Source organism: Pseudophryne corroboree, chromosome 10, assembly GCF_028390025.1.
Source record: "Pseudophryne corroboree isolate aPseCor3 chromosome 10, aPseCor3.hap2, whole genome shotgun sequence".
Lineage (NCBI taxonomy): Eukaryota > Metazoa > Chordata > Amphibia > Anura > Myobatrachidae > Pseudophryne > Pseudophryne corroboree.
In genome coordinates, this window is record NC_086453.1 from 18,297,434 (window position 1) to 18,441,612 (window position 144,179).

General features: G+C 48.4%; 2 protein-coding genes across 5 annotated transcripts; one reads left to right on the forward strand and one right to left on the reverse strand.

The window, feature by feature from the left end:
• The first annotated feature begins 6,479 nt into the window (after positions 1-6,479).
• LOC134965810 (Friend leukemia integration 1 transcription factor-like) lies at positions 6,480-76,410 on the forward strand. Of its 4 annotated transcripts, none has more exons than XM_063942176.1 (9): positions 6,480-6,643; positions 49,229-49,413; positions 49,918-50,081; positions 51,574-51,777; positions 52,041-52,118; positions 52,220-52,282; positions 53,155-53,214; positions 53,389-53,457; positions 75,673-76,410. In XM_063942176.1, exons 1-9 carry the CDS (start codon positions 6,626-6,628, stop codon positions 76,179-76,181), a joined length of 1,350 nt encoding a protein of 449 aa, XP_063798246.1. In that variant the 5' UTR covers positions 6,480-6,625; the 3' UTR covers positions 76,182-76,410. The 4 variants fall into 4 exon arrangements, with proteins under 4 accessions (XP_063798246.1, XP_063798247.1, XP_063798249.1 ...); XM_063942177.1 differs by having other exon boundaries at positions 6,481-6,643; positions 53,410-53,457; XM_063942179.1 differs by lacking the exon at positions 6,480-6,643 and adding an exon at positions 6,791-7,014.
• A 25,885-nt stretch (positions 76,411-102,295) lies between these two features.
• Positions 102,296-136,422, reverse strand: RBM42 (RNA binding motif protein 42). The gene is made up of 10 exons (XM_063942180.1): positions 136,260-136,422; positions 122,406-122,535; positions 111,634-111,721; positions 111,086-111,220; positions 110,872-110,999; positions 110,620-110,745; positions 104,762-104,866; positions 104,563-104,683; positions 103,758-103,952; positions 102,296-102,771 (listed from the first exon to the last, which is right to left on the reverse strand). Exons 1-10 carry the CDS (start codon positions 136,313-136,315, stop codon positions 102,659-102,661), a joined length of 1,197 nt encoding a protein of 398 aa, XP_063798250.1. The 5' UTR covers positions 136,316-136,422; the 3' UTR covers positions 102,296-102,658.
• Positions 136,423-144,179: the final 7,757 nt, after the last annotated feature.

A 144,179-nucleotide genomic window follows, 5' to 3' on the forward strand; every position in this document is an offset into this window, starting at 1 on the left:
GCTGGTGTTAAAAATACGGGGGACCCATACGCTTTTTGTCCCCCGTATTTTTGGCACCAGGACCAGGCGCAGAGCCCGGTGCTGGTTGTTAAAATATGGGGGATCCCCTGTCAATTTTTTCCCCATATTTTTGCAACCAGGACCAGCTCAAAGAGCCCGAGGCTGGTTGTGCTTAGGAGGGGGGACCCCATGCAATTTTTTTTTAAGTTTTTACATTAAACAGACCCTTTCCCATAGATAACCATGCACAGATCTCACTGATCCGTGCATGGTTATCCAAACTCGCCAGGAAAAAGCAGGTCTATTTTTTTGCTGCTTTTTTTAACGAATCGCAAAAAAAAAACCACCCGCACTTGAGCATTCAGAGACTAACACCCAAATACGAATTAATAGTGAATACCCGTGTTGTAGGAAATAACAGCCGCATTTGACCGATGGTCTATTCCACAGGTTCTCAAACTCTGTCCTCAGGACCCCACACAGTGCATGTTTTGCAGGTCTCCTCACAGAATCACAAGTGAAATAATTAGCTCCACCTGCAGACCTTTTAAAATGTGTCAGTGAGTAATTAATACACCTGTGCACTTGCTGGGTTACCTGCAAAACATGCACTGTGTGGGGTCCTGAGGACCGAGTTTGAGAACCACTGGTCTATTCATTCGTATTTCTGAACTTAGCCTTGAAATCCATTACGAATAGCCCCAACTCTGCCGAGATTTGTGCTTAGTGAATTCCTGTGTTGGGACTTAGAAAAAAACACAAATCGGTCAAACTCGGATTATTAGTAAATATAGGCCCAAGTTGGGGGCTCGGCAGCCCGGACCCCCGGAGAGGCCTGTGTTCAGGCACTTTGTACCTCCTCACCCCCCTTTTAGGTGACCTAGTGTCACCACCGGTTGCATTACAATATTTAGTGCGGTTGCAAACTTCTCAACGTTCTCTGGGAATTGAGGCACAAAATATAGAAGCTGTGGCATAAGCTCTTTATGTCCGGGGCCACGTGGCTGCCCTGAGACCAGTAAACCACCGAAGCTCAAAGGAGGATGGTGTGAGGGTCAGCTGGGGAAGAATCATTCTGTTTATCACCCATCCCAGTCAGCTCACGGTCTCCTTCAAATACAGATGGCACAAATGTATGAGACGTTGGCCGCAGCTGCCGAAACCACAGAACAGTCACGCGCACTCTCCTGGCGTGGCAGCCACAGTAACTGCTGCCACTGACACACATAAAAGGGAAGATGGAACTTATAGAAAACTAAGGATTATTTTAATGCTCTCTCTCTCTCTCTCTCTCTCTCTCTCTCTCTCTCTTTGGCCCAGATTTATCAAGCATTGGGGAGTGATAAATAGCACGGTGATAAAGTAGCAGCCAATCAGCTCCTAGCTGCCATGTTAACGGCTGCATTTGAAAAATGACAGGAGCTGATTGGTTGGTTAGCACTTTATCACCGTGCTATTTATAACTCTCCAAGGCTTGATAAATCTGGTCCAGAGTCTCTCTCTCTCTCTCTTCTACCATTGTGCAGGGTTTCAGTAGAAGACCTTGGTGGAGTAAGGCCACCATGACAGGTGTGGATAATTATGTCGACCAAAAATAGGTCAACCCTATATGATCAACATGGTCATTGGGTCAAAAGGTGACATGGTCAATAGGGCAACATGAAAAAGGCAGACACAACTAAACGTCAACATGTACACAAGCAGAATGTCGACATGGAAATTGTCGACGCATAAATAATTGGGGGTATGTCATTACGTATGTTAAACCACATGTAAGCCAAATTAGTGGAATCGTGTACCCATATGTGTGTCGACCTTAAGCACTGTCAACTTTTTACATGTCGACCGATTGACCGTGTTGACCTTTTCTACCTGTCAACTTGATGCATGTCGACCGTATGGGGTCGACCTATGAACAGGACCTTACCGACATGTCATAAATGTTTAATGATGCAATTCGGTTGTACGTGTGTCACCAAATTGGCCATAAACCTGGTCATGTGACTTGGATCTGACACAGCGACAAACACTAATCGCTACAGGCAGATAAGGGAACAGAGCCCCTTGTGGCCAGTCACAGAACAGCAATTGGTGGAACGCTCCCTGGAATTTACCAAGCAAATAATGGACTGTATAATAATTATTAGTGATTTATAAAACGTTGTCATCTCTTCTGGCACCGCGCTGAGTAACAGAGAGGTAGAAATCCCTGTACGATGAGACTTTTTTTAGATTCGTTTTGATATTTACCAATATGTTGTGAAAAGAAAATCTTCAACGTTATTTAAAAGTTATGTCCAATATGATTTGAATGTAAACCTTGAAGTCTGGGACTATTTTATTTAGAATTATTAGTTTATATGAGTTGTTCTCAACATGGTCTACTAATACCTCCAGGGGCGTTCTCTGCGAAGTTCTGTAATGGCGGGATGGGGTCACACGGGGAACGTAGTATCATAGGGAACGCTAGGGCTTCTCCTGGAGCCGCTGTCCCTGCGGGTGAGCAGTTAGGTGGTGTACTCGCATACCGCAGCGTGATTTGGGGCACTAATATCGCGCATGGATTGCACTACAAGTGTGATTATTGGTAAATGGGCCCCTAACTTATAGCAGAGTGGGCTTTGCACAAAACAAAACATGCTAGGCCAAACAGCAAGAAGATACATAGATAGAAGGAAAGATAGATAGATAGATAGATAGATAGATAGATAGACAGACAGACAGACAGACAGACAGACAGACAGACAGACAGACAGATAGATAGATAGATAGATAGATAGATAGATAGATAGATAGAAGGAAAGACAGATAGATAGATAGATAGATAGATAGATAGATAGATAGATAGATAGATAGATAGATAGATAGATAGATAGATAGATAGATAGATAGATGGAAGGAAAGATAGACAGACAGACAGACAGACAGACAGACAGACAGACAGAGATAGATAGATAGATAGATAGATAGATAGATAGATAGATAGATAGATAGATAGATAGATAGAAAGAAGGACAGACAGACAGACAGACAGACAGACAGACAGACAGACAGACAGACAGATAGATAGATAGATAGATAGATAGATAGATAGATAGATAGATAGATAGATAGATAGATAGATAGATAGAGTTTTGGGCTGAACATGAAGGGCCACGGGGGGGGGGGGATGTAGTGGTAGGGGCCCATGTGTAGGGGTGTGGCCAGCCACTAGAGAGGTTTTGTTAACCATTTAAGTGCATATTCTGGACTCCCTGATAAATATATATAGTAAATACTGTAGTGCAGCGGTTCTCAAACTCGGTCCTCAGGACCCCATATGGTTCACGTTTTCCAGGTCCTCCGGCAGCTGCTCTCTGTGTATCACCAACTGTCCCATTTTAAAAATCTGCAGGTGACCTGCAAAACATGGACCGTGCGGGGTCCTGAGGACCGAGTTTGAGAACCTGTGCTGTAATGCATGCATGATAATATATCAGATTAATCACAGCAATGCACTGTAAGAAAAAAATAGTCAATATTACTGTGCAATATAAGGTAACATAGGTATAATGGGCGGGATGTACTAAGCGGAAAATGCGGTAAACTCCCTGTTTACCGCATTCTCCTGATGTACTAACCGCCGGCCGGCAGGACAGCGCCGCGGCATAGAAGCCTATGGGCGTCCATAGAAGCCTATGGGCTTCTCTCCGCGGCGCTGTGTGAGGGATCCGATCGGATCCCTCCCAGCATGCCCTGCGGCCGCCCCCGTCACCCCGCGCATGCGCAGACTGACTCCTGGGGCCGAATCCCGGAAGTCAGGCTGCCGCTGCGCATCGCGGAGGACAGCTCTTATCGGAAGAGCTGTCCTCCGCAATGCTGATCGCATATGTTAGTACATATGCGATCAGCATCGTGGCGCAGGGCGGCGATGGGCGGCGATGTACATTAGTACATCCCGCCCAATGTATAATTCAAGTGCACAGGCTGGAACATGATCCCTGGAAGAGGAGATGGGGTCGACCAGGCAGTGAGGTCCACCACGGGTTTCCCCTCTGCCCCTGTGGGCCAGTCCAACCCTGGATAGATAGATAGATAGATAGATAGATAGATAGATAGATAGATAGATAGATAGATAGATAGATAGATAGATAGATAGATAGATAGATAGATAGATAGATAGAACCCTGCACCCTGAGTTCCTGTTCTTTCATACAATGACCCTTTCTAAGGTGTTTCCTGGTTATGTTTAATATAAATGCCCACTATGTGCAATTCCTGGGTGTGTGGATGGGGCAAGGGGTGCTGGAGTGGATGAAAGGAGTAGTCCCCCATCTGCACCCGCCACCACCCTGCCCCCCATACCCCACCACCACCCAGCCCCCTCTGCCCACATCTGGCTGCTGTGTGAGTGGCTGGTGATCGGGTAGTGATGCAAGGCTGCGGTTGGGCTGCTGATGCTGATAGCATGGGGTTAGAGACTTATCGCGGTCAGTGTTAGTTGCTGTCACAGCCTGGAAAGTTACACACCACCCCCACACTGAGCAGGCTGAGACAGCGGCACATTACCGGCAGCGGGTCCCTGCCCCCACCCTGCTGTCTCCGCCGGGAGATCGCTGCAATCCGCTCTTCTGTGACAGAATATTATAACATCCGCAAACGGTGCGCAAAGTTGCGGCGCTTTGGCCACAGCAGTAAATACGTAGGAAATAACTATTAATACACAATTGCGTAGGTTTGGGTTCGATGCTGCAACACTGATTCATTATTACATGCCCCATGTCAGCCGTTCCCAGCCGGGCACAGCACCTGCGGCCCCCACACACCTGAGTCTCTAGGATACCTGTAGGCAATTATCGGTCTCCAATCGCTTGTCCACCTGCACCCTAATCCACCTTCCACCACTAGTAACTACACCTGCACCCTAGTCCACCTTCCACCACTAGTAACTACACCTGCACGGTATTCCACCTTCCACCACTAGTAATCTCTCCTGCACCCTTGTCCACCTTCCACCACTAGTAATCTCACCTGCACCGTAGTTCACCTTTCACCACTCATAGTCCCACCTGCACCCTAATCCACCTTCCACCACTGGTAATCTCTCCTGCACCCTTGTCCACCTTCCACCACTAGTAATCCCACCTGCACCCTTGTCCACCTTCCACCACTAGTAATCTCACCTGCACCCTTGTCCACCTTCCACCACTAGTAATCTCACCTGCACCCTTGTCCACCTTCCACCACTAGTAATCTCACCTGCACCGTAGTTCACCTTCCACCGCTCATAGTCCCACTTGCACCCTAATCCACCTTCCACCACAAGTAATCCACCCTGCACCCTAATCCACCTTCCACCACTAATAATTCCACCTGCACCCTAATCCACCTTCCACCACTAGTAGTCCCACCTGCACCCTAGTCCACCTTTCACCACTAATAGTCCCACCTGCACCCTAGTCCACCTTTCACCACTAGTAGTCCCACCTGCACCCTAGTCCACCTTTCACCACTAATAGTCCCACCTGCACCCTAGTCCACCTTTCACCACTAATAGTCCCACCTGCACCCTAGTCCACCTTATACCACTAGTAGTCCTACCTGCACCCTTGTCCACCTTTCACCGTGGATAGTCCCACCAGAACCCTTGTCCACCTCCAACCACTGGTAGTTGCACCTGTACCTTTGTCCACCTTTCACCACTGGTAGTCCCACCAGAACCCTTGTCCACATCTAACCACTGGAAGTTGCATCTGCACCCTAGTCTACTTTTCACCACAAGAAGTTGCACCTGCACCCTTATCCTCCTCCCACCACTTTAAATTGCATCTGCATTCTTGTCCACTTTTCACCACTGGTAGTCCCACCAGAACCCTTGTCCACTTCCCACCACTGGAAGTTACATCTGCACCCTAGTCCACCTCCAACCACTGGAAATTGCATCTGCATTCTTGTCCACTTTTCACCACTGGTAGTCCCACCAGAACCCTTGTCCACCTCCCACCACTGGAAGTTGCACCTGCACCCTTGTCCTCCTCCCACCACTGGAAGTTGCACCTGCACCCTTGTCCTCCTCCCACCACTGGAAGTTGCACCTGCACCCTTGTCCTCCTCCCACCACTGGAAGTTGCACCTGCACCCTTGTCCTCCTCCCACCACTGGAAGTTGCACCTGCACCCTTGTCCTCCTCCCACCACTGGAAGTTGCACCTGCACCTGCACCCTTGTCCACGTCCCACCACTGGAAGTTGCACCGGCTGCACCCTTGTCCACCTCCCACCACTGGAAGTTGCACCTGCACCCATGCATTGCCCCCTCCCCAGTCCAGGGTTGCAGCCACTGCCTGGTCCTCTCTGCTGCTCAGACAGATAGAGGTACACTGCTGCAGAAAAAGGCGCTGGTTGAATTTTGTGCAACATCTGTCACCAAAAAGGAAACCAAGCTGTGACCTCACTTCCCAAAAACGAGAGGACACACACACACAGTGACACACAGTGATCCACGCTACACACACACATACATACACACATACCCACACACATACACACATACACACAGACACAGAGCCACCCATCCGGCCCCACAGCGCACAGAGCAGCACCTGGCCTGGACATGGCCTCCTGACTGAGGTCCACCAGCCAGGTGATATGGACTGCACGATTAAGGTAGGTCCTGTGGCCCCAGAGTGTGGGAGCAGCCACCCCTCCTCCCTGCTCACACTCAGCCTCTGAGCGGTAATCCGGGGCCCCCACTCTTTCCTTCTGCTACCAAATTTCCTCTTCCTTCCCTTTGGCGGTTCATGTCTGAGTTTAAATAACACCGAAACCAGAAAGCTGAGCCTCTCAGCCAGGGGACACAGCCAGGAGGAGAGGATGGGGGACCCACAGAGCCACATTACAGGGGCCACACCTCTGGGTGGTCTGCAGAGACCCCCAGAGGGCACAGGAGGAAGAGGTGGGAGGTGCAAGGCCATGGCTCCAGGGATCAAAGGGCCAGCAGGTGGGTAGCGCAGTATTGCACCCAGGTGACTCCACAGGTGAGTCTGTGGTACCAAGAGGGGGGGGGGGGGGGGGGGGTGTCTCACCTGTCATGTGGCTGCAGTGATGGAGCTGATATATACCCAAATATTATACCTGCCATATATAATATACAGATGATGGCACATGCCACAAGCTGGCGTGTGTGTGTGTGTGTGTGTGTGTGTGTGTGTGTGTGTGTGTGTGTGTGTGTGTGTGTGTGTGTGTATACTGTATGTATATGTATATATATATATATACTGTATGTATATATATATATATATATATATATATGTATATATATATATATATTACATATATATATAGATATATAGATATATATAGATAGATAGATATATATAGAAATATATATCTGTTCATACACATATATATTATACATACTGTAACTGTAGAATGGTGTGAGCATATACATACATAGAGGAAGAGAGAGACGCACACATATGAATTGTCACGTAGATAGATAGATAGATAGATAGATAGATAGATAGATAGATAGATAGATAGATAGATAGATAGATAGACATGAGAACTACGATTAGCGTTAGACATACATTATTTAAGAAAAATAAATATTTCTTTCAAATTTGGTTGGAATTACAAATAACATTTGCGGAACCTGTAACGCTGATCGCGCGGTAATTACCGCTAAATGAGTTATGGTCGGTGTTTCTCTTAAAATTAATCTTGATCGAATGCAGGCGTGTATTATCACTGCCACCGGGTAATTAATGACAGAGAAGTGATGAGATAATGTATTACACATTATTGTCACTACATTACTGCACTGTCCGCCATGCGATATTATATACATACTGTATGTACAGGGATATGTGAATACATAGACTTTATGTTTTGCTGCGTTTGGTGCACAACTTGCTCTTTATATATTTGTATTATTTCTCTATTATTGTAAAAGTAACAGTAAATGGATTTATTGCTGCCCAAAATGCGGTTATGTAAGAAAGGAAGGAACATGAATCTTCCCCATTAATCATTCGTTATTTTATATTTCGTATCATAATACACAGCATACATCTGCAAATACGTATTCCTTTAATTTATTTCGGGTTTTTTAGTTGTGGATTTAGATAATAATGTTATTTGTGTATATAGATAATAATTGTGTTATTTGTGCATGTAGATAATAATTGTGTTATTTGTTCATGTAGAGAATAATTGTGTTATTTGTGTTATTTGTTCATGTAGAGAATAATTGTGTTATTTGTGTTATTTGTTCATGTAGAGAATAATTGTATTTGTGCATGTAGATAATAATTGCGTTATTTCTGCATGTATATAATTATTGTGTTATTTGTGTATGCAGATAATAATTGTGTTATTTGTGCATGTAGCTAATAATTGTATGTGTTGTTTTTCCATGTAGATAATAATTGTGCTATTTGTGTATGCAGATAATAATTGTGTTATTTGTGCATGTAGCTAATAATTGTATGTGTTGTTTTTCCATGTAGATAATAATTGTGTTATTTGTGTATGCAGATAATAATTGTGTTATTTGTGCATGTAGCTAATAATTGTATGCGTTATTTTTCCATGTAGATAATATTTGTGTTATTTGTGCATGTAGATAGTAATTGTATTTGTGTTATTTGTTCTTGTAGATATAAATGTGTTATTTGTGCATGTAGAAAATAATTGTGTTATTTGTTCATGTTGATAATTGTGTTATTTGTGTTATTTGTTCATGTAGATATAAATGTGTTATTTGTGCATGTAGAAAATAATTGTGTTATTTTTGCATGTAGATAATATTTGTGTTATTTGTGCATGTAGATAATAATTGTGTTATTTGTGTTACTTGTTCATTTAGAGAATAATTGTGTTATTTGTGCATGTAGATAATAATTGAGTTATTTGTGCATGTAGATAATTGTGTTATTTGTGTATGTAGAGAACAATTGTGTTATTTGTGCATGTAGAAAATAATTGTGTTATTTTTGCATGTAGATAATAATTGTGTTATTTGTGCATGTAGATAATAATTGTGTTATTTGTGTTACTTGTTCATTTAGAGAATAATTGTGTTATTTGTGCATGTGGATAATAATTGCGTAATTTGTGCATGTAGATAATAATTGTGTTATATGTTCATGTAGAGAATAATTGTGTTATTTGTTCATGTAGATAATAATTGTGATATTTGTTCATGTAGATAATTGCGTTATTTGTGCATGTAAATAATAATTGTGTTATTTGTGTATGTAGAGAATAATTGTGTTATATGTTCATGTAGAGAATAATTGTGTTATTTGTTCATGTAGATAATGTGTTATTTGTTCATGTAGATAATTGTGTTATTTGTGTTATTTGTTCATGTAGAGAATAATTGTGTTGAATGTGCATGTAGATAATAATAATAATAATAATAATAATAATAATAATGAGCCGAGCCTTTCCTGTAGTAGTAATAAATATATATTTATATATATAATAGTTGTTCTATGAGGAAGCAGTTTCCGCAGAGTGCAGCACATTTGCGTTGTGTGTACGTAGCCCTTCCATGGCTGTGTACTTTGTATCACATTGATCTGCTGCTGTTGTGTTGCTGGGGAACTACAGGCCCCTGCACAGCCCCCGGCTCTGCTGAGACTTGTAGTTCCATCATTCCTGCAGAGTCTTCTGTGGCCTGCCCCTGTAGATACATTGGGGTAAATTTACTAGAGCTTCTAGAACAGGGAATCGGTGATGTTGCCCATAGCAACCAATCAGACGCTGTCTATCATTATCTAAAAGGCAATAGAGAAATGATAGGCAGCATCTGATTGGTTGCTATGGGCAACGTCAACAATTCTCTGTTTTAGAAGCTTTAGTAAATGTACTCATTGTGTGCTGTCCCTTTGCTGCAGATAACTTAATTGGGGCAACAACATCTGTCTGCAGTGACCGGGGGCAGTTATTGTGGTTGTAGCATTGTCTGTGCTGCCTCATACTCACACTCACACTCAGTATAACACTATGCACCCCAGGAGGGAGGGAGACAGACACCTACCATAAGCATTTTCTTAGTATTCTTCTAAACTGAGTGAGTGTGAAACTTTGTGTAACTTTACTGGCTCCCCCCCCCCCCTTCCCCCCTCTTGTGCATATAATCGGTGCATCCTGATATCATCGCTTGATATGATCATAAGGAACACATGTATATAAAGAATAATGCACGACTGCTATATAATGCTATGGATATTATAAGTCTTGGATTTTTGTGTGATGTAGCCAAGCGCTCAGTTTGTCTAGGGCAGGCCTGGCCAACCTGTGGCTCTCCAGATGTTGTGAAACTACACATCCCAGCATGCCTTGCCACAGTTTTAGCATTTCCTAATAGCAAAATTGTGGGAAAGCATGATGGGACTTGTAGTTTTACAACAGCTGGAGAGCCACAGGTTGGCCAGGCCTGGTCTAGGGCAATGGTGGGAAACCTCAGGCCCGCGGGCCGTATAAGGCCCGCAAAGCCACTTAATCAGGCCCGGCAAGGCTCACCTAACCGAGGTAGATGCCGGGCGCCTGCTGAGATTTTGTTACCAGCGGGCGTCCGGCTCCTTCTCCTCAGCAGCAGCCGGAGGCAGGAGCTCACGCCTGAACTCCGGATTCCAGCTCAGGCAGTGTACGTGTGCAGCACTCCCATAGTTCCGAAGAGCGGGCGGCCAGGCCGAGGGCAGCGGTCCAGAAACAGGAGCGGGGCTGGTGAGTATTGTGTTTTTTTCTTCTTTTAATGTGTGTGTGTGTAAGCGGCGCTACTAGGGGGCATAACAACTGACTGGGGGCATATCTAATGGGGCATAACAACTGACTGGGGACATATCTAATGGGGTATAACAAGTGACTGGGGGTATATCTACTGGGGCATAACAACTGACTGGGGGCATATCTAATGGGGCATAACAACTGACTGGGGGCATATCTAATGGGGTATAACAAGTGACTGGGGGCATATCTAATGGGGCATATCAACTGACTGGGGACATATCTAATGGGGTATAACAAGTGACTGGGGGCATATCTAATGGGGTATAACAACTGACTGGGGGCAAATCTAATGGGGCATATCAACTGATTGGGGGCATATCTAATGGGGCATAACAACTGACTGGGGACATATCTACTGGGGCATAACAAGTGACTGGGGGCATATCTAATGGGGTATAACAACTGACTGGGGACATATCTAATGGGGTATAACAAGTGACTGGGGGCATATCTAATGGGGCATAACAACTGACTGGGGACATATCTAATGGGGCATAACAACTGACTGGGGACATATCTAATGGGGCATATCAACTGACTGGGGACATATCTAATGGGGTATAACAAGTGACTGGGGGCATATCTAATGGGGTATAACAAGTGACTGGGGGCATATCTAATGGGGTATAACAACTGACTGGGGACATATCTAATGGGGTATAACAAGTGACTGGGGGCATATCTAATGGGGCATAACAACTGACTGGGGACATATCTAATGGGGCATAACAACTGACTGGGGACATATCTAATGGGGCATATCAACTGACTGGGGACATATCTAATGGGGTATAACAAGTGACTGGGGGCATATCTAATGGGGTATAACAAGTGACTGGGGGCATATCTAATGGGGTATAACAACTGACTGGGGACATATCTAATGGGGTATAACAAGTGACTGGGGGCATATCTAATGGGGCATAACAACTGACTGGGGACATATCTAATGGGGCATAACAACTGACTGGGGACATATCTACTGGGGCATAACAACTGACTGGGGGCATATCTAATGGGGCATAACAAGTGACTGGGGGTATATCTACTGGGGCATAACAACTGACTGGAGGCATATCTAATGGGGCATAACAACTGACTGGCGACATATCTAATGGGGTATAACAAGTGACTGGGGGTATATCTACTGGGGCATAACAACTGACTGGAGGCATATCTAATGGGGCATAACAACTGACTGGCGACATATCTAATGGGGCATAACAACTGACTGGGGACATATCTAATGGGGTATAACAAGTGACTGGGGGTATATCTACTGGGGCATAACAACTGACTGGGGGCATATCTAATGGGGCATAACAACTGACTGGGGGCATATCTAATGGGGCATATCAACTGACTGGGGGCATATCTAATGGGGCATATCAACTGACTGGGGGCATATCTAATGGGGCATAACAACTGACTGGGGACATATCTAATGGGGCATAACAACTGACTGGAGGCATATCTAATGGGGCATAACAACTGACTGGCGACATATCTAATGGGGCATAACAACTGACTGGGGGCATATCTAATGGGGCATAACAACTGACTGGCGACATATCTAATGGGGCATATCAACTGACTGGGGGCATATCTAATGGGGCATATCAACTGACTGGGGGCATATCTAATGGGGCATAACAACTGACTGGGGACATATCTAATGGGGCATAACAACTGACTGGAGGCATATCTAATGGGGCATATCAACTGACTGGGGACATATCTAATGGGACATATCAACTGACTGGGGGCATATCTAATGGGGCATATCAACTGACTGGAGGCATATCTAATGGGGCATATCAACTGACTGGGGGCATATCTAATGGGGCATATCAACTGACTGGGGACATATCTAATGGGACATAACAACTGACTGGGGGCATATCTAATGGGGCATATCAACTGACTGGAGGCATATCTAATGGGGCATATCAACTGACTGGGGGCATATCTAATGGGGCATATCAACTGACTGGGGACATATCTAATGGGGCATAACAACTGACTGGAGGCATATCTAATGGGGCATATCAACTGACTGGGGGCATATCTAATGGGGCATATCAACTGACTGGGGACATATCTAATGGGGCATAACAACTGACTGGGGACATATCTAATGGGGCATAACAACTGACTGGGGACATATCTAATGGGGTATAACAAGTGACTGGGGGCATATCTAATGGGGCATAACAACTGACTGGGGACATATCTAATGGGGCATAACAACTGACTGGGGACATATCTACTGGGGCATAACAACTGACTGGGGACATATCTAATGGGGCATAACAAGTGACTGGGGGTATATCTACTGGGGCATAACAACTGACTGGAGGCATATCTAATGGGGCATAACAACTGACTGGCGACATATCTAATGGGGCATAACAACTGACTGGCGACATATCTAATGGGGCATAACAACTGACTGGGGACATATCTAATGGGGTATAACAAGTGACTGGGGGTATATCTACTGGGGCATAACAACTGACTGGAGGCATATCTAATGGGGCATAACAACTGACTGGCGACATATCTAATGGGGCATAACAACTGACTGGGGACATATCTAATGGGGTATAACAAGTGACTGGGGGTATATCTACTGGGGCATAACAACTGACTGGAGGCATATCTAATGGGGCATAACAACTGACTGGCGACATATCTAATGGGGCATAACAACTGACTGGGGACATATCTAATGGGGTATAACAAGTGACTGGGGGTATATCTACTGGGGCATAACAACTGACTGGGGGCATATCTAATGGGGCATAACAACTGACTGGGGGCATATCTAATGGGGCATATCAACTGACTGGGGGCATATCTAATGGGGCATATCAACTGACTGGGGGCATATCTAATGGGGCATATCAACTGACTGGGGGCATATCTAATGGGGCATAACAACTGACTGGGGACATATCTAATGGGGCATAACAACTGACTGGAGGCATATCTAATGGGGCATAACAACTGACTGGCGACATATCTAATGGGGCATAACAACTGACTGGGGGCATATCTAATGGGGCATAACAACTGACTGGCGACATATCTAATGGGGCATATCAACTGACTGGGGGCATATCTAATGGGGCATATCAACTGACTGGGGGCATATCTAATGGGGCATAACAACTGACTGGGGACATATCTAATGGGGCATAACAACTGACTGGAGGCATATCTAATGGGGCATATCAACTGACTGGGGACATATCTAATGGGACATATCAACTGACTGGGGGCATATCTAATGGGGCATATCAACTGACTGGAGGCATATCTAATGGGGCATATCAACTGACTGGGGGCATATCTAATGGGGCATATCAACTGACTGGGGACATATCTAATGGGACATAACAACTGACTGGGGGCATATCTAATGGGGCATATCAACTGACTGGAGGCATATCTAATGGGGCATATCAACTGACTGGGGGCATATCTAATGGGGCATATCAACTGACTGGGGACATATCTAATGGGGCATAACAACTGACTGGAGGCATATCTAATGGGGCATATCAACTGACTGGGGGCATATCTAATGGGGCATATCAACTGACTGGGGACATATCTAATGGGACATAACAACTGACTGGGGGCATATCTAATGGGGCATAACAACTGACTGGGGACATATCTAATGGGGCATAACAACTGACTGGCGACATATCTAATGGGGTATAACAAGTGACTGGGGGTATATCTACTGGGGCATAACAACTGACTGGGGGCATATCTAATGGGGCATAACAACTGACTGGGGGCATATCTAATGGGGCATATCAACTGACTGGGGGCATATCTAATGGGGCATATCAACTGACTGGGGGCATATCTAATGGGGCATATCAACTGACTGGGGGCATATCTAATGGGGCATAACAACTGACTGGGGACATATCTAATGGGGCATAACAACTGACTGGAGGCATATCTAATGGGGCATAACAACTGACTGGCGACATATCTAATGGGGCATAACAACTGACTGGGGGCATATCTAATGGGGCATAACAACTGACTGGCGACATATCTAATGGGGCATATCAACTGACTGGGGGCATATCTAATGGGGCATATCAACTGACTGGGGGCATATCTAATGGGGCATAACAACTGACTGGGGACATATCTAATGGGGCATAACAACTGACTGGAGGCATATCTAATGGGGCATATCAACTGACTGGGGACATATCTAATGGGACATAACAACTGACTGGGGGCATATCTAATGGGGCATATCAACTGACTGGAGGCATATCTAATGGGGCATATCAACTGACTGGGGGCATATCTAATGGGGCATATCAACTGACTGGGGACATATCTAATGGGACATAACAACTGACTGGGGGCATATCTAATGGGGCATATCAACTGACTGGAGGCATATCTAATGGGGCATATCAACTGACTGGGGGCATATCTAATGGGGCATATCAACTGACTGGGGACATATCTAATGGGGCATAACAACTGACTGGAGGCATATCTAATGGGGCATATCAACTGACTGGGGGCATATCTAATGGGGCATATCAACTGACTGGGGACATATCTAATGGGACATAACAACTGACTGGGGGCATATCTAATGGGGCATAACAACTGACTGGGGGCATATCTAATGGGGCATAACAACTGACTGGCGACATATCTAATGGGGCATAACAACTGACTGGGGGCATATCTAATGGGGCATAACAACTGACTGGGGGCATATCTAATGGGGCATAACAACTGACTGGGGGCATATCTAATGGGGCATAACAACTGACTGGGGACATATCTAATGGGGTATAACAAGTGACTGGGGGCATATCTAATGGGGCATAACAACTGACTGGGGACATATCTAATGGGGTATAACAAGTGACTGGGGGCATATCTAATGGGGCATAACAACTGACTGGGGACATATCTAATGGGGCATAACAACTGACTGGGGACATATCTAATGGGGTATAACAAGTGACTGGGGGTATATCTACTAGGGCATAACAACTGACTGGGGGCAGGCTAATTTTTAAGTTGATAATTTTTGTATGGCCCCCGAAAGATTTTATAAATATCCAAATGGCCCTTGGTAGAAAAAAGGTTCCCCACCCCTGGTCTAGTGGATGACCTGACTCTGTATGGTAGGGCCCAAAAACATACTGTATCGCTGGCTCATAGGCTACACTGCTCGTGACAAGGCAGCCGCTGCAGCAGGACAACGCGTTTCGTGACCCCCTGATCAGTAGAACTGGATACAAGAGTTTGTCTCAGGGTTATTGTATGTGTTCTCCTGTGTCGCAGACTATTTAGGGAATAATGGGGGGAGGGGGGGGGGGGGGAGCCTCCTATGGGGGCAGTGAATGAAGCTCAGATATGGGCAACCAATGTAAAAATAGTATGATTATAAAAAGTATATGTAATTAGAACATGATTAATACTTAGTCTATTGGTTGACAAGAGAAGATCATGGTTAGTTTTGGGCCCTTTTCTATTATAAGTACCTTTGTTCTAGTATGACTAAAGTTACAGTTATTACTTATATACAAACACATAATCTCTTTGTATTAGCGCTGTCTATGTTATACAGAGTGAGTCACTGTGTACAGATATTAGGTCTATCACCAAGTCAGGAAGATGTAACTCAATAGGATCAAACTGTTTCTGTCATGGATTTCCACCAAAGTGTTGTGTTCCACTAACTGCAAAGCGTTTCTCATCAAACTGTGCAGCTTAACGCATTTCTTACCTCCAAACTCTGGAAACAAACGCATTTCTTTACTCCAACCTCTGCAAACTGATGCATTTCTTACCTCCAAACTCTGGAAACAAACGCATTTCTTACCTCCAAACTCTGGAAACAGACGCATTTCTTACCTCCAAACTCTGCAAACTGATGCATTTCTTACCTCCAAACTCTGGAAACTGATGCATTTCTTACCTCCAAACTCTGGAAACAAATGCATTTCTTACCTCCAACCTCTGCAAACAGACGTATTTCTTACCTCCAAACTCTGGAAACTGATGCATTTCTTACCTCCAAACTCTGCAAACTGATGTATTTCTTACCTCCAAACTCTGGAAACAGACGCATTTCTTACCTCCAACCTCTGCAAACAGACGCATTTCTTACCTCCAAACTCCGCAAACTGACACATTTCTTATCCCCAAACTTTGCAAACTGACGCATTTCTTATCCCCAAACTATGCAAACTGATGCATTTCTTACCTCCAAACTCTGGAAACTGATGCATTTCTTACCTCCAAACTCTGGAAATGGACACATTTCATACCTCCAACCTCTGCAAACAGACACATTTCTTACCTCCAAACTCTGCAAACAGACACATTTCTTACCTCCAAACTCTGCAAACAGACACATTTCTTACCTCCAAACTCTGCAAACTGCCGCATTTCTTATCCCCAAACTCTGCAAACTGATGCATTTCTTACCTCCAAACTCTGCAAACTGACGCATTTCTTACCTTCAAACTCTGGAAACGGACGCATATTTTACCTCCAAACTCTGGTAACAGATGCATCTCTTACCTCCAAACTCTGCAAACAGACGCATTTCTTACCTCCAAACTCTGGAAACTGATGCATTTCTTACTTCCAAACTCTGCAAACTGATGCATTTCTCACCTCCAAACTCTGCAAACTGACGCATTTCTTATCTCCAAACTCTGGAAACAGATGCATTTCATACCTCCAAACTCTGCAAACTGACACATTTCTTACCTCCAAACTCTTCAGACGCGTTTCTTATCTCCAATCTCTGCAAACTGACGCATTTCTTATCTCCAAACTCTGCAAACTGATGCATTTCTTACCTCCAAACTCTGGAAACAGATGCATTTCTTACCTCCAAACTCTGGAAACGGACGCATTTCTTACCTCCAACCTCTGCAAATGGACGCATTTCTTACCTCCAACCTCTGCAAACAGATGTGTTTCTTATCTCCAAACTCTGCTACTGATGCATTTCTTATTCCCAAACTCTGCAAACTGACGCGTTTCTTATCTCCAAATTCTACTTCTGATGCATTTCTTATCCCCAAATGCTGCAGACTGATGCATTTCTTAGCTCCAAACTCTGCAAACTGATGCATTTCTTATCCCCAAACTCTGCAAACGGATGCATTTCTTATCTCCAAACTCTGCAAACTGACGCGTTTATTATCTCCAAACTCTGCTACTGACGCATTTCTTATCCCCAAACTCTGCAAACTGATGTGTTTCTTATCTCCAAATTCTACTTCTGATGCATTTCTTGTCCCCAAATGCTGCAGACTGACGCATTTCTTAGCTCCAAACTCAGCAAACTGATGCATTTCTTATCCCCAAACTCTGCAAACGGATGCATTTCTTATCTTCAAACTCTGCAAACTGATGCGTTTATTATCTCCAAACTCTGCTACTGACGCATTTCTTATCCCCAAACTCTGCAAACTGACGCGTTTCTTATCTCCAAATTCTACTTCTGATGCATTTCTTATCCCCAAATGCTGCATACTGACGCATTTCTTAGCTCCAAACTCTGCAAACTGATGCATTTCTTATCCCCAAACTCTGCAAACGGATGCATTTCTTATTTTCAAACTCTGCTGCTGATGCATTTCTTATCCTTAAACTCTGCAAACTGACGCGTTTATTATCTCCAAACTCTGCTACTGATGCATTTCTTATCTCCAAACTGCAAACTGACACATTTCTTATCCCCAAACTCAGAAAACTGATGCATTTCTTATCTCCAAACTCTGCTACTGGTGCATTTCTTATCCCCAAACTCTGCAAAAACTGACGCATTTCTTATCTCCAAACTCTGCTACTGACTAATTCTTATCCCCAAACTCTGCAAACTGACGTGTTTATTATCTCCAAACTCTGCAAAGTGATGCATTTCTTATCCCCAAACTCTGCAAACTGATGCATTTCTTGTCCCCAAACTCTGCAAACTGACGCATTTCTCATCTCCAGTCTCTGCATCCTGATCATTTTCAAACCTTCAATCTGACATATTTCTCATCTCCAGACTCTGCAGGCTAACATTTTTCACACCACAGCACTGTTCTTGGTTTCTTTTCTGCCCATACAATGTGGTGGTTTCCTACTGTTCTTACTGTTTATTGTTCCAAATTCTTTCTCAGAATTCATTAGACAATGGTCAATGTGTATTTAACACGCATTATATCATCTAGCCAAAATTATTGTTTATTCTGGGAGGCACAATATTTAGGGGGCATCCATCACCCATGTATTAATATGAATTCACTAGTAACTATACCCATCATGGTATTATCAGCTAATCAGCTCCTAACTACCATGTTATAAGCTGTGGGATCTATGCACCAAGCCTTGGAGAGAGATAAAGTGGACAGAGATAAATTACCAGCCAATCAGCTCCTAACTGCCATGTTATAGGCTATGTTTGAAAAATGACAATTAGGAGCTGGTTGGCTGGTACTTTATCTCCAACCGCTTTATCTGTCTCCAAGGCTTAGTAAATAGACCCCCAACTAAACAGCTCCTAACTGTCATTTTTCAAACACAGCCTGTAACATGGCAGTTAGGAGCTGATTGGTTGGTACTTTATCTCTGTCCACTTCATCTCTCTCCAAGGCTTAGCACACAGACCCCACAGCCTGTAACATGGTAGGAGCTGATTGGATGGTACTTTGTGAATTGTGTGCCTCGTGCCTCTGTGATGTCACTTGTGAACTGAATGCCTGATGTTTCTGTGACGTCAGTTTTTCCCCGGCTGAATGAAATGCCTTATACATCCTTAATGCCACTAGGTCCACTAGTTCTTCGAGAATTGACTGGTCTATTCACTAAGCCTTGGATGGAAATAAAGTGTAGAGAGATAAAGTGCCAGCCAATCAGCTCCTAACTGCCATGTTACAGGCTGTGCCAAATGTATTAAGCTTTAAAAAGTGATAAAGAGGAGACTCAGAAAGAGTGATAAAGTAACAGCAATCAGCTCCCAACTGTCATGTTACAGGCTGTGTTTGAAAAATGACAGTTAGGAGCTGATTGGCTGGTACTTTATCTCTCTCCACTTTAACTCCATTCAAGGCTTAGTAAATAGACCCCTAAGTGCCTAATGCCTCCATAATGAATTAAGGCTTGCGGGAAGGCACACAGCTTGCACTGAAGGGGTTACTAGAGAAGTGGGACGTGAGATGTTGATGTGACAGATTTAGAGAGTGCTGGTACAGTTGTAATGCAGCCGTTGGCGGTGAAACAGTCTTTAGGGGCACCCAGGCCAGCAGTTTCAGAATGTGGTTAGTGCATGAAGGCCAGCTGCTACCGGATCTGGCAAGGCAGCAGCACAACGCATTGCGTTTACCGCAGAGCAGACCCTAGGCGAGGGGACATTGCACTTAAAAGGGGGGAGAAGTCTAGTTTAATTTGCTTAGTTGCCACTCTGTATGGTTAGGCTGTAGCCGGTTGTTGTTGCAGGTGTAAGTAACTGAGTATCCGGGGCGTATTAATTCAGGCACAGCAGCAATTCATTCACAAATACTTCTGTGTTTTGGGGGTCATTCTGAGTTGATCGCTAGCTGCATTTGGTCGCAGAGCAGCGATCAGGCTAAAAAAAACAGCAGTTCTGCGCATGCGTATGCAGCGCAATGTGCACGCGTGATGTACGGGCACAACGAACGATGCAGTTTTGCACAGGGTCTAGTGATGCATTTCAGTCGCACTGGTGGCCGCAGAGTGATTGACAGGAAGTGGGCGTGTCTGGGTGGCAACTGACCGTTTTCAGGGAGTGTGCGGAAAAACGCAGGTGTGCCAGGAAAAACGCAGGCGTGGCTGGATGAACGCAGGGCGTGTTTGTGACGTCAAAACAGGAACTGAATAGTCTGAAGTGATCGCAAGCGCTGAGTAGGTTTTGAGCTACTCAATCTACACAAAAAAATGTTGTAGCCGCTCTGCGATACAACCGTTCGCACTTCTGCTAAGCTAAAATACACTCCCAGTGGGCGGCGGCATAGCGCTTGCACGGCTGCTCAAAACTGCTAGCGAGCGATCAACTCGGAATGACCCCCATTGTTCTTCAAATAATTTTACAATGGTAGAATTTATTCACTTTCTCATTAGCAACAAATAATCTTAGTAAATGAATTAGCAAATAACATAAACTGTATTGATGGCTTTATTAAGCATTTTTAACAAAGAAATTAACATTTGGAATGTAAATACAATATTGAAAGAAACCAATTACAGAAAGAGAATGTTTTGTAAATATAGTGGAATTTTGCTACTTGTAACTTGCAGATTTATAAACGGACTTTGCTGTCATGTACAGTATATGACCTGGGGAAGCTGATTGTTCATTTCCTGTAAAAGGGGAAAGAAAGTTAAAATACATAATAATGTAATAGATTGTTGGAATCCGCTCAGTACATATATATTTATATTTCTGGGCCATATATTGGAACAGCTGCCTAAAAGCACACATTAATGGTAAAATAGGTCATTTAGATTTTATGTTATTTTAACAGATTTTTTTTATTTTTTTGAATTTGTGACTCAGAAAATGTTTTAATGAAAATTCGGGACGCATCCACACAACGAACTATTCACTAAGAATAACATTTCCAAGTGTTTTTATTTTTATTTTCCGCGTTTATTTGGGGCCCACTAAAACCATTGAATTATGAACCAATAATTATGAAACATAAATAAATGCTTTGCTTATGTCTGTCCTTTTTCTAAAAGATCTCACTTGGATCTGAAAGAGTTTCCCAACTCTTTGTCCACTTAGCTGGGTAGGGCTGGGAGTTATGGTTCCTTGCCTCAAAAATTAAACTATCGTAGTAGCAGGGGGTAAACTACCAATGGCCCAAAGCCCCATATGCAGTGGCGTAATGGCTTTAGGGGTCATTCTGACCCGTTCGCTTGCTGCTTTTTTCGCAGCCAAGCAAACGGGTCTCTACTGCGTATGCGCCGGCGCCGTAGTGCGCTAGCGCATGCCAGACGGCCGAAGGCCATAGCAGGGCTGCGATCGCCTCTCCCTGATTGACAGGCAGAGGCAGTCGATGGGCGGGAGGGGGCGTAATGGCGGCGTTTGGCCGCCGTTTCGTGGGTGCGGTCTGGCCAACGCAGGCTGGGCGTAGCCCTGTGCTGGGCGTACCCCCGCATGTCATGGAAGATGATCGTAGCTGTGCTAAATTTAGCACAGCTACGATCAACTCGGAATGACCCCCCTGGTGCGTAAAGTTGGCCTCAGTGTCCCTACTCGGCTTTCCAACTTCTTCAAGCTGTCAAACAGGAGCCAACAACTTGTCTTCCTAGGCACGCATGGGCAGCTATAAGGTAGAAGGGGTACGCTGGGGCACTACCTACAAAGCTGGTAGGATTGGGCACCTTTCTTAGTTTTAACTTCATGCCCCAGTATCTCCCAGTTTCACCCCATTTACTGCTACTCACACCAGCTGAGAATAAGCGGGCGTTAAACCCTCACAGCTCAATATTTTTTTCGTTGCATAATAATTGCATTGTTTCATTTTGTTTTTCGACTGCTAGAGACACACGGGGAAGTTACGACACTTGGGGTGAGTGAGGCAACCTGGGACGTATTGTTTGTATACAGCCAGAGAACTGAATCTACAACTGCACAGAAATCTCCCTCTAATTCCTTTTAAGTTGAAGTTGAGGATTTTGGGGGTTATTCAGATTGGATCGCTTACGCGAGACGCAGATTCCTCGCTTCACGAGACGCAGTTTCCTTGACCTCGCAAGCCGCCCTGTGATGGCAAGTCCTTGCCCCTGGGAGCTTACAATCTAATCTCTGTACTACAATTACACTTCCCAAACTTCCCATTTGCTCAGTGGAAGTAACCCTGACTGAATAAATTGTGTAACCACAGGGGGTGTAAGACCCTGTGTGGACCAGAGCCTGATTATTTATGACCCGGTGTGACCATGGGAAGATATTGGTTTCCCTCCTCTGTTTTAGGAAAACCCCCACACACCTGAAACTGGATTACTTAGGGCAGAGGTTCCCAAACTGTGTGCCGTGGCTCCCAGGGGTGCCTCGGGACACTTGCAGGGGTACCCTGGGTTGGTGGTCCAGGACCAATTAAAATTATTCATGGTCAATATAATAGGCAAAACCAGTGCTGGTGGCTGCCAGTCATAAAATATGTGGCCAAACAGAAGCAAATCTTGTCCCTCACCACACAACTGACCCTAAGGATGACATATAAACGCGATCTACTTAATGTAATATTTCTTTCTAAATTTCTCAATAAGAAATTTTTGGCCTAGGGGTGCCGTGAAAAAAATTCTGATATTCTAGGGCGCCGTGATTCAAAAAAGTTTGGAAACCACTGACTTAGGGCCTTTCAGTGCTCACTGGGCCCTAGGGGAGAGCTTAGGTTGCATAATAGATTCTATATCTCTGGATGGGTCCGATTAAGGTGTCAGGGGGAGGAGATGGAATAGTTTTATATAAAGGAAATCGTGGTAAAAGGCGCTTTCCTTCAAGAGGAACTTGGGTCTTTCACTTTACTCTTCAAAGCATTTATCTCTATTTTTACATATTTATGGAGGCAGTCATATATAACTCTTAGACAATACGTGTTACATCTGTGCAGAAACATGGGGATATGGAAATGGTTGTAGTTGGGCAATATTTTGGGTGCTAGGTTAGTGGCAGGCAACACTGAAACGTCTGGGGTTTCACATAGATTTTGAGGGAAGGAAGAAACTTTTGGAACCTCTTTGACCAAGTTTGTAATAATTGGGACCAGAGCCATCTTAACATACAGGCACACTGGGCAGTTGCCCAGGGCACCAGAATTCTAAGGGCCATCGATCACTGGCGGGCTTGGCTGGAAGGCATCTGCCAGACAGTGAATGGCTGTCAGCACGCTGATTTGTGGATGGCTGGAGCTATCTACCAATCAGAGTGTAGTATTCTCTACCTGCCTCCAAACCTGAATTGAGCAAAATGAATGGCTGTCAGCATGCTAATTGGTGAATGGCTGGAGCTATCCACCAATCAGAGTGAAAACAGCCATTCGCTGCATGTGGAGACAACAGCCATTGGCTGATAGGTAATACAGGCCCCTGATGACCCTTTATTTGTATAATTGTCAGTAATATGCTTGTCCCTAATCCCAGCATTATTGTGCTGTTTGGACAATTACCAAATGAAGATGCGCCAAATCTGTGAAATGATGCGCTCCCAGTAATGCAATGAGGGACTGGCAGGGTCATGTCATCAGGATCACCCCTCATGGGTCAATAAAAAGTCTCTTATACAACTATGGGCAGTACAGATGGTGTAATGGTCAGCATTACTGCCTCATAGCGCTGAGGTCATGGGTTCAATTCCCACCATGGCCCCAGCTGTGTGGAGTTTGTATGTTCTCCCTGTACTTGCAGGTACTCCGGTTTCTTCCCACAATCCACAAAATATACTGGTAGGTTAACTGGATCCCAACAAAATTAACCCTAACGTGAATGTGTGTGTGTACATGTGGTAGGGAATATAGATTGTAAGCTCCACTGGGGCAGGGACTGATGTGAAAGGCCAAATATTCTCTGTAAAGCGCTGCGGTATATGTGTGCGCTATATAAATAACTGGTAATAAATAAACTAATCTTTATAGGTTTGGGATATTATTACAGCAGCAGCGACGTCCCCTTCATCCTATTTGTGTACAGATAGGAAACAAATCACATTTTGGGTAAGGGTTCATCCTAGTGAGTCTTTACCTTGAAGTTGTTGTTAGTTATTCTTTGTTAATCCGCCCCAGCGTCACTTACAGTCAAGAGTTTATCTTCAAATTGAAAGTATAGTTCCAAATTTAAACTATTTCCTTCCTCCAAGATCCCCGCCACATCCAGGCTGAGCAGAGCGGTGCAAATTCCTGATAAGTGATTCTGGGCCGCACACAATGATTGGAACGTTCTATGGGGGTCATTCCGAGTTGATCGCTAGCTGCTTTCGTTCGCTGTGCAGCGATGAGGCAAAAAACCGGCACTTCTGCGCATGCGTATGCGGCGCACTGCGCACGCGCGATGTACTATTACAACGAACGATGTAGTTTCGCACGGGGTCTAGCGAAGCTCTTCAGTCGCACTGCTGGCCGCAGAATGATTGACAGGAAGGGGGCGTTTCTGGGTGTCAACTGACTGTTTTCAGGGAGTGATCGTAAAAACGCAGGCGTGCCAGGAAAAACGCAGGCGTGGCTGGGTGAACGCAGGGCGTGTTTGTGACATCAAAACAGGAACTGAACAGTCTGAAGTCATCGCAAGCGCTGAGTAGGTTTAGAGCTACTCTAAAACTGCACAAAAAAACTTTGTAGCCGCTCTGCGATCCTTTCGTTCACACTTCTGCTAAGTTATAATACATTCCCAGTGAGCGGCGGCATAGCGTTTGCACGGCTGCTAATAACTGCTAGCGAGCGATCAACTCGGAATGACCCCCTATATACAATGGGATACCTGTATATATATATATATATATATATATATATATATATATATATATAGAGGCAAGTAATCAGTATAATGCCTTATAGTGCAGTGTTTGCCGTCTCCTCTTATCTGTGTCATTATCCGGACTACCTGCTACTGTGAGTGAATGTTTAACAAGTGTCCACTTAAGTTCTGTTATCGTCTCATTAATAGCACTTCTCACTATATAGGGGGAGATGTACTAAGCCATGGACAGTGATAAAGTGTAGAGAGATAAAGTACCAGCCAATCAGCTCCTGTTATTTTTCAAACACAGCCTGTAACATGGCAGTTAGGAGCTGATTGGTTGGTACTTTAACTCTCTCCACTTTATCACTTCTCCAGGCTTAGTACATTGGCCCCCTATTTGTATTATTTTCCATTCATACTGATATTCTAACCCGTCTTTAGATCTGAGTTATCCCTTAGAATGTCCCTGAGATACCCCTAAGTTTATGCCTGCTGCTCGACGGAGACACCCTGCAATCGGGGCAGATGTCAGAGGGGCAGATGGTGGCAGGACAGGTGGACGGGTTTTGCTGTTGTATGCTGCCATAGAGAAAGAGTTGAAGCTCATTTGGTAGGAACAGTACGTGAACCCAATGACAAGACATACAGTTATCCCAGACTTGGTATTCAAGGTATCTATACAGAACTTATTAAGTCACCTGTGGCAAAGCATGAATACCCCTAACACCTGGAGCGGGATGTATGCATCAAAGCTCTTTTTTTGTGGTTATGTGCAGAAGGTCACAAATCCAGAAGTCCCCACACCGCAAAGGGAGAAAGCAGCGTGGTAGGCTAATGGGGGCATGGCCAGCGACGAGGTGGGCTGTCTGGGGATGTGGTCCGGCATGGGAGGTGGGCAGTCCGGGGTCATGGTATCACAATTGCATTACCGTGGCCCTGCCCCCCCCCCCCCCCGCTATACGGTGCCGATAAAACAAACACTGTAGAGCAGGGGGCGGAGCTATGACGACGCGATTCAGCGCAAATTGCGTCATCGTATCCCCTCGGACTGCCCACTTGTTCTCTGCTGTGGGCAGCCGAGGGGGAAGGTGGGAGGTGTGTGTGCAGTGGGCTGTCAGGGAAAGTGGGAGACTTGACCATCTTTCCAGGGGGCCGGGAGGGCCACTTGATTTTCGGGAGCCTCCCGGCCATTTCCAGGAGGGTAGGCAAGTATGCGCAGAGGGCAGTCTGTCATCGGAACAGCTGTCCTTTGCGTAAATCTTCATGCATACAGCGTTAATAAACACAGATATGCCCGTGATCATTGCTTGGTGCATTCCGCCCCTGGACTGGTAGGGTTCCTTGAGGACCGAATTTGGGAAGACTGGCGTAATACATATAAACCATAACCAAGTAACGCACTCAGCGCGATACATTGAAGCTGAGATAATGGAATGCTCTGCACTTACCCCATTTACTACAAGGTCTCGCAGAGCAGTTAGATCTAGACTACGCAATTAGCTGACTATGGGGCTTATTCAGTACGGATTGCAGATTATGCTAAAAAGCAGAATCTGCATTCCCTTCTATTGCATGCTGGGGACCTCCCATCGCAGGGTAAGGCCACCCACCATGCAGAATGGCCTGCCCAGCTGCAACTGCGGACAACCCGCTGCAGCCGCAGCTAGGCTGCATATGCAGGCGGTCAGCCACCATTTTCCTCATCGGAGCGGCCTTGCGAAAATCTCTGCGAACACCGGTCAGCTACAAATCCGTTCGCAACGCACTCACCATGGAATGATTTTTCGAGCGTGTGCGCAGCCCAGGACTTACCTGACAAACTCTCTGCTCTGCGCATGCCCCATCTTCTCGCAGTACATGTATATCGTGTGCGATGATCGTATATATTTATATGTACACTACTGGCAGTGTAATTACCAAGGCAAGGGTGGTAAGTGGGCAAAGTTCCAGCCGGGTGAAGGGACTGATTGACGAGATCCCTCCGCCTCTGCAGTTTTCAGCTGAAATAAGGATTTTCCTCATATAACGCCATTCTCAGATGGCGTTATATAAAGTAAGCTTTTACGCATTTGTTTTAATGTTGTTCCTGCTACCTGAATAGAGGAAAAGGAAACAGGTGGTCATTCCGAGTTGTTCGCTCGCTAGCAGTTTTTAGCAGCCGTGCAAACGCTATGCGGCCGCCCACTGGGAGTGTATTTTAGCTTAGCAGAAGTGCGAATGAAAGGATCGCAGAGCGGCTACAAAGTTTTTTTGTGCAGTTTCAGAGTAGCTCAATACCTACTCAGCGCTTGCGATCACTTCAGACTGTTCAGTTCCTGTTTTGACGTCACAAACACGCCCTGCTTTCGCTCAGCCACACCTGCGTTTTTCCTGACACGCCTGCGTTTTTCCGAACACTCCCTGAAAACGCTCAGTTGACACCCAGAAACGCCCTCTTCCTGTCAATCACTCTGCGGCCACCAGTGCGACTGAAAAGCTTCGCTAGACCCTGTGTGAAACGACATCGTTGGTTGTAATAGTATGTCGCGCGTAGGCATTGCGCCGCATACGCATGTGCAGAAGTGCCATTTTTTTTGCCTCATCGCTGCACAGCGAATGAATGCAGCTAGCGATCAACTCGGAATGACCCCCATTGTAAGAGCGGAGTATTATTAACGGAGAACATAATTGCTTTATATCCTCCGTTAACCCTTTACTAAATAGCGTGGATACTTAAATTATACAGAAACGCTCGCTGATTAGTGCGCCATGAGACAGGAGCGCGATCATACAGTTTCTGTAACTGGAATGAGCCCATTTGTACACATGATATCTTGTATTTTTGGATATCACTGAGATAATAATATACTTATGATAGCTTCAGCGTTTATCGCCACAGTTTCCTATATTCCATAGTGGTTGTATTGTAATTAAAGCTTCCTGTAGGTTCGCTGTCACCGTCAATATGGGAAGTGTGTGTGGGGGGGGGGGGGAAGCCTAGGTTGTAGTCACTGTCTTGCGGTCTCCTAGCTAACCAACTCCCTCTGTAGAAATGAAATGCACACAGTGTTGGGTAACTGCATGTTTCATCTACTTGCTCATTTTAAAGTCGCAATAAGTAACCTGGGATTCTTCAGTCTCTGGAAGGGTGGCATGTTCCAGTAGGCTGTACCGGGCTTGCTGAGACTTATAGTTCTTTAGCAAAAGAGCAAATGTTTGGCCTATGCTTGCTGTAAAGTGTTATTGTTTAGAGTGCAGTGAGTAAGTGCTCTGCGCTCCAGCCCGGAGGGAGCAGGAGGGACCACCTTCCACATCTTTTCTTTGCCATTCCCAGCAGAGGAAGCTGTGTGGCCATTGTGATTAGCTGCTCTTATCTAGAGGCCCCAGACGTTAGGAAGCATCCGGCCTGGCATCCTGCCTATCCCATAGCCGGGAAATATCTCCCACCCCTCCCCACTCTCCCAGAGAACACCGTCACCGTACTCATATATACATATAATGTTACAGTCCTGCATACGAGCATTGCAGTGTAAAAATAATGCACGGCCATCGGCGTCGCCACCTGCGGAATAGGCTGCTACTTCCCAATCAAATAACCACTAACATTAATATCTTTTCACGTCATCTGACATTTGTGTTGATTACATGTTATTGAACCACATGTCCCAGCATGCCAAGAGCTGGTCTAAAAAAACAGAGCTATATTACGCAAGTAGCCCCCCTAGGCTCCTGCATAGGGGCCAGTGAGCAGAGAGGGGCCCGGATTACACTAAATGGTTTTACTTTAAAAGAAAACTTTTTTGACAAACAGAGGTGATGGGTTTCCCATAGTAGGCAACATCTGAACGCATCCTTTTACCCACCCCCTGTTACAATCCAGGTTTTAAGGATAGCACAGGTGACTTCATTAAGTAACTGTTATTTTGACTTAACCATCTGTGCTAAAGCCTGGATTTCACTAAAACCTGCCCTGTTAGCGTGGCTTGAGGACTGAGTTTGGGAAAAAATGCCTTAAAGCAGGCATGTCCAAACTGCGGCCCTCCAGCTGTTGAGAAACTACACATCCCAGCATGCCCTGACACAGCTTTAGCATTCTCTGACAGCAAAACTGTGTCAGGGCATGCTGGGATATGTAGTTTCACAACAGCTGGAGGGCCGCAGTTTGGACATGCCTGCCTTAAAGGATAGCGCCACATATCGCTATACATACGGCTTTGGGTAGAGATTAATGAGTTAAAAAAACACATAACTAAGTTCTAACCAGACGTCTGTCTCTATATATCTACACTGCAGTGACGAGCGGGCAATATTCCGGTTATTAAGACCTTTTTGTAATAATGAGAAGCTGGGCCAGAGGTAACAGCCACGTACCCCATGGACCTAGGGCAGGGGTCAGGGAACTTTTTTACCTTTTACCCAAAAATATTTTAGATACCCTGACGTTACCCCCTTGATTTGAAAGGAAGGAAATCATATATTATTGTGCATATATAGCGGTTATCACTGTTTATATGGCATTTCTGAGATTTTTTGTGTGTGTGTGTGTGTGTGTGTGTGTGTGTGTGTGTGTGTGTGTGTGTGTGTGTGTGTGTGTGTGTGTGTGTGTGTGTGTGTGTGTGTGTGTGTGTGTGTGTGTGTGTGTGTGTGTGTGTGTGTGTGTATATATCAGCACGTCACACCGCGGCCAGGAGCACAGCGCGGTGTGACGTCAGCACCTCACATCGCGAGCTGGATGGGGCTGTGTCTCGGCAGCGTGACTGTCCATTACCCCCAGGAATTTAATTTTTACCCCATTTCGGGTAATTTACCCCTGTTCCCTGACCACTGACCTAGGTTTACCACCTCGTCCCTTTAATTCTGGACACATATTAATTACACAGGTTCTGTGGCCGGCTGACTTCAAGACTCCATTTCACCTGGTTTTAATCAGCCACAGAACCTGTGTAATTAATATGTGTCCAGAATTAAAGGGACGAAGCGGTAACCCTAAACCATGCATGTCCAAACTGCCGCCCTCCAGCTGTTGAGAAACTACACATCCCAGCATGCCCTGACACAGCTTTAGCATTCACTGACAGCAAAACTGTGTTAGGTCATGCTGGGATATGTAGTTTCACAGCAGCTGGAGGGCCGCAGTTTGGACATGCCTGCAAAACGGACCGGAACCCTTACCAGTCATCTAGGCGGACAGCAACTCGGGGAGATTTGATAGCGGCGGTGGCGACTATTACATCACTGGCGCTACAGGACTCCCGTGGAAGCGATGATGATGTCACACTGTGCAGCAGTGTTACATGTATACTGTCATCATTGTGTATGTGTAAGGAGCCACACCTCTCTGCAGTACAGGAATTATATATATATATATATATATATATATATATAATACTAGTCATACAGAGAAACAGCAGGAGGACATACAGGGTTAATGGGGAAATGCGCATACATGGGACAGAGCAGGGATGTGCTTCTCGCAGGAGCTGACAATCATATATACTCTATATACAGGCTCCAATCTCACTATCGCTGACTCCGGGAGAGGCAGATTTCTCTGTCTGTGCTCCGAGGGTGGAGGTCAGGGTGGGGCTCACTATGTGGTTACCAAGAATCCGCTCAGACGCACAAAAATCACATGCTGGGGGCTGGGTGCATTCAGCGACAATACAGAAAGGCGACAGATTTGTTTCATGCTCTACTTATCGCAGAAGTGGCTGTTTCTAAGTGGATGTGGATAGAACAACTTGTGTCCAATAAGATCATCAGAATGCTCACAGCAGCACAGAGTGTATCAGGAGATGAGTGATGTGTCAGTGAGGACAGGGCTGCATGTGACAGGGGCAGTGACATGATGTGAGGAGGGGAATGGAGGCAGCAGGAAACCACAGACTGAGAGTTATATAGTGGAAGGAGCAGGGTCTCCAGCAGCACAGAGTATATCAGGAGATGAGTGATGTGTCAGTGAGGACAGGGCTGCATGTGACAGGGGCAGTGACATGATGTGAGGAGGGCAATGGAGGCAGCAGGAAGCCACAGACTGAGAGTTATATAGTGGGAGGAGCAGGGTCCCCAGCAGCACAGAGTATATCAGGAGACAAGTGATGTGTCAGTGAGGACAGGGCTGCATGTGACAGGAGGCAGTGACATGATGTGAGGAGGGGAATGGAGGCAGCAGGAAGCCACAGGCTGAGAGTTATATAGTGGGAGGAGCAGGGTCCCCCAGCAGCACAGAGTATATCAGGAGATGAGTGACGTGTCAGTGAGGACAGGGCTTCATGTGACAGGGGCAGTGTCATGATGTGAGGAGGAGAATGGAGGCAGCAGGAAGCCACAGACTGAGAGTTATATAGTGGGAAGAGCAGTGTCCCCAGCAGCACAGAGTATATCAGGAGATGAGTGATGTGTCAGTGAGGACAGGGCTGCATGTGACAGGGGCAGTGACATGATGTGAGGAGGGGAATGGAGGCAGCAGGAAGCCACAGACTGAGAGTTATATAGTGGGAGGAGCAGAGTCCCCAGCAGCACAGAGTGTATCAGGAGATGAGTGATGTGTCAGCGAGGACAGGGCTGCATGTGACAGGGGCAGTGACATGATGTGAGAAGGGGAATGGAGGCAGCAGGAAGACACAGACTGAGAGTTATATAGTGGAAGGAGCAGAGTCCCCAGCAGCACAGAGTGTATCAGGAGATGAGTGATGTGTCAGCGAGGACAGGGCTGCATGTGACAGGGGCAGTGACATGATGTGAGGGGGGAATGGAGGCAGCAGGAAGCCACAGACTGAGAGTTATATAGTGGGTGGAGCAGGGTTCCCAGCAGCACAGAGTATATCAGGAGATGAGTGATGTGTCAGTAAGGACAGGGCTGCATGTGACAGGGGCAGTGACATGATGTGAGGAGGGGAATGGAGGCAGCAGGAAACCACAGACTGAGAGTTATATAGTGGAAGGAGCAGGGTCTCCAGCAGCACAGAGTATATCAGGAGATGAGTGATGTGTCAGTGAGGACAGGGCTGCATGTGACAGGGGCAGTGACATGATGTGAGGAGGGGAATGGAGGCAGCAGGAAGCCACAGAATGAGAGTTATATAGTGGGAGGAGCAGGGTCCCCAGCAGCACAGAGTATATCAGGAGATGAGTGATGTGTCAGTGAGGACAGGGCTGCATGTGACAGGGGCAGTGACATGATGTGTGGAGGGGAATGGAGGCAGCAGGAAGACACAGACTGAGAGTTATATAGTGGAAGGAGCAGGGTCCCCAGCAGCACAGAGTATATCAGGAGATGAGTGGTGTGTCAGTGAGGACAGGGCTGCATGTGACAGGGGCAGTGACATGATGTGTGGAGGGGAATGGAGGCAGCAGGAAGACACAGACTGAGAGTTATATAGTGGGAGGAGCAGGGTCCCCAGCAGCACAGAGTATATCAGGAGATGAGTGATGTGTCAGTGAGGACAGGGCTGCATGTGACAGGGGCAGTGACATGATGTGTGGAGGGGAATGGAGGCAGCAGGAAGACACAGACTGAGAGTTATATAGTGGGAGGAGCAGGGTCCCCAGCAGCACAGAGTGTATCAGGAGATGAGTGATGTGTCAGTGAGGACAGGGCTGCATGTGACAGGGGCAGTGACATGATGTGAGGAGGGGAATGGAGGCAGCAGGAAGCCACAGACTGAGAGTTATATAGTGGGAGGAGCAGGGTCCCCAGCAGCACAGAGTATATCAGGAGATGAGTGATGTGTCAGTGAGGACATGGCTGCATGTGACAGGGGCAATGACATGATGTGAGGAGGGGAATGGAGGCAGCGGGAAGCCACATACTGAGAGTTATATAGTGGGAGGAGCAGGGTCCCCAGCAGCAAAGAGTATATCAGGAGAGGAGTGATGTGTCAGTAAGGACAGGGCTGCATGTGACAGGGGCAGTGACATGATGTGAGGAGGGGAATGGAGGCAGCAGGAAGCCACAGACTGAGAGTTATATAGTGGGAGGAGCAGGGTCCCCAGCAGCACAGAGTACATCAGGAGACAAGTGATGTGTCAGTGAGGACAGGGCTGCATGTGACAGGAGGCAGTGACATGATGTGAGGAGGGGAATGGAGGCAGCAGGAAGCCACAGACTGAGAGTTATACAGTGGGAGGAGCAGGGTCCCCAGCAGCACAGAGTATATCAGGAGATGAGTGATGTGTCAGTGGGGACAGGGCTGCATGTGACAGGGGCAGTGACATGATGTGAGGAGGGGAATGGAGGCAGCAGGAAGCCACAGACAGAGTTATATAGTGGGAGGAGCAGGGTCACCAGCAGCACAGAGTATATCAGGAGACAAGTGATGTGTCAGTGAGGACAGGGCTGCATGTGACAGGAGGCAGTGACATGATGTGAGGAGGGGAATGGAGGCAGCAGGAAGCCACAGACTGAGAGTTATATAGTCGGAGGAGCAGGGCCCCAGCAGCACAGAGTATATCAGGAGATGAGTGATGTGTCAGTGAGGACATGGCTGCATGTGACAGGGGCAGTGATAGGATGTGAGGAGGGGAATGGAGGCAGCAGAATGCCACAGACTGAGAGTTATATAGTTTGAGGAGCAGGGTCCCCAGCAGCACAGAGTATATCAGGAGAGGAGTGATGTGTCAGTGAGGACAGGGCTGCATGTGACAGGGGCAGTGACATGATGTGAGGAGGGGAATGGAGGCAGCAGGAAGCCACAGACTGAGAGTTATATAGTGGGAGGAGCAGGGTCCCCAGCAGCACAGAGTATATCAGGAGATGAGTGATGTGTCAGTGGGGACAGGGCTGCATGTGACAGGGGCAGTGACATGATGTGAGGAGGGGAATGGAGACAGCAGGAAGCTACAGACTGAGAGTTATATAGTGGGAGGAGCAGGATCCCCAGCAGCACAGACTATATCAGGAGATGAGTGATGTGTCAGTGAGGACAGTGCTGCATGTGACAGGAGGCAGTGACATGATGTGAGGAGGGGAATGGAGGCAGCAGGAAGCCACAGACTGAGAGTTATATAGTGGGAGGAGCAGGGTCCCCAGCAGCACAGAGTATATCAGGAGATGAGTGATGTGTCAGTGAGGACAGGGCTGCATGTGACAGGGGCAGTGACATGATGTGAGGAGGGGAATGGAGGCAGCAGGAAGCCACAGACTGAGAGTTATATAGTGGGAGGAGCAGGGTCCCCAGCAGCACAGAGTATATCAGGAGATGAGTGATGTGTCAGTGGGGACAGGGCTGCATGTGACAGGGGCAGTGACATGATGTGAGGAGGGGAATGGGGACAGCAGGAAGCCACAGACTGAGAGTTATATAGTGGGAGGAGCAGGATCCCCAGCAGCACAGAGTGTATCAGGAGATGAGAGATGTGTCAGTGAGGACAGGGCTGCATGTGACAGGGGCAGTGACATGATGTGAGGAGGGGAATGGAGACAGCAGGATGTCACAGACTGACAGTTATATAGTGGGAGGAGCAGGGTCCCCAGCAGCACAGAGTGTATCAGGAGATGAGTGATGTGTCAGTGAGGACAGGGCTGCATGTGACAGGGGCAGTGACATGATGTGAGGAGGGGAATGGAGGCAGCAGGAAGCCACAGACTGAGAGTTATATAGTGGGAGGAGCAGGGTCCCCAGCAGCACAAAGAACTGATGTAAAGAGATTGCGGCATCATAATTTCTAATAGGCCCTACACACTCTGCGATGTGCCGCCGAGCTGCCCTACCGCCAATACGGGCGACGGGCGACCCGGCGGTGGGGGGGGGGGCAGTGACGGGGGGAGTGAAGTTTCTTCACTCCCCCCGTCACCCGGCTCCGTAGACTTGCAGGCAAATATGGACGATCTCGTCCATATTGGCCTGCATGCACACGGCGACATGGCACCAGCGATGAACGAGCGCGGGGCCGCGCATCGTTCATCGCTGGTGCCTCCACACTGCACGATATGAACGTTATCTCGTTCATTAATGAACGAGATCGTTCATATCGTGCAGTGATATAGGCCAGTGTGTAGGGCCCATTACAGTACCTTCAACTTGGTTTCATTGTCTATTCAATTCAATCTCCCCCACTGTCCACCTTCCTGTGCTTCCCAAAGAGATGGCCCTCTGGCTCAGGTTAGTAGTAAAGGGTATTACTTAATATGTAAGATACACCCAAGCCTGATGGATCTGTGATGGTTTTCAGCTTCCAATTAAGTAAAATAATAATAATAATAATAAAGACAATTTAAAAAAGAATAAACAAGTAAAACATTCTGGAGCCTGATTGGGCGTTGGACAGGAACATACCACATAAAGTTTCCACACTTTTAGATCCTCATGTATATGCAGCTACGACCCAAACCTGTAGGTGACTATACAGAAAGCAGAACTGAAAAATGCTTCTATACCTACTAACATTGAGGGTCATTCCGAGTTGATCGCTAGCTGCCGATGTTCGCTGCAAAGCGATCATTTAAAAAAACGGCAAAACTACGCATGCGTATGGGGCGCAATGCCCACGCACGGCGTATGGGTACAAAGAGCTTCGTTGTTTTGCACTGCTTCTAGCGACGATTCCATTCACACAGACGATCGCAAGGAGATTGACAGGAAGAGGGCGTTTATGGGTGTCAACTGAGCGTTTTCAGGGAGTGTTTGGAAAAACGCAGGCGTGTCCGGGCGTTTGCAGTGCGGGTATCTGACGTCAATTCCGGGACCTTCGTCGCTGCAATCATCGCACAGGATAAGTAACTACAGGGCTGGTCTTGTTCTGCACAAAATGTGTTTGTACCCGCTCGGCTGCACAGGCGTTCGCACACTTGCAAAGCGAAAATACACTCCCCCGTGGGCGGTGACTATGCGTTTGCACGGCTGCTAAAAGTAGCTAACGAGCGATCAACTCGGAATGAGAGCCATTAGGACATCACAGATTTTAAAATCTTTCTCCAAGTAGTAAAAGTGATGGGAAGTTATTCCTCTGTACGCTGAGTCAACATATAACATTATAGGTTAATGTTGTTTGTGAGCATTTCATTACTGGGTTTTCTTTTGAGTTCCGGGTGCAGAATATTGTATATTGGGGGTCATTCTGAGTTGTTCGCTAGCAGATTTCATTTGCTGCGCTGCGATCAGGCAAAAAAAACAACGGCACTTCTGCGCATGCGGCGCAATGTGCACGCGCGACGTACTATTACAACGACCGTTGTAGTTTCACACAAGGTCTAGCAAAGCTTTTCAGTCGCACTGCTGGCCGCAGAGTGATTGACAGGAAGAGGGCGTTTCTGGGTGTCCGGTTTTCAGGGAGTGTTCGAAAAAAACGCAGGCGTGCCAGGAAAAACGCAGGTGTGGCTGGGCGAACGCAGGGCGTGTTCGTGACGTCAAAACAGGAACTGAACAGTCTGAAGTCATCGCAAGCGCTGAGTAGGTCTGAAGCTACTCTGACACTGCACAATTTTTTTTTTTAGCCGCTCTGCGATCCTTTCGTTCGCACTTCTGCTAAGCTAAAATACACTCCCACTGGGAGGCGGCATAGCGTTTGCACGGCTGCTAAAAACTGCTAGCGAGCGATCAACTCGGAATGAGGGCCATTGTCCGGAGTCTGTTTTATGAACAGATTGGATGCTCCGATTAAATGTCACTGCACAAAATATTAATTAAGCAAATTCTCAATATATAATTAAGGTTACAGAGTTTTCCAAACTCTGCCATTGCAGTCCAGGTTTTAAGGATATCCATGCTTAAGCACAGACTACTTAATTAGTACCTCAGTCAATTTGATTTAACCATCTGGACTCAAGAATAGATATCCTTAAAACCTGGACTGTCCCTGGCAGAGTTTGAAAAACTCTGTGTTAAGCTCTTGATGGTGAATAAAATAAAACTGTCCTCATCTGTATATTGGGGGTCATTCCGAGTTGTTCGCTCGGTAAAAATCTTTGCATCGAAGCGATTTTCCGCTTAATGCGCATGCGCAATGTCCACACTGCGACTGCGCCAAGTAAATTTGCTATGCAATTAGGAATTTTACTCACGGCTTTTTCATCGTTCTGGCGATCGTAATGTGTTTGATAGGAAATGGGTGTTACTGGGCGGAAACAGGCCGTTTTATGGGCGTGTGGGAAAAAACGCTACCGTTTCCGGAAAAAACGCAGGAGTGGCCGGAGAAACGGAGGAGTGTCTGGGCGAACGCTGGGTGTGTTTGTGACGTCAAACCAGGAACGACAAGCACTGAACTGATCGCAGATGCCGAGTAAGTCTGGAGCTACTCAGAAACTGCTACGAGGTGTGTAATCGCAATATTGCGAATACATCGTTCGCAATTTTAAGATGCTAAGATTCACTCCCAGTAGGCGGCGGCTTAGCATGAGCAAATCTGCTAAAATCCGCTTGCGAGCGAACAACTCGGAATCACCCCCATTGTTCAAGAGTTGTTGTCTGGTAATATTGCCAGCAGGGGCGTTTTAACAGAGGAGGGGGCCCCTGTGCATACTCCTGGTGGGCCCCCTTCTCTGTACAACACAGCAGCCACCGGCATTGTGCCGTTGTCTACTGCGCATGCACGGGTCACTGGAATCATGGCGCCCACTATGTTCTGGAGACCAATTTAACTACTGCGCCTGCACAGGTCTCCAGAATCATGGCACCCGCGATGTTCCAGAGACCAGTTTAACTACTGCGCATGCACAGGTCCTCGGAATCATGGTGCCTGCCATGTTCTGGAGACCAATTTAACGTAGATTGGTTGTCATGGGAAAACATTTCCACATTTGAAAACTCGCACTTACTTAACTACTGCGCATGCGGGGCGGACATTTTTGGTGAGATTTTCGCATTGGCTGTGGGACTCTAGAAAGGTAAGTATTTAAATATGGGTGCAGCGTGTGCGATGTGGGCCCCCCCTGGACCAAGGGGCTCGTCTGCACCACACACATTGCACTAATATTTTAATACTTACCTTTTCTGGAGGCCCACGTCGAGTGCTGCGGCTGATCACACCCAAAATGGCCACCACGTATGCGCAGGAGTTAAATAAGTGCAAGTTTTCAAATGTGGAAATGTTTCCCAGGACAACCAATCAGATTCTACTTATCATTTATCTAGCACCTTCTAGAAGATAACAGCTAGAATCTGATTGGTTGCTATGGGCAACATCTCCAATTGTGAAAACCCACTGTTTAGTAAATATACCCCCTTCGCATCTGTTTTGTTGGACCCTTCCTTGATTTCATTGCTTCCAATTATTTTGCCCCAGTGATGCCTCCAGCACTGAGTGAATTAACAGGCCGCATTCTCACCAACATGGTTTCAGCCCACAAAATGGCCGCCACCAATGTGCGCACCCTATAACATGCACTTTAGCAAGCCACCTGTCATTTGGTAACGTTGAAAGAGTTAATTCCACAAGTTTGACATTATTAACGTAGCAATAGTTAAATTTTTCTCCTCAGGAATCGGTGCATTAACATTTTCTGCTTTAATTCCCCCGTTACTTCCCTAATGTGGCCTTACACCCTCTCAGGGAGGCCTAGAGCAGATAGCGGGGAGGAAGTGACCTGCGCTGGTGGCAGGTGATGATTAATACCTCATTATAACACGGCAGCACAGTGCAGATTTGGGCATTTTAACTAGAACTGTTGTAAAGATTATTTGTGGCGACCGAGACACTTCCTGTTTACCAAGGAACCTTTATACGTATCTGCTCACACTTGCTGCTATTTTGGTCGGGGCTGTGTGATCCACAATGAGAGGAAGTATCTGTTGCTCTAGCACTATGGTCTGTCAGGGAGCCTGATGACGCAGAACACTAGCAGCCCACGCTGCTACCATTATTGTGATAATACCAACACTGCTGTTTACTTTCTGGTGCTTTCATGCCTCAGGGGGTGCTCCCATACTTCAGGGGGGGGGGGGGGGGTCCCATGCCTCAGGGGGTGCTCCCATACCTCAGGGGGTGTTCACGTGCCTCAGGGGGTGCTCCCGTGCCTCAGGGAGTACTTTCCATCATTTGGCCCACTGTGTCTATAGTGGGGTTATTAACTATGCTAGAAAAGACAGAACAAAAAAACGCAACTGCTTGCGCTGGTCCTGTGCAGCATTGTATCTGTGGATCTTGATGCATTACAACCCCATTAATGTGCAGCACTTGGATGCAATGCATTATAATGCATCCTTCTGCAATATTATTGAAGCCATATGAAGCCCTGTCCTCACTAAGACACAACTCTTTGCTGCTGGGGTCCCTGCTCCTTCCACTATATAACTCTCAGTCTGTGGCTTCCTGCTGCCTCCATTCCCCTCCTCACATCACGTCACTGCCCCTGTCACATGCAGCCCTGTCCTCACTGACACATCACTCATCTCCTGATACACTCTGTGCTGCTGGGGACCCTGCTCTCCCACTATATAACTCTCAGTCTGTGGCTTCCTGCTGCCTCCATTCCCCTCCTCACATCATGTCACTGCCCCTGTCACATGCAGCCCTGTCCTCACTGACACATCCCTCATCTCCTGATATACTCTGTGCTGCTGGGGACCCTGCTCCTCCCACTATATAACTCTCAGTCTGTGGCTTCCTGCTGCCTCCATTCCCCTCCTCACATCATGTCACTGCCCCTGTCACATGCAGCCCTGTCCTCACTGACACACCACTCATCTCCTGATATACTCTGTGCTGCTGGGGACCCTGCTCCTCCCACTATATAACTCTCTGTCTGTGGCTTCCTGCTGCCTCTATTCCCCTCCTCACATCACTGCCCCTGTCACATGCAGCTCTGTCCTCACTAACATAACACTCATCTCCTGATGTACTCTGTGCTGCTGTGACTCTGCTCCTTCCACTATATAACTCTCAGTCTGTGGGTTCCTGCTGTCCCCATTCCCCTCCTCACATCATGTCACTGCCCTTGTCACAAGCAGCCCTGTCCTCACTGACACATCACTAATCTCCTGATATACTCTGTGCTGCTGGGGGACCCTGCTCCTCCCACTATATAACTCTCAGTCTGTGGCTTCCTGCTGCCTCCATTCCCCTCCTCACATCATGTCACTGCCCCTGTCACATGCAGCCCTGTCCTCACTGACACATCACTCATCTCCTGATATACTCTGTGCTGCTGGGGACCCTGCTCCTCCCACTATATAACTCTCAGTTTGTGGCTTCCTGCTGCCACCATTCTCCTCCTCACATCATGTCACTGCCCCTGTCACATGCAGCCATGTCCTAACAAACACATCATTCATCTCCTTATATACTCTGTGCTGCTGAGAACATGCCCAAACATTTTGCTCATATGTCCCTTTGACCTCAGACACAGGCTATGTTAATTTTCACAAGGATTTTCAATTTAGTTTTAGTCCTAGTCACTTACTTAGAATTGTAGTTGATTTAGAATCACATTTTAGTCTTTTTCTTTTGCTTTGTTTTAGTCAAGATTTAGTCAGTGGATCTCAGTTTTCATTTTAATCTAGTTTTAGTCAGTCTATTAGTCATAACTTTTGCAAATAGTTTAAGGATATTGTAATGGCTTTTGCTGAAGAACATTTCTCTAAAATTCCCATGAAGAGTTTTCATACCTTTAACTCTCTGTTTAGTAATCTAGTCTTAGTAGGCTGAAAATGTGTTACATACAGAGTCTGACTTACAGTGGTGCTCCCATATATCATTAGTAATCTAGGCTCAGTAGGATGAGAATGTGTTACATACTAAGTCTGACTTACTGTAGTGCTCCCATATATCATTAGTAATCTAGGCTCATTAGGCTGAGAATGTGTTACAATACTGATTCTGACTTACCATAGTGCTCCCATATATCATTAGTAATCTAGGTTCAGTAGGTTGAGAATGTGTTACATGCTGATTCTGACTTACCATAGTGCTCCCATATATCATTAGTAATCTAGGCTCAGTAGGCTGAGAATGTGTTGCATACTGAGTCTGACTTACAGTGGTGCTCCCATATATCATTAGTAATCTAGGTTCAGTAGGCTGAGAATGTGTTACATACTGAGTCTGACTTACTGTAGTGCTCCCATATATCATTAGTAATCTAGGCTCAGTAGGCTGAGAATGTGTTACATGCTGAGTCTGACTTACAGTGGTGCTCCCATATATCATTAGTAATCTAGGTTCAGTAGGCTGAGAATGTGTTACATACTGAGTCTAACTTACAGTGGTGCTCCCATATATCATTAGTGATCTAGGTTCAGTAGGCTGAGAATGTGTTACATACTGAGTCTGACTTACCGTAGTGCTCCCATATATCATATACAAAAAATTAACACTGGGCACCAGTCTATTGCTTTATAACTGTGTTTCGATCTTCTGTGGGTCGCCATCCATGGGCTTTGTAATCAGCAGTGACACTGCATTCTGAATACCTCCATGTTTGATACGCTGTTGTTACATAGAGCTTCCAGTGGAGATCATTGGTTAATTCATTGACCCCCACCCAGTAGTTTCACTTGCAAATAAATAGGGAACACAGCGTTGAAAAGACATCACAACACAAATACTCCCGGCTGCAGGTGCAATGGCTGCTGTATCTGCCCCAGCGTCTGTATACCACACCTGTATATTGTAGATACCATCACTCCCATTCACACTAGATGGTGTTTAAAGTCACCTGTAATTCCCCGAAATGCAAATGATCTGAGATTAGTGATGCAGTTAGTGATAATAGTAATCCATTTATCACCTGCTAACGGGCCTGTAGGTAACAGCTAATTACCAGCCTCAGGCTTCATTAAAACCGCATTATGCTGGTAGGAAATGACTCATCTAATGAGAACATTCATTGCGGGACAGGACGGTGGGTGAGAGAATGTTTGGCTGAGAGGTGGCCCGGAATCGGCCGACAGTGCTCACTCACAACTGTCAGAGTTTTGTTGTCACCTGATGTCATTTTGGATGATGCAAATGTTGTGAACGATACAATATAACAGATCTAAGGGGGTCATTCCGAGTTGATCCCTCGCTAGCAGTTTTTAGCAGCCGTGCAAACGCTATGTATTTTAGCTTAGCAGAAGTGCGAATGAAAGGATCGCACAGCGGCGGCAAAGTTTTTTTTGTGCAGTTTTAGAGTAGCTCAATACCTACTCCGCGCTTGCGATCACTTCAGCCTATTCAGTTCCTGTTTTGACGTCACAAACACGCCCTGCGTTCGCCCAGCCACGCCTGCGTTTTCCCTGGCACGCCTGCGTTTTTCCGAACACTCCCTGAAAACGGTCAGGTGACACCCAGAAACGCCCACTTCCTGTCAATCACTCTGCGGCCAGCAGTGCGACTGAAAAGCTTCGCTAGGCCCTGTGTGGAACTACATCGTCCGTTGTAATAGTACGTCGCGCGTGCGCATTGCGCCGCATACGTATGTGCAGAAGTGCCATTTTTTTGCCTCTTCGCTGCACGGCGAATGGATGAAAGCTAGCGATCAACTCGGAATGACCCCCTAAGTTCAACCGAAACACTAAACTGTTAAATGGAACCTGTCACACATCCAGCGGGGGTAAGGGTGGAGTATTCAGGTGTATGGTTTGTGCAGCCGTACTCACAGTTATGGAGTGACATATGCATCAAAGCTTGGAGACAGCTAAAGTGCCAGCCAATCAGCTCCCAACTGTCATTTTTCAAACACCTGACAGTTAGGAGATGATCGACTGCAGCACCAGTTATCATACGCAAAGAGTTTTAAAATTTGTTGCGTATGATAAAACTCATTGATAAATCAGTCCCTATGTATTAAGCCTTGGTGAGAGATAAAGTGGACAGTGATAAAGTATCAACCAATCAGCTTCTAAGTGCCGTTTTCAAACACAGCGTGTAACATGACAGCTAGGAGCTGATTGGCTGGCACTTTATCTTCATCCACTTTATCTCTCTCCAAGGCTCAGTACATAGATGCCTTTATCTCTCTCCAAGGTGTGATACATATTCTGGTGATGTATGAAGGCAGCGGTTCAGCAATCTTGCAGGACATAGCAGGATGCTTTTGACGCACAAACACAGTTACAAGATGGCGCCGAGCGTGTGCAGAAGACCAAACGGCGGCCATCTTGGTAAAGGAGAATGCTTCAGTAAAGGAGCATTGATGGAGATACTGCACTCCATACTACAGCAAGAATGAACGGCTGGAACGTTTGGCGAGTACTATGCCATCTGCAAATAAAAATGTATAATTCATTTAGGGAATATCTGGGATGGTAAAATGACAGGTGCACGGAAAAGGCGCCCGCAGGCGCTGCAGTCCTGCCACAAAGTAGACAAGATTGCAGCGCCTGCGGTCAGGAGAGGCAAAAATTGTGTGTTGGTATGCCAGTCACTGGCATTTCTGTAACGCAAGGGGGTAATCATCCAGGGAGGTGCAGTCAGGGGAGGCATTGCCTCCCCTGTCATACTGCTCCAGAGTTTTGACTATAACAATTAATAGAATAATGCAAACAAGATATTAATAACTTACATATATCTTCTTTGTAGTATTCTACTAATTGTCATAGTTTCTGCAGGGGAGGAGGCAGGAAGAAGCCAGGCAGAGGCACTGAGCAGTTCCGCCTCCTCTCCGTGTGTCGGACTGTGGCTGGAGCAGGGGGCGGGGTGGTGTTGCAGGGGGAGGAGGCCAGAAGAAGCCAGGCAGAGGCACTGAGCAGCTCCGCCTCCTCTCCGTGTGTCGGACTGTGGCTGGAGCAGGGGGCGGGGTGGTGTTGCAGGGGGAGGAGGCCAGAAGAAGCCAGGCAGAGGCACTGAGCAGCTCCGCCTCCTCTCCGTGTGTCAGACTGTGGCTGGAGCTGGGGGCGGGGCTGCGCTGCAGGGGGAGTAGGCAGGAAGAAGCCAGGCAGAGGCACTGAGCAGCTCCGCCTCCTCTCCGTGTGTCAGACTGTGGCTGGAGCTGGGGGCAGGGCTGCGCTGCAGGTGGAGGCAGGGACAAGCCAGAGGCACTGAGCAGCTCCGCCTCCTCTCCGTATGTCAGACTGTGGCTGGAGCAGGGGGCGGGGCTGCGCTGCAGGGGGAGGAGGCCGGGAGAAGCCAGGCAGAGGCACTGAGCAGCTCCGCCTCCTCTCCGTATGTCAGACAGTGCCTGGCGCAGGGGGTGGGGCCGTGCTGCAGCCAATAATGCTGCATAGATGTGAGGCTTTATCAGCTCTGCCTGAGGAGCGGCGTGGCCTGTGCTCACACTTGCCTGCCTGCCTGCACAGTCACAGCAGTCTCTCTCCCCCCGTGCTCCCTGCCCCCTTCTCATGCTGCCGATGGACGAGCCGGCCCTGGAGACAGCCCAGGAACATTGTCAGTGGGGGAGGACCCAGCAGCAGCAGAGGACACAGGAGGCACCTCAGTATGCTAACTGCTGCCCAGTGATGCAATCGCAAATCAATTACGATGGCATCGCAGAAATCGTCAGCTTGTGGATGCCCTCTAAGTGATGTCATTGGGCCTCCCCAAAAAACGACCATGACATGCCTGCGTTTCCTTCTCTCCCCACCCAATGCTGAGTCGCCACCCACCGAACGCCAGCCACCTGTCACTCAAATTGCAGTCACATCCTTCCAGAATGCGATCGCAATGTGAAACTCCACACTCGCTGCGGACTTTGCGCATGCACCATCAGCCGAAAAGCATCCGTCTGTGATTTTAGCAGTTTTACAACTGCTACTGAATTGGGCCCTATGACTGCTGCCCATTGCTGTGCTGCTTGCAGAAGGGATGGACTATATATAGGGTGGTATATGGAGTAAATGTGGATCTGATACTAGCCAGTGCCTCCCCAGCCATTGACCTCACCGCAGGTCACTGTAATCATCCTAGCCAGTATGTGTTCTAGAAGTGGTAGCATATCTAGGGGTCCGGGGCCCTTGGAAAAGTGAAGGATTTGTGCAGATATGTTGCAGCATCACAGCATTGTCCGCACTGGTCTATGGGCCCTGATGGTGCCTATAGCTACTGGCTCAGACCAAAAGGTAAGGCCGCAGACCCCTCAGGGGCTAAATTTGTGAGTGGTTTACCTGCCCCCTCCGGAGTCAGCACCGTTGGTGAGTGCCATCTCGGTTATCCTGTAGTTATGGCCTTGTCTAGATGGGCTTGTTTGTAGGTCTGACCTATTATCCACAGCGTATAGGTGTGCTACAAGTCTGGGCAGTCGTAATGTATGGGAACACTGGGCATCTGTCCAGGGCCCCTCAAGTCTAGGACCGTTCTAGAAGAGGCAGGCTGGTGCCTCAGTAGCTTCTTGGGAGGCAGGTAGGGAATGCTCCCCTGCTGCTATGCTTGTGAATTACACACCATCAGAGCAGCCAGGCAGCAATTCTTTACCTGCCCCTAGCCAGACAGTGAATGGCTGTCAGCATCCTGATTGGTGGATGGCTGGAGCCTGGAGCTATCCACCAATCAGAGTGCATCCAGCCATTCACTCTATGGAAGTATGTGGAGATACAGCGCGGGACCACATCAGGGGTAAGTTATGGTTTTGGTTGTTTTTACCCTGTGACTGGGTGGATGGGTAGGGGCCCCAGTGCATTGCTTTTCCCAGGGCCTTCAATGTTGTCAAGACGGCCCTGCTACAAGTGTAGGGATCATTTATATCTGCTACTACACATGAGCTGCTCAGACTTTGCTTAAGATCTTCACTGACGCGTTTCTCCTATTGGAATGAATGGGTTTTGCACAGGCAGTGCCACACAAGCAGATTGTCTGCTCTAGACAGTTGTCAAAAATCTTCAAGCAGCGTGTAGGGCCAGCAGGAAAGCGGCTGAAGGATAGGAGTGCTGTATAGAAGTCTAAGCTACTTCTCTAGTGTCACGTGAGCCATAGGACAGCTGCAGCAGAAGCACTTGGTTACTACACAGAACTTTATAGGCCGCGATGTACGGAAGAGTTTCTTTCTCCAGCTGTTTTGTACAATATGAAAAGCTCTTGTCAAGCACAATTTTCCAAACTGCAGAATGTGCCATTACCCTGAAATGCCAGGACACCCCCACCCCTATAAGGCACCTGCTTCACCCAGTGGACCCTACAGCCCGTTGTAACCTATGCATCCTCAGAATGCCCCCACACACACTTTTGGGAGCCGAGAGACTGACCTGTTCTTTTCCTCCTAAACCCTTACCCCCTTATATCTCCCCAACAGCCCCACTACTTCTCCTTCCCTTTTAGAATGTAAGCTCTTGTGAGCAGGGCCCTCCCTCCTCTTGTTTCATCACTCGTTAGACTTATTAACTCACCCTATTGGTATAGGCTGTACATATACATGTTATTATGTATATATCTTACTTACCTGCTCTCCTGGTAGGTGCGGGAGACTCCTGATTTTCAGGTAGTCCCCTGGATTCCTGGATTGAAATCCCACATCCTGTCCACTTCCTACTGAAACGGTCAGGATGAGCAGATAATACTGGGAATCGAGGGCCAGATTGATGTGCTTTGCGTCGTGTTAGCCCGGCACTCTCTCCGCGGACCTGAGATTTGCAGCATTTTGCTGCAATGGAGCGGGACCTAATTATTTAAAGATTCCGCCCCGCCCCTTGAGTACTCACCTGCATCTTCTCTCTAGACTTCTCCCGGACAGGAGAAATTAAATGTCCGCAAGTATTATATTTTATTACTGTATCTTTGCTCTGCACGGCGCAGCATGCATTTGTGGCACCCTATAAATAATTACCAGTAACGCTAGGGCGGCCCTTACCCAAATGCAGTGGGGCGCGGCGATGCACTGTCCTGCCCCTTGCTCCGGCATTCTATAGGTGAGATAAGAAAGAATAAATACAGCTCCATAAAGGTGTCGATGTTCTGGAGAATTTCGGAAAGTGTAGTAAATTGCAAAAGTAAAAAAAAATTAAATAAAACCAACAATCAGTAAAACGAATGCAACTGTGGAAATAAAGCCAAGCTCTAATAAAGTGTCCTACACTGAGTATACATAGAGATTTCCAGCTCCTGTGACAGTGCAAACCACAGACAGTTTCAAAAACACTGGAGTAAGCTTCTTGGTTTGTGAAGAAGGAGAAGAAAGGGTTGTGGAGCAAGGAGGGTTTGTGCAACATGTGTTCAGTGGGGAAACATCCGTTGCTGGTACCAGCAGTCAGTGACTAGCTATGTAGGGTTATAAGGAAGGTACAATAGAGCCACATCAGCGTGACCCTTCTAGCTGGTTAATGAGGATTGTTGCATTTCTGGAGATGGCTGTGAAGGTTTCCTAAAATCAAACTCCCCACATGTAAAGGGGTTTCCACCTTCAGGAAAGTTACATTACTGTTCTGTGTGTCTTATTTAATAAAATGCATTGACTTGGTTTCAATGTTGCAATATTTAGACATTTAATTATATATATTTTTTTAATTCAATACAAAGAATAAAAACTAAAATACTTAGTGACAGTCTCAGGAGGGCAGAGAGGTAGTCACCTGAAGTCAGATAACACCTACAGGTTTTGTGTTGACGGCGTATGCAATAGTTTGAGTAGTTGTAGTTTGTGCATTGAAGAAACATAAACTGTACACAGGAATATGGCAACGACTACATAGTTATTAGGAGCACCTGTTTAAGGTCTGGTTAAATGATAATGACTCAATGTTGTTTAAGATTGAGCAATTTGTTCCTGATATATGCAAGAATGTCGGTAGATTCTGTAGGAGAATAAAGCTTTGTCGTAGAGGGAAACAGGGATTATAAAGCCCCAGATGACCATCAGGAAGTTTATCTGTGGCCAGGGGTGGATTGAGGTTTGTGGGGGCTGCGGGACACCTAACTTGTGGGAACCACTACCAATAAACTTGTCCAAATTATATACTGGCGATGTTATTACAAAATATAATGTGTAACTACTGCCAGCACCATCAGTGTGTTCAACAGATTGTAGTGCCTCCAGTCCACCTTATGCCACAGTGCCAGTTTATTTCATGCCACTGCTTCCCCCGATCCCATCATGCCACACACAGTGCTCCCAGTTCACATTATGCCACAGTGCCCCCAGTTTACATTATGCTACAGTGCCTAGTTTATTTCATTCCACTGTTTCCCCAGATCACATCATGTTATAGTGCCCCCAGATCACATCATGCCACACAGTGTCTTCAGTTCACCTTATGCTACAGTGCCCCTAGTTTATTTCATGTCACTGTTTCCCCAGATCACATCATGCTACAGTGACCCAGGTCACATCATGCCACAGAGTGCCCCCAGTTCACCTTAAGCCACAGTGCCGCCAGTTCGCATTATGCTGTAGTGCCCCCAGTTCACCTTATGCCATAGTCCCCAGTTCACATTATGCTACCGTGCCTCCATACCACATCATGCCACACAGTTCTCCCAGTTCCCCTTATGCCTCAGTGCCTAGTTTATTTCATGCCACTGTTTCCACAGATCACATCATGCCACACAGTGTCTCCAGTTCACCGTGTGCCACAGTGCCCGCAGTGCAAACTATGGGGCTACGGGGTAAATTTGCAAAGATGGGAGTTCTATTTAAGATAGAATGTTGCCCATAGCAACCAATAATATTCTACTTCTCATTTATCTAGCACCTTCTAGAAGATAATACCTGGATTGGTTGCTATGGGCTACATCTCATCTTAAACAGAACTCCCATCTTAGTAAATTTACCTCTATGTCAGTGTCCCCAGCTCACATTACGCCTCACGGTGCCTCCAGTAGCAATAATGCATGCTAGTCCTACTCACCTTCTTTTGATCTGAAAGGACCACCCTATTAATGATCCGGCACTGCCTGTGGCCATTCCAACCCCATTAGACTTTGCTCTATTGGCTTTTCCTGTTAGATGATGATTTCTTTATAAAAGTGGAATAGGATCTTGGATTCATTTAAGCTGTGTGAGTACAGTTTCCCTGGTGACATGATATGGTGATGATAGTATATTAATGGTAGGAAGGGACAACTGTAATGGTGTCTCGATGACCTCAGATGATGACCATGAAGATCTCTTTAAATAACCAAAGGCCACGTCTGAAGTGTAAGGACAATATCCTGTTGTCTCCCACTGTACGGTAACACTGTCTACCTCCCTTCCTGCAGGAGGCTCTTTCAGTGGTCAGTGAGGACCACACTCTCTTCTCCCCTCTTCTTCTGAAGACAGAAATGCCAGATGAATACTCACCAAGCATTAAGGAGCGTGGAACTCTTTCGGAGCCCACCTGGGTGTCCAACAGCGACCGTCAACACAGCATCAAACAGGAGACAGATGACCACTCCGGAAACAGGTGTGCGAATTCTCTGCTGCTATTGTTGTACTGGGCTGAAATAACGAACACACGTGTCTATCCTTGTATTTAAGATATGGGCATCCAGTAATTATCGGACTCCCAGGGAACATATGGCTACATCATCAATGAAAGTGTTTCAAAGACATTAGTAAAGGCTGAAGCTTCATCATGAAGCCAGAGGTGTATGTCAGACATTTCTTGCCTAAATGTCAGAGGATTCAACATTACATTTCTCGAGTCCCAAATGAACACTGTCTGGTTACAGTATGTGCATAGAGTACCTCAGAGGTCTAGATATTAAAGGGTCATATCCAGTACTCTTACTAGTGAGATAGACCCCATTACTATAAATACAGAAAGCAAATCCTGGGGTTTGTATACAAAATTGTGGGGTACAGGGGATAGTACCGCATCATTTTGCTTGTTGGGGAGAACTGATACATAAGAATACGCAATAGTTTCCTATTTATGTAGACACTTACCCCTTGTTCTCTCTCTTAGGCTCCCCCCAGCTGGGATATCACTATTACAAGTGGATAAAACAGAAGAGGAGAACGAGGCCCCCCACACAAACTACCAAACTTACCATGACGCCAGGAGCAACGGAACTGAGTCCCCAAATCATATAAATGCCAGTGAGGAGAAGCGGGTGATCGTACCTGCAGGTCAGGAATGGACTATATCTGGGGAACTCAAGCAGACGGGGGAGGTGGGGGTTCGGGCATGAGACACTTGTGTCCGGAACAGAGCCGGCCCTAGGCATAGGCAAACTAGGCAAATGCCTAGGGCATCTGGAATGCCTAGGGGCACAAGCAGCTTCTGCTGATGAAAATGATATGCGGTATCCCTATATTCTGTGTATGACTGCGACTGTATCTACATATGAAATGCTACGCTACAGTGTATACCTGGAAATCACTGTAACGTAGCATTTCGTATGCAGATACAGCTGCAGATGCCCAGAGAATATAGGCATGCCGCATATCATTGTAATCAGCAGAAGCTGCTTGTGCATCCTAGCCACATAGTAATGCAAATAAGATGCATTTTTGGCAAAAGTGGCGCCCGACGTTAGCAGAGCTGCCAGCTGACTCACGCCATGTATCTCCTGCTGCATGGCGTATTGAGGCAAGATGCATGAGGACACATCTGTATCCAATCAGAGGCAGAGGTCACAGTGTTAGCGGTCACGTGATGTGTGTGTGTGTGTGTGTGTGTGTGTGTGTGTGTGTGTGTGTGTGTGTGCAGGGGGTTGGTTCTGCAGTAGTGTTCGGCATATGTGTAAGGGGCATTATGTGCTTCATGTGTATAAATCCATTAATAATGTGCGGCATATGTGTAAGGGACATTATGTGTATAAGGGCATTAATAAAGGTTGGCATAATGTGTAAGGCGCAATATGTTTATAAGGACATTAATAATGTGTGTCATATGTGTAAGGGGCATTACTGTGTGGTATTATGTGTATAAAGGCTTTACTAATGTGTGGCATTATGTGTATAAGGTGCTCTACTGTGTGGCGTAACGTATAGAAAGCATTGCTGTGTGGTGTGGTGTAATGTGAATAAGGAGCAATTCAGTGTGATGTAATGTCAATAAGGGGCACTACTGTGGGGAGTAACGTATATAAGGTGAAGTGGTACTACTGTGTGATGTAACGTGAATAAGGGACACTATCGCATGATAAAATGTGAATAAAGTTGCACCACTGTGTGGCACAATTTGAATTGGGCCTACTATTGTGTGGCCATGCCCCTTCCCAGCAAGAACACGCCCCTATTTGGGATGTGCACCGAATGTGCGCACTGTTTCTATTTAAAATATAGGGGGTAGGAGCATCTATTGGCGGTCACACATGGGCTTATTTGTGCAAACGGCGCTACAAACAAATTTGGACGAACATTGTTAAATGGACAAAAAATTGTGCCCCTGTTTATCCAGCTTAAACCATTACAGGTAATTTCCCCGCAATGCGTTTAGCAGTGCATTTAGCAGTAAGCCCTCTCTACCCACAAGACACCTGGGATCTGTGGCACATGTGTACTCAAACACCAGCCAGTGACTGCAATGAGACAGCGCCACCTATAGGCACAATATTGTGAAATGGGAACATTAACACTCTCACAGAGATTTAACAGTGTCTCTCTCTGATTACAGACCCACTGGCGTGGACACAGGATCACGTGGCCCAGTGGCTGGACTGGGCAGTGAAAGAATACGGACTTTGCGATGTGAACACCTCGTTGATGCAGGGTGTGGACGGGAAGGATCTGTGCAGGATGACCCGAGAGGACTTCTTGCGGATGGCGTCTTCGTACAGCACAGAGATGCTAATGTCACACCTAACGTATCTCCGCCAGAGTAGGTGCCCCCCAAAGTCCAAAAATATCTTTAACATGTCCCCAAACCTCAATGGGTGTAGCCCAGTCATTGCATAGTGTGAAATAATAATAATAAATCATTTGCATTGTAAATGATTTATTCTGTCACATTCCAGCCTATCTACTTGAACAGTTTCTGTCCCTTGAAAATATCCGATACTTGCAACTCTACTGACGGTTAACATTGTTTTACTGACACAGTGTACACTGTTTGCTTCTCATCCTCCCTAATTGTCTCCGCAGACAGCCCAACGTTCACATATTCTGTGGTGCCAGCCGTTCCGGCACATCCTGTGGCCCCTCGGAACCCAGTAAAAACAGGTGAGTGCAGAGGAGACGGTATCTGAAAAATATCAACCAACGCGTTTCACCTTCTTTTCAGCGTCAGTTACGAAATGCCCGTTTTTGTGCTGTATCTGCAGAGCCTTTATATGAAGATGTGCGAAGACCAAACTGGAACTCGACGACCAGTTCAATCCACAGAGGTACAGTCGAGGTTAACGCCGTTATCTGTAGACGCAATCGCCACCGACACACAAATCTGACACTGTTACTTACTCATGGCCAATACTGATCAACATCCCTATGAGGTCATTTTATAAAGTGGAAATGCTGACAAATAAGTACGTCTGTGTGACCTCCATGCCCTGACAAACTATTGCTGCTACGGCGTGCTAAAACTGTGTCAGGGCATGCTGGGACGTGTGGTTCCACAGCAGCTGGAGTGCCACAGGGATGGACATGTGTGTGTTACGTTAAGGCGCTCTTGTCTGACCTCCGTGTGCTACTGTTCCCAATATGACTTTGGTGACAGTTACTGCCTGATGATACCAATAGAAATTAGAATAGAGGGTAATTAAATATACAGAATAGGGGAAATGTCACAGTACTTTCAGCTGGGCAGCAGGGTAGCCACCAGGGGGGAACTGTGGGGACTGGTGTCCTGGGCCCATACAGAGAGGGGGGCTGGCACCCCTGGCTCCTACCACCAATACCTGTAGAGCTGTACCAGGCTGTGAATCAACAGCAGGCTGATGCGCAGGGAAGACTTGTTAAAAAAACAAGCCTTATTAACGCATCAGCTCTCTGTAAACCACTCCTGTAGGTCACTCCACCTATATGTGACATCACAATGTATGACATCACATAGGGATGGAGTCGGGCAGCAGAATTTTTTGGGGGGAGGGAGGGGTCTATTTTGTTAGTCCTGGGCCCCACAATTTCTGATGGCAGCCCTGCTGGGCAGTAATGATTGTGACACTAGGCGCAGACCACCAGGGGAACTAGGCAGCAGCCTAGGGAACCAGGGATTAGTGGGCACATAAAACATGGAATAAATGGTTGCGTCTTCTTGCAGGTTCCCCGCCACAGACTCCGACAGTTACCAGCACGGTGGGCACTGTGCGCGGCACACCAGGTGAGTTGCCATTTGCTGGGAATATAATCATAATTGCGGGGAATGGTCGTCGATGGATGACAAATGTCCATTGACTAACATTTTTTTTTTTTTTTGACCGTCGACATCAAAGTACGTTTGAGGAGGTGCAATAAACGCTTACAATTAATTCTTGTGCGTACGAGGCGTTAATAGCCTCATCTTTTTATTTTACAGACCCCTATCAGGTGCTGGGACCCACGAGCAGCCGCCTATCTAACCCAGGTGAGTTACCGGTCTGCTCGGTGTATGCGACGGCACGGAATCTGCCCGTAGATTAAAAGCTTCCACCACAGATATTTTCCAATAAATTGGAAGGGGCTTTTTACACCAGAGGTGGGGCTTTAACATTAGAGGTGGGGCTTTAACATTAGAGGCGGAGCTTGTCAACGCCTTGTTTCCTCAATTGAAAAAAATCTGCACTCTGAGCACATAAAACAGGGGAGTGGCAAAGGGGTTAGACTGGCTTCCATGCAGTGACGGGTTCTAGGGTTAAATTCCACCCAGGGTGCTTAGTCTGGGGTGTGGATTATTCGGTCGACCCTAACTAGGTCAACAGTCATTAGGTCGACCACTATTGGTCGACAGTGACTAGGTCTAGCGATGCATTTCAGTCGCACTGGTTGCCGCAGAGTGACTGACATGAAGTGGGCGTTTCTGGGTGGTTTCAGGGAGTGTGCGGAAAAACGCAGGCGTGGCTGGGCGGGTTTATGTTGTCAAAACAGGGACTGAACAGTCTGAAGTCATCGCAAGCGCTGAGTAGGTTTTGAGCTACTCTGAAACTGCACAAAGAAAAATTGTAGCCGCTCTGCGATCCTTTCGTTCGCACTTCTGCAAAGCTAAAATACACTCCCAGTGGGCGGCGGCATAGCGTTTGCACGGCTGCTAAAAACTGCTAGCGAGCGAACAACTCGGAATGACCACCTATGGTCCAAACACATAATGGCAAATATATTGGCTTCTACTCACACTGGCCCTAGTGTGCGGAAGGAAAATTAGATTGTAAGCTCCAGTGGACCTGTTCAATAAAAAATAAATAAAAGCGCTGTAGCCCATTGCATATGGAAATGTTTTGGTAGGTTGAAAACACTGATGTAGAATCTATGGGGGTCCTGCTTACATAAGGGCAGTCTGTAAGGTGAGCGTAAAGCTGGCGGGGATTTGGTAATACCTCACAAGTTCTGTTTACCTCATTACCCCGATGTAATACTCATTACAGCTCTATAACCCCGCTGCTGATCCCCTTCCATCTCATGTTCCAATCCTCAGCCACTACATGTGCCTGCTCGGAGGGCTCTCAGCCCTGTAGTTCCCCATCAGTAGGGCACAGTAGGGAGCGAGGAGATTACAGGTCTCCACATGACGTGTCTTGCACCTAATTGCTGCGGCTTAGTGTACAAATGTGTAAATGTTTTTATTAGCTGGTCCACACCAACGCGGATTACCAGCAATGTGTTGTACTTAATTAATGACTTAATTTGTAAAAGCCTGACTGCTGTCTGGAGCGCGGCCCTGCTGAGGCTTTAGGAGACACAGAAATGGAGCAAGATAACTTTCCTGTCTTTTATTTGCAATATATCATCGAATAAAAATGCAACGAATTGGGAGGCTAGTGAGGCGCTGCGGGGTAATAAAATAGGATAAACTGCATTTTCGTACCTTTTAAGACTTTTTGGGGCAATATTAAGTAATTATTATTCAGTGTTTAGAAATATGTTTAAAAATGTATAATAAAATATAGCGGGGGATATGTATCAAGCCTTGGAGAGAGATAAAGTGGAGAGAAATAAAGGGTAACTCAGTGCCGTAACTAGGCATTTTAGCGCTGTGTGCAAGAAACAGCATTGGCGCCCCCCCCCCATGCAAGTTAGGGGCAGTGTGCGCCGTAGGCGTGCAAAAAAATATATAGGGGCGTGGCTTCATGAGGAAGGGGCGTGGCCACAAAATAATACCAATTCATACTACGGTGCACAGTAGTCTCCATTATTCAAATTACGCTGCACAGAAGGCGCCACTACACCAAGTAGAGCCCCTTTTACACATTACGGCAGACAGCGTCCCCTTTTTACACACTAAGGCAGCCAGTCCCCTTTTTACACATTACGGCAGACAGCGTCCTCTTTTTACACATTAAGGCAGCCAGTCCCCTTTTTACACATTACGGCAGACAGCGTCCTCTTTTTACACATTACGGCAGACAGCGTCCTCTTTTTACACATTACGGCAGACAGCGTCCTCTTTTTACACATTACGGCAGACAGCGTCCTCTTTTTACACATTACGGCAGCCAGTCCCCTTTTTACACATTACGGCAGACAGCGTCCCCCTTTTTACACATTACGGCAGATAGTCCCCCTTTTTACACATTACAGCAGACTGTCCCCCTTTTTACACATTACGGCAGACAGCGACTCCTCTTTACACATTACCGCAGACAGCGTCCCCATTTTTACACATTACGCCAGACAGTCCCCCTTTTTACACATTACGGCAGACAGCGCCTCCTCTTTACACATTACGACAGACAGCGCCTCCTCTTTACACATTACGACAGACAGCGCATCCTCTTTACACATTACAGCAGACAGCGTCCCCCTTTTTACACATTACGGCAGACAGCGCCCCCTTTTTACACATTATGGCAGACAGAATAGATAGATAGATAGACAGACACTTACCATCTCCCGGCTGGCTCGGGCTCCTCGGTGCAGGCTTCATGCAGCAGATCCCAGGCAGGGGAGAAGGAAGAGGAGGGAGAGGGACTGGAGCCGCAGCAGCGCTATGTAATTGGTAGTGGCGCTACGCTGCTGTGTGGCCGACGCCGCTGTGAATGCTGGGATGAGGGAAGCACATCCCAGCATTCACAGCAGCGCCGGGCAGCCAATGCGAAAGGAGAGGGACTGCTGCAGCGGCGCCACTACCAATTACATAGCGCTGCTGCGGCTCCAGTCCCCCTCCTCCTCCTCCTCCCCTGCCTCCGGTGCTGCTGCTCTCCTCCCCTGCCTCCGGCTTCTCCAGCGCGGCGCAACCAGCACAGCTGAGGCGGCTTGTAATGAGTCAATTTAACCCATTACAAGCCGCTGGCCGTTACGTGCTCTGCTCCTGCACTTCCCTCTTACTGTATGATTAGCATCACCTGTGCTGTACCCTAATACTGACCCAGTGCTCATACCTATGTCATACCTCCCAACATGACCTCTCCAGGAGAACACAATGCTCTGCTCCTGCACTCCCCTCTTACTGTATGATTACCATCACCTGTACTGTATCCTAATACTGACCCAGTGCTCATACCTATGTCATACCTCCCAACATGACCCTCTCCAGGAGGGACACAATGCTCTGCTCCTGCTCTTCCCTCTTACTGTATGATTACCATCACCTGTGCTGTACCCTAATACTGACCCAGTGCTCATACCTATGTCATACCTCCCAACATGACCCTCTCCAGGGGGACACAATGCTCTGCTCCTGCTCTTCCCTCTTACTGTATGATTACCATCACCTGTGCTGTACCCTAATACTGACCCAGTGCTCATACCTATGTCATACCTCCCAACATGATCCTCTCCAGGAGGATACAATGCTCTGCTCCTGCTCTTCCCTCTTACTGTATGATTACTATCACCTGTGCTGTACCCTAATACTGACCCAGTGCTCATACCTAAGTCATACCTCCCAACATGACCTCTCCAGGAGGACACAATGCTCTGCTCCTGGTTTTCCCTCTTACTGTATGATTACCATCACCTGTGCTGTACCCTAATACTGACCCAGTGCTCATACCTATGTCATACCTCCCAACATGACCCTCTCCAGGAGGACACAATGCTCTGCTCCTGCTCTTCCCTCTTACTTTATGATTACCATCACCTGTGCTGTACCCTAATACTGACCCAGTGATCATACCTATGTCATACCTCCCAACATGACCTCTCCAGGAGGACACAATGCTCTGCTCCTGCTCTTCCCTCTTACTGTATGATTACCATCACCTGTGCTGTACCCTAATACTGACCCAGTGCTCATACCTATGTCATACCTCCCAACATGACCTCTACAGGAGGACACAATGCTCTGCTCCTGCTCTTCCCTCTTACTGTATGATTACCATCACCTGTGCTGTACCCTAATACTGACCCAGTGCTCATACCTATGTCATACCTCCCAACATGACCTCTCTAGGAGGGACACACTGCTCTGTTCCTGCTCTTCCCTCTTACTGTATGATTACCATCACCTGTGCTGTACCCTAATACTGACCCAGTGCTCATACCTATGTCATACCTCCCAACATGACCTCTCCAGGAGGACACAATGCTCTGCTCCTGCTCTTCCCTCTTACTGTATGATTACCATCACCTGTGCTGTACTCCAATACTGACCCAGTGCTCATACCTATGGCATACCTCCCAACATGACCTCTCCAGGAGGACACAATGCTCTGCTCCTGCTCTTCCCTCTTACTGTATGATTACCATCACCTGTGCTGTACCCTAATACTGACCCAGTGCTCATACCTATGTCATACCTCCCAACATGACCTCTCCAGGAGGACACAATGCTCTGCTGCTGCACTTCCCTCTTACTGTATGATTACCATCACCTGTGCTGTACCCTAATACTGACCCAGTGCTCATACCTATGTCATACCTCCCAACATGACCCTCTCCAGGAGGACACAATGCTCTGCTGCTGCACTTCCCTCTTACTGTATGATTACCATCACCTGTGCTATACCCTAATACTGACCCAGTGCTCATACCTATGTCATACCTCCCAACATGACCTCTCCAGGAGGACACAATGCTCTGCTGCTGCACTTCCCTCTTACTGTATGATTACCATCACCTGTGCTATACCCTAATACTGACCCAGTGCTCATACCTATGTCATACCTCCCAACATGACCTCTCCAGGAGGACACAATGCTCTGCTCCTGCTCTTCCCTCTTACTGTATGATTACCATCACCTGTGCTGTACCCTAATACTGACCCAGTGCTCATACCTATGTCATACCTCCCAACATGACCTCTCCAGGAGGACACAATGCTCTGCTCCTGCTCTTCCCTCTTACTGTATGATTACCATCACCTGTGCTGTACCCTAATACTGACCCAGTGCTCATACCTATGTCATACCTCCCAACATGACCTCTCCAGGAGGACACAATGCTCTGCTCCTGCTCTTCCCTCTTACTGTATGATTACCATCACCTGTGCTGTACCCTAATACTGACCCAGTGCTCATACCTATGTCATACCTCCCAACATGACCTCTCCAGGAGGACACAATGCTCTGCTCCTGCTCTTCCCTCTTACTGTATGATTACCATCACCTGTGCTGTACCCTAATACTGACCCAGTGCTCATACCTATGTCATACCTCCCAACATGACCTCTCTAGGAGGGACACACTGCTCTGCTCCTGCTCTTCCCTCTTACTGTATGATTACCATCACCTGTGCTGTACCCTAATACTGACCCAGTGCTCATACCTATGTCATACCCCCCAACATGACCTCTCCAGGAGGACACAATGCTCTGCTCCTGCTCTTCCCTCTTACTGTATGATTACCATCTCCTGTGCTGCACCCCAATACTGACCCAGTGCTCATACCTATGTCATACCTCCCAACATGACCCTCTCCAGGAGGGACACAATGCTCTGCTCCTGCTCTTCCCTATTACTGTATGATTACCATCACCTGTGCTGTACCCTAATACTGACCCAGTGCTCATACCTATGTCATACCCCCCAACATGTCCTCTCCAGGAGGACACAATGCTCTGCTCCTGCACTTCCCTCTTACTGTGTGATTACCATTACCTGTGCTGTACCCTAATACTGACCCAGTGCTCATACCTATGTCATACCTCCCAACATGACCTCTCCAGGAGGACACAATGCTCTGCTCCTGCTCTTCCCTCTTACTGTATGATTACCATCACCTGTGCTGTACCCTAATACTGACCCAGTGCTCATACCTATGTCATACCTCCCAACATGACCTCTCCAGGAGGACACAATGCTCTGCTCCTGGTTTTCCCTCTTACTGTATGATTACCATCACCTGTGCTGTACCCTAATACTGACCCAGTGCTCATACCTATGTCATACCTCCCAACATGACCTCTCCAGTAGGACACAATGCTCTGCTCCTGCTCTTCCCTCTTACTGTATTATTACCATCACCTGTGCTGTTCCCTAATACTGACCCAGTGCTCATACCTATGTCATACCTCCCAACATGACCTCTCCAGGAGGACACAATGCTCTGCTCCTGCACTTCCCTCTTACTGTATGATTACTATCACCTGTGCTGTACCCTAATACTGACCCAGTGCTCATACCTATGTCATACCTCCCAACATGACCCTCTCCAGGAGAACACAATGCTCTGCTCCTGCACTTCCCTCTTACTGTATGATTACCATCACCTGTGCTGTACCCTAATACTGACCCAGTACTCATACCTATGTCATACCTCCCAACATGACCCTCTCCAGGAGGGGACACAATGCTCTGCTCCTGCTCTTCCATCTTACTGTATGATTACCATCACCTGTGCTGTACCCTAATACTGACCCAGTGCTCATACCTATGTCATACCTCCCAACATGACCTCTCCAGGAGGACACAATGCTCTGCTCCTGCTCTTCCTTCTTACTGTATGATTACCTTCACCTGTGCTGATCCTAATACTGACCCAGTGCTCATACCTATGTCATACCTCCCAACATGACCCTCTCCAGGAGGACACAATGCTCTGCTCCTGCTCTTCCCTCTTACTGTATGATTACCATCACCTGTGCTGTACCCTAATACTGACCCAGTGCTCATACCTATGTCATACCTCCCAACATGACCTCTCCAGGAGGACACAATGCTCTGCTCCTGCACTTCCCTCTTACTGTATGATTACCATCACCTGTGCTGTACCCTAATACTGACCCAGTGCTCATACCTATGTCATACCTCCCAACATGACCTCTCCAGGAGGACACAATGCTCTGCTCCTGCTCTTCCATCTTACTGTATGATTACCATCACCTGTGCTGTGCCCTAATACTGACCCAGTGCTCATACCTATGTCATACCTCCCAACATGACCCTCTCCAGGAGGGGACACAATGCTCTGCTCCTGCTCTTCCATCTTACTGTATGATTACCATCACCTGTGCTGTACCCTAATACTGACCCAGTGCTCATACCTATGTCATACCTCCCAACATGACCTCTCCAGGAGGACACAATGCTCTGCTCCTGCTCTTCCTTCTTACTGTATGATTACCTTCACCTGTGCTGATCCTAATACTGACCCAGTGCTCATACCTATGTCATACCTCCCAACATGACCTCTCCAGGAGGACACAATGCTCTGCTCCTGCACTTCCCTCTTACTATATGATTACCATCACCTGTGCTGTACCCCAATACTGACCCAGTGCTCATACCTATGTCATACCTCCCAACATGACCTCTCCAGGAGGACACAATGCTCTGCTCCTGCACTTCCCTCTTACTGTGTGATTACCATCACCTGTGCTGTACCCTAATACTGACCCAGTGCTCATACCAATGTCATACCTCCCAACATGACCTCTCCAGGACACAATGCTCTGCTCCTGCACTACCCTCTTACTGTATGATTACCATCACCTGTGCTGTACCCTAATACTGACCCAGTGCTCATACCTATGTCATACCTCCCAACATGACCTCTCCAGGAGGACACAATGCTCTGCTCCTGCTCTTCCCTCTTACTTTATGATTACCATCACCTGTGCTGTACCCTAATACTGACCCAGTGCTCATACCTATGTCATACCTCCCAACATGACCCTCTCCAGGAGGACACAATGCTCTGCTCCTGCTCTTCCCTCTTACTGTATGATTACCATCACCTGTGCTGTACCCTAATACTGACCCAGTGCTCATACCTATGTCATACCTCCCAATATGACCTCTCCAGGAGGACACAATGCTCTGCTGATGCTCTTCCCTCTTACTTCATGATTACCATCACCTGTGCTGTACCCTAATACTGACCCAGTGCTCATACCTATGTCATACCTCCCAACATGACCCTCTCCAGGAGGACACAATGCTCTGCTCCTGCTCTTCCCTCTTACTGTATGATTACCATCACCTGTGCTGTACCCTAATACTTACCCAGTGCTCATACCTATGTTACACCTCCCAACATGACCTCTCCAGGAGGAAACAATGCTCTGCTCCTGCACTTCCCTCTTACTGTATGATTACCATCACATGTGCTGTACCCTAATACTGACCCAGTGCTCATACCTATGTCATACCTCCCAACATGACCCTCTCTAGGAGGACACAATGCTCTGCTCCTGCTCTTCCCTCTTACTGTATGATTACCATCACCTGTGCTGTACCCTAATACTGACCCAGTGGTCATACCTATGTCATACCTCCCAACATGACCTCTCCAGGAGGACACAATGCTCTGCTCCTGCTCTTCCCTCTTACTGTATGATTACCATAATTTGTGCTGTACCCTAATACTGACCCAGTGCTCATACCTATGTCATACCTTCCAACATGACCTCTCCAGGAGGACACAATGCTCTGCTCCTGCACTTCCCTCTTACTGTATGATTACCATCACCTGTGCTGTACCCTAATACTGACCCAGTGCTCATACCTATGTCATACCTCCCAATATGACCTCTCCAGGAGGACACAATGCTCTGCTCCTGCTCTTCCCTCTTACTTCATGATTACCATCACCTGTGCTGTACCCTAATACTGACCCAGTGCTCATACCTATGTCATACGTCCCAACATGACCTCTCCAGGAGGACACAATGCTCTGCTCCTGCTCTTCCCTCTTACTGTAGGATTACCATCACCTGTGCTGCACCCTAATACTGACCCAGTGCTCATACCTATGTCATATCTCCCAACATGACCTCTCCAGGAGGACACAAAGCTCTGCTCCTGCTCTTCCCTCTTACTGTATAATTACCATCACCTGTGCTGTACCCTAATACTGACCCAGTGCTCATATCTATGTCATACCTCCCAACATGACCCTCTCCAGGAGGGACACAATGCTCTGCTCCTGCTCTTCACTCTTACTGTATAATTACCATCACCTGTGCTGTACCCTAATACTGACCCAGTGCTCATACCTATGTCATACCTCCCAACATGACCTCTCCAGGAGGACACATTGCTCTGCTCCTGCTCTTCCCTCTTACTGTATGATTACCATCACCTGTGCTGTACCCTAATACTGACCCAGTGCTCATACCTATGTCATACCTCCCAACATGACCCTCTCCAGTAGGACACAATGCTCTGCTCCTGCTCTTCCCTCTTACTGTATGATTACCATCACCTGTGCTGTACCCTAATACTGACCCAGTGCTCATACCTATGTCATACCTCCCAACATGACCTCTCCAGGAGGACACAATGCTCTGCTCCTGCTCTTCCCTCTTACTGTATGATTACCATCACCTGTGCTGTACCCTAATACTGACCCAGTGCTCATACCTATGTCATATCTCCCAACATGACCTCTCCAGGAGGACACAATGCTCTGCTCCTGCTCTTCCCTCTTACTGTATGATTACCATCACCTGTGCTGTACCCTAATACTGACCCAGTGCTCATATCTATGTCATACCTCCCAACATGACCCTCTCCAGGAGGGACACAATGCTCTGCTCCTGCTCTTCACTCTTACTGTATAATTACCATCACCTGTGCTGTACCCTAATACTGACCCAGTGCTCATACCTATGTCATTCCTCCCAACATGACCTCTCCAGGAGGACACAATGCTCTGCTCCTGCTCTTCTCTCTTACTGTATGATTACCATCACCTGTGCTGTACCCTAATACTGACCCAGTGCTCATACCAGTCATACCTCCCAACATGACCTCTCCAGGAGGACACAATGATCTGCTCCTGCACTTCCCTCTTACTGTATGATTTCCATCACCTGTGCTGTACCCTAATTCTGACCCAGTGCTCATACCTATGTCATACCTCCCAACAAGACCTCTCCAGGAGGACACAATGCTCTGCTCCTGCTCTTCCCTCTTACTGTATGATTACCATCACCTGTGCTGTACCCTAATACTGACCCGGTGCTCATACCTATCTCATACCTCCCAACATGACCTCTCCAGGAGGACACAATGCTCTGCTCCTGCTCTTCCCTCTTACTGTATGATTACCATCACCTGTGCTGTACACTAATACTGACCCAGTGCTCATACCTATGTCATATCTCCCAACATGACCTCTCCAGGAGGACACAATGCTCTGCTCCTGCTCTTCTCTCTTACTGTATGATTACCATCACCTGTGCTGTACCCTAATACTGACCCAGTGCTCATACCAGTCATACCTCCCAACATGACCTCTCCAGGAGGACGCAATGCTCTGCTCCTGCACTTCCCTCTTACTGTATGATTACCATCACCTGTGCTGTACACTAATACTGACCCGGTGATCATACCTATGTCATACCTCCCAACATGACCTCTCCAGGAGGACACAATGCTCTGCTCCTGCACTTCCCTCTTACTGTATGATTACCATCACCTGTGCTGTACCCTAATACTGACCCAGTGCTCATACCTATGTCACACCTCCCAACATGACCTCTCCAGGAGGACACAATGCTCTGCTCCTGCACTTCCCTCTTACTGTATGATTACCATCACCTGTGCTGTACCCCAATACTGACCCAGTGCTCATACCTATGTCATACCTCCCAACATGACCTCTCCAGGAGGACACAATGCTCTGCTCCTGCTCTTCCCTCTTACTGTATGATTACCATCACCTGTGCTGTACCCTAATACTGACCCGGTGCTCATACCTATGTCATACCTCCCAACATGACCTCTCCAGGAGGACACAATGCTCTGCTCCTGCTCTTCCCTCTTACTGTATGATTACCATCACCTGTGCTGTACACTAATACTGACCCAGTGCTCATACCTATGTCATATCTCCCAACATGACCTCTCCAGGAGGACACAATGCTCTGCTCCTGCTCTTCTCTCTTACTGTATGATTACCATCACCTGTGCTGTACCCTAATACTGACCCAGTGCTCATACCAGTCATACCTCCCAACATGACCTCTCCAGGAGGACGCAATGCTCTGCTCCTGCACTTCCCTCTTACTGTATGATTACCATCACCTGTGCTGTACACTAATACTGACCCGGTGATCATACCTATGTCATACCTCCCAACATGACCTCTCCAGGAGGACACAATGCTCTGCTCCTGCACTTCCCTCTTACTGTATGATTACCATCACCTGTGCTGTACCCTAATACTGACCCAGTGCTCATACCTATGTCACACCTCCCAACATGACCTCTCCAGGAGGACACAATGCTCTGCTCCTGCACTTCCCTCTTACTGTATGATTACCATCACCTGTGCTGTACCCCAATACTGACCCAGTGCTCATACCTATGTCATACCTCCCAACATGACCTCTCCAGGAGGACACAATGCTCTGCTCCTGCACTTCCCTCTTACTGTATGATTACCATCACCTGTGCTGTACCCTAATACTGACCCAGTGCTCATACCTATGTCATACCTCCCAACATGACCTCTCCAGGAGGACACAATGCTCTGCTCCTGCACTTCCCTCTTACTGTGTGATTACCATTACCTGTGCTGTACCCTAATACTGACCCAGTGCTCATACCTATGTCATACCTCCCAACATGACTACTCCAGGAGGACACAATGCTCTGCTCCCGCTCTTCCTTCTTACTGTATGATTACCATCACCTGTGCTGTACCCCAATACTGACCCAGTGCTCATACCTATGTTATACCTTCCATCATGACCTCTCCAGAAGGACACAATGCTCTGCTCCTGCACTTCCCTCTTACTGTATGATTACCATCACCTGTGCTGTACCCTAATACTGACCCAGTGCTCATACCTATGTCATACCTCCCAACATGACCTCTCCAGGAGGACACAATGCTCTGCTCCTGCTCTTCCCTCTTACTGTATGATTACCTTCACCTGTGCTGTACCCTAATACTTACCCAGTGCTCATACCTATGTCATACCTCCCAACATGACCCTCTCCAGGAGGACACAATGCTCTGCTCCTGCACTTCCCTCTTACTGTATGATTACCATCACCTGTGCTGTACCCTAATACTGACCCAGTGCTCATACCTTTGTCATACCTCCCAACATGACCTCTACAGGAGGACACAATGCTCTGCTCCTGCTCTTCCCTCTTACTGTATGATTACCATCACCTGTGCTGTTCCCTAATACTGACCCAGTGCTCATACCTATGTCATACCTCCCAACATGACCTCTCCAGGAGGACACAATGCTCTGCTCCTGCACTTCCCTCTTACTGTGTGATTACCATCACCTGTGCTGTACCCTAATACTGACCCAGTGCTCATACCTATGTCATACCTCCCAACATGACCCTCTCCAGGAGGACACAATGCTCTGCTGCTGGACTTCCCTCTTACTGTATGATTACCTTCACCTGTGCTGTACCCTAATACTTACCCAGTGCTCATACCTATGTCATACCTCCCAACATGACCCTCTCCAGGAGGACACAATGCTCTGCTGCTGGACTTCCCTCTTACTGTATGATTACCTTCACCTGTGCTGTACCCTAATACTTACCCAGTGCTCATACCTATGTCATACCTCCCAACATGACCCTCTCCAGGAGGACACAATGCTCTGCTCCTGCACTTCCCTCTTACTGTATGATTACCATCACCTGTGCTGTGCCCTAATACTGACCCAGTGCTCATACCTATGTCATACCTCCCAACATGACCTCTCCAGGAGGACTCAATGCTCTGCTTCTAGACTTCCCTCTTACTGTATGATTACCATCACCTGTGCTGTACCCTAATACTGACCCAGTGCTCATACCTATGTCATACCTCCCAACATGACCTCTCCAGGAGGACTCAATGCTCTGCTTCTAGATTTCCCTCTTACTGTATGATTACCATCACCTGTGCTGTACCCTAATACTGACCCAGTGCTCATACCTATGTCATACCTCCCAACATGACCCTCTCCAGGAGGACACAATGCTCTGCTCCTGCTCTTCCCTCTTACTGTATGATTACCATCACCTGTGCTGTACCCTAATGCTGACCCAGTGCTCATACCTATGTCATACCTCCCAACATGACCCTCTCCAGGAGGACACAATGCTCTGCTCCTGCACTTCCCTCTTACTGTATGATTACCATCACCTGTGCTATGCCCTAATACTTACCCAGTGCTCATACCTATGTCATACCTCCCAACATGACCTCTCCAGGAGGACACAATGCTCTGCTCCTGCACTTCCCTCTTACTGTGTGATTACCATTACCTGTGCTGTACCCTAATACTGACCCAGTGCTCATACCTATGTCATACCTCCCAACATGACTACTCCAGGAGGACACAATGCTCTGCTCCCGCTCTTCCTTCTTACTGTATGATTACCATCACCTGTGCTGTACCCCAATACTGACCCAGTGCTCATACCTATGTTATACCTTCCATCATGACCTCTCCAGAAGGACACAATGCTCTGCTCCTGCACTTCCCTCTTACTGTATGATTACCATCACCTGTGCTGTACCCTAATACTGACCCAGTGCTCATACCTATGTCATACCTCCCAACATGACCTCTCCAGGAGGACACAATGCTCTGCTCCTGCTCTTCCCTCTTACTGTATGATTACCTTCACCTGTGCTGTACCCTAATACTTACCCAGTGCTCATACCTATGTCATACCTCCCAACATGACCCTCTCCAGGAGGACACAATGCTCTGCTCCTGCACTTCCCTCTTACTGTATGATTACCATCACCTGTGCTGTACCCTAATACTGACCCAGAGCTCATACCTTTGTCATACCTCCCAACATGACCTCTACAGGAGGACACAATGCTCTGCTCCTGCTCTTCCCTCTTACTGTATGATTACCATCACCTGTGCTGTTCCCTAATACTGACCCAGTGCTCATACCTATGTCATACCTCCCAACATGACTACTCCAGGAGGACACAATGCTCTGCTCCCGCTCTTCCTTCTTACTGTATGATTACCTTCACCTGTGCTGTACCCTAATACTTACCCAGTGCTCATACCTATGTCATACCTCCCAACATGACCCTCTCCAGGAGGACACAATGCTCTGCTCCTGCACTTCCCTCTTACTGTATGATTACCATCACCTGTGCTGTGCCCTAATACTGACCCAGTGCTCATACCTATGTCATACCTCCCAACATGACCTCTCCAGGAGAACTCAATGCTCTGCTTCTAGACTTCCCTCTTACTGTATGATTACCATCACCTGTGCTGTACCCTAATACTGACCCAGTGCTCATACCTATGTCATACCTCCCAACATGACCTCTCCAGGAGGACTCAATGCTCTGCATCTAGACTTCCCTCTTACTGTATGATTACCATCACCTGTGCTGTACCCTAATACTGACCCAGTGCTCAAACCTATGTCATACCTCCCAACATGACCTCTCCAGGAGGACACAATGCTCTGCTCCTGCTCTTCCCTCTTACTGTATGATTACCATCACCTGTGCTGTACCCTAATGCTGACCCAGTGCTCATACCTATGTCATACCTCCCAACATGATCTCTCCAGGAGGACACAATGCTCTGCTCCTGCACTTCCCTCTTACTGTATGATTACCATCACCTGTGCTGTACCCTAATACTGACCCAGTGCTCATACCTATGTCATACCTCCCAACATGACCCTCTCCAGGAGGACACAATGCTCTGCTCCTGCACTTCCCTCTTACTGTATGATTACCATCACCTGTGCTGTACCCTAATACTGACCCAGTGCTCATACCTTTGTCATACCTCTCAACATGACCTCTACAGGAGGACACAATGCTCTGCTCCTGCTCTTCCCTCTTACTGTATGATTACCATCACCTGTGCTGTGCCCTAATACTGACCCAGTGCTCATACCTATGTCATACCTCCCAACATGACCTCTCCAGGAGGACTCAATGCTCTGCTTCTAGACTTCCCTCTTACTGTATGATTACCATCACCTGTGCTGTACCCTAATACTGACCCAGTGCTCATACCTATGTCATACCTCCCAACATGACCTCTCCAGGAGGACTCAATGCTCTGCTTCTAGTCTTCCCTCTTACTGTATGATTACCATCACCTGTGCTGTACCCTAATACTGACCCAGTGCTCATACCTATGTCATACCTCCCAACATGACCCTCTCCAGGAGGACACAATGCTCTGCTCCTGCTCTTCCCTCTTACTGTATGATTACCATCACCTGTGCTGTACCCTAATGCTGACCCAGTGCTCATACCTATGTCATACCTCCCAACATGATCTCTCCAGGAGGACACAATGCTCTGCTCCTGCACTTCCCTCTTACTGTATGATTACCATCACCTGTGCTGTACCCCAATACTGACCCAGTGCTCATACCTATGTCATACCTCCCAACATGACCTCTCCAGGAGGACACAATGCTCTGCTCCTGCACTTCCCTCTTACTGTATGATTACCATCACCTGTGCTGTACCCTAATACTGACCCAGTGCTCATACCTATGTCATACCTCCCAACATGACCTCTCCAGGAGGACACAATGCTCTGCTCCTGCACTTCCCTCTTACTGTGTGATTACCATCACCTGTGCTGTACCCTAATACTGACCCAGTGCTCATACCTATGTCATACCTCCCAACATGACATCTCCAGGAGGACACAATGCTCTGCTCCCGCTCTTCCTTCTTACTGTATGATTAACATCACCTGTGCTGTACCCCAATACTGACCCAGTGCTCATACCTATGTTATACCTTCCATCATGACCTCTCCAGAAGGACACAATGCTCTGCTCCTGCACTTCCCCCTTACTGTATGATTACCATCACCTGTGCTGTACCCTAATACTGACCCAGTGCTTATACCTATGTCATACCTCCCAACATGACCTCTCCAGGAGGACACAATGCTCTGCTCCTGCACTTCCCTCTTACTGTATGATTACCATCACCTGTGCTGTGCCCTAATACTGACCCAGTGCTCATACCTATGTCATACCTCCCAACATGACCTCTCCAGGAGAACTCAATGCTCTGCTTCTAGACTTCCCTCTTACTGTATGATTACCATCACCTGTGCTGTACCTAATACTGACCCAGTGCTCATACCTATGTCATACCTCCCAACATGACCTCTCCAGGAGGACTCAATGCTCTGCATCTAGACTTCCCTCTTACTGTATGATTACCATCACCTGTGCTGTACCCTAATACTGACCCAGTGCTCATACCTAAGTCATACCTCCCAACATGACCTCTCCAGGAGGACACAATGCTCTGCTCCTGCTCTTCCCTCTACTGTATGATTACCATCACCTGTGCTGTACCCTAATGCTGACCCAGTGCTCATACCTATGTCATACCTCCCAACATGATCTCTCCAGGAGGACACAATGCTCTGCTCCTGCACTTCCCTCTTACTGTATGATTACCATCACCTGTGCTGTACCCCAATACTGACCCAGTGCTCATACCTATGTCATACCTCCCAACATGACCTCTCCAGGAGGACACAATGCTCTGCTCCTGCACTTCCCTCTTACTGTATGATTACCATCACCTGTGCTGTACCCTAATACTGACCCAGTGCTCATACCTATGTCATACCTCCCAACATGACCTCTCCAGGAGGACACAATGCTCTGCTCCTGCACTTCCCTCTTACTGTGTGATTACCATTACCTGTGCTGTACCCTAATACTGACCCAGTGCTCATACCTATGTCATACCTCCCAACATGACTACTCCAGGAGGACACAATGCTCTGCTCCCGCTCTTCCTTCTTACTGTATGATTACCATCACCTGTGCTGTACCCCAATACTGACCCAGTGCTCATACCTATGTTATACCTTCCATCATGACCTCTCCAGAAGGACACAATGCTCTGCTCCTGCACTTCCCTCTTACTGTATGATTACCATCACCTGTGCTGTACCCTAATACTGACCCAGTGCTCATACCTATGTCATACCTCCCAACATGACCTCTCCAGGAGGACACAATGCTCTGCTCCTGCTCTTCCCTCTTACTGTATGATTACCTTCACCTGTGCTGTACCCTAATACTTACCCAGTGCTCATACCTATGTCATACCTCCCAACATGACCCTCTCCAGGAGGACACAATGCTCTGCTCCTGCACTTCCCTCTTACTGTATGATTACCATCACCTGTGCTGTACCCTAATACTGACCCAGTGCTCATACCTTTGTCATACCTCCCAACATGACCTCTACAGGAGGACACAATGCTCTGCTCCTGCTCTTCCCTCTTACTGTATGATTACCATCACCTGTGCTGTTCCCTAATACTGACCCAGTGCTCATACCTATGTCATACCTCCCAACATGACCTCTCCAGGAGGACACAATGCTCTGCTCCTGCACTTCCCTCTTACTGTGTGATTACCATCACCTGTGCTGTACCCTAATACTGACCCAGTGCTCATACCTATGTCATACCTCCCAACATGACCCTCTCCAGGAGGACACAATGCTCTGCTGCTGGACTTCCCTCTTACTGTATGATTACCTTCACCTGTGCTGTACCCTAATACTTACCCAGTGCTCATACCTATGTCATACCTCCCAACATGACCCTCTCCAGGAGGACACAATGCTCTGCTGCTGGACTTCCCTCTTACTGTATGATTACCTTCACCTGTGCTGTACCCTAATACTTACCCAGTGCTCATACCTATGTCATACCTCCCAACATGACCCTCTCCAGGAGGACACAATGCTCTGCTCCTGCACTTCCCTCTTACTGTATGATTACCATCACCTGTGCTGTACCCTAATACTGACCCAGTGCTCATACCTATGTCATACCTCCCAACATGACCTCTCCAGGAGGACTCAATGCTCTGCTTCTAGACTTCCCTCTTACTGTATGATTACCATCACCTGTGCTGTACCCTAATACTGACCCAGTGCTCATACCTATGTCATACCTCCCAACATGACCTCTCCAGGAGGACTCAATGCTCTGCTTCTAGACTTCCCTCTTACTGTATGATTACCATCACCTGTGCTGTACCCTAATACTGACCCAGTGCTCATACCTATGTCATACCTCCCAACATGACCCTCTCCAGGAGGACACAATGCTCTGCTCCTGCTCTTCCCTCTTACTGTATGATTACCATCACCTGTGCTGTACCCTAATGCTGACCCAGTGCTCATACCTATGTCATACCTCCCAACATGATCTCTCCAGGAGGACACAATGCTCTGCTCCTGCACTTCCCTCTTACTGTATGATTACCATCACCTGTGCTGTACCCCAATACTGACCCAGTGCTCATACCTTTGTCATACCTCCCAACATGACCTCTACAGGAGGACACAATGCTCTGCTCCTGCTCTTCCCTCTTACTGTATGATTACCATCACCTGTGCTGTTCCCTAATACTGACCCAGTGCTCATACCTATGTCATACCTCCCAACATGACCTCTCCAGGAGGACACAATGCTCTGCTCCTGCACTTCCCTCTTACTGTATGATTACCATCACCTGTGCTGTACCCTAATACTGACCCAGTGCTCATACCTATGTCATACCTCCCAACATGACCTCTCCAGGAGGACACAATGCTCTGCTCCTGCACTTCCCTCTTACTGTGTGATTACCATCACCTGTGCTGTACCCTAATACTGACCCAGTGCTCATACCTATGTCATACCTCCCAACATGACATCTCCAGGAGGACACAATGCTCTGCTCCCGCTCTTCCTTCTTACTGTATGATTACCATCACCTGTGCTGTACCCCAATACTGACCCAGTGCTCATACCTATGTTATACCTTCCATCATGACCTCTCCAGAAGGACACAATGCTCTGCTCCTGCACTTCCCTCTTACTGTATGATTACCATCACCTGTGCTGTACCCTAATACTGACCCAGTGCTCATACCTATGTCATACCTCCCAACATGACCTCTCCAGAAGGACACAATGCTCTGCTCCTGCTCTTCCCTCTTACTGTATGATTACCTTCACCTGTGCTGTACCCTAATACTTACCCAGTGCTCATACCTATGTCATACCTCCCAACATGACCCTCTCCAGGAGGACACAATGCTCTGCTCCTGCACTTCCCTCTTACTGTATGATTACCATCACCTGTGCTGTACCCTAGTACTGACCCAGTGCTCATACCTATGTCATACCTCCCAACATGACCTCTACAGGAGGACACAATGCTCTGCTCCTGCTCTTCCCTCTTACTGTATGATTACCATCACCTGTGCTGTTCCCTAATACTGACCCAGTGCTCATACCTATGTCATACCTCCCAACATGACCTCTCCAGGAGGACTCAATGCTCTGCTTCTAGACTTCTCTTACTGTATGATTACCATCATTTGTGCTGTACCCTAATACTGACCCAGTGCTCATACCTATGTTATACCTCCCAACATGACCTCTCCAGGAGGACACAATGCTCTGCTCCTGCTCTTCCCTCTTACTGTATGATTACCATCACCTGTGCTGTATCCTAATACTGACCCAGTGCTCATACCTATGTCATACCTCCCAACATGACCCTCTCCAGGAGGACACAATGCTCTGCTCCTGCTCTTCCCTCTTACTGTATGATTACCATCACCTGTGCTGTACCCCAATACTGACCCAGTGCTCATACCTATGTCATACCTCCCAACATGACCTCTCCAGGAGGACACAATGCTCTGCTCCTGCACTTCCCTCTTACTGTATGATTACCATCACCTGTGTTGTACCCTAATACTGACCCAGTGCTCATACCTATGTCATACCTCCCAACATGACCCTCTCCAGGAGGACACAATGCTCTGCTCCTGGACTTCCCTCTTACTGTATGATTACCATCACCTGTGCTGTACCCTAATACTGACCCAGTGCTCATACCTATGTCATACCTCCCAACATGACCTCTCCAGGAGGACACAATGCTCTGCTCCTGCTCTTCCCTCTTACTGTATGATTACCATCACCTGTGCTGTACCCTAATACTGACCCAGTGCTCATACCTATGTCATACCTCCCAACATGACCCTCTCCAGGAGGACACAATGCTCTGCTCCTGCTCTTCCCTCTTACTGTATGATTACCATCACCTGTGCTGTACCCTAATATTGACCGAGTGCTCATACCTATGTTATACCTCCCAACATGACCCTCTCCAGGAGGACACAATGCTCTGCTCCTGAACTGTTCTCTTACTGTATGATTGCAGACACCTGTTTTGAACAGGTGAATGGATAAGAAAGGTGTTTCACCACAGGTGCCGGCAGTCATACAGTAAGAGAAAAGTCCAGAAGCAGAGCATTCTGTCCCTCCAGGAGAGGGTCATGAAGGGAGGTATGAGCACGTAGCAATTATTTCAACATTCAGGAAGGTTGACATGACATGTTAGGTTTAGGATTAAGGTTAGGATTAAGGTTAGGGTTAAATTTAGGTTTATAGTTAGGGTAGTCTGCAGTTAGGATAGGGTCAGGCTCTGGCTGGGATTAGGATTCAGTTAGGGTGGGGTCAGGCTCTGGCTGGGGTTAGGATTCAGTTAGGGTAGGGTCAGGCTCTGGCTGGGGTTAGAACTCAGTTAGGGTTAGGCATCAGTTTGGGTAGGGTCAGGCTGCAGTTAGGGTAGGGTTAGGTTCCAGCTGGGGTTCGGCTTCAGTTAGGTTAGAGTCAGGCTCTGGCTGGGGTTAGGCTGCAGTTAGTGGTAGGGTCAGGCTTCAGTTAGGTAAGGGTCAGGCTCTGGCTGGGGTTAGGCTGCAGTTAGGTTAGGGTTATGCTTCAGTTGGGGTTAGGCTACTGTTAGGGTAGGGTTAGGCCGCAGTAAGGGTTTGAGTTAGGCTGCAGTTAGGGTAGGGTTAGGCCGCAGTAAGGGTTTGAGTTAGGCTGCAGTTATGGTAGGGTTAGGCAGCAGTTAGGCCACAGTTAAGGCCCATACACACTTGACGATAAAATGAGCGACGTCGTTCATTTCAGCCCTCATCAACGACGTCGCTCATTATATCGTCAAGTGTGTATGCATCCGACGACCACCGATGCGCGGCCCCGTGGGACGTTAACGACCCTCGCATATCTGTGGAGCATGTATGCTCAATTTCCACTATGGTCGTTACCGACCAGACACGTCGTTGAATGTGTATGGTGTGAACGACGAAAGACCAAGCCACTGTTCACCAGCCCTGTTGCCAGCTCATTATTTTAAGAAACTATTCAGCTTGGATGCTTCAACGATGAATGGTCTTTGGTCGTTGGTGGTGTGTATGCTCATGTCGTTTGCTCAGCTGTTCAAGGGAAGTTCAAGGGAAGTCGTTAACGACGGTCGTTAACAACGTGTGCATCGTCAAGTGTGTATGGGCCTTTAGGTTTCAGTTTGCGTAGGGTCAGGCTTTATTTAGGTTAGGGTCAGGCTCTGGCTGGGGTTAGGAATCAGTTAGGGTAGGGTCAGGCTCTGGCTGGGGTTAGGATTCAGTTAGGGTAGGGTCAGGCTCTGGCTGGGGTTAGAACTCAGTTAGGGTTAGGCATCAGTTTGGGTAGGGTCAGGCTGCAGTTAGGGTAGGGTTAGGTTCCAGCTGGGGTTAGGCATCAGTTAGGGTAGGGTCAGGCTCTGGCTGGGGTTAGGATTGAGTTAGGGTAGGGTCAGGCTCTGGCTCAGGTTAGGACTCAGTTAGGGTTAGGCATCAGTTTGGGTAGGGTCAGGCTGCAGTAAGGGTAGGATTAGGTTCCAGCTGGGGTTAGGCTTCAGTTAGTTTAAAGTCAGGCTCTGGCTGGGGTTAGGCTGCAGTTAGGTTAGGGTTATGCTTCAGTTGGGGTTAGGCTACTGTCAGGGTAGGGTTAGGCGGCTTAGGCCGCAGTAAGGGTTTGAGTTAGGCTGCAGTTAGGGTAGGGTTAGGCAGCAGTTAGGTTTCAGTTTGGGTAGGGTCAGGCTTTATTTAGGTTAGGGTCAAGCTCTGGCTGGGGTTAGGCTGCACTTAGGTTAGGGTTATGATTCAGTTGTGGTTAGGCTAAAGTTAGGGTAGGGTTAGGCCGCAGTTAGCATAGAGTTAGACTCCGGCTAGGGTTAGGCTGTGGTTATGGTAGGGCTCTAACAATGGAAAAACTCTATGTTAGACGGGCTCTGCTTGGCTCCATTAAGTCCAGTATACCAGTGCAGTATCGACGTTTACTTGCCCAAACTTTGCTATGGGGCGCTATTCCGCTACTGTATAGAGGGGTCATCTGGGCAGAGGGTGACATTGTGGGAACTGTGCCAGTCATGCTCTGAGTCACTCACCATTAATTTTTTTGGTGCTCCTGCAGGCAGCGGGCAGATCCAGCTGTGGCAGTTCCTCCTGGAGCTCCTGTCGGACAGTGGAAACGCCGGCTGTATCGCCTGGGAGGGAGTGAATGGAGAATTCAAGATGACAGACCCGGATGAGGTAGCCCGGCGCTGGGGGGAGCGGAAGAGCAAGCCAAACATGAACTATGACAAGCTGAGCCGTGCCCTGCGCTATTACTACGACAAGAACATCATGAGCAAGGTGCACGGGAAGCGATACGCCTACAGGTTCGATTTCCAGGGAATCCAAGTGGTCCAGCAGTCTCACAACAGTGACCCCTCAGTCTGCAAATACCAGGATGGGAACTATTACGCGCAGCAAGCCAAGCCAGCAGTTCCACTACCTCCCCACCACACCCAGTCGCCCTCCCTACCCATCATCCCAGTGCAGTACTTCAGCACGCCACCTGGCGGAGGACTGTACCCAGGGCAAGGGGTGACACGGCAACATGGCGGCCAGCTGGGGTCACATCTGGGGAGCTACTACTGAGCCAGGGCTCGTAGGGTGTGGAAGTGCAGGACCGGGGGGAAACGAGTGCGGTAAAGGCAGAGATATGTGGACAGACCTTCCTGGACATGTACTATTGGGGTGAGGCCCATTGACCCCCTTCTCTCTGAGGACTTTCTTGGAGCACTGGTTTTGGGGTTTTCTTGTCTTATTTGTGTTATTTGTATTTTTTAATCTGTATTTCATTTATTAAAGGTATTTGGATGCCTCAGTCCTCTTTTTATTCATTTATTGTAGACAATGGTACTTGCAGATCTGTGCTTTTAGTATAATCCCAGAGGCCGGAGCCATTCCGGGGTTTGTCGCCGCGTCCGCCAAAGAGACGATAAGAGAAAGCAGCGTCATAATAAATGACGAATGATCTTTCCGAGACTTTAGACACAGCGCTAATAATATTTATATGACTTGTAGCTTGTACGGTTGAGCAGCTATCCTTCTATAACTGCGTACAGCGGCCCGAGAGCTGTAACCCCCGCTCTTCTATTACGGGGGCAAATTGTCTGATCAAGTGGTGGGAGCTTCATGCAGAGCTCGGAGCAAAGCCCGGTACAGGGTGTAAATTTGCTATGTTATATTTTTTGCATGCAGAGGAAATACTGCCCAGTGCCCATCAATAACTGTAGCTTTATACTGAGATAGGCAGGGTGTTCCGCTCTCCCAACTCTAAATCTGACCTCACATTGAATATTTACCCACCTAGTACACACCGGGATCCGGTCTCTAGGTTGACAGTAATTAGGTCGACCTTGCATACCACACCCGTACACACCACCCCCAGCAGCGTGTGAGGGATCGCCACCTAGTAGCTGGATACCCTCCTCACTGGTAATGTTACCCACAGCAACGAATCAGAATATGTTTATCATTTCTCTATTGCCTCCTAGAAAATGATAGACTGAATCTGATTGGTTGCTAAGGGCCACATCAACACTTTAAAATTTTGGGAGCTTTAGTAAATATACCCCGTAGTGTTCTCTGTCAAGTCATGGTGAGACTGCCTAGAAATACATCAAATAGTCTAACCACTAGAGCTTACACTCATGCCTACTCTTATCAGTTACATGTAAAAAATTAATAAATATTCAAGGTACACTAAGAAAACTGTTGATGGTGTTACCTGTCCAACCAATCAGAAGTTTGTTTTCATGTTGTACAGTACATCTGCATTAAGACAAGGACAGGGTTTGATTGGATAATATGGATAGCGACCTCTACAAAGTCTCACATTCTTCCTCTATGATTCCTTTGAGCATCTTTATGGAGGAGATGCATCAAAGCTTGGACAGAGATGATTTGGAGAGAGATTATGGGGTCTATTCATGAAGCAGTGAAAAGTGTGGAGAAGTGAGCCAGAGGAGAAGTTGCCCATGACAACCAATCAGCATTGAAGTAACATTTATCATTTGCATACTGTACAATTGTACGGAGCAGCCGATTGGTTGCCATGGGCAACTTCTCCACAGGCTCACTTCTCCACTCTTTTTCTGCTTCCTGAATAGGCCAACCAATCAGCGCATAACTGCCATGTTACAGGCTGTTTGAAAACTGACAGATAGGAGCTGATTGGTCAGTACTTTCTCTCTCTCCACGGATTCGTACATCTTCCTCTATGATATGAGGTCCTGTGACCTACAGGATAAAGTCTATTTAGATAATGCAATTTATGGCACTTGTACTTTTCCGTGACTCCGCAAACCCTATAGGGTTGATAGAGCAGAACCAGTTTACAAAAATGGCCAAAGAGTCACCAAAATCCAGCCATTATATATTGCTATTATTCATGAAAGGACCCGACAGGAATTCAGGGGGACCAAGCAGTGATAAAAGTGGAGAAGTAAGCCAGTGGAGAAGCTGCCCATGGCAACCAATCAGCTGCTCTGTATACTTTTATAGTTAGCTAATTATAAATGTTACGTCAATGCTGATTGGTTGCCATGGGTAACTTCTCCACTGCCTCACTTCTCCACTTTTATCACTGCTTAGTTCATGTTCCCCTCAGTCTTATATTTATTTGTCCAGCTTGGTCTATGATAACCTAGCCCTCAGGTATGGCTGACAGTCGCCATCTTGTACCATCTCCATGTAGTCTATTTGACTACCTAATCCATAATATTGTAGCTTGCTGCCATCGCTGATTGGAAATTTGGCCGATATCAGGCCTGTTTTCCTGGTGCTATTGAGGAGGTGTTAGTAAATGTCCCTGACAGTTCCTGTATCCTCACCCCCATAGATGGGGGCCTGTAACACAAGACGGTAATGATACAGAGAGTGACCTGTGATCTCTGGTAAGCTGAAGTGACTGAAAGTGATTGAGGTATGACACGGCCCAATATCCTGCTGTACCCTGTCAGACATTAATGCACTTCCTGTATACACACATGCACAGATGTCTTCCTGTTTATCAGGAAACAGGACAATGGGCAGAAACGGCCCCCAGAAGCCCCCACGCTCTGTGCCTCAGATGGAAGACATTGATAGGGCAGCACGGGAACGTAGCTTATACAGGGACAGCAGGCGGCTGTGGTTGGTGGTGGTAATACAGCAATACTTATAGTATATGATTGTGACACTGGGTACTGTGTGGCATAGAGGTCAGGGGGCACTGGTACGGTACATATAGATGGGGTATAATGTGGCAGGGTACATGGGTGGGATACAGTATGAGATGCAAACATGGAGTGCACACTGACAATGTTCATAGGTGAAGGGATGGGGTACAGTGAGATAGGGCACAGGAGGGGTAGAGTGAGATAGGGCATAGTGTCATAGGGTACAGTGAGACAGGGCACAGAGGGAGTACAGTGAGATAGGGCACGGGGAGAGTACAGTGCCATAGGGCACAGTGTGGTATGGTACAGAGGGGGTACAGTGAGATAGGGCACGGGGAGAGTACAGTGCCATAGGGCACAGTGTGGTATGGTACAGAGGGGGTACAGTGAGATAGGGCACAGGAAGAGTACAGTGTCATAGGGTACAGTGAGACAGGGCACAGAGGGAGTACAGTGAGATAGGGCACGGGGAGAGTACAGTGCCATAGGGCACAGTGTGGTATGGTACAGAGGGGGTACAGTGAGATAGGGCACGGGGAGAGTACAGTGCCATAGGGCACAGTGTGGTATGGTACAGAGGGGGTACAGTGAGATAGGGCACGGGGAGAGTACAGTGCCATAGGGCACAGTGTGGTATGGTACAGAGGGCGTACAGTGAGATAGGGCACAGGGAGAGTACAGTGCCATAGGGCACAGTGTGGTATGGTACAGAGGGGGTACAGTGAGATAGGGCACGGGGAGAGTACAGTGCCATAGGGCACAGTGTGGTATGGTACAGAGGGGGTACAGTGAGATAGGGCACAGGGAGGGTACAGTGCCATAGGGCACAGTGTGGTATGGTACAGAGGGGGTACAGTGAGATAGGGCACAGAGGGAGTTCAGTGAGATTGTACTCTCCCCGTGCCCTGAGGAGGGTATGGTGCCATAGGATACAGTGAGATAGGGCAAAGGGAGCAGTGTGGTAGGGCACAAAGGGGGTACAGTGAGACAGTACACAGAGGAGGGTACAGTGTGATTAGGCACTGAGGGCTACAGTGATCAGGTACTGAAGTGGTACAGTGTGATAGGGCACAGGGGGTAAAGTGCCATAGGGCAGAGAGGAGGTACAGTGTGATAAATCAGGATTTTGGTACTTACCGATAAATCCCTTTCTCCGATTCCACAGGGGCCACTGGAGCGTAGTTACAATGGGGAAATAGTAGGCAGTAATTGGGAGCTGGCACTTTAAAATTCTCACACTGTGGCTAGCTCCTCCCCTACTATCTCCCCTCCAAGCCAGTCTACGTAAAACTGTGCCCGAGGAGAGCTGTAATAAACAAACCGTAAGGTAGAGGAGGTTAATGACGCCCTGTAACCCAGGATAACACAAACCAAACCTGGAACAGAACCTAACAACATAACCGGCTAGCCCGAACTCAACAAGCAGTCATATGGTGATCTGCAAACCGTTAAGCAAAAAACAAGGAGGAACAGCGCTGGGCGGGCGTCCAGTGGCCCCTGTGGAATCGGAGAAAGGGATTTATCGGTAAGTACCAAAATCCTGATTTCTCCTTCATCCACTAGGGGCCACTGGAGCGTAGTTACAATGGGGACGTCCCAGAGCTCCCAGAACGGGTGGGAGAGCGCTGAGAGTCCTGTAAGACCGCTCGGCCAAACTGCGATGCAGAGGCCGCAAAAGTGTCAAACTTGTAGAATTTGACAAACGTATGACGGCCGGACCAAGTAGCCGCCCGACCTAAAGTATTCATGGAGACCCCACGGGCAGCTGCCCACGAAGGTCCCACCACGCACGTAAAGTGCGCTGAAATGGAAAACGGAGGCTCCCGAGCAACCGCCAAGAAGACTGTCTGATGGTCAGATGTATCCAACAGCCCAGCATATGCTGGGACCCTGGCTATTTAGTACGGGAGCATCGTACAGAATAAAGAAGAAAAAACCCTTCGTCGAATAGCCTAAGACCTCTGTAGAGAAAGTCAGCGAGCCCTGACAACAGTCAAAGAGGACTGAAAAACACTAGTGTCAGATTTATATGAAAAACGGACATGCCCTTTGGGAGAAACGACCGCTGAGGCCGAAGCTCAGCCGGGGGAGTTGCTAATAGAGTACTCCCTGAAAGAGAGCCCGAACTTACGGGCGCCAGGCTAATTTCTTTTGGAAGAAAACCGAAAAAGGCAGGGACCGAAAATTCAGGTCAATGTGGTTTGAAGCGCAGCGGAGCAAAACCTCCCAGAGAAACCAAAGATTACGGTTGAATGGTAACTGAAAGAAGGGGAAAACCCCCTTTTATCCTTATTATGTCCCATACAGCTTTCCAAAAGTGGCAAAAGCGAGAAGAGGTAACAGACTTCTGAAATCGGGGCCTAGTAGGCCTAACCGAACTAGGGAACTCCTCCCTTCTGAGGGCTCGTGAACAGTCACACGGTTAAATGAAACCAGTGTAAGATTGAACAAAGAAAAGGACCCTGTTGAAGTAGACAGTCCAGTCGAGGTAGGAGCCAAGGCTCCTCTACCGACAACAGTTGTAGCCGTATCTTCAAGTCATGGGTGGCCCAACCAGAGCCACCGAGAGGACTAGCACGCATATTCTCCTCCTGTGTTACCGAAAGCGAGGTAGAAATAGTAAAGGAGGCAGGATAGAATAACCAGAAACTCCCAGGAGCCCTGAGGGCATCCTCGGCTACTGCCACCAGAGCTCACGTCGGTGAGTAGTAAAGGGTTAAAGAGTCAGTCAGAACGCCCTGAGGTCGATTCGACACTGTAACCTAGAGGACAATTGTTCCACAACCTACCTGCTCCGGACAAGGTAGAACCCTGCTGCCGTATATGTCTTCGATGGATCCCTGAGCACTGTTGCCTCAGGAAAACGGCAGCTTGTTGGACCGGCGATACATCGAGGGGTATACCCTGGAGAGGTTCTGATACCCTTTCCTGCCGTCTGCGGGGAAAGGATAGGAAAACAAACATTGTTTGATACCTGAAATTGTGTATTCGGGTGTCTGCCGGCCGTCTACCGGAGCCTGCCCAGCTCATCCGAAACTGGACCAGTCGCTGTCATTTCGTCATCGGTGTCGAACCCTGATGGACTTGACGTGTCCGCCTCCTTTACCTGCAGTCTCAGACGAACTGCTGTATAATGCACCTGGATATTCTGAGACACAGGTTCAGACTCCACAGAAAACAGACATCATCAGTATTGTAACATGGAAGGTTAGCAAGGTTCCTTTAGAAACCTGGAGAGGTGAAATGACGTACAAGGTCTCTGGTTACCAGTGACATTACCTGCATAATCTGAGCTGTTCAAACAGGAGTGTCCTGCAGGTGCGTGGAGGGCTATGCAGATGGCTCCACCGCATACTTCACACCTAAGAGGGAATTCTTTGACTATCCCAGGTGAGACAAACGAAAGGAGAAAAGGTGGGTTAAATAAACACAGCCCTATGTAAGGTCTGCGCTATAATGTGTGACCGACACGATTCAACTAAACTTTCTGGAGCAGCGGAGACCTGAACCAGTAGCGCTGCGCTGTGGGACAGGAGTCTTAGCCCTAGGCTATAGGAGCTCTCCTTAAAGTTTTGTTTGGATTCAAACCTCTGTTCAGATACCCGCTATTAGCGTACTGAGCCACAGCGCTATTTGTCTGATGCCTTACACACATTCCCCAATTACAAATAGCATTAGTAACTAGTGACACCAAGGAATAATAAAGGGAAGGCAACACCCCGCCTTGTATGTAGTGTACCGCTAATTAAGGTGCACCCGATGTTTCTCGGAGGTTCCGCTGGCTTTTCAATATGGTGACCAGCCTGTGAGAAAAGATGGGTGAAAATGTTATGTGGCAAGGCGGGGTATTCTGTTTCTAGAAAACATTGCGGAAGTGTTTGTTTTATCCCCTATATATGGTATTGTATGGATATATCTATATACATACCCACACACACTTAAATATATATACAAACATATCTATATATATCTATATACACACACACCACAGTGAACCCATGCACCTAATAGGGCAGATAAATACTGTGCACCTAATAGGGCAGATAATTACTGTGCACCTAATAGGGTAGATAATTACTGTGCACCTAATAGGGTAGATAAATACTGTGTATTTGTAGGGTAAAGAAATACTGCACAGTAGATTTTTAATTATCAATGAGCTGAGTCCCAGCTCCTGTAATAGAGCAGATTCCCTGATCTAAATGTCTGAAATGCCGGTCAGAGGACTCCCCTGCAGGAGGAATGTAGCCAAAGCAAGATGTAACAATATTTCTCTAACGTCCTAGTGGATGCTGGGGACTCCGTCAGGACCATGGGGATTAGCGGCTCCGCAGGAGACAGGGCACAAAAATAAAGCTTTAGGATCAGGTGGTGTGCACTGGCTCCTCCCCCTATGACCCTCCTCCAAGCCTCAGTTAGGTTTTTGTGCCCGTCCGAGCAGGGTGCAATCTAGGTGGCTCTCCTAAAGAGCTGCTTAGAAAAAGTTTTTAAGGTTTTTTATTTTCAGTGAGTCCTGCTGGCAACAGGCTCACTGCATCGAGGGACTTAGGGGAGAGAAGTGAACTCACCTACGTGCAGGATGGATTGGCTTCTTAGGCTACTGGACACCATTAGCTCCAGAGGGAGTCGGAACACAGGTCTCACCCTGGGGTTCGTCCCGGAGCCGCGCCGCCAACCCCCCTTGCAGATGCCGAAGATGGAAGAGGTCCAGAAGCAGGCGGCAGAAGACTTTTCAGTCTTCCTGAGGTAGCGCACAGCACTGCAGCTGTGCGCCATTGTTGTCAGCACACTTCACACAGCGGTCACGGAGGGTGCAGGGCGCTGGGGGGGGCGCCCTGGGCAGCAATGTATAATACCTTTTTATGGCTAAAAATACATCACATATAGCCCTTGAGGCTATATGGATGTATTTAACCCCTGCCAGATCTCACAGACTCCGGAGAAGAGCCCGCCGAAATAGGGGGCGGGGCTTATTCTCCTCAGCACACAGCGCCATTTTCCTGCTCAGCTCCGCTGTGAGGAAGGCTCCCAGGACTTTCCCCTGCACTGCACTACAGAAACAGGGTAAAACAGAGAGGGGGGGCACTTTTTTTTGGCGATATTACTATATTTAAGCTGGTATAAGGATACAACACTTATATAGGGTTGTTCCCATATATATTATAGCGCTTGGGTGTGTGCTGGCAAACTCTCCCTCTGTCTCCCCAAAGGGCTAGTGGGGTCCTGTCTTCAATAGAGCATTCCCTGTGTGTCTGCTGGGTGTCGGTATGTGTGTGTCGACATGTATGAGGACGATGTTGGTGTGGAGGCAGAGCAATTGCCGGTAATGGTGATGTCACCCCCTAGGGAGTCGACACCGGAATGGATGGCTTTGTTTATGGAATTACGTGATAATGTCAGCACATTACAAAAATCAGTTGACGACATGAGACGGCCGTCAAACCAGTTGGTACCTGCCCAGGCGTCTCAGACACCGTCAGGGGCTGTAAAACGCCCTTTACCTCAGTCAGTCGATACAGACCCAGACACGGACACTGAATCTAGTGTCGACGGTGAAGAAACAAACGTATTTTCCAGTAGGGCCACACGTTATATGATCACGGCAATGAAGGAGACTTTGCATATCTCTGATACTACAAGTACACTGCACAGAAAAGCTACAAACTCCAGAGACAGGTGTGTTGCCTAGAGACCATGAGAGCTGGGAGCCTCCACCGGGGGGAATAAACTTCACCCCCCTCATACCTTATACATGTAAAGAATCCTCCCTGCACAGCCAGGAGAAGAAAGGAGCTTTCAGTGGCCCGGGGAGCGGGGGACTGTGGAGCGGCGTCTCGTCATGCTGCAGCGGCTGGGGAGCGGAGAAAGCCCGCCGTACAGAGCGGGAGTTAACTCCGCCCCCTCCGGCGCCAAATTCAAATCCGCTGTATAGTAAGCGGAAAGCGCCCATGCATCCCCCGGCCGCCTGTATGCTGCGGCCGGGGAGCGGAAAGCCTGAGCCCGATTAAAACCGCACTATCATCCGGCTGCCTGTAAGTGTGTATGCTGCGGCCGGGGAGAGTGTGTCCTTTGCTGGAATCGAACCCTAGCTCGTGGGCATCGTAACCATAGGTGTTACCACTCTGCCATGAGAGCTATGCTAATTATTACACAGATATATGATATATGTAAATGTATCACCCGGCTGCCTGTATGCTGCAGCCGGGGAGTGAAGAGCGCTGAGCCCGCTTACAGAGCGGGCTGAAGCTCCGCCCCCCACATAATGGCGCCAATTTCAAATTAGTAAGCCTTTTATGCACTCCGGCCTGTCTGACTGGAGAGTATAGGGGAGCCTGTCCATCCATGTATTAAAACACTGAAACTGAAAAATGTAAAAACATACATCAGTCTGGAGGGGGAGGGGGGGAGATTGTACTCACCGCTTCCTTCCGTCAGGCGTTTCGACCCAGCGGCCCCGACACGCGCCGCACGCAGCGGTGTCCGGCCATTTTTGATACTCACCGCTGCCATGCTGCCGGAATCTTCTGCTGGATGGAGTGGCCCCGACACGCGCCGCACGCAGCGGTGTCCGGCCAACTCAGGAGAGCTCAGTGTCTCCCTCAGCCGGGGCCCATCCCGAGCCGCACGCAGCTGCGATGGGACCCCGCCGGCAGCTCCCGCGGTGCAGACTGGCAGTGGCAGAGCTGCCAGTCTGTGAGTGTGTGAAAGAAAAATAAAATAATAAAGAAAAAATTCTTCAGCTAAACCCAAGTGAACCAGCTCTCCTCGGGCACTAAACTAAGACTGGCTTGGAGGGGAGATAGTAGGGGAGGAGCTAGCCACAGTGTGAGAATTTTAAAGTGCCAGCTCCCAATTACTGTCTACTATTTCCCCATTGTAACTACGCTCCAGTGGCCCCTAGTGGATGAAGGAGAAAGTACAGTGAGACAGGGCACAGAGGAGGGCACTGTGAGATAGGGCACAGGGGGAGAACAGAGGAGGGTACAGTGTCATAGTGTACAGTGAGATACAGTGGCACAGAGGGGGTGCAGTGTGATTGGGCACTGCGGCCTACAGAGTGATCGGGTACAGAAGGGAAACCGTGTGATAGGGCACAGGGGGCACAGTGCACAGAGGGGTATAATTATAGGGTACAGAGGGGTAGTGCGATCGGCACCTTATCACACTGTACCCTAAGAGGTACAAAGTAATAGGGCACAGAGGGGATACAGTGTAGTAGTGCTGAGGGGTACAGTGTGATAGGGCACAGAGTGGGTACACTGCAGAAGGGCACACAGGGGTAGTGTGATAGGGCACAGAGGGGTACAGAGTAGGTACAGTGTTAAAGGGCACAGAGTGAGTACAGTATGGTAGGGCACAGGGAGAGTACACTGCAGAAGGGCACACAGGGGTGCAGTGTGATAGGGCACAGAGCGAGTACAGTATGGTAGGGCACGGGAGGGTACACTGCAGGGCGGCACACAGGGGTAGTGTGATAGAGCACAGTATGAGTACAGTATGGTAGGGCACAGGGAGTTTACACTGCAGAAGGGCACACAGGGGTACAGCATGGTAGGGCAGAGTGAGTACAGTATGGTAGGGCACAGGAAGGGTACACATGGGTACAGTATGGTAGGGCACAGGGAGGTTACACTGCAGAAGGGCACACAGGGGTACAGTGTGATAGGGCACAGAGTGAGTACAGTACGGAAGGACACAGTAAGGGTATAGTATGTTAGGGCACAGAGTGGGTACACTGCAGAAGGGCACACGGGTAGTGTGATAGGGCACAGAGTGGTACACTGCAATAGAGCAGAGTGAGTACTGTGTGGTAGGGCACAGGAAGGGTACACTGCAGAAGGGCACACAGTGTGATAGGGCACAGAGTGTGTACAGTATAGTAGGGCACAGGAAGGGTACAGTATGTTAGGGCACAGGGAGGTTACACTGCAGAAGGGCACACAGGGGTACAGCATGGTAGGGCACAGAGTGGGTACACTGCAGGGCAGCACACAGGGGTAGTGTGATAGGGCACAGTGTGAGTACAGTATGGTAGGGCACAGGAAGGGTACACATGGGTGCAGTGTGATAGGGCACAGAGTGAGTGCAGCATGGTAGGGCACAGGAATGGTACACTGTAGAAGGGTACACATGGATGCAGTGTGATAGGGCACAGATGGTGTACAGTATGGTAGGGCACAGGAAGGGTACACTGTAGAAGGGCACACAGGATTACAGTATGGTAGGGCACAGGAAGGGTACACTGTAGAAGGGCACACAGGATTACAGTATGGTAGGGCACAGGAAGGGTACACTGTAGAAGAGCACACAGGATTACAGTATGGTAGGGCACAGGAAGGGTACACTGTAGAAGGGCACACAGGATTACAGTATGGTAGGGCACAGGAAGGGTACACTGTAGAAGGGCACACAGGATTACAGTATGGTAGGGCACAGGAAGGGTACACTGTAGAAGAGCACACAGGATTACAGTATGGTAGGGCACAGGAAGGGTACACTGTAGAAGGGCACACAGGATTACAGTATGGCAGGGCACAGGAAGGGTACACTGTAGAAGGGCACACAGGATTACAGTATGGTAGGGCACAGGAAGGGTACACTGTAGAAGGGCACACAGGATTACAGTATGGTAGGGCACAGGAAGGGTACACTGTAGAAGGGCACACAGGATTACAGTAGGGTAGGGCACAGGAAGGGTACACTGTAGAAGGGCACACAGGATTACAGTATGGTAGGGCACAGGAAGGGTACACTGTAGAAGAGCACACAGGATTACAGTATGGTAGGGCACAGGAAGGGTACACTGTAGAAGGGCACACAGGATTACAGTATGGTAGGGCACAGGAAGGGTACACTGTAGAAGGGCACACAGGATTACAGTATGGTAGGGCACAGGAAGGGTACACTGTAGAAGGGCACACAGGATTACAGTATGGTAGGGCACAGGAAGGGTACACTGTAGAAGGGCACACAGGATTACAGTATGGTAGGGCACAGGAAGGGTACACTGTAGAAGAGCACACAGGATTACAGTATGGCAGGGCACAGGAAGGGTACACTGTAGAAGGGCACACAGGATTACAGTATGGCAGGGCACAGGAAGGGTACACTGTAGAAGGGCACACATGGGTGCAGTATGATGGGGCACAGATGGTGTACACTGTGGAAAAGCAGAGGGGGTACAGTGTTATAGGGCACAGAGCAGACACCCTGCTAGCCAGAAGCTAGGGCCATGGGGCAGCGACACCTGACCGCTGATGTCACTGCACATTACAGTATGACATCACTGGCAGACGCACATCGCCTTATCCATAGTCCGCATTAGTTGTGATGTTTCTCACTGCGCAGCTGCAAGTTTCTCCACATATTTTTTCTGCCTCTAGTCTGACTTGAGACTCGCTGTGACTGGACACGGAGCAGCAGACAGCGGGCGTCAATGCCACTAGTATGTCCTGGGCACGTACTCCGATACCTACACCCTAAATATGGGCACTAGAAGTCTCACGCGCAGCCTCCTGAAGGGGTCTGAGCTGCCTCTGCCCTGCTGTAAGTGTAGACTTGGGCAACACTTGCCTTGCTCTGTCGGGCGACATCTAGTGGCTACCAGCACTCAAAACACTTGAATCCCCCCCCATAGAGGTAAGAAGCAGAACTAGCCTTTTATTATAATAGGATAATAAAACAAACAAGAACAAAAAGCGGTACGCCAAATAGAGGCACTCCAACCCACATAAGAGGTAATATTTTAATATTATTACACATAATAAAGAATTATCAAAGTGGTCACTGTCATAAAGATTTATATATATTTAGTTTGCAGTGAAAAATATACTAAATCTATGAACGGATACATCTAGCGAGGTGGAAAGAAGACGGTGAGGGGGTCCTGATTGTATTCAGGATCCGAGGTCACCCCTATGGGGTCATGTTACGGTAAAGAGATTTCCTGAGAGTCTCATATAATCCAATATCCATTAATATCTCTCCCAGCGGCAATACAGAATGACAGGTGCTGCCGACATCAAAATAAATGACGCAACATATCAATGATCAGTCAGAAAAGTCAGCGATACCTACCACTGTGCCCATCTCTCAGCTGTGTGATATATTGATCGGTTTGAAGTATCCGTAATCGGAGACATCACAGAATGTATCAGATTTTGGGAGAGATGTATCACAGTTTGGAGAGAGATAAAGTATCAGCCAATCAGCTGGCTGCCATGTTACAGGCTGTGCTTGAAAAGTGACAGGAGCGGATTGGTTGGTAGTTTATCTCTCTCCAAGTTGTGATACATATTCCCCTTTGTAGAACATTACCACTCCTACGTCTGAGCGATACAGTAGCGGCACAGTCAAGACTTTACGCCAATCCAGCGCCGTTTGTCAGTATGATGTCACCACAAGGCACGGCCCCACCGTCATTACATAAAGCCCAGAATGTCTCAGTAATGTCTGGTTTATCTGTATATAACATGGACACTTGCTGGCTGTTGTCATTACGTCTGCTCGATGCACAAGATCTGCGTCCTAAGAGTCAGTGCACAACTGCGCAATCCTACACAACACCCCAGAACAGCGGGTGACGAGAACAATAATATCACAACTGCGCAATCCTACACAACACCCCAGAACAGCGGGTGACGAGAACAATAATATCACAACTGCGCAATCATACACAACACCCCGGAACAGCGGGTGACGAGAACAATAATATCACAACTGCGCAATCATAAACACCCCAGAACAGCGGGTGACGAGAACAATAATATCACAACTGCGCAATCATACACAACACCCCGGAACAGCGGGTGACGAGAACAATAATATCACAACTGCGCAATCCTACACAACACCCCAGAACAGCGGGTGACGAGAACAATAATATCACAACTGCGCAATCATACACAACACCCAAGAACAGCGGGTGACGAGAACAATAATATCACAACTGCGCAATCATACACAACACCCCGGAACAGCGGGTGACGAGAACAATAATATCACAACTGCGCAATCATACACAACACCCCGGAACAGCGGGTGACGAGAACAATAATATCACAACTGCGCAATCATAAACACCCCAGAACAGCGGGTGACGAGAACAATAATATCACAACTGCGCAATCATACACAACACCCCGGAACAGCGGGTGACGAGAACAATAATATCACAACTGCGCAATCCTACACAACACCCCAGAACAGCGGGTGACGAGAACAATAATATCACAACTGCGCAATCATACACAACACCCAAGAACAGCGGGTGACGAGAACAATAATATCACAACTGCGCAATCATACACAACACCCCGGAACAGCGGGTGACGAGAACAATAATATCACAACTGCGCAATCATACACAACACCCCAGAACAGCGGGTGACGAGAATAATAATATCACAACTGCGCAATCCTACACAACAGCCCAGAACAGCGGGTGACGAGAACAATAATATCACAACTGCGCAATCCTACACAACACCCCGGAACAGCGGGTGACTAGAACAATAATATCACAACTGCGCAATCATACACAACACCCCAGAACAGCGGGTGACGAGAATAATAATATCACAACTGCGCAATCCTACACAACAGCCCAGAACAGCGGGTGACGAGAACAATAATATCACAACTGCGCAATCCTACACAACACCCCGGAACAGCGGGTGACTAGAACAATAATATCACAACTGCGCAATCATACACAACACCCCAGAACAGCGGGTGACGAGAACAATAATATCACAACTGCGCAATCATACACAACACCCCAGAACAGCGGGTGACGAGAACAATAATATCACAACTGCGCAATCCTACACAACACCCCGGAACAGCGGGTGACGAGAACAATAATATCACAACTGCGCAATCCTACACAACACCCCGGAACAGCGGGTGACTAGAACAATAATATCACAACTGCGCAATCATACACAACAGCCCGGAACAGCGGGTGACGAGAACAATAATATCACAACTGCGCAATCCTACACAACACCCCGGAACAGCGGGTGACGAGAACAATAATATCACAACTGCGCAATCCTACACAACACCCCAGAACAGCGGGTGACTAGAACAATAATATCACAACTGCGCAATCATACACAACAGCCCGGAACAGCGGGTGACGAGAACAATAATATCACAACTGCGCAATCCTACACAACACCCCGGAACAGCGGGTGACTAGAACAATAATATCACAACTGCGCAATCCTACACAACACCCCAGAACAGCGGGTGACTAGAACAATAATATCACAACTGCGCAATCCTACACAACACCCCAGAACAGCGGGTGACGAGAACAATAATATCACAACTGCGCAATCATACACAACACCCCAGAACAGCGGGTGACGAGAACAATAATATCACAACTGCGCAATCCTACACAACAGCCCAGAACAGCGGGTGACGAGAACAATAATATCACAACTGCGCAATCATACACAACACCCCGGAACAGCGGGTGACGAGAACAATAATATCACAACTGCGCAATCATACACAACACCCCAGAACAGCGGGTGACGAGAACAATAATATCACAACTGCGCAATCATACACAACAGCCCAGAACAGCGGGTGACGAGAACAATAATATCACAACTGCGCAATCATACACAACACCCCGGAACAGCGGGTGACGAGAACAATAATATCACAACTGCGCAATCATACACAACACCCCGGAACAGCGGGTGACGAGAACAATAATATCACAACTGCGCAATCCTACACAACACCCCAGAACAGCGGGTGACGAGAACAATAATATCACAACTGCGCAATCCTACACAACACCCCAGAACAGCGGGTGACGAGAACAATAATATCACAACTGCGCAATCCTACACAACACCCCAGAACAGCGGGTGACTAGAACAATAATATCACAACTGCGCAATCATACACAACAGCCCGGAACAGCGGGTGACGAGAACAATAATATCACAACTGCGCAATCCTACACAACACCCCGGAACAGCGGGTGACTAGAACAATAATATCACAACTGCGCAATCCTACACAACACCCCAGAACAGCGGGTGACTAGAACAATAATATCACAACTGCGCAATCCTACACAACACCCCAGAACAGCGGGTGACGAGAACAATAATATCACAACTGCGCAATCATACACAACACCCCAGAACAGCGGGTGACGAGAACAATAATATCACAACTGCGCAATCCTACACAATAGCCCAGAACAGCGGGTGACGAGAACAATAATATCACAACTGCGCAATCATACACAACACCCCGGAACAGCGGGTGACGAGAACAATAATATCACAACTGCGCAATCCTACACAACAGCCCAGAACAGCGGGTGACGAGAACAATAATATCACAACTGCGCAATCCTACACAACACCCCGGAACAGCGGGTGACGAGAACAATAATATCACAACTGCGCAATCATACACAACACCCCGGAACAGCGGGTGACGAGAACAATAATATCACAACTGCGCAATCATACACAACAGCCCAGAACAGCGGGTGACGAGAACCTGTGATAATATCACAACTGCGCAATCATACACAACAGCCCAGAACAGCGGGTGACGAGAACAATAATATCACAACTGCGCAATCATACACAACAGCCCAGAACAGCGGGTGACGAGAACAATAATATCACAACTGCGCAATCATACACAACACCCCAGAACAGCGGGTGACGAGAACAATAATATCACAACTGCACAATCATACACAACACTCCAGAACAGCGGGTGACGAGAACCTGTGATAATATCACAACTGCACAATCATACACAACACTCCAGAGCAGCGGGTGACGAGAACCTGTGATAATATCACAACTGCGCAATTATACACAACACCCCCCCGGAACAGCGGGTGACGAGAACAATAATATCACAACTGCGCAATCATACACAACACCCCGGAACAGCGGGTGACGAGAACTCGTAATAATATCACAACTGCGCAATCATACACAACACCCCCCCGGAACAGCGGGTGACGAGAACTCGTGACAACATCACAACTGCGCAATCATACACAACACTCCAGAATAGCGGGTGACGAGAACCTGTGATAATATCACAACTGCACAATCATACACAACACTCCAGAACAGCGGGTGACGAGAACCTGTGATAATATCACAACTGCACAATCATACACAACACTCCAGAGCAGCGGGTGACGAGAACCTGTGATAATATCACAACTGCGCAATCATACACAACACTCCAGAACAGCGGGTGATGAGAACTCGTGACAATATCACAACTGCGCAATTATACACAACACTCCAGAACAGCGGGTGACGAGAACCTGTGATAATATCACAACTGCACAATCATACACAACACCCCAGAACAGCGGGTGACGAGAACCTGTGATAATATCACAACTGCACAATCATACACAACACCCCAGAACAGCGGGTGACGAGAACCTGTGATAATATCACAACTGCGCAATCATACACAACACTCCAGAACAGCGGGTGACGAGAACCTGTGATAATATCACAACTGCGCAATCATACACAACACTCCAGAACAGCGGGTGACGAGAACAATAATATCACAACTGCGCAATCATACACAACACTCCAGAACAGCGGGTGACGAGAACAATAATATCACAACTGCACAATCATACACAACACTCCAGAACAGCGGGTGACGAGAACCTGTGATAATATCACAACTGCGCAATCATACACAACACTCCAGAGCAGCGGGTGACGAGAACCTGTGATAATATCACAACTGCGCAATTATACACAACAGCCCAGAACAGCGGGTGACGAGAACAATAATATCACAACTGCACAATCATACACAACACCCCGGAACAGCGGGTGACGAGAACTCGTAATAATATCACAACTGCGCAATCATACACAACACCCCCCCGGAACAGCGGGTGACGAGAACTCGTGACAACATCACAACTGCGCAATCATACACAACACTCCAGAATAGCGGGTGACGAGAACCTGTGATAATATCACAACTGCACAATCATACACAACACTCCAGAACAGCGGGTGACGAGAACCTGTGATAATATCACAACTGCACAATCATACACAACACTCCAGAGCAGCGGGTGACGAGAACCTGTGATAATATCACAACTGCGCAATCATACACAACACTCCAGAACAGCGGGTGACGAGAACCTGTGATAATATCACAACTGCACAATCATACACAACACTCCAGAACAGCGGGTGACGAGAACCTGTAATAATATCACAACTGCGCAATCATACACAACACTCCAGAACAGCGGGTGACGAGAACCTGTGATATCACAACTGCACAATCATACACAAGACTCCAGAACAGCGGGTGACGAGAACCTGTGATAATATCACAACTGCACAATCATACACAACACTCCAGAACAGCGGGTGACGAGAACTCGTGACAATATCACAACTGCGCAATTATACACAACACTCCAGAACAGCGGGTGACGAGAACTCGTAATAATATCACAACTGCGCAATCATACACAACACCCCGGAACAGCGGGTGACGAGAACTCGTGACAACATCACAACTGCGCAATCATACACAACACTCCAGAACAGCGGGTGACGAGAACCTGTGATAATATCACAACTGCGCAATCATACACAACACTCCAGAACAGCGGGTGACGAGAACCTGTGATAATATCACAACTGCGCAATCATACACAACACTCCAGAACAGCGGGTGACGAGAACCTGTGATAATATCACAACTGCGCAATCCTACACAACACTCCAGAACAGCGGGTGACGAGAACCTGTGATAATATCACTACTGCACAATCATACACAACACTCCAGAACAGCGGGTGACGAGAACTCGTAATAATATCACAACTGCGCAATCATACACAACACTCCAGAGCAGCGGGTGACGAGAACCTGTGATAATGTCACAACTGCTCAATCATACACAACACTCCAGAGCAGCGGGTGACGAGAACCTGTGATAATATCACAACTGCTTTTATTTACACGTTGCATCCGCTCACAACACCCAGGTACGCACAGGACCACAATGGAAGAGGAGACGGACGTCACAGGTCCACAGCGGCTTTACTCGTATAATTATATTCTAAAAACAACTTCAACTTTTTCAAATACATTTGAATATTCTGTATAAGAAAGAATTGATATTTGCACTGTGATCCTGAAGGAATAATAAGAATTTACTTACCGATAATTCTATTTCTCGGAGTCCGTAGTGGATGCTGGGGTTCCTGAAAGGACCATGGGGAATAGCGGCTCCGCAGGAGACAGGGCACAAAAAGTAAAGCTTTCCGATCAGGTGGTGTGCACTGGCTCCTCCCCCTATGACCCTCCTCCAAGCCTCAGTTAGGTACTGTGCCCGGACGAGCGTACACAATAAGGGAGGAATTTTGAATCCCGGGTAAGACTCATACCAGCCACACCAATCACACCGTACAACTTGTGATCAAACCCAGTTAACAGTATGATAACAGAGGAGCCTCTGAAAGATGGCTTCCTAAACAATAACCCGAATTAGTTAACAATAACTATGTACAATTATTGCAGATAATCCGCACTTGGGATGGGCGCCCAGCATCCACTACGGACTCCGAGAAATAGAATTATCGGTAAGTAAATTCTTATTTTCTCTATCGTCCTAGTGGATGCTGGGGTTCCTGAAAGGACCATGGGGATTATACCAAAGCTCCCAAACGGGCGGGAGAGTGCGGATGACTCTGTAGCACCGAATGAGAGAACTCCAGGTCCTCCTTAGCCAGAGTATCAAATTTGTAAAATTTTACAAACGTGTTCTCCCCTGACCACGTAGCTGCTCGGCAAAGTTGTAATGCCGAGACCCCTCGGGCAGCCGCCCAAGATGAGCCCACCTTCCTTGTGGAGTGGGCCTTTACAGATTTAGGCTGTGGCAGGCCTGCCACAGAATGTGCAAGTTGGATTGTGCTACAGATCCAACGAGCAATCGTCCGCTTAGACGCAGGAGCACCCATCTTGTTGGGTGCATACAATATAAACAACGAGTCAGATTTTCTGACTCCAGCTGTCCTTGCAATATATATTTTTAATGCTCTGACAACGTCCAGTAACTTGGAGTCCTCCAAGTCACTTGTAGCCGCAGGCACTACAATAGGCTGGTTCAGATGAAATGCTGACACCACCTTAGGGAGAAAATGCGGACGAGTCCGCAGTTCTGCCCTGTCCGAATGGAAAATCAGATATGGGCTTTTGTAAGATAAAGCTGCCAGTTCTGACACTCTCCTGGCCGAAGCCAGGGCTAGTAGCATGGTCACTTTCCATGTGAGATATTTTAAATCCACCTTTTTTAGTGGTTCAAACCAATGAGATTTTAGAAATTCCAAAACCACATTGAGATCCCACGGTGCCACTGGAGGCACCACAGGAGGCTGTATATGCAGCACTCCCTTAACAAAAGTCTGGACTTCAGGAACTGAAGCCAATTCTTTTTGAAAGAAAATCGACAGGGCCGAAATTTGAACCTTAATAGATCCCAATTTGAGACCCATAGACAATCCTGATTGCAGGAAATGTAGGAATCGACCCAGTTGAAATTCCTCCGTCGGAGCACTCCGATCCTCGCACCACGCAACATATCTTCGCCAAATGCGGTGATAGTGTTGCACGGTTACTTCCTTCCTTGCTTTAATCAAAGTAGGAATGACTTCTTCCGGCATGCCTTTTTCCTTTAGGATCCGGCGTTCAACCGCCATGCCGTCAAACGCAGCCGCGGTAAGTCTTGAAACAGACAGGGACCCTGCTGAAGCAAGACCCTCCTTAGAGGTAGAGGCCACGGATCTTCCGTGATCATCTCTTGAAGTTCCGGGTACCAAGTCCTTCTTGGCCAATCCGGAACCACTAGTATCGTTCTTACGCCTCTTTGCCGTATAATTCTCAATACTTTTGGTATGAGAGGCAGAGGAGGAAACACATACACCGACTGGTACACCCAAGGCGTTACCAGCGCGTCCACAGCTATTGCCTGCGGATCTCTTGACCTGGCGCAATACCTGTCCAGTTTTTTTTTTTTTTGAGGCGAGACGCCATCATGTCCACCATTGGTCTTTCCCAACGGGTTACCAGCATGTGGAAGACTTCCGGATGAAGTCCCCACTCTCCCGGGTGAAGGTCGTGTCTGCTGAGGAAGTCTGCTTCCCAGTTGTCCACTCCCGGGATGAACACTGCTGACAGTGCTATCACATGATTCTCTGCCCAGCGAAGAATCCTTGCAGCTTCTGCCATTGCACTCCTGCTTCTTGTGCCGCCCTGTCTGTTTACATGGGCGACTGCCGTGATGTTGTCCGACTGGATCAACACCGGTTTTCCTTGAAGCAGAGGTTCTGCCTGGCTTAGAGCATTGTAGATTGCTCTTAGTTCCAGAATGTTTATGTGAAGAGACGTTTCCAGGCTCGTCCACACTCCCTGGAAGTTTCTTCCTTGTGTGACTGCTCCCCAGCCTCTCAGGCTGGCGTCCGTGGTCATCAGGATCCAATCCTGTATGCCGAATCTGCGGCCCTCCAATAGATGAGCACTCTGTAACCACCACAGAAGAGATACCCTTGTCCTTGGAGACAGGGTTATCCGCTGGTGCATCTGAAGATGCGACCCTGACCATTTGTCCAACAGATCCCTCTGGAAAATTCGTGCATGGAATCTGCCGAATGGAATTGCTTCGTAAGAAGCCACCATTTTTCCCAGGACTCTTGTGCATTGATGTACAGACACCTTTCCTGGTTTTAGGAGGTTCCTGACAAGCTCGGATAACTCCTTGGCTTTTTCCTCCGGGAGAAAAACCTTTTTCTGAACCGTGTCCAGAATCATCCCTAGGAACAGCAGACGAGTTGTCGGCATTAACTGGGATTTTGGAATATTCAGAATCCAGCCGTGCTGTTTTAGCACTTCTTGAGACAGTGCTAATCCCCTCTCTAGCTGTTCTCTGGACCTTGCCCTTATTAGGAGATCGTCCAAGTATGGGATAATTAATACGCCTTTTCTTCGAAGAAGAATCATCATCTCGGCCATTACCTTTGTAAAGACCCGAGGTGCCGTGGACAATCCGAACGGCAGCGTCTGAAACTGATAGTGACAGTTTTGTACAACGAACCTGAGGTACCCCTGGTGTGAGGGGTAAATTGGAACGTGGAGGTACGCATCCTTGATGTCCAAGGACACCATAAAGTCCCCTTCTTCCAGGTTCGCTATCACTGCTCTGAGTGACTCCATTTTGAACTTGAACTTCTTTATGTACAGGTTCAAGGACTTCAGATTTAGAATAGGTCTTACCGAGCCGTCCGGCTTCGGTACCACAAATAGAGCGGAATAATACCCCTTTCCCTGTTGTAGAAGAGGTACCTTGACTATCACCTGCTGAGAGTACAGCTTGTGAATGGCTTCCAAAACCGTCTCCCTTTCTGAGGGGGACGTTGGTAAAGCAGACTTCAGGAAACGGCGAGGCGGATCTGTCTCTAGTTCCAACCTGTACCCCTGAGATATTATCTGCAGGATCCAGGGATCTACCTGCGAGTGAGCCCACTGCGCGCTGAAATTCTTGAGACGACCGCCCACCGCCCCCGAGTCCGCTTGAGAAGCCCCAGCGTCATGCTGAGGCTTTTGTAGAAGCGGGGGAGGGCTTCTGTTCCTGGGAAGGAGCTGCCTGTTGGTGTCTCTTCCCCCTTCCTCTGCCTCGTGGCAGATATGAATATCCCTTTGCTCTCTTGTTTTTAAAGGAACGAAAGGGCTGCGGTTGAAAAGTCGGTGTCTTTTTCTGTTGGGGAGTAGCTTGAGGTAAAAAGGTGGATTTCCCGGCTGTAGCCGTGGCCACCAAATCTGATAGACCGACTCCAAATAACTCCTCCCCTTTATACGGCAAAACTTCCATATGCCGTTTTGAGTCCGCATCGCCTGACCACTGTCGCGTCCATAAACTTCTTCTGGCCGAAATGGACATAGCACTTACCCGTGATGCCAGTGTGCAGATATCCCTCTGTGCATCACGCATATAAAGAAATGCATCCTTTATTTGCTCTAAAGACAGTAAAACATTGTCCCTATCCAGGGTATCAATATTTTCAATCAGGGACTCTGACCAAGCTACTCCAGCACTGCACATCCAGGCTGTCGCTATAGCTGGTCGTAGTATAACACCTGTATGTGTGTATATACTTTTTTGGATATTTTCCATCCTCCTATCTGCTGGATCTTTAAGTGCGGCCGTCTCAGGAGAGGGTAACGTCACTTGTTTAGATAAGCGTGTGAGCGCCTTGTCCACCCTAGGAGGTGTTTCCCAGCGCGCCCTAACCTCTGACGGGAAAGGGTATAAAGCTAATAACTTCTTTGAAATTAGCATCTTTTTATCGGGGGCAACCCACGCTTCATCACATACATCATTTAGTTCTTCTGATTCAGGAAAAACTATAGGTAGTTTTTTCACACCCCACATAATACCCTGTTTAGTGGTACCTGTAGTATCAGCTAAATGTAACGCCTCCTTCATTGCCAAAATCATATAACGTGTGGCCCTACTGGAAAATACGGTTGATTCGTCACCGTCGCCACTGGAATCAGTGCCTGTGTCTGTGTCGACCGACTGAGGCAAAGGGCGTTTTACAGCCCCTGACGGTGTTTGAGGCGCCTGGACAGGCACTAACTGATTGTCCGGCCGTCTCATGTCGTCAAACGACTGCTTTAGCGTGTTGACACTATCCCGTAATTCCATAAATAAAGGCATCCATTCTGGTGTCGACCCCCTAGGAGGTGACATCCCCATATTTGGCAATTGCTCTGCCTCCACACCAATATCGTCCTCATACATGTCGACACACACGTACCGACACACAGCAGACACACAGGGAATGCTCTTAACGAAGACAGGACCCCACTAGCCCTTTGGGGAGACAGAGGGAGAGTTTGCCAGCACACACCAAAAGCGCTATATATGACAGGGATAGCCTTATAATAAGTGCTCCCTGTATAGCTGCTTTTATAATATAATTTTTGCCACTATTTTGCCCCCCCTCTCTTGTTTTACCCTGTTTCTGTAGTGCAGTGCAGGGGAGAGACCTGGGAGCCGTCCTGACCAGCGGAGCTGTGTAAGGAAAATGGCGCTGTGTGCTGAGGAGATAGGCCCCGCCCCTTTTCCGGCGGGCTCGTCTCCCGCTCTTTAGTGTATTCTGGCAGGGGTTAAATATCTCCATATAGCCCCCGGAGGCTATATGTGAGGTATTTTTTAGCCAAATAGGTTTTCATTTGCCTCCCAGGGCGCTCCCCTCCCAGCGCCCTGCACCCTCAGTGACTGCCGTGTGAAGTGTGCTGAGAGGAAAATGGCGCACAGCTGCAGTGCTGTGCGCTACCTTTAGAAGACTGAGGAGTCTTCTGCCGCCGATTCTGGACCTCTTCATGTTTCAGCATCTGCAAGGGGGCCGGCGGCGAGGCTCCGGTGACCATCCAGGCTGTACCTGTGATCGTCCCTCTGGAGCTGATGTCCAGTAGCCAAGAAGCCAATCCATCCTGCACGCAGGTGAGTTCACTTCTTCTCCCCTAAGTCCCTCGTTGCAGTGATCCTGTTGCCAGCAGGACTCACTGTAAAATAAAAAGCCTAAGCTAAACTTTCTCTAAGCAGCTCTTTAGGAGAGCCACCTAGATTGCACCCTTCTCGGCCGGGCACAAAAATCTAACTGAGGCTTGGAGGAGGGTCATAGGGGGAGGAGCCAGTGCACACCACCTGATCGGAAAGCTTTACTTTTTGTGCCCTGTCTCCTGCGGAGCCGCTATTCCCCATGGTCCTTTCAGGAACCCCAGCATCCACTAGGACGATAGAGAAATTAGGTGTCATTATTACACGAGGTTTGTGTGATCCAGTCTGGATACCGGGATCTGCCTGTACCAAACCGGGCACCAACTAACCATGGGAGAGCTTAAAACCTGGAGCGAAAGGCTGCCTTGAAGACCGAGTTTGAGAACTAAACAGAATACAGTTCACAGTGCCACCTACTGGCTGTTAGTGATAGTACAGCATGATTAAGGCAACCTCAAATAATACAGATAAAGGGTCCTTAAGACCCGGCCGCTGCAGCGGTTTGCGAGGCGGCAACGCAGCATGGGGATTGTGCAGGTCAAATGGGGGTGGCCCGGGGCCATTACCGGCTTCAATCAAAAAAAAATGGTGGCAGGCTGCGCTGCCATGGGTCAATCTTAGTTTCGAAGCGTCTGCAATCTAATTGCGGAAGCATCGGGAAGAGGCCTCACACATGCTGGGCGGTCTCTAGCACGTGAGGAGATGAACGCAGGTCTGGCTACATACGCAGCGTTAATCTCTGAATAACCCCCATAATGTACTGGACACAGATGGGGTGAGGTTTCCCCCCCCCCCCCCCCACAAAAAAAACTTGCAGACTTCACGCCCATTTTTGAATTACCGCATATATGCGCACACCCGACACCTGAGGTATTGAAAACCCTGCGGTGTGAGGATTTTTTTTTTTTTTTTTTAAAGATACTTACCTGTGTGTTCCGGTCGGTCCGGCGGCTCTCAGTCACCTCCTCTCCATCTTTCTACTGTGGAGGAGGATGCTGGGAGGGGAAGTGGCCAGGGCCGTTAACAAGCCGACCCCTGGTAAGGGAGAGGGGACGTGGCTTAAAAAAAGTGTGCATGATGACGTCCGTTAATTTTAAATGACGTCAAAAATAAAATAAAATGCGGGGGCGCGGGGAAGGGCGCCGGCTTCCTACCTTACTTGATCAGGAAGCGGATCCCTCCTACCCGGCCGGCGCTTCTTCCCGGTGATATTTGGGAAGACGACGCTGGCCACTAAAGAGCAAAGACCCTGGCACAGTGCCAGAGTATTTACTTTCAATGTGCTGCGCCATCTTCCTGAAGATATCACCGGGAAGATGGCGCCGGGGGAAGAGGTCACACACCTGACATGGGGTCACACGGACGCTTACACGCACTGCTGCTGCATAAGTCCGTATCCAGACACGCTGTTGGAAGGTGCGTAATTAAGGACTAATTAAGCTTAGTGGAAACTTCCAATTGCTTAATAAGTCATTCGGGCTGAGGGTGCTGCAGGGGTTCTAGAGCAAGTCCAGATGATTTTTCCTTAAAAATAACGATTTTGGGGTGCGAGAAAAAGACGCAGTGTTTTCTATAGAAATCACAGCGGCGCATTTCCTCTCCTTCAGTTGAATAGTAAAGACCCCGCGGCTGCGAGATTTTTAGATAAATGAGCACACAACTGAGTTTGCCCCAGCGTGTCAGCATAATAAACGCAGAAACCAGAATATTGAGAGGGGTCCCTGTGGGATGGCTGGCTCTCCGGTATAAAGCGATTAAATAATTACCTGTAGTTAAATACAACGCAGAACCTGAAGGATAAGAATGAAGTTGTGTATTGTACTGGAGATGGCCGCAACCTGCATCTGTAGACTGGCAGCACTACAAGTCACAGCATTCTAGCCGTTAGCACGTGACAATATAAAGGCCACAAGTGAATAAAATCAGAAAATTCTTTATGGATAAATAGAAACAAAAGAACAATATCCCTGATCACTCAGCAGCAGCAGATCAGACGGGAACATGGTTTCCTCGAACAGGACCCCGGAGAAATCAAAGAGGTCTCCTTGCATTTATCTTCAGATGGTTGCGTTTCACAATGTGTCGCATAACAGGAAATGAAATGCGTTGTGACAACTCCTGGGCTTGTATTGTAGCCCCCGGCCTTTATAGAACATCAGATACGGTGAGGTGCAGGGAATTGTGGGTAACCTGGCCCAATGTCCACAAGGACCAGTCATTAAAATATGACAGAGGAGCCGAGACCCAAAACAAAGTTCCGTAGTTCATGTTGGTTCACGATTATCTGAGGCCGAGCTTCTTCTTTTCCCGCTGCTTCTTGCGTACCACGTCCATGTTGCGATCTTTCCACATGCTTTTCCTCAGCTTGATGGGACGAGAGCCCACGTATTTACCTGGAGAGGAAGAACACAAGAAGCGTGTGAAGACTAAATGGCCTCTGCGCGGTGCAGACCCTTTGTGCTGCATACTGGTCCGGTCCACAACTTACACTAGTTCCCAATGATACACTAGCACAGGCATGGCCAACCTGTGGCTCTCCGGCTGTTGTGAAACTACAAGTCCCAGCATGCCCTACCACAGGTTTCTTATTAGAGATTGCTAAAAACGTTGCACGGCATGCTGGGACTTTACAAACAGCTGGAGACAGGTTGGCCAGGCCTGCACTAGCATCTCACTAATCTTTATGTAGACTGGGTCCTAGCCTTCTGCTACTGGCTACACATGTAAGGTGTATACAATTTGTACATACGGGCGTTGCGTTGTCGAAGCAGTTGTATGAATAAGAAAGTGTACCCTTATTCAAACCCTAGCAACACATATCAGGGCGTAATTACCAAGTGTGGAAAAGACTAGGACGAGGCGAATTATGCCCGTGTGAGAGTAATATTGATTAAAATGCTTTTGCTGTATTATTGTTTCACTATATTCTAAAGACTGTATATATGTCCCTTTACATATATTATAAGGTCATCGTTGCTTGCATTGTATGTGTGAGACAACAGGTGGTTTCCTTAAAATACTTTACAAGATAAGAATGTGAAGCCAGGAGATAGAGAATAACAGAAATAGAGATCTTCAGCAATCGCTCATTCTTTGACAAGACAGACTCCAGGAATACTTTGGAACTGTGTCTTCTGAATATTACCTTCTATGTCACTGAAACTTGTAATATGTATCACCCGCATATGGAAAAAACACAGGTCCGGAGAGAGGATGTACTTTTTTTTTCACTGTATTCTTTATACAACGGCACTGTATATACAGTTTGTGTGCTAGTCATCATCCACGCTATATAATTATACTCTAGATAGCATGGTGTGTTTGCACCCTGAACAGTCATCACAATCTCCCATCATAGCGCACAAGTTTTCCTGCTCACCGTTCATCTCCCTCATTGCCCGGACGTAATCGTTGGGGTCCTTAAAGCTCACAAAACCGTAACCTTTGGTTTTGCCCGTGCGCTTGTCTCGGATCACCTTGGCCTTCAGGAAAGAAGGATAGCGGCTGAACGCTCGGGCGAGGATATCGTCATTCACCTCGTTTCCAAGGTCCCCGCAGAATATCCGGAAATCATCTGCAAGATGGAACACAACGGGCTGGATAAATGTGCTGCTGACAAAGACACCGGGGAGATCTGTATGTTGTATCAAACAGCATGTGCTATCGCCATCTTGTGACAGAATATAGTAACTGCAAGCACATGGAAAATAGAAAAAAAAAAGTGCTTAAGATATGAGCCCCTTGCGGGCACGGCGGCGCTCTAAGCGCGCCATATTATTAATTCTCTCTCCAGGGGGGTCGTGGACCCCCAAGAGGGAGAATAATTGTCGGTATGCCGGGTGATGGGATTCCGGCGCCGGTATACTAAGCGCCAGAATCCCAACCGCCGGCATACTGAAAACCACCCAAACTCTTATGGTGCAATTGGCCCTTATGGTGCAATTGGCAGCCACACATCTCCCCCTACTAGTAAGAGACTGGCATGCAAGACTAACATGAAGATTGTCGAAGGACGGCGAAGATTCAAGGCAGAAGATCCTCCTTTAAACAGAGCAATGGATGCAAGGGACGTAACATCCAACCCAAAACACAGGCCCAGTGAGTGAATGAATTATTGCCACTTAGTCAACGCTATCCAGTATTCAGATCTACAGACACCTTACATACACCTAATGTGCACCCACCGGTGTCCCACTCCAGCAGACTCTGATCTTCCCAGGATGTCCCAGCCGCCGTACGGATACAGCGCTTCAGCCTCTCCGGCTTAGACCTCTTCTTGTCCTCCTGAACGGGTTCCGGCACCACCTGCAGAGAAACGCCTTAATGACCAGGCCTGGACTTAGGTACAGGATCTATGAACCTGCGGTAACACCAGATACTGACCTCCGGCTGCACGGGTTCAATTTCTGGCATACTGGGGCCAATCACGGCTTCCTCGAAGCTCATCTCCTTTTCGTCTGGCAAGGCCGGGGGTTCTGGGACCTCCTCCTGAAGGGAAACACAGGGTGTAAGACTTTGCCTTTCGTAATAGTTTATAAAAAGGCACAGAAAATAAGATTTTAAACCTACCGGTAAATCTATTTCTCCTAGTCCGTAGAGGATGCTGGGGACTCCGTAAGGACCATGGGGTATAGACGGGCTCCGCAGCAGATAGGGCACCTAAAAAGAACTTTGACTATGGGTGTGCACTGGCTCCTCCCTCTATGCCCCTCCTCCAGACCTCAGTTAGAGAACTGTGCCCAGAGGAGATGGACAATACAAGGCAGGATTTAGCAATCCAAGGGCAAGATTCATACCAGCCCACACCAATCATACCATGTAACCTGGAACATACATAACCAGTTAACAGTATGAACAAACGACAGTAACGGTCCAAGACCGATGTCAACTGTAACATAACCCTTATGTAAGCAACAACTATATACAAGTCTTGCAGAGTTTCCGCACTGGGACGGGCGCCCAGCATCCTCTACGGACTAGGAGAAATAGATTTACCGGTAGGTTTAAAATCTTATTTTCTCTTACGTCCTAGAGGATGCTGGGGACTCCGTAAGGACCATGGGGTTTATACCAAAGCATCCAATCGGGCGGGAGAGTGCGTATGACTCTGCAGCACCGACTGAGCAAACGCTAGGTCCTCATCAGCCAGGGTATCAAACTGGTAGAATTTAGCAAAAGTGTTTGACCCCGACCAAGTCGCCGCTCGGCAAAGTTGTAATGCCGAGACGCCTCGGGCAGCCGCCCAAGAAGAGCCCACCTTCCTAGTGGAATGGGCCTTAACCGAATTAGGTAACGGCAATCCAGCCGTAGAGTGAGCCTGCTGAATCGTATTACAGATCCAGCAAGCAATAGTCTGCTTCGAAGCAGGAGCGCCAATCTTATTGGCCGCATACAGGACAAACAGAGCCTCTGTTTTCCTAATTCTAGCCGTCCTGGCTACATAAATTTTTAAGGCCCTGACTACGTCCAGGGATCTGGAATCGTCCACGTCACTCGTAGCCACAGGCACCACAATAGGTTGATTCATAAGGAACGAAGAAACCACTTTAGGCAAAAATTACGGACGTGTCCTCAATTCAGCTCGATCCACATGAAAAATCAAGTAGGGGCTCTTGTGTGACAAAGCCGCCAATTCTGACACTCGCCTTGCCGATGCTAAGGCCAACAACATGACCACCTTCCAGGTAATAAATTTCAACTCAACCTTGTTAAGCGGTTCAAACCAGTGTGATTTTAGGAACTGCAACACCACGTTCAGGTCCCATGGTGCCACTGGAGGCACAAAAGGGGGCTGGATGTGCAGCACTCCCTTTACAAACGTCTGGACTTCTGGAAGAGAAGCCAATTCCTTCTGAAAGAAAGTCGAGAGGGCCGAAATCTGTACCTTAACAGAGCCTAATTTCAGGCCCATATCCACTCCTGTCTGTAGGAAGTGGAGAAGACGACCCAGATGAAAATCTTCCGTAGGTGCATTCTTGGTCTCACACCAAGACACATACTTTCGCCAGATACGGTGATAATGTTTTACCGTCACCTCCTTCCTAGCCCTTATTAAAGTAGGGATGACCTCTTCCGGAATCCACTTTTTCGCTAGGATTCGGCGTTCAACCGCCATGCCGTCAAACGTAACCGCGGTAAGTCTTGAAATACACAGGGCCCCTGTTGCAACAGGTCTTCCCTCAGAGGAAGAGGCCAGGGATCTCCTGTGAGCATCTCTTGTAGATCCGAGTACCAGGCCCTTCGAGGCCAGTTTGGGACAACGAGTATCATCTGTACTCTTCTTCGTCTTATGATCCACAACACTTTTGTGATGAGAGGAAGAGGAGGAAACCCGTAGACCGATTTGAACACCCACGGTGTTACCAGAGCGTCTACTGCTACTGCCCGAGGGTCCCGAGACCTGGCGCAATACCTCCGAAGTTTTTTGTTGAGGCGCGATGCCATCATGTCTATTTGAGGAGTTCCCCAAAGACGTGTTACGTCTGCAAAGACTTCTTGATGAAGTCCCCACTCTCCTGGATGGAGATCGTGTCTGCTGAGGAAGTCTGCTTCCCAGTTGTCCACTCCCGGAATGAAGACAGCCGACAGAGCGCTTACATGATTTTCCGCCCAGCGAAGGATCCTTGTGGCTTCCGCCATCGCGACTCTGCTTCTTGTCCCGCCTTGGCGGTTCACATGAGCCACTGCTGTGACATTGTCTGATTGAATCAGAACCGGTAGGTTTCGAAGAAAACTCTCCGCTTGTCGAAGGCCGTTGTAAATGGCCCTGAGTTCCAACCCATTGATGTGTAGACAGGACTCCTGGTCTGACCAAAGACCCTGAAATTTTTTTCCCTGTGTGATCGCTCCCCATCCTCGGAGGCTCGCGTCCGTGGTAACCAGGATCCAATCATGAATTCCGAACCTGCGACCCTCCAGGAGGTGAGCACTTTGCAACCACCACAGGAGTGACACTCTGGTCCCTGGGGACAGAGTTATTTTCCGATGTAAGTGCAGATGGGACCCGGACCACTTGTCCAGAAGGTCCCATTGAAAAGTCCTTGCATGGAACCTTCCGAGGGGAATGGCCTCGTAGGCCGCCGCCATTTTCCCCAGAACTCGAGTGCATTGGTGAACTGACACCCTTTTCGGTTTTAGCAGGTCTCTGACCATGTTCTGGATGTCCTGGGCTTTCTCTATTAGGAAGAAGACCTTCATTTGTTCCGTATCCAGTATCATACCTAGGAACGGTAGTCGAGTTGTCGGAATCAACTGTGACTTCGGTAGATTTAGAATCCAACCGTGTTGCTGGAGCACTCTCAGAGAGAGCGCCACACTGCTCAGCAATTTCTCCCTTGATCTCGCTTTTATCAGGAGATCGTCCAAGTATGGGATAATTGTGACTCCATGCTTGCGCAGGACCACCATCATTTCCGCCATTATCTTGGTGACAATCCTCGGGGCCGTGGAGAGTACAAACGGCAACGTCTGAAATCGGTAATGACAATCCTGTACAGCGAATCTCAGGTATTCCTGATGGGGGGCATATATGGGGACATGAAGGTACGCATCCTTTATGTCCAGAGACACCATAAACTCCCCCTCCTCCATGTTGGCTATTATCGCTCTGAGAGATTCCATTTTGAATTTCAATCTTTTTATGTACAGGTTTAGGGATTTCAGATTCAAAATCGGTCTGACCGAACCGTCCGGTTTCGGGACCACAAATAGGGTTGAGTAGTAACCTCTTCCCTGCTGGTGCAGGGGAACCTTGATTATCACTTGCTGTATACACAGCGTTTGAATTGCAGCTAACACTATATCCCTTTCCGATGTGGAAGCTGGTAGGGCCAATTTGAAAAATCGGCGCGGGGGCACCTCCTCGAATTCCAATTTGTAACCCTGGGAAACTATTTCCAACACCCAGGGATTCAGGTCCGAACTGACCCAGGCCTGACTGAAAAGTCGAAGACGTGCCCCCACCGGTGCGGACTCGCTCAGGGGAGCCCCAGCGTCATGCTGTGGGTTTTGGAGCAGCCGGGGAGGACTTTTGTTCCTGGGCACCTGCCGAAGCAGGTGCTTTCTTGCCTCTGCCCTTACCTCTAGCGAGGAAAGAGGATCCCCGACCTCTTTTGGACTTGTGCGACCGAAAGGACTGCATCCGATAGGGTGGTACTTTCTTTTGCTGTTGGGGAATATATGGTAAAAAATTTGATTTACCTGCTGTAGCTGTGGAAACCAGGTCCGTCAGCCCATCCCCAAACAATACATCACCCTTATAGCGTAGTACTTCCATATGTTTTTTGGAATCCGCATCACCCGTCCATTGGCGAGTCCATAAGGATCTTCTCGCTGAGATAGACATGGCATTGGCCCTAGAAGCTAGCAATCCAATGTCCCTTTGAGCATCCCTCATAAATAAGACTGCGTCTTTAATATGGGCTAGAGTTAAGAATATAGTATCCTTATCCATATTATCAAATTGATCTGTCAGCTCATCTGTCCAAGCTGCAGTTGCGCTACACACCCATGCCGACGCAATTGTCGGTCTTAGCACAGCACCCGTATGAGAATAAATACACTTTAAGGTAGTTACTTGCCTGCGATCTGCAGGGTCCTTAAGGGCCGCTGTGTCAGGAGACGGTAGCGCCACTTTCTTGGACAAGCGCGTCAGGGCCTTGTCCACAGTGGGGGGTGATTCCCAAATCTCCCTGTCCTGCTTAGGGAAGGGGTATGCCATATAAATTCTTTTGGGGACCTGCGGTCTCTTATCCGGAGTCTCCCAAGCTTTTCCAAAGAAATCATTCAATTCATGAGATGCGGGAAAGTTAATAACCTGTTTCTTTACCTTAAACATGTGTACCCTTGTGTCGGGGACCGAGGGTTCATCCTCAATATGCAACACATCCCTTATTGCCACAATCATACACTGAATGATTTTAGTCACCCTAGGGTGCAATTTTACTTCGTCGTAGTCGACACTGGAATCAGAATCCGTGTCGGTAGTAGTGTCTTGTGTTAAGGGACGCTTTTGAGACCCCGACGGGCCCTGTGAGTCGGTCCAATCCGAGGATTGACCCCCTGATGTCCCCCCTAATTCAGCCTTATCAAGCCTTTTATGTAAAGATGCCACACTTGCATTCAACATATGCCACATGTCCATCCAATCCGGAGTCGGCACAACCGACGGGGACACACCTCTCATTTGCTCCACCTCCTCCTTGGAGAAGCCTTCCGCCTCAGACATGTCGACACACACGTACCGACACCCCACACACACAGGGATTAACCCATAAGGGGACAAAACCCCAACCAGGCCCTAAGGAGAGACAGAGAGAGAGTATGCCAGCACACACCAGCGCTTAAAAACACTGGAAAAAATATGACCAGATAGCGCTTTTCTATATATAATATGCCAATTCCCACTCACTGCGTCGCTAATGTGCCCCCCTCCTCTTTTTTCCAGCCTGTGAAGTTCAGCAGGGGAGAGACCAGGGAGCCAGCGTTTTCCTCATGCAGCTTCTGTGGAGAAAATGGCGCTGGTTAGTGCTGAGGATCAAGCCCCGCCCACCCGACGGCGGGCTTTGGTCCCAGTGATTTTTCAATAAAAAAATGGCGGGGGATCATAGATTTACTGCCTCTGCAGCCTAATCAATATGCATTTGCCCAAATGTGAGGTTTATTGCTGCCCAGGGCGCCCCCCCCTGCGCCCTGCACCCTTCAGTGCTGCTCTGTGTGTGTGTGACTGGGAGCAATGGCGCGCAGCGGGATCTGATGTCTTCTGCCGCCTAAGATGTCTTCTGCCTTCTCATCCGGCTTCTATCTTCGAAATCTGTGAGGAGGACGGCAGCGCGGCTCCGGGACAAACCCCAGGTGAGACCTGTGTTCCGACTCCCTCTGGAGCTAATGGTGTCCAGTAGCCTTAGAAGCAGTGCCCAACTTGACAAGCCAGCTCTGCTTCTCTCTCCTCGGTCCCACGATGCAGGGAGCCTGTTGCCAACAGGACTCCCTGAAAATAAAAAACCTAACAAAATTCTTCTTCAACAGAAAACTCTGGAGAGCTCTCTGCAGTGCACCCATTCTCCTCTGGGCACAGAATCTAACTGAGGTCTGGAGGAGGGGCATAGAGGGAGGAGCCAGTGCACACCCATAGTCAAAGTTCTTTTTAGGTGCCCTATCTCTTGCGGAGCCCGTCTATACCCTATGGTCCTTACGGAGTCCCCAGCATCCTCTAGGACGTAAGAGAAAATATGGTTACTCACCTCCACCTTCTTTACAGGAGGCGCAGTATAAACCGTGGGAGCCGCCTGTATAACTGTGGGGTTGACTTTAGGCGAGGACTGTACCATGGGCCGGGAAGGAGGTGGCATAGGTCCCATAGGGGCGGGCTGCAGATAAATAATAGAGAGAACTGAAAATGAACGTTATATACATAAACCAACACGGATGCGATACTGCACGGCGTAAACGGCTAAGTCACATGCTCCCAGGCGGACACAGAAGACGAGACTTACCGGAGGGCCGATTCGCATGTTCAAGGGGGGAGGGGGCAAGTGATGGCTCATCAGTGGCGGGGGCGGGCCGTGCATCGGATGGGACATCATGGCGTGTGGCGGAGGCATGCCCAGGTGCCGGGGACCCACTGCACAGCAAAGTTGACAATAAGGCAAAGTAATACATCCAGGACTTATCGGATGAGTAAGTAAAATTTGACGTATTCGCACTCACTGGCCCGCTGCTGCTGCAGGATGTGGGGGATGAAGGACGGTCTGGGCATCGGCAGGTGCGGCTCAACGTTACGCTGTAACGCGTGGGGGATGAAACTGTGTCTCAACATTGGGGGTCTCGGGGGCGGAATTGACGCTGGTGGATGAAAACAGAATTTGCAGTTAGCCTGTGAAAGAAGACGACCCTGGAAATGACGGAGCGTTGCCAGGCGACACATTGCGGAAAGCAGCGTTCGGAAGAGTATACGCCAGAGGTTCCCAAACACGGTGCTCAAGGCACCCCAACGGTCCAAGTTTTAAATGTATCCATGCTTGGCCACAGGTGACTTAATTAGCACCTTAGTCAATTTGATTTAACCATCCGTGCTGAGCCATGGATATACCTAAAACCTGGACTGTTGGGGTGCCTTGAGGACCGCGTTTGGGTGCCTCTGGTATAAGCGAGAACACTTGTTCTATATATTACTATGTCTGACAGTTGAATGCAGTATTGTACAGTACATATAAAACAGGACTTCTATTGGCTTCCACAGAGAAGATTCTGCTCACCTGGACCTACGAACTGTATCGGAGGAACCATCAGAGGAGCCACAACACTTGCCACCGCCGCTGCCCGGGCCTCCAAGGTCTGCTGAACCTGTGGGGGCGGGGGAGAAATCATGAATCCATCAGCAGTGAAGTAGGTAATGGGCAACAAGCACCCTGAGGGGTAATTATAAAACATGTACTGTCCAAAGATCAGGCAAAAAGATTTACTGACTTCTTCATATTTATAGCTTTGCGGCACGAGGAGACTGAGGGGTATATTTACTAAGGTCCCGATTTTGACCGAGATGCCGTTTTTTCATCAAAGTGTCATCTCGGTAATTTACTAAACTCAAATCACGGCAGTGATGAGGGCATTCGTATTTTTTGGGTAGTCCATGAAAATAATTACGAATGAATACACCATCGGTCAAAACGCGGCTGTTTAAGTATGAATCTCGGTCATTTACTAAGAAGTGCAAAGCAAATAAAAATAAAACACTGCCGTGAAAAATTACAACTCGTAAAAAAGTGCTAAAAAAAAACAGACCTGCTTTTTTAATCCGTGATTGTATAGGCATGCAGGGATCCATGAGATCCGTGCATGTATATCAGTGGGAAGGTGTGGGAAAGTGGTTATTTTCTTTAAAAAAATTGCGTGGGGTCCCCCCTCCTAAGCATAACCAGCCTCGGGCTCTTTGAGCCGATCCTGGTTGCAGAAATATGGGGGGAAAATTGACAGGGGTTCCCCCATATTTAAGCAACCAGCATCGGGCTCTGCGCCTGGTCCTGGTTCCAAAAATACGGGGGACAAAAAGAGTAGGGGTCCCCCGTATTTCTAAAACCAGCACCGGGCTCCACTAGCTGGACAGATAATGCCACAGCCGGGGGTCACTTTTATATAGTGCCCTGCGGCCGTGGCATCAAATATCCAACTAGTCACCCCTGGCCGGGGTACCCTGGGGGAGTGGGGACCCCTTCAATCAAGGGGTCCCCCCCCCCAGCCACCCAAGGGTGAAGCCCGAGGCTGTCCCCCCCATCCAATTGGCTGCGGATGGGGGGCTGATAGCCTTTTGTGATAATGAAAAGATATTGTTTTTCATTTATTATCCTGATCGGCTGTGTGCTCCTGTACTGACTGACAGGCGGCACACAGCAGTGTTACAATGTAGCGCCTATGCGCTCCATTGTAACCAATGGTGGGAACTTTCTGCTCAGCGGTGAGGTCACTTTCGGTCAACCGCAGGGCAGAAAGTTCCCACCATTGGTTACAATGGAGCGCATAGGCGCTACATTGTAACACTGCCGTGTGCCGCCTGTCAGTCAGTACAGGAGCACACAGCCGATCAGGAGGGTGCTACAACGTGGCGCTCCCTGATTGGCTGAAGAAACCCACTTAGACATAAGTCAGAGTGGGTTTCTGGCATTCGAGGAAAGGGGTCCCATGTGAAAACATGGGGCCCCTTTCAGTTCGTGGTCGGGACTCCGTTTTTTTATTTTCTCAAGTACGTGGATTACAAATGGATTTGAAGAGGACCGATCTACACTGGATTTTGTGAGTATAATTTTTTCAACAGGAACCCCATGGATTCTACTGGACAAGAGGACCGACCTGCGTGTGAACATAAGGTAAGTATGTGTATATGTTTGTGTGGATGTATGTAATAAATCTTTACTTTCAAGGTGTGTGTGTCTTGTCTTTTTTTGGGTATTTTTTTTAGTAGTAGTACTACAGGTACCAGCGGGCCTGTTTTTCCGCTGCATGCTGGTACTTGTGGTTCTCCAAGTACCAGCATGCGGGGGAGGCTTGCTGGGCCTTGTAGTACTGCTACTAAAAACAATATCTTTTCATTTTCACAAAAGGCTATCAGCCCCCCATCCGCAGCCAATTGGATGGGGGGGGACAGCCTCGGGCTTCACCCCTGGCCCTTGGGTGGCTGGGGGGGGGCCCTTGATTGAAGGGGTCCCCACTCCCCCAGGGTACCCCGGCCAGGGGTGACTAGTTGGATATTTGATGCCACGGCCGCAGGGCACTATATAAAAGTGACCCCCGGCTGTGGCATTATCTGTCCAGCTAGTGGAGCCCGGTGCTGGTTTTAGAAATACGGGGGACCCCTACTCTTTTTGTCCCCCGTATTTTTGGAACCAGGACCAGGCGCAGAGCCCGATGCTGGTTGCTTAAATATGGGGGAACCCCTGTCAATTTTTCCCCCACATTTCTGCAACCAGGATCGGCTCAAAGAGCCCGAGGCTGGTTATGCTTAGGAGGGGGGACCCCACGCAATTTTTTTTAAAGTTTTACAGTGTTTATTTATAAAAAAAAAAAAAAAAAAAAAAAAATGAACCCCAGCACGGATCACACAGATCCGGCCGAGATTCATTTTGAAAAAGTCGGCAGTGTTTTGCTAATCACTGCCGTAAAAAACAGAAAAAAAAAACGAATGACAGACATCGGAAAACCCGAAAAGGCAAAATACGGCAGCTTAGTAAATTAGTCGTAATAAATTCAAAAAGTTGCAATTTTACACTGTCGATGTCATTCGTGATTGAACTTTGACCTTTTTCCGAAAATTACGAATGTTAGTAAATATACCCCTGAGACGGTACTTTATATACATCAGACTAATGCTTCAGTCACAAGAGTCACATGTGGAGGACAGCACCACCTAGAGGCCAGCAGAAAACGGGGGCAGCATCCATGAGACGTATTGAAAGCTGGACTCGGGCAAATTCATAGAACCGCAAAAGATGTTGCGTGACTTTTTAATGGTAGAAATCGCAGCGTTTAGGCCACAGACTAGATAATAACTAAGACAAAGTCCTTGTGGAAGGGACGGAGGGCCTGATTCAGAGAAATACACATACCTGACGGCTTGCGCACTATTTTGGTGGCGCGTGGACTGCACATGCGCAAAAATAAGAATTTACTTACCGATAATTCTATTTCTCGTAGTCCGTAGTGGATGCTGGGGACTCCATCAGGACCATGGGGAATAGCGGCTCCGCAGGAGACAGGGCACAAAAAGTAAGCTTTTAGGATCACATGGTGTGTACTGGCTCCTCCCCCTATGACCCTCCTCCAAGCCTCAGTTAGGTACTGTGCCCGGACGAGCGTACACAATAAGGAAGGATATTGAACCCCGGGTAAGACTCATACCAGCCACACCAATCACACCGTATAACTTGTGATCTGAACCCAGTTAACAGTATGACAAACGTAGGAGCCTCTGAACAGACGGCTCACAACAAATAACAACCCGATTTTTTTGTAACAATAACTATGTACAAGTATTGCAGACAATCCGCACTTGGGATGGGCGCCCAGCATCCACTACGGACTACGAGAAATAGAATTATCGGTAAGTAAATTCTTATTTTCTCTAACGTCCTAAGTGGATGCTGGGGACTCCGTCAGGACCATGGGGATTATACCAAAGCTCCCAAACGGGCGGGAGAGTGCGGATGACTCTGCAGCACCGAATGAGAGAACTCAAGGTCCTCCTCAGCCAGGGTATCAAATTTGTAGAATTTTGCAAACGTGTTTGCCCCTGACCAAGTAGCAGCTCGGCAGAGTTGTAATGCCGAGACTCCCCGGGCAGCCGCCCAGGATGAGCCCACTTTCCTTGTGGAATGGGCCTTGACAGATTTAGGTTGTGGCAAGCCTGCCACAGAATGTGCAAGTTGAATTGTGCTACAAATCCAACGAGCAATCGTCTGCTTAGAAGCAGGAGCACCCATCTTGTTGGGTGCATACAATATAAGCAGTGAGTCAGACTTTCTGACTCCAGCCGTTCTTGAAATATATATTTTCAATGCCCGGACCACGTCCAACAACTTGGAATCCTCCAACTCGTTAGTAGCCGCAGGCACCACAATAGGCTGGTTCAGGTGAAACGCTGACACCACCTTAGGCAGAAAATGAGGACGCGTCCGCAGTTCTGCCCTGTCCGTATGGAAAATCAGATATGGGCTCTTATATGATAAAGCCGCCAATTCTGATACTCTCCTGGCTGAAGCCAGGGCCAGTAGCATGGTTACTTTCCATGTAAGATACTTCATCTCCACCGATTTGAGCGGCTCAAACCAATGGGATTTTAGAAAATCCAAGACTACATTAAGATCCCACGGTGCCACTGGGGGCACAACCGGGGGCTGTATATGTAGTACTCCTTTTACAAAAGTCTGGACTTCAGGAACTGAAGCCAATTCTTTCTGGAAGAAAATCGACAGGGCCGAAATTTGAACCTTAATGGACCCCAATTTGAGGCCCATAGACAATCCTGTTTGCAGGAAATGTAGGAATCGACCCAGTTGAAATTCCTCCGTTGGGGCCTTCCTGGCCTCACACCACGCAACATATTTCCTCCAAATGCGGTGATAATGTTGTGCAGTCACCTCCTTCCTGGCCTTTACCAGTGTAGGAATGACCTCTTCCGGAATGCCTTTTTCCTTTAGAATTCGGCGTTCAACCGCCATGCCGTCAAACGCAGCCGCGGTAAGTCTTGGAATAGACACGGTCCCTGCTGAAGCAGGTCCCGTCTTAGAGGTAGAGGCCACGGATCCTCCGTGAGCATCTCTTGAAGTTCCGGGTACCAAGTTCTTCTTGGCCAATCCGGAGCCACTAGTATCGTTCTTACTCCCTTTTGCCGTATAATTCTCAGTACTTTTGGTATGAGAGGCAGAGGAGGGAACACATACACTGACTGGAACACCCACGGTGTTACCAGAGCGTCCACAGCTATTGCCTGAGGATCTCTTGACCTGGCGCAATACCTGTCCAGTTTTTTGTTGAGGCGGGACGCCATCATATCCACCATTGGTTTTTCCCAACGGTTCACAATCATGTGGAAGACTTCTGGATGAAGTCCCCACTCTCCCGGGTGTAGATCGTGTCTGCTGAGGAAGTCTGCTTCCCAGTTGTCCACTCCCGGAATGAATACTGCTGACAGTGCTATCACATGATCTTCCGCCCAGCGAAGAATCCTTGCAGCTTCTGCCATTGCTGTCCTGCTTCTTGTGCCGCCCTGTCTGTTTACGTGGGCGACTGCCGTGATGTTGTCCGACTGGATCAACACCGGCTGACCCTGAAGCAGGGGTTTTGCCAGACTTAGAGCATTGTAAATCGCTCTTAGCTCCAGTATATTTATGTGAAGAGACATCTCCAGGCTTGACCATACTCCCTGGAAGTTTCTTCCTTGTGTGACCGCTCCCCAGCCTCTCAGACTGGCATCCGTGGTCACCAGGACCCAGTCCTGTATGCCGAATCTGCGGCCCTCTAACAGATGAGCACTCTGCAACCACCACAGAAGAGACACCCTTGTCCGTGGCGATAAGGTTATCCGCTGATGCATCTGCAGATGCGATCCGGACCATTTGTCCAGCAGATCCCACTGAAAAGTTCGTGCGTGGAATCTGCCGAATGGAATCGCTTCGTAAGAAGCCACCATCTTTCCCAGGACTCTTGTGCATTGATGCACAGACACTGTCCCTGGTTTTAGGAGGTTCCTGACAAGTTCGGATAACTCCCTGGCTTTCTCCTCCGGAAGAAACACCTTTTTCTGAACCGTGTCCAGAATCATTCCCAGGAACAGCAGACGTGTCGTCGGGGTCAACTGAGATTTTGGAAAATTCAGAATCCACCCGTGTTGTTGCAGCACTAGTTGGGTTAGTGCTACTCCGTCTTCCAGCTGTTCTCTGGATCTTGCCCTTATCAGGAGATCGTCCAAGTAAGGGATAATTAATACGCCTCTTCTTCGTAGAAGGATCATCATTTCGGCCATTACCTTGGTAAAGACCCGAGGTGCCGTGGACAATCCAAACGGCAGCGTCTGAAACTGATAATGACAGTTTTGCACCACGAACCTGAGGTACCCTTGATGTGAAGGGCAAATTGGGACATGCAGGTAAGCGTCCTTTATGTCCAGGGACACCATAAAGTCCCCTTCTTCCAGATTCGCTATCACTGCTCTGAGTGACTCCATCTTGAACTTGAATTTTTGTATGTACAGGTTCAAAGATTTGAGATTTAGAATAGGTCTTACCGAGCCGTCCGGCTTCGGTACCACAAATAGCGTGGAGTAATACCCCTTTCCCTGTTGTAGGAGGGGTACCTTGACTATCACCTGCTGAGCAAACAGCTTGTGAATGGCTTCCAATACCGTCGCCCTGTCCGAGGGAGACGTTGGCAAAGCAGACTTTAGGAACCGGCGAGGGGGAGACTTCTCGAATTCCAACCTGTAACCTTGAGATACTACCTGTAGAATCCAGGGGTCCACCTGTGAGCAAGCCCACTGTGCGCTGAAATTCTTGAGTCGACCCCCCACCGTTCCTGAGTCCGCTTGTAAGGCCCCAGCGTCATGCTGAGGGCTTTGCAGAACCCTGGGAGGGCTTCTGTTCCTGGGCAGGGGCTGCTTGCTGCCCTCTCTTACCCCTTCCTCTGCCCCGAGGCAGATATGACTGTCCTTTTGTCCGCTTGTTCTTATAGGAACGAAAGGACTGAGCCTGAAAAGACGGTGTCTTTTTCTGTTGGGAGGGGGTCTGAGGTAAAAAAGTGGATTTTCCGGCAGTTGCCGTAGCCACCAGATCCGATAGACCGACGCCAAATAATTCCTCCCCTTTATACGGCAATACTTCCATATGTCGTTTGGAATCCGCATCACCTGACCACTGTCGCGTCCATAAACTCCTTCTGGCAGATATGGACATCGCATTTACTCTCGATGCCAGAGTGCAAATATCCCTCTGAGCATCTCGCATATAAAGAAAAGCATCCTTTAATTGCTCTATAGTCAATAAAATACTGTCCCTATCCAGGGTATCAATATTTTCAGTCAGGGAATCCAACCAGACGACCCCAGCACTGCACATCCAGGCTGAGGCGATGGCTGGTCGCAGTATAACACCAGTATGAGTGTATATACTTTTCAGGGTAGTTTCCAGCCTCCTATCAGCTGGATCCTTGAGGGCGGCCGTATCAGGAGACGGTAACGCCACTTGTTTTGATAAGCGTGTGAGCGCCTTATCCACCCTAGGGGGTGTTTCCCAGCGCGCCCTAACCTCTGGCGGGAAAGGGTATAATGCTAATAACTTTTTTGAAATTAGCATTTTTCTATCTGGGTTAACCCACGCTTCATCACATACATCATTTAATTCCTCTGATTCAGGAAAAACTACAGGTAGTTTTTTCACCCCCCACATAATACCCCTTTTTGTGGTACTTGTAGTATCAGAGATATGCAAAGCCTCCTTCATTGCCGTGATCATATAACGTGTGGCCCTACTTGAAAATACGTTTGTTTCATCACCGTCGACACTAGATTCAGTGTCTGTGTCTGGGTCTGTGTCGACCGACTGAGGTAAAGGGCGCTTTACAGCCCCTGACGGTGTCTGAGACGCCTGGGCAGGTACTAACTGGTTTGCCGGCCGTCTCATGTCGTCAACTGATTTTTGTAATGTGCTGACATTATCACGTAATTCCATAAACAAAGCCATCCATTCCGGTGTCGACTCCCTGGGGGGTGACATCACCATTATCGGCAATTGCTCTGCCTCCACGCCAACATCGTCCTCATACATGTCGACACACACGTACCGACACACAGCAGACACACAGGGAATGCTCTTATCGAAGACAGGACCCCACTAGCCCTTTGGGGAGACAGAGGGAGAGTTTGCCAGCACACACCCAAGCGCTATAATATATATGGGAACAACCCTATATAAGTGTTGTTCCTTATAGCCGCTTAAATATATAAAAATATCGCCAAAATATGCCCCCCCTCTCTGTTTTACCCTGTTTCTGTAGTGCAGTGCAGGGGAGAGTCCTGGGAGCCTTCCTCACAGCGGAGCCGAGCAGGAAAATGGTGCTGTGTGCTGAGGAGAATAAGCCCCGCCCCCTATTCCGGCGGGCTTTTCTCCCGGAGTTTTAGACATTTGGCATGGGTTAAATACATACATATAGCCTTAATGGCTATATGTGATGTATTCTTTTGCCATAAAAGGTATTATATATTGCTGCCCAGGGCGCCCCCAGCAGCGCCCTGCACCCTCCGTGACCGTCTGGTGTGAAGTGTGTGACAACAATGGCGCACAGCTGCAGTGCTGTGCGCTACCTTCATGAAGACTGAAGAGCCTTCTGCCGCCTGTTTCCGGACCTTCAATCTTCAGCATCTGTAAGGGGGGTCGGCGGCGCGGCTCCGGGACGAACCCCAGGGTGAGACCTGTGTTCCGACTCCCTCTGGAGCTAATGGTGTCCAGTAGCCTAAGAATCCAATCCATCCTGCACGCAGGTGAGTTGAAATTCTCTCCCCTAACTAAGTCCCTCGATGCAGTGAGCCTGTTGCCAGCAGGACTCACTGAAAATAAAAAACCTAAAAAACTTTTTCTAAGCAGCTCTTTAGGAGAGCCACCTAGATTGCACCCTGCTCGGACGGGCACAAAAACCTAACTGAGGCTTGGAGGAGGGTCATAGGGGGAGGAGCCAGTACACACCATGTGATCCTAAAAGCTTACTTTTTGTGCCCTGTCTCCTGCGGAGCCGCTATTCCCCATGGTCCTGACGGAGTCCCCAGCATCCACTTAGGACGTTAGAGAAATAAGTCTTGCGCTGTTGGCCGCAGTGCCCACAAGTTGCTGCATGACTGACATACTGCCAACATTTGAGGGCTGCGCCAGGGACCGTTCTACAAAATCGGCGCGTGTTGCCCCTTTTTTGTAGGCGTGCCTTGGTCAGGGTCTGCATCTTCCTATGTTTTCCTGGCCCTGGCAGGATGATGAAAACCTGAGGGTCAATCGGATGGCTAATGTTTTTGCACTGGACTCAGCAGCGGATCTCAGACGTCCAAAGATACAGCTGCTGTTTTCACTGCATCCACCCCCCCGTGAATAATAATGAGGTGTTTAAATAGTAATATCTCATATTTGTCCAGATCTGTGACTCTATGACTCATTTGCCGACGTGGCTAGGAGCTCTGAGTCATAGAGTCACACATCTGGATAGGAGAGACCAAGCTGGGCGTGGCTAGGAGCTCTGAGTCATAGAGTCATAGATCTGGATAGGAGAGACCAGGCTGGGCGTGGCTAGGAGGAGCTGTGAGTCATAGAGTCACAGTTCTGGATAGGAGAGACCAGGCTGGGCGTGGCTAGGAGCTCTGAGTCATAGAGTCATAGATCTGGATAGGAGAGACCAGGCTGGGCGTTTCTAGGAGGAGCTGTGAGTCATAGAGTCACAGATCTGGATAGGAGAGACCAGGCTGGGCGTGGTTAGGAGCTCTGAGTCATAGAGTCACAGATCTGGATAGGAGAGACCAGGCTGGGCGTGGCTAGGAGCTCTGTGTCATAGAGTCACAGATCTGGATAGGAGAGACCAGGATGGGCGTGGCTAGGAGGAGCTGTGAGTCATAGAGTCACAGATCTGGATAGGAGAGACCAGGCTGGGCGTGGCTAGGAGCTCTGAGTCATAGAGTCACAGATCTGGATAGGAGAGACCAGGCTGGGCGTGGCTAGGAGCTCTGAGTCATAGAGTCACAGATCTGGATAGGAGAGACCAGGCTGGGCGTGGCTAGGAGCTCTGAGTCATAGAGTCACAGATCTGGATAGGAGAGACCAGGCTGGGCGTGGCTAGGAGCTCTGTGTCATAGAGTCACAGATCTGGATAGGAGAGACCAGGCTGGGCGTGGCTAGGAGCTCTGTGTCATAGAGTCACAGATCTGGATAGGAGAGACTAGGTAAAACACACGCTAATAGTAAGAGCTACACCTAGCAGCAGTCAGTGCCCTGATGACAGCCCCACCCAGGGGTAATGGGCAATTAACAGTGACCCCAGAACGATACACCGTATCACTAAGCTCCGCCACTGCCCAGGTGGGCGTCATGCTGCTGCGGCTGGTGAGGAACTTCTGTCAGTCCGGGATCGGGGAGGAAGAGGAGGAGGGGTGAGGGCGTGGACTACATCTCCCAGGGAGCACCGCGGGGGGACACAACAGGCTCGCCTCCCCCTACACGGGGATAGACTGCGGAGGGTGCGCGTCACCGTGACAGTACAGCAGTGCCGTGGGGAGACTAGAACTCCCGGCATGCCTTGCGCGGCCAGGAAGGAAGATGGCGGTTGCTGGTGCAGAGTGAGAGTCTGTAGTGTGAGGGGACGATGACGCTGGTGAGAGGGTAATACCATATACTGCTATGAGGGATAAGTCCCCAGCGCGCACACTGTGTATGTGAAGTTATATAGGGGAAGGGGCTGTATATACATGAGAAATAATCACTGTGTATGTGGTATTTACCAAACATTGTCTTTAGACCTAAACTATGTATACATAACATATTATTAACACACTAGGTCATTCATCGTGCCCTGCGTCCACTCTTTGGGACTACCCCCCCTTGACCATTGCACGCCCTTTGGCCGTAAAATATTTACCCACTAACAACATTATGCTTGGAGGCAATACTCCATATAATACAAATATTGCTCGCCCAAAGGACGTGCAGCGGTTAAGGGGACGTAGACCCCTGCGACGGTGTGAAGAACGCCCGTAGGGTGCGATGAATCACCTAGAATGGTCAATAAAAACACGTCCGTTCTCTGAAAAATCAGTTTAAATGATGTGGGGCACGTATGTATTATCATCATCATCATCCTTTATTTATACGGCACAGGGGGTCCGCAGCACCTTACAAAGTACATAAACAGAATCTGTATGAACTAAACAAGTACAGAACATTGCAGGACATAGACGTGGTCTAGAAACATTTCTGCATCAGCGGTCATAAGACCGTACACGGACACATCGACTCACCTGACTGTAGGTGTTCGTGGCTATAACAGGACGTATGACGGGAACAGCTGTGATAGCCAGGGGCACGGGCAGGGGAACCGGCTCACCGGGAGGCAGAGCAACAGGACCGCCCAGCACCTCCTGCTCAAACCTAGACAAAGAGAAGCAAACAGTGTTATACACAGGACACTTGTGAGACCTGCAGATCATCCGATAACCGTAATAATAAGAATTTACTTACCGATAATTCTATTTCTCATAGTCCGTAGTGGATGCTGGGACTCCGTAAGGACCATGGGGAATAGCGGCTCCGCAGGAGACTGGGCACAAAAGTAAAAGCTTGAACTAGCTGGTGTGCACTGGCTCCTCCCCCTATGACCCTCCTCCAAGCCTCAGTTAGGATACTGTGCCCGGACGAGCGTACATAATAAGGAAGGATATTGAATCCCGGGTAAGACTCATACCAGCCACACCAATCACACCGTACAACCTGTGATCTGAACCCAGTTAACAGTATGATAAACGAAGGAGCCTCTGAAAAGATGGCTCACAACAATAATAACCCGAATTTTGTAACAATAACTATATACAAGTATTGCAGACAATCCGCACTTGGGATGGGCGCCCAGCATCCACTACGGACTATGAGAAATAGAATTATCGGTAAGTAAATTCTTATTTTCTCTAACGTCCTAAGTGGATGCTGGGACTCCGTAAGGACCATGGGGATTATACCAAAGCTCCCAAACGGGCGGGAGAGTGCGGATGACTCTGCAGCACCGAATGAGAGAACTCCAGGTCCTCCTCAGCCAGTGTATCAAATTTGTAGAATTTAGCAAACGTGTTTGCCCCTGACCAAGTAGCTGCTCGGCAAAGTTGTAAAGCCGAGACCCCTCGGGCAGCCGCCCAAGATGAGCCCACCTTCCTTGTGGAATGGGCTTTTACAGATTTTGGCTGTGGCAGGCCTGCCACAGAATGTGCAAGCTGAATTGTACTACAAATCCAACGAGCAATCGTCTGCTTAGAAGCAGGAGCACCCAGCTTGTTGGGTGCATACAGGATAAACAGCGAGTCAGATTTCCTGACTCCAGCCGTCCTGGAAATAATAAGAATTTACTTACCGATAATTCTATTTCTCGGAGTCCGTAGTGGATGCTGGGGTTCCTGAAAGGACCATGGGGAATAGCGGCTCCGCAGGAGACAGGGCACAAAAGTAAAGCTTTTACAGGTCAGGTGGTGTGTACTGGCTCCTCCCCCTATGACCCTCCTCCAGACTCCAGTTAGGTACTGTGCCCGGACGAGCGTACACAATAAGGGAGGATTTTGAATCCCGGGTAAGACTCATACCAGCCACACCAATCACACCGTACAACTTGTGATCTAAACCCAGTTAACAGCATGATAACAGAGGAGCCTCTGAAAGATGGCTTCCTAAACAATAACCCGAATTAGTTAACAATAACTATGTACAAGTATTGCAGATAATCCGCACTTGGGATGGGCGCCCAGCATCCACTACGGACTCCGAGAAATAGAATTATCGGTAAGTAAATTCTTATTTTCTCTATCGTCCTAAGTGGATGCTGGGGTTCCTGAAAGGACCATGGGGATTATACCAAAGCTCCCAAACGGGCGGGAGAGTGCGGATGACTCTGCAGCACCGAATGAGAGAACTCCAGGTCCTCCTTTGCCAGGGTATCAAATTTGTAAAAATTTACAAACGTGTTCTCCCCTGACCACGTAGCTGCTCGGCAGAGTAGTAATGCCGAGACCCCTCGGGCAGCCGCCCAAGATGAGCCCACCTTCCTTGCGGAATGGGCCTTAACAGATTTAGGCTGTGGCAGGCCTGCCACAGAATGTACAAGTTGAATTTTGTTACAAATCCAACGAGCAATCGACTGCTTAGAAGCAGGTGCACCCAACTTGTTGGGTGCATACAGTATAAACAGCGAGTCAGATTTTCTGACTCCAGCCGTCCTTTAAATGTATATTTTTAAGGCTCTGACAACGTCCAACAACTTGGAGTCCTTCAAGTCGTCTGTAGCCGCAGGCACTACAATAGGCTGGTTCAGGTGAAACGCTGATACCACCTTAGGGAGAAAAAGCGGACGCGTCCGCAGCTCTGCCCTATGTCGAATGGAAAATTAAATAAGGGCTTTTATAAAACAAAGCCGCCAGTTCAGATACTCTCCCGGCCGAAGCCAGGGCCAGTAACATAGTCACTTTCCATGTGAGATATTTCAAATCCACCTTCTTTAGTGGTTCAAACCAATTTGATTTGAGGAAATCTAAAACTACATTTAGATCCCACGGTGCCACCTTAGGCACCACAGGAGGCTGTATATGCAGTACTCCTTTGATAAAAATCTGGACCTCAGGGACTGAGGCCAATTCTTTTTGGAAGAATATTGATAGGGCCGAAATTTGAACCTTAATAGATCCCAATTTGAGACCCATAGACAATCCTGATTGCAGGAAATGTAGGAAAACGACCCAGTTGAAATTCCTCCATCGGAGCACTCCGCTGCTCGCACCACGCAACATTTTCGCCAAATACGGCGATAATGCTTCGCGGTGACTTCCTTCCTTGCCTTTATCAAGGTAGGAATGACTTCTTCTGGAATGCCTTTTCCTTTTAGGATCTGGCATTCAAACGCCATGCCGTCAAACGCAGCCGCGGTAAGTCTTGAAAAAGACAAGTACCCTGCTGAAGCAGGTCCCTTCTCAGAAGTAGAGGCCACGGATCGTCCGTGACCATCTCTTGAAGTTCCGGGTACCAAGTCCTTCTTGGCCAATCCGGAGCCACTAGTCTTACTCCACTTTGCCGTATAATCCTCAATACCTTTGGTATGAGAGGCAGAGGAGGAAACACATATACCGACTGGTACACCCAAGGTGTTACCAGCGCGTCCACAGCTATTGCCTGCGGATCTCTTGACCTGGCGCAATACCTGTCCAGTGTTTTGTTGAGGCGAGACGCCATCATGTCCACCATTGGTTTTACCCAACGGTTTAATAGCATGTGGAAAACTTCTGGATGAAGTCTCCACTCTCCCGGGTGAAGGTCGTGTCTGCTGAGGAAGTCTGCTTCCCAGTTGTCCACGCCCGGGATGAATACTGCTGACAGTGCTATCACGTGATTCTCCGCCCAGCGAAGGATCCTGGCAGCTTCTGCCATTGCCCTCCTGCTTCTTGTGCCGCCCTGTCTGTTTACATGGGCGACTGCCGTGATGTTGTCCGACTGGATCAACACCGGTCTTCCTTGAAGCAGAGGTTCCGGCTGGCTTAGAGCATTGTAGATTGCTCTTAGTTCCAGAATGCTTATGTGAAGAGACTTTTTCAGGCTCGACCACACTCCCTGGAAATTTCTTCCCTGTGTGACTGCTCCCCAGCCTCTCTGGCTGGCACCCGTGGTCACCAGGATCCAATCCTGCATGCCGAATCTGCGGCCCTCCAATAGATGAGCCTCCTGCAACCACCACAGAAGGGATACCCTTGTCCTCGGCGACAGGGTTATCCGCAGGTGCATCTGAAGATGCGACCCTGACCATTTGTCCAACAGATCCCTTTGCATGGAATCTGCCGAAAGGGATTGCTTCGTAAGAAGCTACCATTTTTTCCCAGGACTCTTGTGCATTGATGTACAGACACCTTTCCTGGTTTTAGGAGGTTCCTGACCAGGTCAGATAACTCCTTGGCTTTTTCTTCGGGAAGAAAAACCTTTTCTGAACTGTGTCCAGAATCATCCCCAGGAACAGCAGACGAGTTGTCGGCATTAATTGGGATTTTGGAATATTCAGAATCCATCCGTGCTGCTTTAGCACCTCTCGAGATAGTGCTAAACCCATCTCTAGCTGTTCTCTGGACCTTGCCCTTATTAGGAGATCGTCCAAGTATGGGATAATTAATACGCCTTTTCTTCGAAGAAGAAATATTATCTCGGCCATTACCTTTGTAAAGACCCGAGGTGCCGTGGACAAACCAAACGGCAGCGTCTGAAACTGATAGCGACAGTTTTGTACAACGAACCTGAGGTACCCCTGGTGTGAGGGGTAATTGGAACGTGGAGATACGCATCCTTGATGTCCAAGGATACCATAAAGTCCCCTTCTTCCAGGTTCGCTATCACTGCTCTGAGTGACTCCATCTTGAACTTGAACTTCTTTATGTACAGGTTCAAGGACTTCAGATTTAGAATAGGCCTTACCGAGCCATCCGGCTTCGGTACCACAAAAAGAGTGGAATAATACCCCTTCCCTTGTTGTAGAAGAGGTACCTTGACTATCACCTGCTGAGAATACAGCTTGTGAATGGCTTCCAAAACCGTCTCCCTTTCTGAGGGGGACGTTGGTAAAGCAGACTTCAGGAAACGGCGAGGTGGCTCTGTCTCTAATTTCAACCTGTACCCCTGAGATATTATCTGCAGGATCCAGGGATTTACCTGCGAGTGAGCCCACTGCGCGCTGTAATTCTTGAGACGACCGCCTACCGCCCCCGAGTCCGCTTGCGAAGCCCCAGCGTCATGCTGAGGCTTTTGTAGAAGCCGGGGAGGGCTTCTGTTCCTGGGAAGGAGCTGCCTGTTGCTGTCTCTTCCCTCGTCCTCTGCCTCGTGGCAGATATGAATAGCCCTTTGCTCTCTTATTTTTAAAGGAACGAAAAGGCTGCGGTTGAAAGGTCGGTGCCTTTTTCTGTTGGGGAGTGACTTGAGGTAGAAAGGTGGATTTCCCGGCCGTAGCCGTGGCCACCAAATCCGATAGACCGACCCCAAATAACTCCTCTACGCATCGCCTGTCCACTGTCGTGTCCATAAAGCTCTTCTGGCCGAAATGGACATAGCACTTACCCGTGATGCCAGTGTGCAGATATCTCTCTGTGCATCACGCATATAAAGAAATGCATCCTTTATTTGTTCTAACGACAGTAAAATATTGTCCCTGTCCAGGGTATCAATATTTTCGATCAGGGACTCTGACCAAACTACCCCAGCACTGCACATCCAGGCAGTCGCAATAGCTGGTCGTAGTATAACACCTGCATGTGTGTATATACCTTTTTGGATATTTTCCATCCTCCTATCTGATGGATCTTTAAGTGCGGCCGTCTCAGGAGAGGGTAACGCCACTTGTTTTGATAAGCGTGTTAGCGCTTTGTCCACCCTAGGAGGTGTTTCCCAGCGCTCCCTAACCTCTGGCGGGAAAGGGTATAAAGCCAATAACTTCTTTGAAATTAGCAGTTTTTTATCGGGGCACCCCACGCTTCATCACACACGTCATTTAATTCTTCTGATTCGGTAAAAACTACTGGTAGTTTTTTCACACCCCACATAATACCCTGTTTAGTGGTACCTGTAGTATCAGCTAAATGTAACATCTCCTTTATTGCCAAAATCATATAACGTGTGGCCCTTTTGGAAAATACGGTTGATTCGTCACCTTCACTACCGGAATCAGTGCCTGTGTCTGGGTCTGTGTCGACCGACTGAGGCAAGGGGCGTTTTACAGCCCCTGACGGTGTTTGAGGCGCCTGGACAGGCACTAAGTGAGTGTCCGGCCGCCTCATGTCGGCAAACGACTGCTTAAGCGAGTTGACGCTATCCCGTAATTCCACAAATAAAGGCATCCATTCTGGTGTCGACCCCCTAGAAGGTGACATCCTCATATTTGGCAATTGCTCCGCCTCCACACCAATAACGTCCTCATACATGTCGACACACACGTACCGACACACAGCAGACACACAGGGAATGCTCTATACGAAGACAGGACCCACTAGCCCTTTGGGGAGACAGAGGGAGAGTCTGCCAGCACACACCAAAAAGCGCTATATATGACAGGGATAGCCTTATGATTAAGTGCTCCCTTATAGCTGCTTTTATATTAATATATTGCCATTTATTTTGCCCCCCCTCTCTGTTATACCCTGTTTCTGTAGTGCAGTGCAGGGGAGAGACCTGGGAGCCTTCCTGACCAGCGGAGCTGTGACAGAAAATGGCGCCGTGTGCTGAGGAGATAGGCCCCGCCCCTTTTCCGGCGGCTCGTCTCCCGCTATTTAGTACATTTAGGCAGGGGTAAATATCTCCATATAGCCTCTGGGGCTATATGTGAGGTATTTTTAGCCTTTTTAAAGGTTTACATTTGCCTCCCAGGGCGCCCCCCCCCAGCGCCCTGCACCCTCAGTGACTGCCGTGTGAAGTGTGCTGAGAGGAAAATGGCGCACAGCTGCAGTGCTGTGCGCTACCTTAAGAAGACTGCAGGAGTCTTCAGCCGCCGATTCTGGACCTCTTCTTGCTTCAGCATCTGTGAGGGGGCCGGCGGCGTGGCTCCGGTGACCATCCAGGCTGTACCTGTGATCGTCCCTCTGGAGCTTCATGTCCAGTAGCCAAGAAGCCAATCCATCCTGCACGCAGGTGAGTTCACTTCTTCTCCCCTCTGTCCCTCGTTGCAGTGATCCTGTTGCCAGCAGGAATCACTGTAAAATAAAAAACCTAAGCTAAACTCTCTAAGCAGCTCTTTATGAGAGCCACCTAGAATTGCACCCTTCTCGGCCGGGCACAAAAATCTAACTGGAGTCTGGAGGAGGGTCATAGGGGGAGGAGCCAGTACACACCACCTGACCTGTAAAAGCTTTACTTTTGTGCCCTGTCTCCTGCGGAGCCGCTATTCCCCATGGTCCTTTCAGGAACCCCAGCATCCACTTAGGACGATAGAGAAATATATTTTCAGGGCCCTGACTACGTCCAGTAACTTGGAGTCCTCCAAGTCCCTAGTAGCCGCAGGCACCACAATAGGCTGGTTCACGTGAAACGCTGAAACCACCTTTGGGAGAAATTGAGGACAAGTCCTCAATTCTGCCCTATCCGTGTGAAAAATCAGGTAAGGGCTTTTATAAGATAAAGCCGCCAATTCTGAGACACGCCTGGCTGAAGCCAGGGCTAACAGCATTACCACCTTCCATGTGAGATATTTTAATTCCACAGTGGTGAGTGGTTCAAACCAATGTGATTTTAGGAACCCCAAAACCACATTGAGATCCCAAGGTGCCACCGGGGGCACAAAAGGAGGCTGTATATGCAGTACCCCTTTGACAAACGTCTGGACTTCAGGCACTGAAGCCAGTTCTTTTTGGAAGAAAATCGACAGGGCCGAAATTTGAACCTTAATGGACCCTAATTTTAGGCCCATAGACAGTCCTGTTTGCAGGAAATGTAGGAAGCGACCCAGTTGAAATTCCTCTGTAGGGGCCTCTTTGGCCTCACACCACGCAACATATTTTCGCCAAATGCGGTGATAATGTTTCGCGGTTACATCCTTCCTGGCCTTTATCAGGGTAGGGATGACTTCTTCTGGAATGCCTTTTTCCTTCAGGATCCGGCGTTCAACCGCCATGCCGTCAAACGCAGCCGCGGTAAGTCTTGGAACAGACAAGGTCCCTGCTGGAGCAGGTCCTTTCTTAGAGGTAGAGGCCACGGGTCCTCCGTGAGCATCTCTTGAAGTTCCGGGTACCAAGTCCTTCTTGGCCAATCCGGAACCACGAGTATAGTTCTTACTCCTCTCCTTTTTATGATTCTCAGTACTTTTGGTATGAGAGGCAGAGGAGGGAACACATACACTGACTGGTACACCCATGGTGTCACCAGAGCGTCCACCGCTATTGCCTGAGGGTCCCTTGACCTGGCGCAATATCTGTCTAATTTTTTGTTGAGACGGGACGCCATCATGTCCACCTTTGGTTTTTCCCAACGGTTTACCATCTCTTGGAAGACTTCTGGATGAAGTCCCCACTCCCCCGGGTGAAGGTCGTGTCTGCTGAGGAAGTCCGCTTCCCAGTTGTCCACTCCCGGAATGAACACTGCTGACAGTGCTATCACATGATTCTCCGCCAAGCGAAGAATCCTTGCAGCTTCTGCCATCGCCCTCCTGCTTCTCTTGCCGCCCTGTCTGTTTACGTGGGCGACTGACGTGATGTTGTCCGATTGGATCAATACCGCCTGACCCTGAAGCAGGGGTTTTGCTTGACTTAGGGCATTGTAAATGGCCCTTAGTTCCAGAATGTTTATATGCAGAGATGTTTCCATGCTTGACCACAAGCCCTGGAAATTTTGTCCCTGTGTGACTGCTCCCCAGCCTCTCAGGCTGGCATCTGTGGTCACCAGGATCCAATCCTGAATGCCGAATCTGCGGCCCTCTAGTAGATGAGCACTCTGCAGCCACCACAGAAGAGACACCCTTGTCCTTGGCGACAGGGTTATCCGCTGATGCATCTGAAGATGCGATCCGGACCATTTGTCCAGAAGATCCCACTGAAACGTTCTTGCATGGAATCTTCCGAATGGAATCGCTTCGTAAGAAGCCACCATTTTTCCCAGGACCCTCGTGCACTGATGCACTGACACCTGGCCTGGTTTTAGGAGATTCCTGACTAGCTCGGATAACTCCCTGGCCTTCGCCTCTGGGAGAAACACCTTTTTCTGGACTGTGTCCAGAATCATTCCTAGGAACAGGAGACGTGTCGTTGGAATCAGCTGCGATTTTGGAATATTTAGAATCCACCCGTGCTGACGTAACACTAACTGAGATAGTGCTACTCCGACTTCTAACTGTTCCCTGGACCTTGCCCTTATCAGGAGATCGTCCAAGTAAGGGATAATTAAAACGCCTTTTCTTCGAAGAAGAATCATCATTTCGGCCATTACCTTGGTAAAGACCCGAGGTGCCGTGGACAATCCAAACGGCAGCGTCTGAAACTGATAATGACAGTTTTGTACTACAAACCTGAGGTACCCTTGGTGAGAAGGGTAGATTGGGACGTGGAGATAAGCATCTTTGATGTCCAGAGACACCATATAGTCCTCTTCTTCCAGGTTTGCTATCACTGCTCTGAGTGACTCCATCTTGAATTTGAACCTCTTTATGTAAGTGTTCAAGGATTTTAGATTTAAAATTGGTCTCACCGAGCCGTCCGGCTTCGGTACCACAAACAGCGTGGAATAATACCCCTTTCCCTGTTGTAGGAGAGGTACCTTGATTATCACCTGCTGGGAATACAGCTTGTGAATGGCTTCCAAAACTGCCTCCCTGTCGGAGGGAGACTTTGGTAGAGCAGACTTCAGGAACCGGCGAGGGGGAGACGTCTCGAATTCCAGTTTGTACCCCTGTGATACTACCTGCAGAATCCAGGGGTCCACTTGCGAGTGAGCCCACTGCGCGTTGAAATTTTTGAGACGGGCCCCCACCGTGTCCGAGTCCGCTTGTAAAGCCCCAGCGTCATGCTGAAGACTTGGCAGAAGCAGAGGAGGGCTTCTGCTCCTGGGAAGAGGCTGCCTGGTGCAGTCTTTTTCCTCTTCCTCTGCCCCGGGGCAGAAATGAGTGGCCTTTTGCCCGCCTGTACTTATGGGAACGAAAGGACTGAGTTTGAAAAGACGGTGTCTTTTTCTGCTGAGAGGTGACCTGGGGTAAAAAGGTGGACTTTCCGGCCGTTGCCGTGGCCACCAGGTCCGATAGACCGGCCCCAAATAACTCCTCCCCTTTAAACGGCAATACTTCCATATGTCGTTTGGAATCCGCATCCCCTGACCACTGTCGCGTCCATAACGCTCTTCTGGCAGAAATGGACATAGCACTCACTCTTGATGCCAGGGTGCAAATATCCCTCTGTGCATCACGCATATATAGTAATGCATCCTTCAAATGCTCTATAGTTAGTAATATACTGTCCCTATCCAGGGTATCAATATTTTCAGTCAGGGAATCCGACCACGCAACTCCAGCACTGCACATCCAGGCTGATGCGATTGCTGGTCGCAGTATAACACCAGTATGTGTGTATATACCCTTCAGGATATTTTCCAGCCTTCTATCCGCTGGTTCTTTGAGGGCGGCCGTATCAGGAGACGGTAACGCTACTTGTTTAGATAAACGTGTGAGCGCTTTATCTACTCTAGGGGGGGTTTCCCAACGCGCCCTAACCTCTGGCGGGAAAGGGTATAGTGCCAATAATTTATTAGAAATTAGCACTTTTTTATCGGGGGAAACCCACGCTTTATCACACACCTCATTTAATTCATCTGACTCAGGAAAAGCTACTGGTAGTTTTTTCACTCCCCACATAATACCCTTCTTTGTGGTACTTGTAGTGTCAGAAATGTTCAATGCCTCCTTCATTGCCGTGATCATGTAACGTGTGGCCCTACTGGACATTACGTTTGTCTCCTCACCGTCGACACTGGACTCAGTATCCGTGTCTGGGTCTGTGTCGACCCACTGAGGTAACGGGCGTTTTATCGCCCCTGACGGTGTCTGAGACGCCTGGACAGGCACTAATTGATTTGTCGGCTGTCTCAAGTCGTCAACAGTTTTTTTTGTAAAGTGCTGACATTGTCACGTAGTTCTTTAAATACAACCATCCAGTCAGGTGTCGACTCCCTAGGGGGTGACATCACTAATACAGGCAATTGCTCTGCTTCCACATCATTTTCCTCCTCATACATGTCGACACAAACGTACCGACACCCAGCACACACCCAGGGAATGCTCTGATAGAGGACAGGACCCCACTAGCCCTTTGGGGAGACAGAGGGAGAGTTTGCCAGCACACACCAGAGCGCTATATATATATATATATATATATATATATATATAGGGATAACCTTATATAAGTGTTACTCCCTTTTATAGCTGCTGTTTATAATTTAGCTGCCAATAGTGCCCCCCCTCTCTCGTTTTTACCCTGATTCTGTAGGGACTGCAGGGGAGAGTCAGGGAGCCGTCCTTCCAGCGGAACTGTGAGGGAAAATGGCGCTTGTGTGCTGAGGAGATAGGCTCCGCCCCTTCACGACGGCCTTATCTCCCGCTTTTTTCTGGAAAACTGGCAGGGGTTAAATACATCCATATAGCCCAGGAGCTATATGTGATGTATTTCTTTTGCCATCCTAAGGTATTTCTGTTTTTATTGCGTCTCAGGGCGCTCCCCCCCAGCGCCCTGCACCCTCAGTGACCGGAGTGTGAAGTGTGCTGAGAGCAATGGCGCACAGCTGCAGTGCTGTGCGCTACCTTAGTTGAAGACAGGAACGTCTTCTGCCGCCGATTTCACCGGACCTCTTCGTTCTTCTGGCTCTGTAAGGGGGCCGGCGGCGCGGCTCCGGGACCCATCCAGGCTGAACCTGTGATCGTCCCTCTGGAGCTAATGTCCAGTAGCCTAAGAAACCCAATCCACTCTGCACGCAGGTGAGTTCGTTTCTTCTCCCCTTAGTCCCACGATGCAGTGAGCCTGTTGCCAGCAGGACTCACTGAAAATAAAAAACCTAAAATAAACTTTTACTCTAAGCAGCTCAGGAGAGCCACCTAGCATGCACCCTTCTCGTTCGGGAACAAAAATCTAACTGAGGCTTGGAGGAGGGTCATAGGGGGAGGAGCCAGTGCACACCAGCTAGTTCAAGCTTTTACTTTTGTGCCCAGTCTCCTGCGGAGCCGCTATTCCCCATGGTCCTTACGGAGTCCCAGCATCCACTTAGGACGTTAGAGAAATTACATGTAAATGCACAAAGTGGCTTATCGCTGACTTGGCATTTGTCAGGGGGCCTCTGCCGTCTGCTGCCGTCAGGTCAGCGTGTTCCTGCTGTCAGTGCTGGGAATGAGGGGCCGCACAGTGCCTGCATGATAAACACGAGCTACCAGAAGGCGCTAAGAGACAGCAGACAGAACCCCAAAGCCGCAGGTGAACCCGCTGGACCACCAGGCGACTAATATTTTAACATACGGAATGCCACCCAAAACTGAATTCTCAGTCAAGCCTGGTGCCCAGCAGGTTATTTCCCCGTCATCCGGCCTCAGGCAGACTTCACTGGTCTCTTTATCCAGACAGACAATGTGGTCTAAGGACACATTAACTCTGGGAAAAGGCAGGGCGCACCCAAAGATCACCCTTGAGGTCAGTAACCGTCTGGAGGCCGCTTATTACACCCACAACGTATCACTTACAGAGCTAAACACAACGGAGCCTCTCGTTTAAAGGGCTAAACTAATACCTGTAAGACTGCAGTTATCAATACATCAGAGTCTAAGTATCAACACTGTCAGGTCCCCCCGCAGAGAGCCCTTGTGATACAGACGCACTAAGGTAATCTCTGCGCTCTATACAGTGCCCGTGTTACAGGTAGGACAGCTGCATGCACGGGGCTCCGCATCAGGCCAGAAAGAAGGGACGGTTTGGGAGCCCTGAGAACCTGGCGGGCGCTGGATGAGCTTCAGCACCCAAGAAAATATAAATCACAGGTGAGAGGAACAACGCAAACTACATAAGACATTACATGTTCCGTCCGTCACCATGGTGCCTACATGCTACACAAAGGCACCCAGCCTATGCATTGTGCCAGGAAGCATCACTAGGATAAATCACATTGTAGGTAACCCTGACACTCACCCCACAGCTTTCTCGCTTATCATTTACTTTAGCCTCAGGCTGCCGGTAACAGGCAGAGAACAAGCTAATTTTATGGCACCAACTTTAAGAGGGACTACAGAGAAATGCTACCCTGGGTTATCACTGGTATTACATCCAGTGGCAGCCGGCAGGGCGGCTAATTGCAAGGGAGGGGTCAGCCAGGGGGTTATAACGGGCAGTGGGGGAGGATAGAGCCATCTTACCCTCTGCACAGGTCTGGACCCCACTGACCACCGCTCCCTCTCTGGGCACCCCCCTATATGTATTTTGACACATAAGGAGTCACCCGGCTGATAACATTTTGTCAGGATGAAGGAACTTGGCAAGTAGCCATCCGACGTGTAGCAGTGCCCCAGGGAAAGGTGTGAGTAACCAGCAGTCCCCCTGCTCAGGATACCCGGACCCTCCAGACTGACAGGTGAGTGGAGTATAGCACAGCCTGTATAATTAACAGATGACCCTGGGAAACAATTATGCCTCACAACTACCCCCCCCCCCCCCCTTCCCCACACACACACCGTTCCCCACGGATCCTATATCCCGAAATCATGCAGAGCACTGAGCACTATCAGTATCCGGCGCTGACAGGAAGCCTGGGGTGCATAGGGAGAAACGTTCCCCCCGGCCCATGGACCTCAAATCCCGGAATCATGCAGAGCGCTATCAGTAACTGGCGCTGACAGGAAGCCTGGGGTGCATAGGGAGAAACGTTCACCCCGGCCCATGGACCTTATATCCCGGAATCATGCAGAGCGCCATCAGTAACCGGCGCTGACAGGAAGCCTGGGGTGCATAGGGAGAAAAGTTCCACCCGGCCCATGGACCTTATATTCCTGAACCATTCCGAACGCTGACAGGAAGCCTGGGGTGCATAGGTAGAAACGTTCCCCCCAGCCCATTTAGCTTATATCCCAGAATCATGCAGAGCGCTGTCAGTAACCGGCGCTGACAGGAAGACTGGGGTGCATAGGGAGAAACGTTCCCCCCCCGGCCCATGTGTCTTATATCCCGGAATAACACAGAGCGCTATCAGTAACCGGCGCTGACAGGAAGCCTGGGGTGCATAGGGAGAAACGTTCCCCCCGGCCCATGTATCTTATATCCCGGAATAACACAGAGCGCTATCAGTAACCGGCGCTGACAGGAAGCCTGGGGTGCATAGGGAGAAACGTTCCCCCCGGCCCATGAATCTTATATCCCGGAATCATGCAGAGCGCTATCAGTAACCAGCGCTGACAGGAAGCCTGGGGTGCATAGGGAGAAACGTTCCCCCCACAACCCTCAACTGACACACAGGCAGACGGAGACGCTCCAGTGGCTGCCTGTCCCAGAATTACACTCTCTTGGCACGCTGGAACTTGTAGTACCCCCCACCCAGTGCCTACGTGCATGGGTCCCCAGAGCCCCGTGACGTGTAAGGTGGGCGACGCTACTCACAGGGCCATCTCCGCCTCCATCTCCTTCAGCTTGTCCTCCCCGCTTTTCCCCGCCATGTTTCCGCTTCACTCTCCGATCCCGGCCGCTCTATCCCTGCGTCTCCGCACTCACACAGCTCCTCTGCAGCTGCGGCGCTCACTATACGCGTCACTTCCGGCGGCGGCCTGCGGGCTGACGTCAGGCCGAGGGTGGTGGAACGCAGCGCCAGGCGCAGATGCCACCATCTTGCTTGTGGTCTGAGCCCACCTGCTCTTTGACTTTACTGCTGTTTCTCCCAATTGCATATTATTATTATTATTATTATTATTATTATTATCATCATCATAACTGATCATGAAGCAATGACACACTTCATTTATCATTCATTTGTTATCATAGACCCCCTGGGCTCCAAGTTCCATTGGAAGCCCTGGTAACTAATAAGGAATTAAATGGCACCTACAGTAATAGAGAATGTTGTACCAGGTGGAAGTAGGGTCACCAACTTTTAATTTTAAGATTCCCAGACTTGGGGACCAACCCAGCGTAGAGTTAGAACATATTTGTCAATTCTCCCCGGACCCTTCCGGCCTCCCGACAACAGCCAGAGTCCTGGTTCTGCCTACTTCCAGACATAAGAGGTCTAAAGGTTGGATGATGCGATTCACGTTGAATTGCGTCACGCTAGCCCCGACCCCACTGTAACAGCGTGTTTCCCCTTCCCCGGGTGCAGACTGTTATGAATCTGGGCCTAAACTATGGGCGAGCAGGGCCACTTTGATGCAAATACATCTCCACCACCCCCACCCCCCGCCACCAGAGAGACCTGCCCGCCATAGGGTTACCACCTCATGCATCATCGAGTCCTGGAGATCCCCCCCCCCCCCCCAATCCCAACACCCCCACCCCCCTCCCAACACCATGCAATGTTCACGTAAATAAAATGATGTTCTATATTTATAAAATAGTAAATATGTATTTTATTAGAAATACACCAAAAAAAATTTAAACTACTTTCATATAGACAAAAAGTTCAGAACAGTTTGGTACGCACCTTGGAATTTTCTATGGTCTTTCTACATGGGCGTTTAACTAATGGAGACATACTATACCATCATTTTCTATTTTTGTTTATCGTTTATGATTCTCCACCACAGAATGGAGTGATACTCCGCATCTTTAAAGAGACATTGCACAGCGTGTGAGCAGTAGCGGATCTTGCTATGGGCACACGGGACTTTTGCCAAGGGCGCTGCCTTCCAGAGGGCGCCGCCGCCATGGCAAGATCCGCTACTGGTGGTGCCCCCCCCCCCCCCCCCGGTGCTGACTGTCACTGCTGTGCGGTGCGTGATGAAGTCATCGCGCACCGCACGGCATTGTGGAACGGCACATAGACACTAGGGGTCATGATTGACCTCTAGTGTCTATGCGGTGCTATGGGAGAGACGTCATGACGTCTCTCCCATAGATTAGAGGAGCGGCGCCGGCAGCCGGAGACAGAGGGCAGCAGTGGTCGGGAATCAGGAGCGGGATGGTGAGTATTAATTTAATAAAAAAATAGTTTACATTTATTTATGTTTTTGTAAGCGGCGCAACTAGGGGGCACAACTGTACTGGGGGCAATACCACTGACTGGGGGCACAAATGGGGCACAACTCTACAGGGGGCATAACTGACCACGCCCTTTATGAAGCCACACCCCTATTTCCGCCCGGGGCGCCACAAGGGCTAGAACCGGCCCTGCGTGTGAGAAACAAGATCTATACTTATGATATAATGACACAGGAGGAGGCCACACATCAATCAGATTTGCACATGAAATTGGAATAGAAGAGAAAATAGCTGAAAATGAAGCACAACTTGCTGAAGTGTGTGACAAACCGGTGTGATCATTTATGAGCAGTGCATCCAGTGGATGCTAAATTGAGAAGCTCATGAGGAGCGGTATAGAAGACACATCAAGTAAATTAGGGACGGGGGTGGAGCGGGACAACGTAATTAACTTTACCAAAAATGCCGGCGCCCTGCGGTGTGGATGCGGATGCTGCCTATGCCAAGCTGTGCTCAGTAGCTGCAGAGAGGCTGTAACGTGCAGTCGTGCAGTGCTAGTGAGTGAGAGGCACCGCTCAGTCTCAGAGCGCGCCTGCACTGCACATTCTGCGGGCTGACGTGACGTCCGTCCGCTATATGCGCACCGCCGCCCCCAGCAGTCCCTCCGCAAGCACTGGTTTGTGGTCTGGAGGTGAAGGCGCCGGCGGAGCTCTCAGCGCTAAGACTGACAGGTCTGTGTGGCCGGCCACGCGCTGCCCCTGCGCTCCGCTCTCAGGATCCCCTTTTTCCGGGAGAATCCAGGAATCCGGGTGAGGGGAAAAGCCTCCTGGAGGGTTGCCACCAAATCCTGGAGAATCCCAGAAATCTAGGAGAGGTGGCAACTTCCCCCTATGGCTGTATAGAAGTCATCACATGTGAGTTACAACCATTTTATTTCTTAGATTTCAGGCCCCCACATGCCATCTGCTTCACATCCACCTTATATGCCATCAGAGCTCCCAATTGCCCCCTTGTATGTCATGTGCTCCACATTTATTAGCAGTTATTTGTATATCGGGGGTAATTCTGAGTTGATCGCAGCAGCAAGTTTGTTAGCAATTGGGCAAAACCATGTGCACTGCAGGGGGGGCAGATGCATACTTACCGACTTTTTGGCTGCTCTCTCCGGGAGAGAGCAGCCAGGTCGGCTCGGCAGGGGGGCGGGCTGCGATGTGAGTGCAGAGGGGGGCGGGCCGGAGGCGTGACGCGGGCGGGCCGGCGGCGTGGCTGAGGCGGGCCGGGGGTGTGGCTACAGGATCGTCCCGTGTAAGCCCCCCCACTGTGTAATGCCGCTATTACCGGCCAGCGGCGTTTGGCCGCCGTTTTAGGGGCGCAGTCTGTGCACCACAGGCGTGCCCCGGACAGTACGGGGGCAGGCCGTGGCAGCTGCTTGACGTCACATGCAGCCGCTGCGACCCTCACAGCGACGATTAGCTCTCTGCTAGCGCACAGGAGCTGCGCAGGTAGGGAGCTACTCTTCAAATACATAAACATTGTCGCTGTGCGATGTATTTTGTGCTTGTGCGGGGGGTCGGGCCTAACATGCGGGGTGGACTAGCCCTGTGCTGGGCGTCCCCCCGCATGTCTGTGTGACTGATCGTAGATGTGCTAAATTTAGCACATCTACGATCAGGTCTGAACTAGGCCCCTCATTCCCTTCCTCAGTGGAGCTTACAATCAAACTTCCCTACCACATGTACACACATATCCCTTTAGAATGTAAGCTCTCACGAGCAGGGCCCTCTTCCCTCATGTGCTTTTACGTCTCTTACTTTACCTATCTTCTTTTCAATACTCCCTTTGACGGCACCAAATCCAGCGGTTTTCTGCCGTCCTGACTCCTGATACTTGTCAGTGTTGACTGCTGACGCAGCTATGTTTATATACTAGTGATGTGCACCGGACATTTTTCGGGTTTTGTGTTTTGGTTTTGGATTCGGTTCCGCGGCCGTGTTTTGGATTCGGACGCGTTTTGGCAAAACCTCACCGAAATTTTTTTGTCGGATTCGGGTGTGTTTTGGATTCGGGTGTTTTTTCAAAAAAAAACTAAAAACAGCTTAAATCATAGAATTTAGGGGTCATTTTGATCCCATAGTATTATTAACCTCAATAACCATAATTTCTACTCATTTCCAGTCTATTCTGAACACCTCACACTATTATTTTTAGTCCTAAAATTTGCACCGAGGTCGCTGGATGGCTAAGCTAAGCGACACAAGTGGCCGACACAAACACCTGGCCCATCTAGGAGTGGCACTGCAGTGTCACGCAGGATGGCACTTCAAAAAAATTGTCCCCAAACAGCACATGATGCAAAGAAAAAAAGAGGCGCACCAAGGTCGCTGTGTGACTAAGATAAGCGACACAAGTGGGCGACACAAACACCTGGCCCATCTAGGAGTGGCACTGCAGTGTCAGACAGGATGGCACTTCAAAAAAAATGTCCCCAAACAGCACATGATGCAAAGAAAAAAAGAGGCGCACCAAGGTCGCTGTGTGACTAAGATAAGCGACACAAGTGGGCGACACAAACACCTGGCCCATCTAGGAGTGGCACTGCAGTGTCAGACAGGATGGCACTTCAAAAAAAATGTCCCCAAACAGCACATGATGCAAAGAAAAATGAAAGAAAAAAGAGGTGCAAGATGGAATTGTCCTTGGGCCCTCCCACCCACCCTTATGTTGTATAAACAGGACATGCACACTTTAACGAACCCATCATTTCAGCGACAGGGTCTGCCACACGACTGTGACTGAAATGACTGGTTGGTTTGGGCCCCCACCAAAAAAGAAGCAATCAATCTCTCCTTGCACAAACTGGCTCTACAGAGGCAAGATGTCCACCTCATCATCATCCTCCGATTCCTCACCCCTTTCACTGTGTACATCCCCCTCCTCACAGATTATTAATTCGTCCCCACTGGAATCCACCATCTCAGATCCCTGTGTACTTTATGGAGGCAATTGCTGGTGAATGTCTCCACGGAGGAATTGATTATAATTCATTTTGATGAACATCATCTTCTCCACATTTTCTGGAAGTAACCTCGTACGCCGATTGCTGACAAGGTGAGCGGCTGCACTAAACACTCTTTCGGAGTACACACTGGAGGGAGGGCAACTTAGGTAGAATAAAGCCAGTTTGTGCAAGGGCCTCCAAATCGCCTCTTTTTCCTGCCAGTATACGTACGGACTGTCTGACGTGCCTACATGGATGCGGTCACTCATATAATCCTCCACCATTCTTTCAATGGTGAGAGAATCATATGCAGTGACAGTAGACGACATGTCAGTAATCCTTCAGTCCGGACCAGATGTCAGCACTCGCTCCAGACTGCCCTGCATCACCGCCAGCGGGTGGGCTCGGAATTCTTAGCCTTTTCCTCGCACCCCCAGTTGCGGGAGAATGTGAAGGAGGAGATGTTGACGGGTCACGTTCCGCTTGACTTGACAATTTTCTCACCAGCAGGTCTTTGAACCTCTGCAGACTTGTGTCTGCCGGAAAGAGAGACACAACGTAGGTTTTAAATCTAGGATCGAGCACGGTGGCCAAAATGTAGTGCTCTGATTTCAACAGATTGACCACCCGTGAATCCTGGTTAAGCGAATTAAGGGCTCCATCCACAGGTCCCACATGCCTAGCGGAATCGCTCTGTTTTAGCTCCTCCTTCAATGTCTCCAGCTTCTTCTGCAAAAGCCTGATGAGGGGAATGACCTGACTCAGGCTGGCAGTGTCTGAACTGACTTCACGTGTGGCAAGTTCAAAGGGTTGCAGAACCTTGCACAACGTTGAAATCATTCTCCACTGCGCTTGAGTCAGGTGCATTCCCCCTCCTTTGCCTATATTGTGGGCAGATGTATAGGCTTGAATGGCCTTTTGCTGCTCCTCCATCCTCTGAAGCATATAGAGGGTTGAATTCCACCTCGTTACCACCTCTTGCTTCAGATGATGGCAGGGCAGGTTCAGGATTGTTTGGTGGTGCTCCAGTCTTCTGTACGCGGTGGCTGAATGCCGAAAGTGGCCCGCAATTCTTCGGGCCACCAACAGCATCTCTTGCACGCCCCTGTCGTTTTTTAAATAATTCTGCACCACCAAATTCAATGTATGTGCAAAACATGGGACGTGCTGGAATTTGCCCAGATGTAATGCACGCACAATATTGCTGGCGTTGTCCGATGTCACAAATCCCCAGGAGAGTCCAATTGGGGTAAGCCATTCTGCGATGATCTTCCTCAGTTTCCGTAAGAGGTTGTCAGCTGTGTGCCTCTTCTGGAAAGCGGTGATACAAAGCGTAGCTTGCCTAGGAACGAGTTGGCGTTTGCGAGATGCTGCTACTGGTGCCGCCGCTGCTGTTCTTGCTGCGGGAGGCAATACATCTACCCAGTGGGCTGTCACAGTCATATAGTCCTGAGTCTGCCCTGCTCCACATGTCCGTGGTTAAGTAGACATTGGGTACAACTGCATTTTTTAGGACACTGGTGAGTCTTTTTCTGAGGTCTGTGTACATTTTCGGTATCGCCTGCCTAGAGAAATGGAACCTAGATGGTATTTGGTACCGGGGACACAGTACCTCAATCAAGTCTCTAGTTGCCTCTGAATTAACGGTGGATACCGGAACCACGTTTCTCACCGCCCAGGCTGCCAAGGCCTGAGTTATCTGCTTTGCAGCAGGATGACTGCTGTGATATTTCATCTTCCTCGCAAAGGACTGTTGGACAGTCAATTGCTTACTGGAAGTAGTACAAGTGGTCTTCCGACTTCCCCTCTGGGATGACGATCGACTCCCAGCAGCAACAACAGCAGCGCCAGCAGCAGTAGGCGTTACACTCAAGGATGCATCGGAGGAATCCCAGGCAGGAGAGGACTCGTCAGACTTGCCAGTGACATGGCCTGCAGGACTATTGGCTTTCCTGGGTAAGGAGGAAATTGACACTGAGGGAGTTGGTGGTGTGGTTTGCAGGAGCTTGGTTACAAGAGGAAGGGATTTAGTGGTCAGTGGACTGCTTCCGCTGTCACCCAAAGTTTTTGAACTTGTCACTGACTTATGATGAATGCGCTGCAGGTGACGTATAAGGGAGGATGTTCCGAGGTGGTTAACGTCCTTACCCCTACTTATTACAGCTTGACAAAGGCAACACACGGCTTGACACCTGTTGTCCGCATTTGTGTTGAAATAATTCCACACCGAAGAGCTGATTTTTTTTGTATTTTGACCAGGCATGTCAAAGGCCATATTCGTCCCACGGATAACAGGTGTCTCCCCGGGTGCCTGACTTAAACAAACCACCTCACCATCAGAATCCTCCTTGTCAATTTCCTCCCCAGCGCCAGCAACACCCATATCCTCATCCTGGTGTACTTCAACAGTGATATCTTCAATTTGACTATCAGGAACTGGACTGCGGGTGCTCCTTCCAGCACTTGCAGGGGGCGTGCAAATGGTGGAAGGCGCAAGCTCTTCCCGTCCAGTGTTGGGAAGGTCAGGCATCGCAACCGACACAATTGGACTCTCCTTGGGGATTTGTGATTTAGAAGAACGCACAGTTCTTTGCTGTGCTTTTGCCAGCTTAAGTCTTTTCATTTTTCTAGCGAGAGGATGAGTGCTTCCATCCGCATGTGAATCTGAACCACTAGCCATGAACATAGGCCAGGGCCTCAGCCGTTCCTTGCCACTCCGTGTCGTAAATGGCATATTGGCACGTTTACGCTTCTCATCAGACGCTTTCAATTTTGATTTTTGGGTCATTTTACTGAACTTTTGTTTTTTTGGATTTTACATGCTCTCTACTATGACATTGGGCATCGGCCTTGGCAGACGACGTTGCTGGCATTTCATCGTCTCGGCCATGACTAGTGGCAGCAGCTTCAGCACGAGGTGGAAGTGGATCTTGATCGTTCCCTATTTTAACCTCCACATTTTTGTTCTCCATTTTTTAATGTGTGGAATTATATGCCAGTATCAATAGCAATGGCCTACTACTATATATACTGCGCACAACTAAAATGCACCACAGGTATAGAATGTAGATAGATAGTATACTTAATGACAACACAGAGGTAGGTACAGCAGTGGCCTTCCGTACCGTACTGCTATATATAGTATACTGGTGGTCACTGTGTCAGCAAACTGCAAAACTAAAATGCACCACAGGTATAGAATGTAGATGGATAGTATACTTAATGACGACACAGAGGTAGGTACAGCAGTGGCCTTCCGTACCGTACTGCTATATATAGTATACTGGTGGTCACTGTGTCAGCAAACTGCAAACTAAAATGCACCACAGGTATATAATGTAGATGGATAGTATACGACACAGAGGTAGGTACAGCAGTGGCCTTCCGTACCG

Excerpts from the sequence above, each read along its gene's own strand:
- RBM42 (XM_063942180.1), bottom strand. The coding sequence starts at position 136,315 with ATGGCGGGGAAAAGCGGGGAGGACAAGCTGAAGGAGATGGAGGCGGAG. Across the intron at positions 104,867-110,619 it reads CTCCTGTAAAGAAGGTGGAG|GAGGAGGTCCCAGAACCCCC; the intron begins GTGAGTAACCAT and ends GTTTCCCTTCAG. Across the intron at positions 103,953-104,562 it reads TCTGCTGGAGTGGGACACCG|ATGATTTCCGGATATTCTGC; the intron begins GTGGGTGCACAT and ends TCCATCTTGCAG.
- LOC134965810 (XM_063942176.1), top strand. Across the intron at positions 51,778-52,040 it reads CCTAACGTATCTCCGCCAGA|ACAGCCCAACGTTCACATAT; the intron begins GTAGGTGCCCCC and ends TTGTCTCCGCAG. Across the intron at positions 53,215-53,388 it reads CACTGTGCGCGGCACACCAG|CCTCATCTTTTTATTTTACA; the intron begins GTGAGTTGCCAT and ends AGGCGTTAATAG.